General features: G+C 41.0%; 1 protein-coding gene and 1 pseudogene across 1 annotated transcript; both read left to right on the forward strand.

Annotated features, from left to right (window-relative positions):
- Nucleotides 1-53,755: 53,755 nt before the first annotated feature.
- Nucleotides 53,756-107,019, forward strand: LOC124545292 (probable ATP-dependent RNA helicase pitchoune). The gene is made up of 12 exons (XM_047124189.1): nucleotides 53,756-53,982; nucleotides 54,582-54,689; nucleotides 62,814-62,963; nucleotides 68,154-68,414; nucleotides 74,852-75,001; nucleotides 75,101-75,265; nucleotides 75,404-75,544; nucleotides 90,114-90,274; nucleotides 100,541-100,693; nucleotides 100,779-100,949; nucleotides 103,769-103,946; nucleotides 106,731-107,019. The coding sequence occupies exons 1-12, from the start codon at nucleotides 53,886-53,888 to the stop codon at nucleotides 106,898-106,900; spliced, it is 1,905 nt and encodes a 634-aa protein (XP_046980145.1). The 5' UTR covers nucleotides 53,756-53,885; the 3' UTR covers nucleotides 106,901-107,019.
- Nucleotides 107,020-135,944: 28,925 nt separating this feature from the next.
- Nucleotides 135,945-136,062, forward strand: LOC124556057 (annotated as a pseudogene).
- Nucleotides 136,063-144,179: the final 8,117 nt, after the last annotated feature.

Raw genomic sequence — 144,179 nt, forward strand, 5'->3', positions numbered from 1 at the left:
TACTTCTGTTGTTACACATTTATGATTGTACAGAGTTGTAACCATCTATGCCCTAAAAGCCCATCTTACAAGCCAATGGGCATCCGAATAATTTCGGGGTTCGCTCTGCAAGGTTCTCTAATTTAGTAATTTGTAAGATTGCCAAAGTTACGTTTTAATAAATATGTTCTAAGTATTCGTATTAAAATTGAGGCGGTGTGTTCACTGTTATTTTACATGTAATGTTAAAGTATTGGAATTGAAAGGGTCTTAAATAACATGTCTTAACTAGAGTTGTTTTGTTAAAGTTATGGTTAAATTTAGCCACAGTGGCTTCTGTCAAATTTTGTATGAGATCGCTGCTAATGGTTTATTAGTTTATTAATGATTTTATGCAATGAGAGAGTTTCTTAAATATTTTGCCTGAGTGGCGTTTCTCAATGTTTATGGGAGAGCGTTGGCTAATGATTTATAAACTTGCTTATGTTTTCATGTAATGAGTGTTTTGTAAATAATCTTGCCTGAGTGGTGTCTGTCAATTTTTATGAGAGATTGTTTTTGGTAGTTAATAAACACATTGGAATTGAAATGTTCACTTTATTGGGTCAGCCCTTCCACTCCCTTTAGATTTAAAGGTTAAACAAAGCAGGTGTTAAGTAATAACGTTTCACCTATCATACGTGTTTGGGCCTGACTGCTCCATGGGAAACCCGTCCAACACGTCACCATTAGGGTTGTGTCACCGTTATTAGCGTGTTCCCTGGTATTTATCGAGTCTACTAGACCTTGTCCACGAAGTAACTTCGCTTTACTCCTCGTCAACATTCACGACAGGTAAAATAACAAAGAAATAATTTTGCAAGATCCGAAAAGAGAAGAAAAAAAGAAACACAAAACAACTACTATGCATATGTAAGAACACCTAATAATATCTGACTCTCAAATATGCTAAACAAAAACACACAATTACCACTCCAAAAAAGAGTTTTTGCAATGCAGGTAGCAACGCTGAGCTGCCAAATTCTTGGATGTGGTACGGAACCGACAAAACCAAAACATGAACATTTATAAATATGTTACATAGTAAAAGAGAAAAACAAATTTTCTGTCACTTTCGCGCCAGCTTTAAGTACTACCTCGAAACTAAAAAAAGTAATTGAAACACAAAAAGAAAAACATGAATACAATTAGATACCGATTAATGTTATCAGAGGAAACCGAGGGGAAAATTCGATTACTGGAGGGTCGCCTATATGCAAGCTAGCCTATTGTGGCGGCAGTTCTCTGTCTGCCAAAGGACTAAACAATCATAAACACCACACCAAAGAGATGCCACGTTTATCAATAGCGCAACAAAATCTGACAAAATAGTGGCCCCTGTGTGGATCACATAATGAGTTGACTGACTTGACATACAATTAATTTAATTCTTCAAACCCACAATAAAATAAATGACATGGTAGGAAATGAGAATGGATGTCATTGAAAAATTAATATCGAGCACCTACAGTATCAAAAAGAGATTTATTAACTAATGTCAAAGTCTAGAGAGAACAAACATATAAACAGAAACTTCAACTGTACAACATTTTATTAACACGAACACATGTTGGTCGGCAATAGACTTGGGGAACCTAACTGGAATTTATGTGTAGATGAGACGCTACTGTGAGTGGAAGAATGACAATCTAGGTAAGCACACTCTGCTGTATTATTCCACTGATTGGTCCCTTGTGCCAAAATATAATTAAGCATGCGATGGACACTGGGAGTGACTACTGAGACTACAAGGCAGCTATAGGGAAGATGGTCATGAAAACGATTAATAAGCTTCTGAACTTTCCGAAACTGCTTTGCCCGGGTGTCCGGACGTCGTTACAACTAACTGCTCTCTCTGTAGAAATGGAAGAGCTCTAGCGACTACGCGACTGTCGAGAAACAAGTCTTTGCGTCTCCCATTGCTCAAAACCTTCTAAAACGCAGTCATTCCCTCCAATGTTCTTGAATAAACCTATTGGCCCAGCAGTGGTTACCGTGCCAATCATGTTTTCTAGCAAGGAGACCTGATCTTCCTCAACCAATCACTACAGTACACATTCTATTGTCTGAAAAAAAAAAAAAAAACAGCACACAATGCCTAGAGGTCGTGCAGTCAAACCCCCGGCACATTTCACAAGATGATTGAAGCTTCCTAGTGAAAGAAGTGTCATTTCACATTCAGCCATGGCGTTCCCACCCCCAGCGGAACAAGGCCGGCCGCCAGAATGGTGGCCCATAAATCACTGTGCTGCAGGGCCCACGGCCAGTTCCTGTGACTACAAAGGGAAGGCTAGCATTGAGAAGGTGCTGAGACCTTGCTTGCTGCTGGGGGAAAGTTCTAAAGCTGCGCCTAATGCAATGGTCACTTCCAGCGTCCAAATATCTGTCTCTATAATTCTACTATTGCTATTCAAGTCATACAAGTACTGTGAGATCAATTAGTGGTTTACCCTGACTCTAACAGTCCATCAGATTAATACCAATCAGGGAAAATTTAGATACACCAAAGGCGAATGGAATTGTTTGATAATCACATAAACAAAATGAAAGGGGAAGTGCCTGACGGTTATTACCACGCCAGTGACCTTCCCAGATGGCACCGAGACGTTTCACATGACCTGTCCTCTATTAAAAGACCAGTGCTCCACTCCCCATATTCCTTGTACTAAGCTGTCGCACAATTGCTTGTAGCAGAGAGTGGTTTATGATAAGGAGTACCCAGGTGGGTCAAGCTGAGAGGCTTAGGCATGTATCTAAGATCAGTGTGCATATATATTTTAGTGTGTCGAATTGGCCTGTATATGATCTTCAGCTGTTGTGAAGGCAAGAGATGCAGTACAATCTGCATGTCAGAGGGACCCATGGTGATTAAACCATTGCCAAACAATTAAATGCAGTTGGTGGAGGTGCTAATCACAATGTCTGACAGCGAGGTTAAGAAGGCAAGTGATGAGCTAGTACCTGTCCAAGCAGCTGTCGCCGAATTACGGGGTTGTAGAGTGTTATTTGATGGACAATCCCCAATGATCGCAGAGTAATGAAGAACAAAATCTAGAGTCATGCATTATCCGAACAGATTGCAGGATTTAATGGGCGCTACAGAAGAACAGGGACATTTGATACACAGTTGAAGGTTCGGTTGCTGGGACTTTGGGTGAATGGATGCACAGCAGAAGATACTAACAAAAATAACCTGCTATACAACAGGCAGACGTGGATCAGTTGCTGCTTAGCTAGGTCCAAGGTGGAAGGGTGGAAGAACCAGAAGAGGGACCCCAGGATAAACAAGTACTTGGGCTCCTAGATCCACTGAGCGAGCATATAAATAAGAGACAATGGGGGGGGGGGGGGGGGAGGGGGGCGATCAAGCGACAGGAGTAACATGTTCATTGAGATAGAGAATCCATTACAAGAATTTGTCGGAAATGACATGTCTTTTGGTGATGACTCTATAACCACTATAGTTAATTTTTTGAATGTGTTGGTTGATCTGCGGGATAGAAGTGAGATGTGTGGAATAAGTGATCAAGAATTGTTATCAGTAATTGCAAATAAGATTGAAAGTGGGTTCTCAAGGTTTATTAAAGAAACGATAACTGTGGTCGAGCCTTTATAACAGATACACCATCAGATTGTTAGTGAGCTGATTCTGAGGCATTCCATGCAAGAACTGATAAATTCTCATTATAAAGAGAACACAGCTTCAGTGAACCAGTGGGAGAGTATGTTTGGAGGGTCAAGTTTATTGTTAAGGCACTGTGCTTCGAATATAGGGGGGCAACAAATTATTTATCATGTGATTGAGTGTATAAGCCCTATGGAGAGACAGAGAGCTGTCTTATGCCAGCGACCTACTACGTTCTGTGAACTAAACAGGTAGGTCAGCCATACTCATAGTACAGTGTACGTCGACAGAGGCGAGAAAATGAGGCCCATTCCACATATGAGAAGAAGAGGGGTTCTGGCAAAACGGACCTGGGACATCAAGTGTGAAATGGTTCAGGTGCAACCAATAGGACCATATTAGTAGGGATTGTTGTCAGTCTAAAGAGACAGGCAAATGTCAATCACAGAATAAAAGAAGGGTTTGCAGGGTCTGGGCACACAGAATAGTTAACTTTATTTGTCACACAGTGTGTCAACTAACGTTTGTCTGTTTTTGTGTCAACCATGAGCATGTGTGCGAACTCGTAGACTCTGATAACGCAATTTCCGATCTTGATTATCTGTGGGTATGCCGGAACCACTGCACTGCAAGTTTCCTCCTATACAGACTGAATGTGTGGGCAGTATTTTGCAGCCAATAACTCCCTAATTCGGGTCTTGGTTACGGTGGTTGTTGCATTAAGGATTGTTGATTACATGTGGAAATAATCTTTTAGAGCCATAGAGAATCTCGCCATTAAAGTAATTATTAGGTCAGACCTGATTAATAAGATCAGTATACTTTCTAAACAGGCTGATCGCTATTTTGAATTCAAGTTTAACCATGGCAGACATTTATGGTTTTCAGAATGATATTTTCACTCTGCAACGGAGTGTGCTCTGCGATGAAACTTCCTGGAAGTTTAAAACTGTATGCCGGACCGAGACTCGACCCCAGGACCTTTGCCTGAACGGGCAAGGTTCGCTGAAGAGCTTCTGTGAAATTTGGAAGGTAGGAGACAAGATATTAGCAGAAGTAAAGCTGTGAGGACGGGCCATGAGTCGTGCATGGGTAGCTTAGATGGTAGAGCACTTGCACGCAAACTACAACGTTGACATTGGACATTATTGTCAACATGAACCGACCGACAGACAGAGCTTACAGCAAGTTGAATGAAGAGCTAATCCCCTACTGCACAAAGCCTACTGACCTCATAGTCAGGCAGGTACTACATCCCGAGGAGCGAGCTGACAGTACACTGTCGCAGCTCTGACGACGTTTGTGCAATTTAGTAAACAGCTAAGCAGTGTCTGAAAATTTGTTGTTACATGTTTGGCAACAATAGCTTCCGGCTGACGTGTGGACAGATTTGGTAGTGTATGAGGAGGGATCACCCAACAAATTACTGCAAGCTGCCTGTAGGGTTTACATAATACGCAAGTCAATCGCAACAGCTGCGATGGCATCGTCATACCCGTCTAACGAAATCGATCATGGGCAGCCAAACCCAAATGAAACTACAATTCCAGACTGCACGGTGAATTGCCCCTTCTGTTTATTGATTGGATAGCCACTGAATTGCTATTTATTTAATGGGATAATAATAATTATTAAAAGGTGGTAATTTCATTTAAGCACCGTTTTTTATACTCTTTCGATTGTTGCGAGTCAGCGATAGTGCAATGCTGCTCGCTTTGGAGAATACACATTTTATAAGAATTATTTGGTCCAGGAAACACTTTTGCGATCACGGTTGCGATTTAGACAGTATTTGCGTAATCGTACTGATTAAAAATTATCGTTTCCGAAAGACGCAGGTTCGATTAAAGCTGTGTGCACTTTTGCGCGTATAGTGAAAATATTCATAACATGTCGCGTAACAAAAAGAAACATGCGAATCATAACCGTGGTCAAACGAAGAAAATATATGATAACATAAATGTTCTTCGCTGTTATTCAGGACAGGCTCAGATTAGACCTTGCAATTTTTAGTTATAGGAAATCACAAAGCGTTACACCATCGAGATATTTGTTTTGAATAAATTGTATTTACCTTCTCTCTCTCTCCTTTTTACAGCCTTTATACCTTCACATCGATTAAGGAACTTTTCCTTCTCTACCGACCAGTAGGAGAACAAAATTCAGACTCAACAAAATGTCTTACATCGAATTATTACATGCTTAACCCTTAACAATCATATATAGTTTCGTAGTACAAACAATGCTAATTTATTCCGTGCACTAGAAAGTCTTTGATATACTGAGCACAAAAATGAAAATAGCAAAATTATAATTACATTTTTAATATCATGAATACTTCTTTAAATCATGAAAACAAAGTTTGACATCGTCGTAATATTAATTTCCATCGTTGTAGCACTACAACGGCTGTCACACCGCAGTTCCCATCGAGTGTTTCAGACAAGCTCAGAGACTTAGAACCTATAGTAAAGGCAGTGACAATGCAGTTGCGTATGCAGCAGCAATTATAAGAGGCTAGTAAACAAAATTAGTATCAGTTCAAACTGGCAGCATCGTCATGTGAAACGTGGTGTCAATGGAAGAAAGTGTGCTTGTGTGATAAAGACTCCAGCTGAGACGCCACAAAATTCACATCATCTTCCACTTTCTTAAAGCACCAAGGTGTCTATGGAAACATTGTAATGTCAACAGGGTGATTTTTTCCACCATGTACAAACTCTAGGGCCTGATCAATGAGAGGATACGGAACAAAAAAGATCTGATGAACTTATGTCCGGAAACACATGGTTTCCATGCTAGAGACTATTTATTCAATTGTATTTTGTTACAGACTGTGGTCTAATATGCCCTCTACTATGCAGCCACAATTACAGTATGCATGGTTTCCTCCTAAAGGGTGATACTGCTCCTCATACGTCATGCCCTAGTGCCCTCTCCTGCCATAGTAATTGGTAAGGCTGTATCTGACTCACTTCTCCTGCTGACTCACCTTGTAATGGATGTGATACAGGATTGTATACAATGATTTCGTATTCGAATCAAGAGCTTGCAGACATGGTATTTACTTGCGGAAAGGCAAATGGCAATGAGTGGCAGGCAGCGAGGTTGTATAAGGAAACCTATCCTTGCCGACAACAATCACAGCATTTGATGTCTGCAGCAATGTTTGCTGCAACAAAATGTCTTACATCGAATGTTTTTTTTTTGTGAGGTGTGTGACTGTTTGTGAGTTTCTTTATCATGATGCAAGTCCATTCGTCCTTCCGACGTAACTGACTATCTGCAATTAAAGGTTCATGTAATTACGTTCCAACATTGATACAGTTCTGCAACGGGTTTAATGATATAGTCAGTAGCAGTTCCCAACACTGTTACGACTCACCACTGTTGCTGACTGATCGATAAAAACACTTGCTCTTGAGTTTTAGTTTGCCTGGAATGTTACGTCTACGCATGTGGTCCCAATAACACTCTGAATACTTGGCATTACTAAACACTCGTAACACAAAATTTGAAAACGAAATCATGGTAACTCAACGCACTCATTGATCGTCCACTTTTGTGTTACATTCCACTCTTTCGCCAGTGAAATAAAGTTTGTACGCGCAGAGGATAATGTTCACAGGAAGTCTTTGTTCATAGATCATCTGTGACATGTTCACTCCACCACGTAGTCACTTGATCACGGTTATCAAGTCTGACAAGGTAAAGTCCTTGTGCTACCCATAAGAATGTCTTTACACAGTCTAGTTATATAATGATAAATAACTGAATGAGTGTACATATCAAATGAAGTACATAATTGTAGTCATTTACAATATAAAAGCAAATCCTAAGTCATATATTTTCTCGAAAAGGTGCTCCTGGACTTACAAAGAATTGTGCAGTGATAAACACAAGTCTGTATATGTTTGTCTGTGTAATGATCTGTTCAGTCATGGACAACATCTTGTTCGACCTGGTTTATAGCTCATGCAAGTCCGAGCACTGACTTACGGTGGAAAAATTTGTTAAACCTATACGTAACTCACGTAAACTTTACATGTTGTTAGTGTATCCTGCACACAGTCTGAAAGAAAAAAAAGGACATAACCTGCTCACCCTAGTGAGTTCAAAATAGTTAACAATCAACAAAATGAAACGTTTATTTTCTAAAGTCACTATATCCTACTGTTGTGTGAAATATGCAGTTGTGTTCACTGTTTGTAGTTTCACACGCATAAGTTCCTGAAAGCTTACTAATCTCAACAAGTTTGTATTATGTTTGATTAAGTGTCTTAGGGTGGAATCATCTTGAAGCAATTCTTCTTCTCCTTGCTGCAGCTCGGCGTCCTCTTCTCCGTCGAACTGGAGCTGAAATTTTCTTACAACTAATTGGTATTCTGAGAGTCTCTCCCTCCAAGCAGTACTGATGCTTCCAATGTTGTATGTTCTTATTCTCCCACACGCTACATCGCAGTGTGTCCATGAAATACTTATACACTAGCCCATTAATTAATAATTGTCACTTAGCCTACTCGCACAGTACTTGAGTCTTTGATGTTTGACTTCACCTCATTACGACACACGTAAAAGGTCATCTACTCTATTTAAGATGCATATCTTTTCAAGTCTTTGTGATTGTATAGTCCTTTCTGTCTATTTGAGTTGGGATAGACCAAGAAATAACTATTTTTGTGTGGTGTACATAAGATCACAAATGGTCCTGAATATAACGGAAACCACTTCTTTATTTTTTTCTTTAATAATGACGACTTCGGATAATTCCTTACTAACACCATATCTCCCACGTTAAATTGTTGAGTATTCTGTAGTCTCCGGTTGTGTGATTCTTGCCGTTTCTGTGCATTCTCGTATAGTGTGACCAATGCTTGTCTAACTTTGTCCTCCCAGTCTTCCGGTTCGGTATTTAGTTTTGGAAGTGGGTTGACCCAGCTATTGTCCTCTTTTGTTTTTAATGTGGGTTCTGCTGGAGTAAAACCTGTCGATAAATGTGGTATGTAGTTTACAATATTTTCAAACGGCTCTATGTATTCTACCCACTTAGTTTGTTTAGCTGAACAGTACGTACTCACAAAGCGATTAAATTCGCGGAACACACGTTTTGTGAGATTACCTTGGGGGTGGAACTTCGAAATTAAAATTGGTTTTATATTACGTTTCTCTAAGAATTTCTTCCAGGTAACGCTCGTAAAATTTGAGGCATTGTCAGAGAGTAATGTTTCTGGTGTTCCGAAATGAGGTATGTAATAATTTTCCAATCGGTTTATTATCGTTCTCGTGGCTGTTGTTTTTGTAGCAAATAGCTTCACAAACTCAGTAAAGTTATCTAGCACTGCTACGAGGTATTTGACCCCTCCTCTGGCAGTTGGCAGAGGTCCAGCGATGTCAATACTTAAAAGTTGGCGCGAAGCAGTTGGAACAATTGACTGCATTAATGTCTGCGATGATAAAGCACACGGCTTTACGCGCTGGCAAATGTCACATGCTCGCGTCATCCGTAGGATCTTTCTATACGTGTTATTAAAATGACAATACATTCTTAGTTTCGCCAGGCACTTCCTTGAACCGAAATGACCCCAAACATTATGTGTATATATTATTAACTTTTGCTCACATTGCTGCGGAATACATACGAGCCAGTTTCGTGAATCCTCATGTCTTCTAAAGAATAACACATCCTGATGTAACCTGTAATATTTATGCAATTTCGAAGTAGGATCCGTCCTCAGTTGATCCTTGATCTCGTGCCAAATATTATCTATATCCTGTTTTTGTGCCATATTTTTACACATGTCTAGAAAATATTTACGATTAACATTGCCCGCCATTAGCAACACTTTAAATTCCGATGCTTGCTTAGTGAGTTCACTAAATTGAGGTAAACCTTGGGGTAGCCTAGACAAAGCATCTGCCACAGTATTATTACTTCCTTTGATGTAAATAATCTGGAAATCATACTCCTGCAACGCTAATGTCCATCTTGCCAAATGTGCATGGAGAAGTTTACAGGTCAGCAGGAAACTCAAAGCCTGATGATCACAGTATACCCGAACGTGTCTACCATAAACATAATAATAAAATTTGCGAAACGCCCATACCACTGCCAATGCTTCAAGCCCTGTAGTGGAATATGCGCGTTCGCATTCCGATAATACACGACTTGCGAAAGATATTATTTTTATTTGCTCGTGCCCGTCTACTGTTTCTGTTTGAAATAAACACGCACCTAACCCAGTACATGAAGCATCTGAGGTTATGCAAAAATCCTTACTGAGATCTGGATGGTGCAAGATTTCAGCATTTAACAAGCAATGCTTGATCGTGTCGAAATCATGTGCACACTGGTCAGTCCACACCTACGGCGCATTCTTTTTCAGAAGCCCCAATAGATGTTCGCTGTTAAGCCATTGATTAGGCACGAACTTTCGGAAAAAGGATACAAGACCCATATATGCCTTTAATTGTCTTTTGTTGCCCGGATATGGACAATTTCTGATAGCCTCGAGTTTCGTACTATCCGGGAAGATTCCTTCGGATGATACTATATGTCCTAGAAACTTTATCTCCGTCTTTCCCAACTTGGACTTCTTAAGGTTAACCGTAACACCTGCAAGCTCAAATTTGTGTAACACCAAGTTAATTAGTTTGATATGCTCGTCCCACGTTGGTGAAGCAATCAATAAATCGTCCACATAGACAGTAACTTGCTCTAACAAATCCGGGCCTAGGGCACCGTCAAGCGCATTAATAAAGACTCCGGCACTGACATTCAATCCGAATGGCAGTACTCTGAATTGATAGCTTCTTCCTCTATAAATAAATGCTGTATATTTCCTAGATCTTGGCGTTAAGACCACCTGCCAGTATGACGCGCGGAGGTCGAGGCTTGATAGATACTTTATCCCATGGAACTTCTGTAATAGTTCTTCTAGATTCTCAGGCCGCGTCCTGACAGGCATAATAATTTGATTAATCCGGCGAGCGTCGAGAACCAACCTCACGCTTCCATCGGATTTCATTACCGGTAAAAGTCGGTTACTATATGGTGATAACGAGGTCTCAATAATTCCCCATTCCAGCATTCGTCTAATTTCTTTTGTTACTGCTTCCCTTTTCGCGCTGGGTATTGGGTACGTTTGATGACAGTACATTTCATGGGGAAACACTTGCATGTCGTACACGTAACCTTTAATTAGTCTAGGTTTTTTCAAAAATACTTTGCGGTAATTAGTAAGTGTGTCTAATAATTGCTTTTGTTGCAGACTGTCAAGACCAGAGGATTGTTGTACTTTTTCTACTATTTCAGAGAGGTGGATATTCTCCTCGTCCTTCACATCTTCCATGACCGGGAATGTACTGCAATTGAAACTATCTTGAAGCCGCCATAAATGTGCGCGAATCGGTTCTATCTTTAAAATTTGACTATATTTGCCATGCAATTCTTTGGTCTTTACCAAGTCTAACCTGACTCTCGTGTCACCGAAACACATGCTGCATTCACCCTTTGCGAGATCGATTATAGTTTCCCTTTCTCGCAAAATATCTAATCCGAGGAGACAGTTCACGGCTAAATTCTTTACAATAGGGAAGGTGCACTCTTTGGCTCCCATTCCAAAATTAATACAAATCCGTGTCTGTTCCCGAACTAGTTGGGTTTTCTGACTAATGGCTCCTGTAACTCGACAATTAGTGACTGGAAAAACCGGAATCTTTCTAATCTTCCTTAAGTGAAGAAAGAACGATTCATTCAGCACAGAAACAGATGCTCCAGTATCTAAAATCACCGTAGTTTGAATACCATAAATATCACAAACTATAGCTGCTTGTACAACTTCCCGTTCAAACAAATTACACTTCTTCCGGAAATCTTGACATAATTCCTCTCGTATATCGACTCCGTCATTATATCTTAACATCTGCATAGTTGAATCTCAGATCACGTAAGAAACAGATTGACCGTCCTTACGGCAGAACAGGCAACCGAAAAAATAGTTTTCCCGTCGGTCAACAGATGTCGCAGGCGACGCTACAACGCTAACTGACCTGTTCATGTTGCGGAATTGGCAACGCTGTATCTTGGGTGACGTGAATGACGCCGATTTGCGTTCGGCTAGAGCGCTGCGCGCGAAATGCATTCGTCACACTGTTGACTGTATCTCATCATCGGCTGTGGTTTTTCCCGAGTTTTCAGTCTAAGAATGTAGATTAGCTCCTGTAATTCTACAAACCAAGTTTATTTCTCACAATCATATGCGAAATGAAATAAATGAAAAGTAACACACAAACATTTCTGGCGAGTTACTGTTTAAATGCAGACTGTATTGCAGTCACAAAGGTTTTACACTCGCCTTCCATGTCGTCTATTTCCTCTTTGCTATACAGCTCTTCTCATACGGATTATGGTGGTAAAAAGGATATCCACGTGCAGGTTAACACTAGAAAGTTTTCAAAATCCGCACTCCGTTATGATACGAATTAATGCTGGACATATTTCAGTGAGTCATTTCAAATTTAAATTCTTTTACATTGCATGTAACTTATCGTAAATGATATAAGAGTGGCACAAAACGATGAATTTTGGATTGTTGTAGAAATGGGGCTGCAAACGCGGTAATATACAAGTGAAAGCGTGTTTTTTGAGCAAATTTTGGCGGTGTCAACTTTGAAGAGCCACAGACGGCAAACCATAATTATTTTAAAAATTTACTTTGTACAGTTTAAAGATAACCCGCAAATATTCGCAACAGACACAGTTATTACTGGGGATATCCGCACTCGCGCAGACCTGTTACTATAAGTAGTGTTGTTTTCAAGTGAAAGCTCTGAGAGGATTATTAGCGCACAGATTTAAAAAAATTAAAATAGGCAGCGTCTATAGTTTGCATGTTATGCTCGTTCTCTTCTATTCTCCTCCCTTCATTCCAGAATAAACGCTTGTTCACAAGTATAAACGAATGGCAGTGAACATTGGCGAATTATCTATGAATACTCGTTTGCTGCAGTGTAAACGAGGTTTTACACTCGTTCGCTCTAGTATATACTAGGATTTAGAGGGACCGATGGCCTAGTAGTTAGATGACGGCTATTATTCATTTATTTCACTGTTGCGATTTCAGCTCTAGAGCCATTTTCAAGTACCAAGGGAAAGGTCTTGTAAGGTAATGCTCCTTAAAGTGTGGTAACATTTGGTAAACAATTTTTATCCATATCTTATATTGGTTTCAGTTTACCAAATGTTACCTATCCATATCTTATATTGGTTTCAGTTTTCACATTGCACACAAAAATCTACAGCCAAAATTACAATAGTAAAGTGTATAAACAGTTTAAAAAAGTCCAAATCGCAGCAAAGATTTCATTTAAAAATTGTATGGTATGATTCTTGTACAGGAATGGCTGCCACGTTATATCAGAATATAAGATCGACAAAATTTTGATAGGATCGAATGCTTAGGGCTCTTTATTAATTCTTACTCGTAACTAATTTATTGATTTACCTGAATTTAAAATCCACTCCCGTAACCTTTCTTTATCTTTGACGGGAAATCTGAACATTTTTAGATCAGGATTTGACCGTCTACTCCTTCCACAGTTGATATACTCGCAGGCCCTCGGCATGACGACTCGATCCACTACCACCGGTATGTCAGAAACAGCTGTACTTCACAGACGCCAAATGGTGGAAAGCTGCATGCGTTCGGACGATATTGCCACATATTTCACAGAACGGAGTGCCATCTAGTGGTTGGTGCCACAAGTAAGGGTGTGACGCTGTTGCCGCCTGGTGGCTGTTCCCTGACAAGGGTTGCCTGCGAGACCAAGCGATTGGGCAATCTGTTTCTTACGTGATCTGGGGTTGAACTACGTTGCTGAGCAACATCAACAGAATTATTCCTACACACTGCATTTTTCTTGTCGTTCGACCCGATCGCTGCTGATTCTATGCGACACACATTCTCATTGTTACTACAGCTGGTTGTCTGCACGTTTGGTTGCTTGTTATTGCTAACATCATTCATGCAAGTGCCCCCTAGACACCCTGCGACTGACACACCGGAGCAGAATGTCGTTGCATCTAGTTTGACTGACTGGTACTGGTTGATGGTTGCGGTTCACTTACCTCAATGATCTTGAAATTTTAATTCGGCGGTTGCCATGGCTGCGCATTCATATGCTGCTGCATGTTATTTGACATATTTGTATTGTACGGTGGTTGTACATGATTGTTGTTGTGATATTGCGGTGGCCTAGGCTGCTGCCATTGCTGTTGTGCATAATTCTGTGTTGACCAGTTATGTGGTGGTTGCATGTTTTGCTGATTATTTGAAAAATTACCGTTGTTGTAATTGGCGTTAGCTCTAAAATCTCGTTTCTGTTTCTTTGAAAAGTTTCCGTTATTATTTTGTCCGCTATTGTTCTGTGGATGATAATTGTGATTCGGTGCATTACTGTACTGTCCATTTGTGTTCATATTGTGGTTCTGCCATCCTGAATAATTCGGACTATTCCAATGATTTTTATTCCCATAGTAGGTGTTTCTATTACTATTGTTCTTGTGGTTTCGCCCATTGCCATTACCATTACCATTATTCGACGAATTATTCCCAAAATGGTGTCTGTCCTCTTCGATAACCAAATCTAAAGAGTCCAGTACAGATAGAAAATGTTCCACGTTGTCTTCAGGAATGTGAAACAATTTCTCCTTTTGATCACGCGGTAACTTCTCCTTTAATATATTTAAAACATCACACTCAGGAATTGGTGTGGATAAATATCTCGCTTTGTCCAGATACTTTTCGAAATATTTCCGCAAAGTACCGCCTTTTCTATTAAATGGCTCAGGACTATAAACTTCTTTTCTTAATCGTTCTTGTACCCCACGCGACCAATACTTGTTTAGAAAAGCTTGTTCAAATTCATCGAAAGAGCTGCATTGTTCAGCTTTCTGTGTTGCGAACAACGCTGGCTCACCTTGAATATGGGTAATGGTAAAGACAATTTTCTCCCTTTCGTTCCAACTTTTTGGCATTATTCCGCGGATCCCTTTGATAAACACAATTGGATGGAGTCCGTTCTTATCATTGGTAAACTTCTGAAACTGTGAATTCTTCACTAAAGCATCCTGAGTCACCAATGATTGTGTATGGTCCTGGTAAGCGGATGTTACTCCATGTGTTGGATTGAAATTATTGCCCTTCTGCCCCCTACTTTCAGTTAAAGGCGTTTCATAATGATTAGGGTGTGTTTCTGTAATACCAACACACTCCGGTGAACTGTTATGAGATGTTTGCATATGTGTTTCATTAAGCACTTTCTGCACGTTTTGTAATTCAGTCTGGAGTTCATGAATCTTTGTGTTGTTTTCATGTATCAGTTGTGTTCCTGCTCGTTGTAACATCACAGGTAGTTCCTTCTGTATAACAGTACTAATTTGTTTGTCTTTGTCATTTAGCCATGTGTTGAATGTGGTCACAACGCGTTCTTCTTGTTCTTTGCATTTTTGTTCTATTACGTTTTCTATACGTGTACTTATGTTGCGTATTTCTGCTTCCAAAGAAGTGTGTGTTTGTTGTAATTTGTCCACATCCTGGGTTACTTGCTTTACATTCTGTGGCAAGCCATGGTATGTTTGTTGCATACTTGAAATGTTGTTCTGTATAGCAGACAACTGGGCATCTGTCGCAGCTGGCGATCGTGTTCTTTTAACCGGTTTTCAAGCTTTTGATCTATCTCTTTTGAGAACTGTGAAAAGCTTAACTGCGTACGCTCGTCTAATTGACTGATGCGTTCATCCAAGGTCCTAATCCGTTCATCTACTCTGCTGATACGTTTATCTAAATTATGATTAATCTCAGTTGCAAGCTGTTTAGCAGTTTCTTGTTCTCGCTGTATCTGTGATTGTTCCTGTATTTTAAACATTTGTCCCTGTGATTGTTCCTGTATTTTAAACATTTGTTCCATTTTCATTATTAAGAGAGAAAATGGATCCATTACTGTTTGTGTTGGCTCTACCGGTGGTAAGTCGACTGTAACTGGTGTTTCGTGTGGTTCTGTTTCAGTATGCACTTGAACTACCGTCTGTATTCTGCCTGAGTGTTCTACAGCAGATGGATCACTGACTTTAATATTAGTGTCCTGTTGTATATCCTCTGTCTGATCTGAACAAATATTATCAATTTCTACATCACTAGTTATTCCTTCCTCCTCTGAATGTTCTACAGTTACTTCCTGCTGTGTAGCTTTTCGTACACGTCGCACTGTTTTCACCATGTTTGCAAATGTTTGGGTGCAAGTCTAAGCGGGAATACGTCACACGCAACACATCAATTATTCCGTCACACAAAACATAAAATAATTACTACACTGCACCAGATTGGAATCAGTACTATAAATGTTCACTTTCGTTTGATTAAAATTCAGTTCCAATCTCGTTCAGTTAACCTCTACTGAAAACACTTGATGCTGTATTTTACTGATCCTTCTCGCAGTTATTTAAATATAATTGACTCTTATAGATTCCTAAGAGGACACACAAAACGTAAAGTTCCTTTTTTTGTTTCTGTAGTAAGATACTTCTTTGTGCTGCCGCTGGGATGGAATGGTACAGCAAAAAAATCGTTTAGGGTCGTTGTAGATTTCCGCTCATTACAGCATGAAACAAATAGAAAAAACACACATTAGCACACACATATAAGCTCGCCCTGTCACGGTCGCCACTGAATTACCCCTTCTGTTTATTGATTGGATAGCCACTGAATTGCTATTTATTTAATGGGATAATAATAATTATTAAAAGGTGGTAATTTCATTTAAGCACCGTTTTTTATACTCTTTCGATTGTTGCGAGTCAGCGATAGTGCAATGCTGCTCGCTTTGGAGAATACACATTTTATAAGAATTATTTGGTCCAGGAAACACTTTTGCGATCACGGTTGCGATTTAGACAGTATTTGCGTAATCGTACTGATTAAAAATTATCGTTTCCGAAAGACGCAGGTTCGATTAAAGCTGTGTGCACTTTTGCGCGTATAGTGAAAATATTCATAACATGTCACGTAACAAAAAGAAACATGCGAATCACAACCGTGGTCAAACGAAGAAAATATATGATAACATAAATCGTCGCTAGGCACTGAAAACCTCGTAACTCCATCTGACAATGAAATCCACGTAACTGCATTACCAAATGTAGAAAATTATCCCACATAGGCTGTTGAAACCTTCCATCTTCGAGTTGAACGGTGTTGCCATCTAGCGGCAATAATGGAAACCTCACATCTCCAGCGATATGTAGTTTGTGCTGTAAACCTCGTATCTCCGATAATCGCCATTGTTAGTGTGCAGGGCGAACACATACTCCGAGATTTAAACGTTTTTTGACGTGATATTAACGTTTTGGACTGACAGACCCAACACTGCTTTATTGCTACAGGTACGTGTTAATGTTTCTAGGTATATATGTATTGTATTTGAATATACAGAATTAATAATGACCTCGTTAAATACAATGTTGACTTACGAGTTTTTCATCGCGCGTAAAGCAGGATGCGCTCGGTACATAGGAGGTTCTAATTTTAGAACTGAACAGAATCCTATACATTCTACAGTAACTACTTTGTTTTCAGCTATGGGTAAAAAGAGTAAATTCACTCTTCACCTTGTGAAACACGCCGACGGATCATATCGTATAAAATCACCGGAAGAAGATTCTAGTCAGGTTCCTCCTTGTCCTACACCAAAAGAAAGGGTAGACCTACAAAATGAAGGTAAACCGTAGTTTATATTGTTGTAACTGGAAGTAAGATCCTTGTTTGGAAGTTGGGGTGATTAAATTATTTAAATGTTATTGATGATGGTTTACACTACAGATAATGCGGAAAAAGAAGCCAATACAGAGGCGAATTCCACTTCTGAGTTTGAAAGTCTTTTCGAACACAGCAGCGAGGATGATATCTCCAGTGGCAGTAGTGATGCGTACGATCCAGATAAAAACGAAAATGACCATAGCAGTAACAAGAGCAAGGAAGACGACGATGACGAAGTTGATGTGGGAGTGAAGAGTACTAAGCAGCGCCGTAAAAGGAAAAGCAATCAATCACTTCAAAGTTTGCAGAAAGAAAAACGTATGAGGGGACAGGATTATTTAGGAATGCAAAAAGATGAGTTTGGCAAAAAGAGACCAACAATGAGCAGGAGCAGGAGGGAAATGAAACCACGATGTACTTGTAAACATTCTTCCTTAAATCGGAAGAGGAATTGCAAGGATATTACAGAAGAGCAGAGACAGCGAATATTTAATCATTTCTGGCTGGATATGTCTTGGGGTGAAAGAAAAATTTTTGTTAGAAGCCATGTCTACTACGTTCCAGTTAAAAGACGCAGAAATAATTCAGAATCTAATAAATCTCACCGTTCTAACACAATATATTACAATTTTGTAGTAGAAGGACAGAGAAAAACTGTCTGCAAGACTATGTTTCTGAATACTCTCGTTTAGGCGAATGGAGTGTCAGAACATGGGCATCTAGTGCATCAGGAAGAACGCTTGCAGAAGGGCCTCAAATGCAGGAGAGACCAACGAAAGTTTCAGGTGGACGACAATCAGCATCAGAATTTTTTGCAGAGTTGCCGAAACTGGAATCGCATTACTGCCGTCGTTCTTCCACAAAACTCTACTTGGAACCTAACTGGCAGAGTAAATCAGAACTACATAGGGAATATATACAATTTTGCAAGAAAAGAGGACAAATCCCAGCTGCTTACAAACAGTTCTGCGAGGTATTCTATGAAAATAATCTTAACTTATTTTCGCCTAAAAAGGACCAGTGCGATCTTTGTTGTTCTCACCAGACAGGCAATCTCTCAGACAATGAATACTCTTTGCATATGGCCCGAAAAACTGAGGCAAGGGAAGCGAAAAACAGTGATAAATTAGGATCAGCTAGAGTGTTTACAATGGACCTTCAAGCACTTCTCCTTTCTCCCAGACTAAAAGCATCTGCACTGTACTATAAAAGCAAACTGAAGGTCCACAACTTTACCATCTATGATTTAAAAAGTAACGATGGCTATTGTTACCTTTGGCACGAGAGTGAAGGTGGACTAACAGCTTCGGAATTTGCCAGTATACTCGTGCATTTTATAGAAACGTACGTCCAAAATGATTCAGAAGCTATTTTCTATAGCGACGGATGCACGTACCAGAATCGAAACTCAGTCATGAGTAATGCACTGGCTTATCTCGCCAATCAGAAAGGCATTACAATAGTGCAAAAATTTCTGGAGAAAGGTCACACTCAAATGGAGTGTGATTCTATGCACTCCACCATAGAAAGGAAGTTAAAAAACAGACACATTTATACTCCTGCTGGCTATGTAGAAGTTTGTGCTACCGCAAGACAAAGTCCTAGACCTTATGTTGTCAATTATTTGGACCACACGTTTTTCAAGTCCTATGATAAACTCTCGTTGTATTCATCTATTCGGCCAGGATCCAAAATTGGGGATCCAACAGTGACTGATATCCGGTGTCTCAAGTATGATCCCTCCGGAAAAATGGAATATAAATTGAAATTCAGCGATACATGGGAACCACTTCCAAGAAGGATGTCAAACATACCCAGCTCACTTACAGTGCCCCCTCTCTACAGTTCACCACTAAAGATCAGCGCAGAAAGGTTTACGCATTTGCAACAACTAAAGCTTCATTTTATGACACACTGCCTCACATTTGTAATGAGAGAACATGTCCGTGCATAAAAAAATGCAGCCGAAATTAAACTTGTTTACAGCCACCTATGACTGTCAGTGTAGCAGCAATAGTAACAATAATAAATGTTAATAAACTGCACAAATGTTTACAGTAAGAAAAGGTTAATTAAAGCTAACAACATTATTTCTATGTTTTTTAAACACTGCAATTTATTAACATCCAGATTCCAATATTTTGATCAAAGTGAAATTATTCATTTCACTTTATATCTGTAACAATGTATCGTTACAGACGTTTCATAATACACAAATAATGTAAAATTTAAGTAAGTTTTTTTAAAACAAGGTCATTTCAATTCTTAACCGTGCACTCGTTACATGCCTCTTATCTCCATCACTACCAAAAAAATAACTGTGAAAACCTCGTAACTCCAAAAACCAGCAGACAATTTGAAGCGCATAATAAAGTCTTATGTACCAATGACCGGATCCATATGGTGTAGCAGAAACCACTACATTTAACTAATCAGGTCTTCATGTGATTTCTATAATTAGTTTTTTGTTTCTCCTGTAAAATTTGACCAATTTGAGTTACGAGGTTTTCATTGCCTAGCGACGAAATGTTCTTCGCTGTTATTCAGGACAGGCTCAGATTAGACCTTGCAATTTTTAGTTACAGGAAATCACAAAGCGTTACACCATCGAGATATTTGTTTTGAATAAATTGTATTTACCTTCTCTCTCTCTCCATTTTACAGCCTTTATACCTTCACATCGATTAAGGAACTTCTCCTTCTCTACCGACCAGTAGGAGAACAAAATTCAGACTCAGCAAAATGTCTTACATCGAATTATTACATGCTTAACCCTTAACAATCATATATAGTTTCGTAGTACAAACAATGCTAATTTATTCCGTGCACTAGAAAGTCTTTGATATACTGAGCACAAAAATGAAAATAGCAAAATTATAATTACATTTTTAATATCATGAATACTTCTTTAAATCATGAAAACAAAGTTTGACATCGTCGTAATATTAATTTCCATCGTTGTAGCACTACAACGGCTGTCACACCGCAGTTCCCATCGAGTGTTTCAGACAAGCTCAGAGACTTAGAACCTATAGTAAAGGCAGTGACAATGCAGTTGCGTATGCAGCAGCAATTATAAGAGGCTAGTAAACAAAATTAGTATCAGTTCAAACTGGCAGCATCGTCATGTGAAACGTGGTGTCAATGGAAGAAAGCGTGCTTGTGTGATAAAGACTCCAGCTGAGACGCCACAAAATTCACATCATCTTCCACTTTCTTAAAGCACCAAGGTGTCTATGGTAACATTGTAATGTCAACAGGGTGATTTTTTCCACCATGTACAAACTCTAGGGACTGATCAATGAGAGGATACGGAACAAAAAAGATCTGATGAACTTATGTCCGGAAACACATGGTTTCCATGCTAGAGACTATTTATTCAACTGTATTTTGTTACAGACTGTGGTCTAATATGCCCTCTACTATGCAGCCACAATTACAGTATGCATGGTTTCCTCCTAAAGGGTGATACTACTCCTCATACGTCATGCCCTAGCGCCCTCTCCTGCCATAGTAATTGGTGAGGCTGTATCTGACTCACTTCTCCTGCTGACTCACCTTGTAATGGATGTGATACAGGATTGTATACAATGGTTTCGTATTCGAATCAAGAGCTTGCAGACATGATATTTACTTACGGAAAGGCAAATGGCAATGAGTGGCAGGCAGCGAGGTTGTGTAAGGAAACCTATCCTTGCCGACAACAATCACAGCATTTGATGTCTGCAGCAATGTTTCGCCATTTGTCTGAGACAGGGTCGTTTCAGAAAGCAGGAAATCATGAAGGACATACCCAAAACATGTGGACATCAGATTTGAAGGAAAGTGTTATTTACACTGTGTAAGGCGGCCGCTATGTCAGTACCAAGCAGTTGGCCCACCAGTACAGGGAAAGCCAGACTACCATGTGGAACATTCTGCATGACAGTTGCTACTACCCTTATTACTTACAGCGTGTGCAGAGCTTACCAGCGACAGACTTTCCACATCAGGAGCAGTTTTGTCACTGGTTTCTTCACCAGGTAACCATGATTCCGTGATTTGTATCATCCATCATATTCACAGATGAGGCCACCTTTACACAGAGTGGTATCTTCAAGTTTCATAGCAGTCAGCTGTGGGATAGCATGCAGAACCCCCATGGTATGGTGACAGCCAATCATCAGTATCGATGCAGCCAGAATGTGTGAGCCAGGATAATTGGCGACCGTATTTTGGGACCAGTCTTCCTTCCAAGTCGTCTAGCAGGTCGGAACTATCAGCATTTCTTGTGTGTGACTTCGCCTCCCTGCTGGAAGAAGTACCATTGATGATTCGAAGAGTTACGTGGCTGCTACATATGGTGCTCCAGCTCACTTCGCCATTAACGTCCAGATGCATCACAATCATGTCTTCCCTCGTCGATGGGTCAGACGAAGGGGTCCAGTTGCATGGCCTGCTCATTCACTGAATCTCAACCCATGCGATTTCTGGTTACAGGGCCATCTCAAAAGTTTTGTTTTTACAGGGCCCATGCCAGATTTGGAGACACTGGAGCAGCGTATTCATGGTGCTTTTGACACTGTTGGGATGCAGCCTGGCCGCTGTGAATGTGTGAGACAGAATATACTATGGCGCATACACGCATGTATTGAGGCACATGGAAACAATTTTCAATACAAGCTGTAACTGTCACTGGGTGTTACAGTGTGTATAAGACCACAGGCTCTGTAACAATGTATGATTGAATAAATGGTCTCTAGCATGGAAACCATGCATTTCTGGACGTAAGTTCATTGGACCTTTTTTGTTCCATGTCGTCTCATTGATCAATCCCTAGAGTTCGTACATGGTGGAAAAAATCACCCTGTGTGGGTGCCACTGGCAATAGCCACTCCTGTGCGCGTATTCTACCACATCCCAAGTACTGTATGTATCATACAAACATGCCGGCAAATGTTCCTGGTAGACACTGGCTCAGATATCAGCATGCTACCTGATTTCCTAGCACATTTTGCATAAGTTGTTGACTTATAGAGAGCGCAATTGCTAAGCTTAGTCAGCAAAGGTCATCCCTTAAGGAGTATAACATCGAATTGGCACAGCTGAAATACAGAATCCTTCAGGCAACTGCAAATGTGTCACAAAAGCAGGTTCACTGCAATGAAACCAAAACAACATAACACACTGCGTCTATATGACGCCAAGACAGCCCATCTTACTCTGAACAGACAGAATCACACTGAAAACCTGACAAAGATGAAGAGAATCTTCGAGGAAATATTAAGTCAGGAATTATTCACTGGTCAAACAGCCCATCGTCTTCGGTACTACACCTGGTTTCCCAGAACGTTGGTTTGTGGAGGCCATGTGTGGATTACTGGGCTTTAAATGCAAGAACAATCCTAGACAGATACCCAGTGTTCAACATACAAGACTTCCACATGCACACTGACAGGCACAAAGGTTTTCAGCATTCTCGACTGTAAAGAAGCATGTAATCAGATACTCGTAGCCAGTAGCGATTTTATGAAGATGGCGGTGATTATACCATTACGTTCATTCGAAGTTTTATTCGTGCCTTTTGGCGTAAAGAATGCCGCCTAGATGAGGTACTCAAAGAACTTCCATTTTGTTTCACTTACTTAGACCATATTTTATTGTTCGCTCCTAATACTCAAGTGCTGAATATGCAGACGGTTGTTTGACCATGGAATGGTGTTAAATGAAAACAAATGAGTCATGGGGGAGACAAAGTCACCTTCCTGGACCATAACGTTCCAGTCCAGCAGCTGCCCATTGGCAGATAAAAATGAGGCACTAGAATCTCTGCCAAAACTAGTAAATTAGCAGCAACCGAGGCGTTTCCTCGGAATTGCAAATGTTCATCAACATTATCCACCAGAAACAGAGATGCAGACACTGCTCGTGGACGCATTCATGGGACATGAACCAAAGCATACTGACCCATTAAGTGGACAACAGACCTGGACAACGCATTCAGCGATCTCCATGCTAGTTTTAGCCACTTGTTCATCCAGTTCCTTGTCATAGGCGCAAGGCAGTTGGCAATCGGTGCAACATTCCGCCAACAAGTACTTAAAAATGGCAACTGCTGCAGTTTTTCTCTAAGAAGTTGCAACTGGCCCAACAGAATAGAACATAGCGCAGAAACAGGGAGGCTCAATAGAAGGTTTTGTGGGCCACATCAGGCAAAGCAGTGGCAAAATGACTTAAAGACGGATGACTGCGCCAATAAAGACATTTTGCAAGAGGTAGAACACAGACGATTGATGCCTTTCTGCGAGGCTTACCGCCCAACGTATCACGGAAAATATGTATGGAGTTTCCGAGAAACCAGGACAAGGCGGTGGCAGTATCAGTAGCTTTAGCGGAAACTGATTCTGTAACTAGACCAAGGGAGAAGCGAGTAGTGTCTAATGCTGAGTGTTCTGGGCCACATTCAACGTTTCTGTGCGAATGTCATAGGTGCAAGCAAGTGAGACACACTGTTCAGAAATGTCCTCAGGCGGGACGGTGACTCAGCGTAATACTCGCAACCTTTAAAGGCACATTTGCAGGACGGGCGTGGATATATAGCAAAAACGTAGGTACAAGTTCAAAATATAAATAAAGACTTACATAAGATATTATACAGTATAAGCGGTTTTATCGATTGTGGCGTGCAACCGCTGAAACATTAGAATAATTACGCAGTTCAGTTGTCTTGCTGAAAAGACGACACTTTTTTGTTATGGAAGCCGTCCTGACCATACGGGTATCTGCCATCGCTGCAGATAATTATTTGGCACACTGCCATTATTGTGTGAGACGCAATCTCACCAGGTGTACTTATAGTTGCACACAGCAACAGAATTAATGTGTCCATGTGATTTTATTTAGAATAATATTTTGTGAATACAGTAATATTATTTAATATTGTGTTTCATTTATGTTGCAAGCTATTGTGCCAATTAAACTGCGTCTTCGCAAGGCTAAAGGCTCCGCGTTACAAATTATATCAGAGGTCCAGTACGAACCAAAGCTTTGAAATTATTCAACGTACGAAGCCCGATAAGGAAAGTGCAAAGCGTGCAAAGTTTGTATAAACTGATCACATAGTAATATCATTACTTGTTATTATTTGTTTGTTCTTCGATATTCTCAAACCAGACAGGAAAAGCCACGATAAATCAAACTGGCGACTTCGTGTCTGGACCTTTCATTGTATTTGCTACATTGGTTTTCTTTGTTCCATGGATAATGGGACCATACCTGATGAGCTATTACCATTGAATATTTGTAAAGAGCAAACTAAAAGACGAACCATTGATATTGTTGGTGAAACCCGGAATCTACACTACATACTTGCATCCAAGGTAAGACATCGCATTTTTACATTATCACGCTAGTTCAACCAAGCGCTTTCAGTAATTGTAGCTTGTTTTCCAGCTTTGTCAAAATTTTCCGTAACCGTATCAGTCATTTTTGCCCGAGATCGCGTATTCCAAATTATTTTTATCATACAGTTTCTTACAACAATACAGTCTTACCATTCCATAAAATGGCCGAATTGTGTCATGTGCAACGCAAAATGGCAAGCAGTCATAAATGTTGATTTTTTCACCATTGATTGCAATTCTTGCTCAGTTAAACCAACATTGTTGCCATACGGAATTAATTTCATGAATTCATTCTCAAACGAGTTTAAAGATTTTTCTTGCAATATACATTACGTGTAGCATGGTGGTAACAAGTAAACAATTAGCAAAAATGGAATCGATAGACAACAAACAGACACAAACCGAATCCAACTTGGAGAAGGAACAAAACAGTGACATTGACTCCAAAGTTGACTACAGTAGCAACAATCAATCAGCAATTAACATGCCTAGTGACGGAAATTTCATAAAGAGGCCGACCACTAGTCAAATAGCTAAATCCAACTCAGAGCCCTTTTTGTCTGTGACGTCATGTCAAACGACATGGCGGAGGCAGGAGCAGTTTCAGTTGACAAATATTGCCAGTATGTTTGATGCTATTATCAAGCAAATTACTGTAACCAAAAATCACATGATATCAATACAAAATCAGCTCAGGGTCATTCCATCTCAAATCAACTAACAGTCTGAACCTAGATGTCTCAGATTTGGATGAATTTTTTTTTCAGGTAATGTACCCACTAACACTAGTTTAAATTTGAAATTTCAAATTTTTCCGACCTTTGGTTTTTGAGTTTCAAGGGTTTAAAAATAAAAAAACTTTGTTTTTGATCAATTGATCATTGTTTTAAAATGCTGTAGCTCAAAAACTACATAACCTAGAGAGCTCAAACTTGCACCATTGTTTTCCTCTATAAATTTCCTTCAATTTGATATGTAACATGACTGTGCTACATAAATCTGAAAATTTTAAACTATTCCAAAAAAAATTTTTTTTTATATTTCCAAAATACGTACCCTCGGATTTTTTTATAAAAATTGTATGTGTTGTCGAGTCTAACTGACTACATGCATGCAAAATTTCAAGATGGGATCTCAATGAGTTCTTGTATAAAATAATATTTTATTACCGCAATACACACTAGTAAGGTGAAAAGCAGACTATTTCTACGCTATGAATACTAAGGTAGGTCTGTGTAATTCTAACAAACTTAAATTATTATGTTAGCCTTTTTCTGCAGCAATACCCTCCTATTGTTTGTTAATTCATTAAATGATATAGTGTTGTTTTAATTTAATGTTCATGATTCTTTTAACTATGCATCAGAAGGAAGTGAACACATTTTAATTGGTAATATACGTGCTACAAGTTAAAATTTTGAATAAAGCCACTCACCTTCATCCTTAGTTGTAAATGTCAGATATTATCTTTTTCTTGGTTTTCCAGTGTTATTTGTAATCATTTACATCTGAGAGGTCATGGTTCAAATCATGAAGTACAGTTAGTTGATTTGATATGTTATTTGACATGTTATGAATACATGTTATGTATATAAATACAAGACTGATTACCGAAAACAAAAAAGACACTGACGAACACATGACAGTTTTAAAACGCGACATGACGATATTAAGGCTGAATTAAGAGCACTAAAAACATGTAATGATACTTTGTGTGAAAGAGTAGACGAGATTAACACGAGACTGAGCGTCCAAATGTCCGAACTTGACTCAAAATTTTCCGAATTGAACTTATAGTAGGAAAAAATCACAAAAGACTTGAAGGATATTCAAACTAAATCTAACATTTAACCGCTACATCCTAAGCTGTTGCCACTCAAATGAAATCTTATCCGTCAGTTCATGACTCAATAAAAACACGCATTACTATAATTGAAGGCTAAGTTAACACTATAGATAAACAACTTACAAACTTCAACTACTCACTGACAACCATTTTGCCAACATAAATAAAAAATTTCAGAAATGGGTTGATCAGAAAAATAAATATTTTGACCAATGTAAAGCGGAAAAATTACCGACGGTTGTGCATGACAACTTAGCCGAATTTGTTAAAAATTATAAAGAAGTCATAGCTGAGGCAGCTCATTCCAATGCAGCATGACAGAAACAACTAAACGATGGCATTCGACTGGAGTGTAGAAATACTAATATTCAAAGTGCTCGCTTTGGTAATGTAATCAGATATATGTATGCACATATCCTCCGTACACAACACTCACCTCACATCAACAACTGTACCCACCCATGCATGTGACACTTAATTACAGTCGCGACATTTATGGGCAGTACATTCCTTTCCATTCACCAGCGGATCACTACAATAAGTACAGTGAAAGCAGTCGATAATACAGTGCCAAAGAAGAAGAAAGTCTGATTAAACATCGGCAAGTTGAACCTTTCACCCCAGAAAAACGTACTCTACATCCTGTAATTTTTCCGAAAGCTTTTGGAAATGCGTTCCCAAGAGCATGGAGTGACCGTAAGAGAATTTATTACGTTATAGGTTACATCCAGGGTGACGCAGCTGTCTGGGCATGTAATGAAGCCGACAGATGCGTGACATATGAGCAATTAGAAAGAGCTTTCTTGGCCATATTTAGGTCGCATTTGGTACAAGAACGTCTAAGGAAACAGACTGTGCAACCAGAACCTCTCAATGCTAAACATGGCAAATTGTGCCGATATTTTGAGAATATTTAAATATGGGACACTTTCTTGATGAACCTGTAGCTACGCGCGATATACTCCACGCACTGAAAGCCAGATTGCCTTTCAACGTTAAAGAGAAGTTACTGCGCATTCCAGACAATGATGCAGAATATTTTATGACTGTCCTTGATTTTGTTGACATGTTATATCAGTATAGCTGCCAAAATGTTTAAGTAAGTGGTATGCAAAACGCGCAGGCTAGCCAACTTAATCCTGGCACACCGGCCCCTGTCGGTTACATAGCGCAGCAGAATCAGCAGCTTCCTTCCGCAAACCAATACTCGTACCAAAATCAGCAGACACAACCCACTACGAACAATAAGCACAAGATATCATACACAAAAAGCGGCAACCCACACAAGAGGCGCCGCAACAATAGTTATGAAAATAACAGAAACGGAAACAACAGAATATGAAACAATTATCAGCCTGTACAAAATCAACAGCAAAACAGAAACAGTAACTATGGTAATGTGTACCAAAATACTGGTCCACCGCCTCAGTACATCATCAACACAGCTCCGTAACCAATGCTGCTACAGCCTGTACAAAATCAAAATTGGGCTTTACCTACGAATCATCAGATAAGTCAAGGTGTTCAACCATAAAAGCCACAACAGATTGGATAGTGGAATACATAATATCCTAATGTAAACATAATACAAGTGTTAAGTGAAACTCCACCTCCGCCTGTGTCATCAGCTGCACCAATTACGACGACATCAAACTAAAGACATTCACTACTGTGTCCCAGGTCATGGCTGAAGAAGGTTCGGCGGGCGACTTTAATATCAAATCATTCTTTGATACACCCACTGGTGAACAACAGAATGATTATGTGGCAAATAGTTTATCTGATTAGTTATTGCAGGAAAATACACAATGTCGTGCATCTAGCAATGAAATAGTTTTAGCTACAACTAATTGTATAGTAAGAGGTATTCCAACCAGTACTGTTTTGGACACAGGAGCAGCTGTGAGTGTTTTGTCTTATAATTTCTATAAGAAAATGACAGAATTTGAACCTGTACCAGAGTTCCCTGTTCAAAAGCGAAAGATTTTAACTGCCGTAGGTAATAAGTCTAAAAGAATTATGAAACAGGTTTTTCTGAGCATTAAGATATGTACAGTACAATGGCCGTTTCTCGTGGTCCAGAATCTGTTTACTAATTATATTACAGGCTTAGATATGTCATGCGAGAAGGACAGTAACATTGACTTCTCGAAACGTAAATATTTCCTTAGACATGAAGGCAGTGAAATCGGGATTGACTTGGATACCAGGACTGGGTACAAAAGTCAATTTTTGCAAGAGAGCGACAAAACAAACATACAGACACTCGCACCTGATAGAGCATATGATGACTTGAAAACACTGAGTTAAGTGAAGCCACTGGTACTACTGGTTATGAACGCAATGATCTTTATCAAGTATTATCTAAGTATATACAGGTCTTTACTAAACGACCAGGTGTCATTAAGACATATGTTTATTAAACTGAAGTCAAGCCTCACCAAATTTTCTATCACAAAACCTATAATGTACCATTATCTCAACGACCTGCAGTGTGGCAAGAACTTAAACAGATGTTAGAGTGGACGATCGTCGAACCTTCCACATCTCCATACTGTAGTCCATTACTTGTTGCCAAGAATCCTAATGGCAATATTAGAGTGGTGCTGGACGCACGTGCCATAAATGAAATTATGCTACCTGTACACACTAAACCAGAAAATTTAGAACAATTGCAGAAATTTTTAGATGCTAAGTAGTTTTCCACGATCGACTTGACAAATTCGTTGCCGGCCGTTGTGGCCGAGCGGTTCTAGGTGCTTCAGTCTGGAACCGCGCTACCGCTACGGTCGTAGGTTGGAATCCTGCCTCCAGCATGGATGTGTGTGATGTCCTTAAGTTAGTTAAGTTTAAGTAGTTATAAGTTCTAGGGGACTGATGACCTCAGATGTTAAGTCCCATAGTGCTCAGAGCCATTTGAACAATTTGAACAAATTCGTTTTGCCAAGTCGCAATTCTCCTGATTCCAGAAAATATACTACTTTCATAGTCGGGGGGCGAACATATCAATTCTGTGTTCTTCCTTTCGATCTGAGCGTCAGTTCAGGCGTATTTATTACTGCTTTGGATGCTGTGCTTGGCGACGAGTTAGTTGAGACTGTTACACATTATGTCGATGATCTTCTGATAGCTACTAAGAGAATGCTGCAAAGCTCAGGCTGCCAACCACAACCGTCAGTGATATGCAAAACACACACAGTTTAGCTCTGATGACGCAGTGCTTTTACAAGCAAACACGAAGCAGCTGCCGTATCACTGAGCCAGCCTGTTTACGGGATGAAATGTTGAAGCAAGCCCATGATACCATCTTAGCTGGGGACAGTGAATGATGAGCCACAGACTGTCATCTTGCGGAAAATTACTGGCGGTCACAGAGGAAACAAACGTTGAGCACTACATAAAGAACTGCATCCCTTGTGCTCAAAGGGCCGAGCTGAGTCATCAGCAATCACCACTCCAAAGACTGCATGAGACAGGGAAACCTTTCAGTTAATTGTCCTCAACGTCCTTGGCCCTTTTGCACAATCACCAGCAGGAAAGTGATATGTACTATGCGTAGTTGATTATTTTTCACTTAACTTGGCCATGATTATCATACCAAACCGACAAGCAGACTCTGTGGCTCAGGCTATTGAATTTAGGCATACTAGAAGCAGTAATGAAAGATGAAAGTGCGAAGTTTATGTCTGAATTGCTTAAGCAGCTGTGTCGACTATTGCACGTTAATAAGTTACTAACAAGTGTCCTTCACGTGTAAGCAAACGGTATAACAGAGCGAGTGCATAGGAAACTGAGCAAAGTGCTAAGCTACTATGCGAGTAGTAGCCATTACAATTGGGACACCCTATTACAAATGCTGTGAGTGTGTATAATTAAAAATTCTGTGAAAATACGGATCTTTCACTCTATGCGGTTGTTTTTGGTAGAAAAATGCCCTCACCCTTTGAATTATGTCAACCTACTCCATTGAAATATGTTTCCTGTGTTTGGCACTTTTCTAAAAAACTGAAAGGGATGCAGCGTCATGTATGAACACAAAGGCTCTAGAAAGACAAGAAAACATTCACAATGAAAAAGCAGAATTACCCAGACATCACGTTCAGACGGTGGACTATGTTATCTAACCCACACATTCAAAAGAGGAAAACAAAAAAGTTCATTCCACGGTGCCAGTGACCCTATCAGGTAATCAAAACGACATCCCCAGTTACTGATAAAATACGACTCCCTACTCGAACCATAGTTGTCCATATGAGTAGAATGTGCCCATTTCGAGGTGAACTGTAGGCACTGCCTCAACTGGCCACAGCTCCTTCTGAAGGGAGAAGGGAATTGGGAAGAAAAGCAGAAACAAGAAAGGTAGAAATAAAGCAGTGACGCAGTTGCTCCAAAACATCCATACACATTAAGACCATGAGGTGGTTTCATGAGTTGAATGGTTGTAATTACTTATCATTTACGTGTTATGGTTATATTTATGTCATGTTACGACTGTGAGAAAGATTCACAGGGAACGTATGCATACATGTTATAGGTTAGAGAACTGTTACCAGAACAGTAGCATGTCTAATTCAGATCAATTATTTTGTTTAAAACATATATGGTATAGAAGAAGATAAGCGATATATCGTAAGTTGGTAGTATGTGAGAATGAGTGAGTATATATCTGACAGTTTGGCATGTAACTTTAAGTTTGAAGATTCTTTATAACGGATGTTTTTTAGGTCAGTTAAGTCATTTAAGGTGATGAGGGATCTGGGGGAAGTACTACCCTCCACTATGGAGTCCATGCAATGCCGAGCTGGGCAAGTCACTGTTTGCCCCACAAAGTGAATACACTCCTTACCTGAGTCATGCAAATGTAGTCTGTTTTCTCCAAGAAGCCGGAAACTATCTGCTACATTGAGCTCATTACAAGTAAAATCGAATTTTTCCAGAAGATAGGGGAACACTTGCTGTACTCAGTACCAAAACCGATAATTTTGAACATGGTTGCGCTTCAGCAAGGTTAGAGACCAGTAAATGAATCAAAGTACTCAACCAATTGCGACTAAATGGTGGTTCTGTTCAACCTATGACCATGATTTCGACGGATGTAAACCCGTCTTCTTCAGAAATACATGTAACCTAAAGGCAATTTAACAGCAACAACTACAAACCCAGAAACATACATATCAAAATAATGCATCATACAACAACTACACCCCCACAGAGAGGGGGGGAATATCATAAATAACATAAAACATAATCAAAAGAATAAAAACTAGTATCTACTAAAATTTTTCATTGTGAGAACACCAAATAATGAAGTGATCTGACATTTCCCAATGAAAATATGCTGTCAGCGCACATAATTGTATAAATTATTAAATACACATGCCCCCATGATCAGCATTTGTCAACTATGGACAGTTAATATCCACAAATAAAATCAACCACATAACATGTCAGGTCATGTTATGAGCTGCACACACAGACTGACAGGAAGCGGAGGACGTGAACAAGAGGAAAACAAGATGCATGATGCATTCACCAGGACTGAAGCACAGATTAGGCATGAATGGCCAATAGGAGAAAACACATTGAGAGGAAAGTGAGAGAGCAATGAATGATAAAGAATGTTAAAGGACAGTATTGTTAAGTAAAATTAGGCTAACTTACATTAATGCCTTTATAAGACATTATCATACAAACAGCAATAAAATTAATGTGTGAACATGCTATGATAAATGTGCATACAATAACATCGATTCTGCAAGTTGTGAAACTCAGCTCATCTAGTTTGCTCAAATGCTGTAAGCCAGGTTTCCACAGCCATGAGATGCTTACTCATGCATCGCCCCCCCACCACTACCCTTACATTAAAGTTAAAGTTTTTACACACTGAAGATGGAAACGCTGCTTAAGTGATTTTCGGGATGGCAGCAAGTGAAATTATTCGCCTGAGAGCTGTGCAGCTTTTACCCAAAGAGCTTATAGTGACACATGTAGAGAAAAAACAGATCTACAGATGTTGGATATGGAAATAGGCATCTCATAGGAATCATGTGGTAACATCCAATATGCCAGTTTCTGCTGAGAACAACATTTCGTTTGATAATCACTTTCGACTGAGTTAAATCAATTCTGAAATATTTTTGAACCATATTTCTGGATGTAAGCAAAAGTCTAATATACTTAATTGATTTCCTATTCCAGCTCACCTTAAATTGCAGGTAAACTGAAACATCTGGCAACTCCAATCGCTACAAAACACGTATTGGATTCTGAAGAACACTACTCCTCAATTTTTAAGTTATCCACAATACGTTGAAGGTACATTGGAAAGTAAGTTTTTTGTTTCAACAATCCAGTTTTGTTTTTATTTTTAGAGTTAGTCAAGGTTCTGATATAACACTAATTTTCCAGGTTTCCAGCAATGCCAAGTGATTAAAATTGCACGCACTTTCAGCGAAGAACTCCTTGGTCGTTGTCAAGTGGTATGACTGTCAGTGGGCTGCTGGTATGCTCTTATATACACCAGCTACTGGCTGTGATGTCACTGGTACTTGCACCATCGCCATACATAAACATAAGTTGACTCAGTGTTCAGTGTGTCTGTTTCTGTCATGCCATAGCTGGATCCCACACTGCACTGAGCTGCAGGCCACCATCTCTATTTAGTGTGTTATTGGTGATTTTTATTTCAGTGGGCTCTTTAGTTGCATAGTGCCAGAAGCTGTTGCTGTGAGCCACGACAGACTATTTGTCAGATTTTATCCAGTGATCATTTTCTAAAGCATGCTCAGCTAAAGCAGCTTTCTCAGGATAACATAGGCGGTAAAACCTCCCACATTCCTTCCTGCATCATTCCACAGTGCATACTATTTGTCTGAGTAAAACTGGCCACGTATGCAAGGTACCTTGTAGACCCCACGTCTTCTGAGACCTGCTGCGTGTTCATTTTATCACAGTAATTAACGGGTTTTTGTTGGAGGCCAGAAGATCGATTTTGTCTTGAGCCTTTTCAGCTGCTGGCTTATCTTACCCAACACAGAGCCACAGAAAGTCAAAACAGCAACTTTCTTTTCCTGCTTCTCGTCTGTGGTCTTACTGTGATTCTTGCTTGAAATCACTTCATTTATTTGATGAACGTTATAGACATTTTTCCTGGAGATCTTGCGCAGGTGGCTCAGCTCATGGGGTAGATTATTGGTGCCCAGCGGCGATGTGTCCATTAAGGCTCTAAGGCTGAGCTTACCCAAAAAATTCCAAAATAATTCGTCCAAACTGAATTTAATCAGATCTGATCACTTACCCTCGTAAATGTTTTCAAATATTTCACGTCTGCACTTTTTATATGCACTCGCCATATTATAATGCATCGCTCCTCTAACTTTGCAACAGTAGTATCTCGGAATTCCATGCTCCTTACAAGCATGCGCAGTAAGCCCATTTCTTTCACATGGCAGACTGAGGTTTCTACAGTGCATGCAAAATGTCGTGGTTACTAGATGCAAAGTTGGCTGGGGAAGTGTAGGGAGAGCGGCACTGATGGGGGTGGGGGGAGGGGGGGGGGGGAGGGGGGGGCTGACAGCGTTATAGGGGAAATGCCGTTAGAAACTAAAACCTACACTCACATTTTTGGTTAAGTGGGGGCCACACTCGCATGGTGACCTTTCAAAAAGATATGTAATCTCTTCTTTGGTTAGTATCTAAAAAGAATTCCTCCGAAATGCACCGATTTATTTTCGCTTGGTTTGTTAACCATTTGTAACTTTCAGAGAACAGTCATGAGTGAGAAATTTTTATTCATATCTACACATTTCTCTTGCTGCCATGTTAATATTTGCTTATTTTGCCAAAACACAGCGGAGTTTACACAGTCTCTCCTCGCTAACATGTTGTGCAGACGCAACTGCGACAAAATTCTGAAACAGTGGTTTATTAAGTTTATTAAATGAGGAACTGAAGAAAAGCAAGGTCAGCATCTTATGAAAAAGCACGTTCTTGGTACAAAATAAACATGTAATGACTTCACTTATGTTGTTCCAAAACCCACAGAATTTCTCGTTTCACCAGCTATCGACGGCCCTTAAAAATTGCATTTTTTTCATCGGTTAGTGGCATAACACGGTAGATAATGTTTTTCATAATAACCATACAACAAAATACTCTCCTCTTTGTGTACTAACATTTGCCAAAATCTCATTTCGATACCTCAAACCATTTATGAAATACGAGGAATGTTGTGGATATTTCACGCTGGCACAGTGCGATCGCGAATGAGTGCGCTATGTCAGATCAATTTTTTCGAGATTGGTAACAGATAGATATCTTCAAACAAGTTTACAGAAAAATTCAATATGCTAGCTAAATTTCACACGCAGCATCATATTATGTTATATGCACCAGACGCAAAATCATAGCGACCCCTATTTTTCATTGCAAACTTTTTCGAACTTCGCGCAGTGTCTTACTTCCACGTAAATATCACAATAACTATCACCATTAACGAAATGATGAGCTCGTCATAATGAACCTGATACATAAAGCTACTAGTACAGCAAAAATGAACTTTCTTTACCGAATAGTTTCTGTAAAATCGTTTGAGAAAGATTGCAGGGCATGAACGTCGATTCTGTCATCGCCTACCGGCCGAAATGTGAGAAACTCTTGTTGGCCTCTCCTTCTGCACAAACGAATGAACTCGCCCAAATCTTTGGACGAGACCTGGGCACCGCGCACTTGCCACAGTATCCTGTGCGCCCTATACAGCGTGGATACGGTTTTTAAAATCTGGCGTTTGATTTGTTTCTGCTTCTCGCCAACAGGCGGGTTCACGCCTTGTAATGACAAGTCATTCAGCTGTTCCCTAAAAGGCAGCACTACTTCACATCATCTATCATACTAGCAGCAAGCCAGGCAAAATGAGAAACCGGTAACTGTTAATGTAAATGTTTAATTAAAGCACAAAGAACAAGAAGGTATTCATAATTCATGGAAAATAAATGTGAATGCATCATTGACTGTTGTCACAAGAATATAGGAAATAGCCTATGTGTTTTCATCTTTCCCAGATTAAAATTTAGTATCCTTACTTATTTCAAACGTTGGTAGTTCCGTAATGTGTCTTCAGGTTTTTATATCAATAATACTAGATGTATTTATGGTGAAACCTGGAACATGAATTCTGTAGTTAAAATGTAGTAAGTAGTGGCAGTGATTAACTTATTGTTAACTCAATTTCACTGCGTCCTGTCACATGTGAGGTGTCATCGACAATCTGTATTGTCATTATGTTGTCAAGAGGAAAACTATAAGTTGCCTAATATTGAAATCATTATCTTGTAATGCATGGTACTTGTGACTACCTCAAACTGCCATGGATGTGTTTATTTCATCACAAGAGCTACAGAATTTTAAAAATAGAAAACCCCTTATTCTTATCTTCTTTCTATGGAAGATAAACTCTTGGTGAAAGAATGAAAGCCAACGCTAAGTCTGTCTATTGTTAGACATTTCCAAACACAATGGTACAATTCAAAACCGTGGTTAAGTGGCAGCATTTAAAGGAACTACCTTTTTTGTTATTACTGTGTACTATTTGGAATGGGTAATGACGCTTTTGAACAGCTTAAGTGCGGAGTAGCTGAAGAGAGTCGTGAAAATCCCTTTCGAAAACTAAAAAGCATGAGCATTATATTTCACATATCACAGCAGCTGTTAAATACAGTCAGTTAGGTACAATAAAAATTGACATGCTCTTTCAGAAGAAACACGCCTGGAGGCTTTGAAATATAATGAGAAAGTTGATCGAAACAGAAGTATTATGAAGAGACTTATTTCGACTTTTGGCTTTTTAGCATGCCAAGAGTTTATCTCCTTGAGGTCATGACGAATCTGAGGTGTTAGTAAATAAAGGAAATTATTTAGAACTTTCGGATTTCTTAGCAGAAGATGAACCACAAATGAAAGATCATTTAGCATTTGATGAAATATTTTAAGCCACTTCCTCTGACACACAAAATGAATTAATAGCTTGTATTACAGATGTTGAAGAACAGATTTCAAGTGAAATTAAAAAACGTTCTTTCATGTCAGTACAAGCCGATGAAACAACAGATGTCTCAACTAGAAATCAAATAAGTTTAATTTTTCGTTTCGCAAGTAACAACACAGGAGATATACAAGAGAGATTGGTAGGATTTTATGACATATTCAAAGACTGGAGGGCACAAGGAACAGCCAAAGTTTTGTTGCAAATGTTAAGCAGTTGGAGCATTGATAAAAACAAATTAGTATCGTAAACATACAAAGGCTGTAGTGCAATGGCGGGGAAAAATGATGGTTCCATTTTATTGGGAAACAAGCATATCCTTATGCTCTGTTTATCCACTGCCTTGTACATCTGTTGAACTTGGCCCTCCTTTACGCTTGTAAAAAAAATTACGGACGTAATAACTTTTGTGACTAATCTGTCAGGATTTCACGTGCTTTTTTAGCCCTTCTAGTAAAAGAAGTGAACTTCTGAGGGAAAGGGGACTTAAACTACCAAGTCCTTGTGAAACAAAGCGGAATTTTCATTCACACGCTTTACAAACCATTATTCTTTACTATACAGACCTGAGAGCTGAATTTAATGATGTGATAAACAATGAAGGGTGGGTGATAACTCTTTACATCAAGAAACTGGGCTAAATAGTATACTGTATAATCAAACTTCTCATTTCATACTGCATCTGTACAATTCGATTTTCTTGTTTGACATTTTGGAAAGTAAAACTGTGGACAGAAGACACCACAAGCTCAAAATTGTAAACTGAATTAAGGCTGCTGAAAGACAATGGTAAGAAATTATTCTGATGTGCACAGTGAAAGATAAGAGCCTTATAAATTCAGAAGGAGGATCTGAAATTAATTTTAATGAAACAGAAGCAAGTATTCAGAAATTGAGCAGGCTAGCATTCAAAATACTTGATACAGTAGTAGTAAATATGGAAATTAGATTCCAGGACTTTCGTGGAACAGTTTTTACAGAACTTGTAAATGAGAAAAAGTTCTCAGTTTATAGCAGACCAAGCAATTTCCCGATAGGTGAAGTTGAAAAACTACTTAAAATAAAACCTTTCTTTGGCAGTGAAAAACTGAATGGAGAAGTTACATTTATTTACAGCAGTGAGGATAAACGTGTAGAACGTCAGGACCTCCTTAAATCCATTATAAACAATGGATTAAAAAAACTTCTTCTCTGGAGGTATGAAATTACTGTCGTTGGTTCTTGCAATTCTAACCACCACAGCATCTTGCAAAAGAAGCATGAGTACCTTAAAACGCATTAAAACCTACCTTCGCAACTCAATGACAAATAACAGACTGCCAAACTTGGCGATTTTGGCTGTAGAAAAGGGAACTGTGAAATCTTCAACCAAACAGCAGGTCTTCGTAGCACCTGTTATTGATGTTTACATCCAGATAAAGGACGGGAGGATAGAACTTATTTATGAAAAGATGTAATTGTGAGTTACTATGTGTCACATTTTTATTAATAAGTAGCTTTTAATATTTTTATGTATTCATTTGAAACAGTTTCTATAGCAGATTCAGTCCTAGTAGAAATATGTAATTAAATTGTTTTTGCAGTGTTTCTGTTTTACAAGTTTTTGTTTTGAGACTTTTTTCTTTTTTCGAAATTTGTAATTCTCAGTCCACCCTACAAAAAATTCCAAGCTTTGCCACTGTCAGTGTCTGATATCATTCTTACACTATGCACCAAAGTTCGTAACAATGTGTGCTTCTATGCTGGGTGATGATGGCTGATGGCATGCAAGTGGAGATCGGTGTGATTAGGCTTTCTATAGACTCTTTGGCCAAGGAATCCGTTTGGTTTATAGTGGATGATTACGTCGAGGAAGTGTAGTGCATTGTCTTTTTCTGCATCCCTGGTGAACTGGATGCTATTGTTAATGCCACTGAGGTGTTCCAGGAACTCATAAAGTTTCTCATGTACATTAGGTCAAATGATGAACATGTTGTCAACATACCAAAAGAAACAACTAAGCCTTAATGGCACCATATCTAACGAAAGATCTTCAAAATTCCTCATGACGATGTTTGCAACAGCTGGAGTTAATGTGCTACCCACTACAATGTCATCCGCCTGATCATAATACTGGCTGTTGTACAGAAAATAAGAGGAGATAGGAGTGTGCCTAAATAGCTCGGTCACATCACTTACAAAGAACGCAGTATTAGATCTAAAGAGTCTTTGATGCGCACATTCATAAACAGCGCCACCACATCAAAACTGACCATAAAGTCACCCTCGCTAAGGTGGAGCTGGTTAATTTGGCTGATAAAATCTATTAAGTTTTTAATATGATGTTCACTGTGCCCCACCTGTCAAGTGAGGGTATTGCCCATATGTTTTGCTGGCTTCTGTGTTGGTGAACCAATGGTGGATGCAGTGAGGCAGCATGGTGTCATATCTTGTGGATCTTCAGTAAATAATAATTAGTAGCTGGTCTAGGTGCCTGTGGGAGAAGATTCATGAGCACACTGTCTTCCACTAGAGTGCTCGAGAAGTTTGGATATCTTTCTTCTTGTTCTTGATGTTGGGTCGTTTGGGAATTTCCAGTAAGTATCTTTGTCCAGTAACGAACAGATCTTCATACTATAGTCAACATATTCCACAGTTATGGTTGCAATGTGCAAGCTATTGCCGTCAGCCCTGATGAATACAGCTCATTTCACTCCATATTTCGTCCGCTGTTTCATTTCGGAAAATGTAGACTGGCTGTTCTACAACACTCGTTACCTCTCAGAAAGGAATGTCCTGTGTTAAAGGTGCGAAATTAAGTCATTTCTTAAATGCAAACATTGCACCCATGACTATATCTCTAACCATCAAGATTTTAATGAAGATCAAAAGCAGTTTTAAATATCTAAAGACACAAATAAATTTCCATTTCACCATAATATTTACACTGAATGACTAAAGCAAAAAAACTATTATCATTATGGTATATTGAAATAAAAAATTGCTTTGCAGTATCGAAGTAACGACTGATCTGCAGTAATATGAACCTTGGCAAATTCACACTCTCAGTCACAATACGTTTTAATCCATTTCGTCACTTCAAACGATTGTTTGTTACTCTATGACAAATAAATGATTATAAGGTACCAATATTACAAAAAGGATAGTTGCTACTCACCATATAGCACAGATGCTGAGTCGAAGATAGGCGCAACAAAAAGGCTCTAGGAAAGCTAATTTTCTGTCAACAAGGCCTTTCCTAAAATAAACAACATACAGACACACATTCATGCAAACACCACTCGTACACACATGACCACAGTCTCTGGCAGCCCAACCCAGGCTGCGAGCAGCAGTGCTTGATGGGAGAGGCACCTGGATGAGAGTAAGGAGGCTGGGGCGGGGAGAAGGAGGGATAGCAGAGTAGGGGTTGGGGACGGTAAAGTGCTGGTATTGGGAGTATGCAGGGACAAGATGGAGAGAGGTGAGGCCCTCGGTGTAGTTGGGAGGTTAGACAGGGCTCGGGGGTGAGAGGGAGGGTAGGGGGAAAGGAGATAAATAAAAAGATTGGGTGCATTGGTGGAATAGAAGGCTGTATATGTTCCAGTCCACGTTGTCCCTGCATGCTCCGACTAGCAACACTGTAGCGTCCCCCACTCCTACCCTGCAATACCTCCCCCTCGCCATCCCAACCTCCTCCTTATCCCCACCCAGTTGCATTGCAGCTTGCAGTCTGGCTTCCACTCCGAGAGACTGTGTTTGCGCACACGCGCATGCATTTGTGTATTTGTGTGTTATCTATTTTCGAAAAGACCTTGTTGGCTGAAAGCTCACTTGCTGACAGCTGTTTTGTTGTGCCAGTCTGCAACTCATCATCTCAGCTATATGGCGAGTAGTGACCATCCTTTTCATAGTATTGTTAAATTCCATCCTGGATTTTCCATTGTTTAAATGTTAAAATCAATTTCTGAATGGTAGAATGATATTCCTATCATACCTGTACTTTTTAAGAACATCTTGCAACTTTTAAACGTTTTTATTCACTTAGTTGAAAAGCAAGCAAATTATTTATTTCGTACACATAAACAAACGATTAAACGATTCCAGCTCTGTGCTGGTGAAGGAACCACAGCAGAATGAGACAAGATCCACCTATTGTCGGTTGCTGAAGTTTGTAGGCGATGGTGGCAAAGCTACATCATGCAAGAAAGTTAAAGGCTTTTTAACTCCTTAACTTACATTTAAGTTGGCTGATAGTGTGCAAGTAGGGTGTTTGCGTGCAAGTATGGTGTTTTCCCAAGCTTCAAAACCTTTTTGGGCAAAGATACATGCTGTTGTTATGTGGCAAAGAACTAAAACTGGCTGAAGCTCAATTTTAGGGATTCCGTTTCCCAGACGAAGATACTCATTAGGAGGAAAGATTTTGAAATATTTTTCGACCTGACATAGTGGTAAAGCCAGACTACACTGTTCTGAGTATACATATTTGCAACAGAAATTTAGTCTGTCCTCTTAGATTCCTGGCATATGAGGAAATAAATAGCCAAATATTTATGACAAGCAATAAACATCTGCCTAACTACATTCTCAGTATTTGTTGTATATTCAGAAATAACTACCGAAATATCTGTGATATGCAAGAAATATACCTGTCATTCCTGTGCATTTCAGTGGCAGCAATTTAATCTGTCTTAAGTTTCTACCTAACCTTACCCTCAGAAATCGTAAGATATTAGGAAAAAACCACCAAATATTTACGAGAAGCACAAACAGGAATGCCATTCCTGGTCGTTTCATCCAGAGGAATTTCATCCTTCATTTTCTAATCGGACGGAAGTCACAAAATCGAAGAAATTCATTCCTGAGAGAGTGCATAAATATGTGTGTGTGTTTTACATGTAAAGAACATAGCATATTGCAGAACATACTTCTATTACATAAATAAAAAAATTCCAGCATGCGTTAAAAGCCAAAAATATCAGCACACAGTAGGACGGGAACATTCACTATAACTGCTCGTAATTTAGATACCTTGAATATTACCCCCAAGCTGGGTTCGCAAACGCAACAAAAGTGTCGTCACAGCTAGTGGAATAGTGCAGTTGGATGGGCGAACACCCAGTTTTTAGTGGCACAACTTAAGAGACGCCACTTGTGTCATGCAACATGAAGTTCAATTTCGTTGCGCCACTTTCCTTCCCTCACTGCGCCCTGGCGGCTTTATTTCAAAACACAAGCATTCAGTAGCAGTTATCGTGGAGTAATAGCTGCTGCTCTCCATTCGGTTTCAGGATGTTTTCATTTTATTACTGAATAAAGTGAAAACAACGATCGACAGGTGCACTTTCGCGGCTACTGGAAGTACATGAACTTTGTGATTTGTGAGATAGAAAATTGTATAAATTGTGGTCTATATTGTGGATGAAATAGCTACAGAATGTTATGTGGCAGCTGTTAAACTAAACATGAGTTATTCGAAATGCATGTAGAAACAAATACAATGAGATTCTAAAATCTTGAAAGAGTGGTATGTCTGCAATGATATTTACATTGCAGCTGTCCGTTAGTTTGCGACTGCAGACAACGTTTTCGTGTCCGAGTGTTAATTCTGTTATAAATGTGTCTGTAGCCCTTGATTTATCCATGTGCGAAATATATTTACGGATTCAACATTCGGGTTTTGTCTTCCTTGTACGTACCTCTTGTCACAGCTCTAATGCCACAACCTGCACTATAAAATTCATACCCTCCCACAACATTTCAACTGACGCCATATTGTAAGCTGTGCAACTATGTAAAACTTGTAGCATCATGTGTGAACGGTAGCGCACAATGGAACTACAGAAAGCCACAAGCTGTAGCGCCACATTATTTGCGCTACCTCTGATACTTCGTATTGTTCAAAATGGTTCAAATGGCTCTGAGCACTATGGAACTTAACTTCTGAGGACATCAGATCATTAGAACTTAGAACTACTTAAACCTAACTAACCTAAGGACATCACACACATCCATGCCCTAGGCAGGATTCGAACCTGCGACCGCAGCGTTCGCGCGGTCCACACTGTAGCCCCTAGAACCGCTCGGCCACTATGGCCGGCCCGTATTATTCATCTTGCAGTGGCTTGTGTCGCCGATGTGTCATTATTGATATCTAATTATAAGAAATCGAGCCAAGCTTGACGTTTGTGAATAATCTCCAGTATACTGTTGCCTTGAAACAGTTTACAAGTCTGTCTGCGAAACATGACAAAAGAAATTCGTCAAATAAATATGGCACCTGTTACAGGGTCGCATCGTGTACACATCATTTTGACCACAGTCTAACATAACAGTCGCGACACTTCGCCTCGATTTTGTTGCCTACCACACCAGCAGCGCCTCAAGCGGCTAGTAACTTAAACTGTGAATTCGACGCTATCGTGAAACCGAATAGTGGTTGTTTACTTTGATTTATACAATGGTTTTTACAAGCGGGAGCGTTTGTTGCGCAATAAATTGCAGCAACAATAGGTAGAAGACACCACAGCTGTCTTTTTTTTAGGTTTCCTAAGGATCCTGAGAGATATATACTATTATGTTACTAAACTGTATCCTCAGGAATCACTTGCAAAATACATGTGTGTAATGATTAATGTTTCGTTTTAGGAGCAGAAAATGGCTCGTTAATAACAGACGAGAAAGCCTTTTGAAAAAAGACTGGGTTTACCTGTATAATAATATTAGGTTTTGTTCGCTACTTAGCGAACAAAACCAGTTCATGCACGCAGACAATAATAAACTCGTGTATAATGCAGTACCCACACTGTTTGACATCCCTAATAAGCCACCTCAACTGACGATGAAGGGGAAACTGCCACAAAGATTCGATAATCCATCTAAAGCTGTAAAACAGTCCTACGACACAGAAGCAGCTAGTTCAACTCACCATGTAGCAGTGCCAGATTCGTGTGAAGAGTCAACACAGACCTGCTTTGACGATAAAGTGGTTACATTAAGTGCAGTTACTTGTGTCTTACAAAAGTGTAATGTTTAGTACGTATTTCATTCACGTCTTTTGTTGTTGTTGTTGTAGTCTTCAGTCCTGAGACTGGTTTGATGCAGCTCTCCATGCTACTCTATCCTGTGCAAGCTTCTTCATCTCCCAGTACTTACTGCAACCTACATCCTTCTGAATCTGCTTAGTGTATTCATCTCTTGGTCTCCCTCTACGACTTTTACCCTCCACGCTGCCCTCCAATGCTAAATTTATGATCCCTTGATGCCTCAGAACATGTCCTACCAACCGGTCCCTTCTTCTTGTCAAGTTGTGCCACAAACTCCTCTTCTCCCCAATTCTATTCAATACCTCCTCATTAGTTATGTGATCTACCCATCTAATCTTCAGCATTCTTCTGTAGCACCACATTTCGAAAGCTTCTATTCTCTGCTTGTCCAAACTAGTTATCGTCCATGTTTCACTTCCATACATGGCTACACTCCATACAAATACTTTCAGAAACGACTTCCTGACACTTAAATCTATACTCGATGTTAACAAATTTCTCTTCTTCAGAAACGCTTTCCTTGCCATTACCAGTCTACATTTTATATCCTCTCTACTTCAACCATCATCAGTTATTTTGCTCCCCAAATAGCAAAACTCCTTTACTACTTTAAGTGTCTCATTTCCTAATCTAATTCACTCAGCATCACCTGACTTAATTCGACTACATTCCATTATCCTCGTTTTACTTTTGTTGATGTTCATCTTGTATCCTCCTTTCAAGACACTGTCCATTCCGTTCAACTGCTCCTCCAAGTCCTTTGCTGTCTCTGACAGAATTACAATGTCGGCGGCGAACCTCAAAGTTTTTATTTGTTCTCCATGGATTTCAATTCGTACTCCGAATTTTTCTTTTGTTTCCTTTACTGCTTGCTCAATATACAGATTGAATAACATCGAGAACAGGCTACAACCCTGTCTCGCTCCCTTCCCATCCACTGCTTGCCTTTCATGCCCCTCGACTCTTATAACTGCCATCTGGTTTCTGTACAAATTGTAAATAGCCTTTCGCTCCCAGTATTTTACCCCTGCCACCTTTAGAATTTGAAAGAGAGTATTCCCGTCAACATTGTCAAAAGATTTCTCTAAGTCTACAAATGCTAGAAATGTAGGTTTGCTTTTCCTTCATCTATTTTCTAAGACAAGTCGTAGGGTCAGTATTGCCTCATGTGTTCCAACATTTCTGCGGAATCCAAACTGATCTTCGTCGAGGTTGGCTTCTACCAGTTTTTCCATTCGTCTGTAAATAATTCGTGTTAATATTTTGCAGCTGTGACTTATTAAACTGATAGTTCAGTAATTTTCACATCTGTCAACATGTGCTTTCTTTGGGATTGGAATTATTATATTCTTCCAAGTCTGAGGGTATTTCGCCTGTCTCATACATCTTGCTCACCAGATGGTAGAGTTTCGTCAGGACTGGCTCTCCCAAGGCTGTCAGTAGTTCCAATGGAATGTTGTCTACTCCCGGGGCCTTGTTTCGACTCAGGTCTTTCACTGCTCTGTCAAACTCTTCACGCAGTATTGTATCTCCCATTTCATCTTCATCCACATTCTCTTCCATTTCCATAATATTGTCCTCAAGTACATCGCCCTTGTATAGACCCTCTATATACTCTTTCCACCTTTCTGCTTTCCCTTCTTTGCGTAGAACTGGGTTTCCATCTGAGCTCTTGATATTTATGCAAGTGGCTCTCTTTTCTCCAAAGGTGTCTTTAATTTTCCTGTAGGCAGTATCTATCTTACCACTAGTGAGATAAGTCTCTACATCTCTACATTTGTCCTCTAGCCATTCCTGCTTAGCCATTTTGCACTTCCTATCGATCTCATCTTTGAGACGTTTGTATTTCCTTTTCCCTGCTTCATTTACTGCGTTTTTATATTTCCTCCTTTCATCAATTAAATTCAATATATCTTCTGTTACCCAAGGATTTCTACTAGCCCTCGTCTATTTACCTACTGGATCCTCTGCTGCCTTCACTACTTCATCCCTCTGAGCATACATCCTTCTTCTACTGTATTTCTTTCCCCCATTCCTGTCAATTGTTCCCTTATGCTCACCCTGAAACTCTGTACAACCTCAGGTTTAGCCAGTTTATCCAGGTCCCATCTCCTTAAATTCCCACCTTTTTGAAGTTTCTTCAATTTTAATCTACAGTTCATAACCAATAGATTGTGTTCAGAGTCCACATCTGCCCCTGGAAATGTCTTACGATTTAGAACATGGGTCCTAAATCTCTGTCTTACCATTATATATTCTATCTGATACCTTCTAGTATCTCCAGGATTCTTCCATGTGTACAACCTTCTTTTATGATTCTTGAACCAAGTGTTAGCTATGAAACTTCCTGGCAGATTAAAACTGTGTGCCCGATCGAGACTCGAACTCGGGACCTTTGCCTTTTGCGGGCAAGCGCTCTACCATCTGAGCTACCGAAGCACGACTCATGCCAGGTCCTCACAGCTTTACCACTGCCAGTATCTCGTCTCCTACCTTTCTTTCAGGAGTGCTAGTTCTGCAAGGTTCGCAGGAGAGCTTCTGTAAAGTTTGGAAGGTAGGAGACGAGATACTGGCAGAAGTAAAGCTGTGAGGACCGAGCGTGAGTCGTGCTTCGGTAGCTCAGATGGTAGAGCACTTGCCCGCGAAAGGCAAAGGTCCCGAGTTCGAGTCTCGGTCGGGCACACAGTTTTAATCTGCCAGGAAGTTTCATATCAGCGCACACTCTGCTGCAGAGTGAAAATCTCATTCTGGAAACATCCCCCAGGCTGTGGCTAAGCCATGTCTCCGCAATATCCTTTCTTTCAGGAGTGCTAATTCTGCAAGGTTTGCAGGAGAGCTTCTGTAAAGTTTGGAAGGTAGGAGACGAGATACTGGCATAAGTAAAGCTGTGAGGACCGAGCGTGAGTCGTGCTTCGGTAGCTCAGATGGTAGAGCACTTGCCTGCGAAAGGCAAAGGTCCCGAGTTCGAGTCTCGGTCGGGCACACAGTTTTAATCTGCCAGGAAGTTTCATATCAGCGCACACTCCGCTGCAGAGTGAAAATCTCATTCTGGAAACATCCCCCAGGCTGTGGCTAAGCCATGTCTCCGCAATATCCTTTCTTTCAGGAGTGCTAGTTCTGCAAGGTTCGCAGGAGAGCTTCTGTAAAGTTTGGAAGGTAGGAGACGAGATACTGGCATAAGTAAAGCTGTGAGGACCGGGCGTGAGTCGTGCTTCTGTTGCTCAGATGGTAGAGCACTTGCCTGCGAAAGGCAAAGGTCCCGATTTCGAGTCTCGGTCGGGCACACAGTTTTAATCTGCCAGGAAGTTTCATATCAGCGCACACTCCGCTGCAGAGTAAAAATCTCATTCTGGAAACATCCCCCAGGCTGTGGCTAAGCCATGTCTCCGCAATATCCTTTCTTTCAGGAGTGCTAGTTCTGCAAGGTTCGCAGGAGAGCTTCTGTAAAGTTTGGAAGGTAGGAGACGAGATACTGGCATAAGTAAAGCTGTGAGGACCGGGCGTGAGTCGTGCTTCTGTTGCTCAGATGGTAGAGCACTTGCCTGCGAAAGGCAAAGGTCCCGAGTTTGAGTCTCGGTCGGGCACACAGTTTTAATCTGCCAGGAAGTTTCATATCAGCGCACACTCCTCTGCGGAGTGAAAATCTCATTATGGAAGTGTTAGCTATGATTAAGTTATGCTCTGTGCAAAATTCTACCAGATGGCTTCCTCTTTCATTTCTCTCCCCCAATCCATATTCACTCACTATGTATCCTTCTCTCCCTCTTCCTACTCTCGAATTCCAGTCACACATGACTATTAAATTTTCGTCTCCCTTCACTACCTGAATAATTTCTTTTATCTCATCATGCATTTCATCAATTTCTTCATCATCCGCAGAGCTAGTTGGCATATAAACTTGTACTACTGCAGTAGGCATGGGCTTCATGTCTATCTTGGCCACAATAATGCGTTCACTATGCCGTTGGTAGTAGCTTACCCGCACTCCTATTTTTTTATTCATTATTAAACCTGCTCCTGCATTACCCCTATTTGATTTTGTATTTATAACCCTGTATTCACCTGACCAGAAGTCTTGTTCCTCCTGCCACCAAACTTCACTAATTCGCACCATATCTAACTTCAACCTATCCATTTCCCTTTTTAAATTTTCTAATCCACCTGCCCGATTAAGGGATCTGACATTTCACGCTCCGATCCGTAGAACGCCAGTTTTCTTCTCCTGATAACGACGTCCTCCTGAGTAGTCCCCGCCCGGAGATCTGAATGGGGGACTATTTTACCTCCGGAATATTTTACCCAAGAGGACGCAATCATCATTTAACCATACAGTAAAGCTGCATGCCCTCAGGAAAAATTAGGGCTGTAGTTTCCCCTTGCTTTCAGCCATTTGCAGTACCAGCACAGCAAGGCCATTTTGGTTAGTGTTAGAAGGCCAGATCAGTCAATCATCCAGACTGTTGCCCCTGCAACTACTGAAAAGGCTGCTGCCCCTCTTCAGGAACCACAGGTTTGTCCGGCCTCTCAACAGATACCCCTCCGTTGTGGTTGCACCTATGGTACGGCCATCTGTATCGCTGAGGCACGCAAGCCTCCCCACTAATGGCAAGGTCCATGGTTCATGGGGGTAGGTGTCTGTTGTTAGTCACTTAATTTTTCTTGCTTCCTTCGTGTGATGACATTATTTTGTTAGCACCTGGTTCACTGACAGATTGTTTGAAAATTATTCAAGTATTTGGTATTGCGTGAAATGTAATGTAATCAGCTCATTATAATGTTTTCAACATATTTCTCCCCCTGTTTGGCAGTTGCTTGTCCCACTTATAATAATATAAAGATGAAGGTCGTACTTGTGGCAACAAGCGACAATGACAAACACAATAGGCCTACAGAACGATAAATGAGCTGTCGATCGCTTTTACATATAGAGGAACATGTCTGCGCTTCTTATGTGCGAATCTGTGTGTTTATATTCTTTTGATATCAATGTAGTAAGCTGCAACTCTATCCAACATCACAAGTGTTTCTTCACGTATGTGTTGTAGCTTGCCACTCGATTCATGGTTTTTGTCCATACTTGCGCTTATTTTAGAATCATTTTGAGAAACATATATGCCTTCTGATACTACACAAACCATTGGAGGCAACAAATAACTCAAATATATCGTAAATGGTTGGAAAACAAACATTATGCTTACTACGCGTATGATGTTCACCTTACTCGTCGCCTGAAGCGCTAGTGTCGCTCCATCTGACAAACTGTTGGGGATATGTGAACAAACATTTTCCAGCGTCCATATGATGTGCAGAGTGCATTAGACTCTATGGAATATACATGTTCCGTGTTTGTTGATGGGGCAACGCAATATAATTTGGTAGTCAGATGTATTAGTATGTGTTGCGCGAATAAAGCATAAGTTTATTTTGTCCCTTAAGTCGTGTTACCTGTCATTTAGCTGCGTTAACCTGCATAAACTACAACAAGTTATGGGCCCAGGTACTGGATTAAAGAAATAATAAGCTTTAAGGTGACGTGTATTTGCGCAAAAGGTGCGCAGAAGTTCGTATTAACTTGGATGGTGTACCCTATACGAAGAAGAAAATAATTTTAAAATGTGTACAACACAGATACCGCAAATAGAGCCTGGAAATTTGCCGTTGAGGCGTATTTGCACCTGGATGACTTTGGGACTTCGTAAATGGTAAATTTGCACCTACGGAATCAAGTTTTGCTACTAAGGATCAGAAGGCGAAATCAAAACTAATCCTTTTGATTGAGCCAGGGAATTATGTTCACATAGAAAAGGCTATGTCAGCTAAGGAGGTATGGGACAAACTGAAAAACGGATTTGAACATGGTGGTTTAACCAGAAAAGTAGGATTACTCCATGAGCTGATAACCACAAGACTGAATAAGTGTAAAAGCGTCGATGAATATGTGAATAAAATAATTTCAATCTCCAATCGTCTGAGGAATACTGGTTTTGAAATGGCGGATAAATGGATTGGAATTTTATTGTTAGCTGGACTACCTGAGAAATATTCGCCAGTGATTATGGGTTTGGAAAGTTCAGGAATATCCATTACAGTGGACAGTGTGAAGGTAAAGATTCTACAGGACGTGAAGAATGAACCAGATTCTAATGCTTCAGAAAAAGAAACAGCGTCGGGTTTATACTCTAAGTACAAGAAGAAGAAGCCAATAAGATGTTTCAGATGCCAGAAAATTGCTTCAAAGTGTAACGAAAAGTTAAGTATAAAAGAAAAGAAGCATGTTAATTCCAGTAGTCCTGAGAGAAAGACTATTGATAAAGGTAAGGCATTTTCTGATTTTTACTCTTTTAATGAAGCGAGTGACCATCATGCTGAATGGTTTCTAGATTCAGGAGCATCTGTGCACATTAACAAAGCTCCGTCTGGTTTGTATGATGTTCAGTCAAGGACTGCCATTGGAATTTCTACAGTTGAGGGATCTAAGGTAAGGTGTGAACTCGCAGGAAAAGTGGATCTTAATTTGTTTGTGAATGGGGAAAAGGAAATTGTTACTGCTCATGATGCACATTGTGTAAAGAATATTGCAACTAATTTGTTGTCAGTAAGCGAAATAGTAAAGAAGGGTAATAAAGTTATCTTTGATATAGAGGGAGCCAAAGTGATAGACCCTTGTGGTGACATTGCAGCTACTGCAAGTAATGTTAGAGGTATTTACAAAGTGAATACAGTTCAAAATACTGCTGAAACAGGAAATCACTCTGTTTATGCTGCAAAAGGTTTTTCGTGGCATAGGAGACTTGGACATTTGAATAGGAAAAGTATGACTTTACTCAAGAATATGGCAGCTGGGGTGGAAAATTATAGAACGAATAATGTTCAAGGTGATGTGTGTTTGTAAGGGAAGCAGGTTAGATTGCCATTTAAATCGAGTCAGAGCAGATCTACCAAAGTCTTGCAACTCACACATTCAGATCTCTGTGGACCTATGGGGAATGAATCCTTAGGGGGTAGCTTTTATTTCCTGACATTCATAGATGATTTTTCTAGATACATGCATGTTTAATTTATAATTAGCAAGGATCAAGTGAATGTTGTATTTGTTGTTTATTGCAAAATGGTCGAAAGACAGACTGGGGAGAAAATTAAAATCATTAGAGCAGACAATGGATCAGAATATGTAAACAGACGGTTTAAGGAACAGTTGAATGGAATGGGTATTAGACATCAGACTGCCATTCGCTACAGTCATTCTCAGAATGGAGTTGCAGAACGAGCCAACAGAACCATTGCAGAAAAGGCAAGAAATACGTTAAGCGATGCTGAACTACCTAAGTGTTTTTGGGCAGAGGCTGTGTCAACAGCAGTGTATTTAATTAACAGATCACCTACCAAAGCTGTGAGACACAAGACACCTTATGAAGTATGGACTGGGAAGAAGCCACATCTAAGTCTTTGGATGTGAAGCCATAGTTCAGATTGCAAGACCAGTGAGAGGAAAGTGGGATGCAAAATCTCAAAAATATATTTTTGTTGGCTACTGTGAGGATTCAAAAGGCTACAGATTTTATAATCCTGTGAATAAGAAGGTAATAAGTAGTAGAGATGTAGTATTTTTGGAGGATTATAGACCTAAAATAAAGGAAAGTAGTCAAAATGACACAGTAATACAACCAAGCATAATGTGTGATAGTGCTGAAACGGAGATGGAAACTGAAACAGAGGAAGACGAGAATAAAGAGGAACCTGATGTGCCACCCGAGAATCAAATTGAGGAAGAAGATTCAACAGAGGAAGTCAGTTTAAGGCGGTCTTCACATATAGCAAAACCAAAAGAATATCCAGATTATGAAATGTATGCTGCCCAAATAATCAACAATGAACCAATCACAGTTGATGAAGCTTTAGCAAGTTCAAATGGTCAAGATTGGAAAAAGGCTATTGAAAAGGAGCTGCAATCTTTTGTGGATAATGATACATATGAATGGGTTGACATGCCTGAAAATAAAAAGCCACTAAGAACAAGATGGGTGTTTGGTGTTAAAATTCCTGAGAGAGCAATACCAAAATTCAAAGCCAGATTAGTAGTTAAAGGATGTTCCCAGAAAGAAGGAATAGATTACAATGAAACTTTCTCACCAGTGGTGAAGTATTTATCATTAAGATACCTTTTAGCTCTGGCTGTAAAGGAAGACTTATTAATCCATCAAGTGGATGTGAAAACAGCCTACCTGAACGGAAGACTGGAAGAGGAAATATATGTGATTCCACCTGATGCTGTTAAGCGACCTTATCAAGGGAAAAGGAGAATTTGGCGTTTGAAGAAAGGCATATATGGATTAAAGCAGAGTGGCCATTGCTGGAATAAAAGTTTGCACAAAAGTTTGATAAAACTAGGCATGTTACAGTCAAAGACAGATCCCAGCATATATCATAAAAGGAGCAATGAAGAAATTGCAGTCATGGCCATATGGGTAGCCGATTTTTTTTAATTTTAACCAATAGTGAAAGCCAGATGGACTTTTTTAAAGAACAGTTATGGTCAGAATTTAATATGCATGAAGATTCTAAGAAGATCACGGTTGATGAAGGTGGAATCACATATATTTCCTCTTTCAGTCTTCCATTCAGGTAGGCTGTTTTCACATCCACTTGATGGATTAATAAGTCTTCCTTTACATGAAGATTCATATGCATGAAGGTTCTAAGAAGTGCCAACAGAGGAGAATTATGGATTGATCAATCTCTGTACACAAGGAAGATCTTAGAAAAGTTCAACATGGAAAATTGTAAACCTGTTTCTTCTCCTATGGAAAACAATGCAAAACTGCTAATAACTGATGATGACAAGAAATGTAAGGAAAGTGTACCCTATTTTGAAGCTGTAGGAAGTCTACTGTACTTAGCACAGACTTCGAGACCAGACATTGCATTTGCCACAAGTACAGTAAGCAAGTTTTGCAGTGATCCGAGAGAAAAGCACTGGATGGCAGTCAAGAGAATATTCAGATATTTAAATGGAATTACTGATTATAAGTTAAAATATTCTAAAACTGGAAATGTAAAGTTGGAAGGATATAGTGATGCTGACTGGGGAAATGAGTTGGAAAGCAGACACTCCATCACTATAAGTTGCTTTAGACTAATGGGAGGATTGATTTCATGGTCTTGTAAGAGACAAATAACTGTTGCTTTGAGTACTGTAGAAGCTGAATATATGGCCTTGTCCTACACTATCCAAGAAGCTCTTTGGATCTGTATACTGATGAGTGAAATAGAATTCCCTCCAACATTAAAGCCAACTATGATATTTTGTGACAATATGAGAGCTATTGAACTTGCAAAAAATAGTGTCAGCAGCGTAAGATCCAAACATATTGATATAAGGCATCACTTTATAAGACATCATGTGGAACAGAGGAATATAATCCTCAGTTATCTATGCACGGAAGAAGTGTTAGCTGATCTCCTAACCAAGCCTCTCAGTAAGGAAAAATTTCAGAAGCTGGTGAAACATTATGGTTTAACCTGGGATGTATAGTGTTGAGAACCTGAAAATATTTGTTCAAGGGGGAGTGTTGGGGATATGTGAACAAACATTTTCCATCGTGTATAGTGGCGCACAAGATATGATGTGCAGAGTGCATTAGACTCTATGGAACGTACATGTTCCGTGTTTGTTAATGGGGCAACGTAATATAATTTGGTAGTCAGATGTATTAATATGTGTTGTGCGAATAAAGGATAAGTTTATTTTTTCCCTTAAATCGTGTTACCTGTCATTTAGCTGCGTTAACCTGCATAAACTACAACACAAACGGTAACAACTTTTACAGCAGTGAGTGTCGCGACCGTTATGTTAGTGTGTGATTTTGACGTCACTTTCCATTAAGCCGAACGTGATGCTAGCTTTCCACGCTATGGAACCTCTTTGGACTTGGAGCCGCTCGTTCTCGTTGGCTAGTAGGACAATAGCATGTGCAGAACCATGGATTCTTACCTCCATGCGCAGAACTCTGCAGCTAACATATCTTTGGTGTAACTCTAAAAAACGTGTGTTCGTGTAGTGGACGTTGCGTGTGGATTGTGGAGGTTATGTTGTGATTGCGTTGCAGTGTTTAAGTTTAAAACCTTACTCAGCAGTCAACATGCCTTTGCCAGAGAAAGTTTTGATGCGTAAGATAAAAAAGCGTGAGAAGAAGAAGCTTAAACTTCTGCAGACGAAGGCACAGGACACCGAAGAAAGTAAGGCGTCGTGTTTACATCCATATCGTGTTTGTTGTTTATGTGCATTTCAAGTTAGGAACTAATTGAAAAGTAAAATATATCTTAGTACTAGGATGTATATTTGATTTTCATGCTGTTTGCATCATTTAGCCTAACAATTTTTGACATTTGTTGATTGAAAGGTAGTATACACTAGTGGAAATACCACACTTACCTTATGTTATGTATTGAACGTACTGTCTGCGTATAACTTTACAGTCAATCTGCGGATTAATAGTACTTTGTGATATTCAAGACACCTCATCTTTACTGTATTGTATCCGGAATTATTGTAAAATCAAACGTGTAAATATTGACTTGTCTTTTACTATAAAGTGGAGTACAGTTCCGAATATTATCGGTGAAATAAATCTGTCCAACCCTCATGTTCTCCATTACATCTGCTACTGGTGAAGTGACTGACAGAAACTACATTTGTTTGTGGAGATGGTTTTATGTGATGTGTGTAATAATGTGAAGGAGTGTGTACAAGAGAGTTCTATATTTGTTGCTTGAAGTTCACACCCTACATGATCAGGCCTACTGGAAAAACTATAGTTGTGTAATTACCATTTCAGGCATAGATGAAAGTGCAGAAGATACGTTGCCCACGCTTGTGACAAAAGAATCTCTCCAGAATGATACAGCGAAAAGGAAACACGAAAACGATGAAGAATCCAACAAACGTATGTATTCAACAAGTAGTTTTTTTGCATGATACCGAATGTGTCTATTTTGCGGTATAGTACACACTTATCAGTGAAGAGCATGGCTATGTACTGATCTTTTACATTATCGCTTAAGCTACTTTAAGATGGTTTGAGTCTGCGTTATCACTGTGGTAACTTGGGTTTATTTGACTGTGGGTAGTAAGGTCTGTAATGTGGATTTGGAAGTGTTTTCAGTGAGTTGTTACCTCTTTTTTCTGTTGTTTATGTGTTTAGTCAGGAGGCTTTTGTTGCTAGTTAATTTTTGTTTTGGTTTTATTGTATAGTAATTGTGATGTTCCGTCTGTTTTACATTTCTTGTATTGCAGTTGGATTGTAATTGCTCTAGTGAATACGGGGGTTTTTAGTTTTGGAGTTATTGGGGTTATGGTTTCAGTGGTGTGTTGTGGTTGTGGTTTTTTGTTTGTTTGTGGATTGTCATTAGGTGTTGAGAGCTGGTGCTATGCTATATTGGTCAAGGGTAATGTCTGATCCCACTTTTCAGAGTGAAGGTGCCAATTTCCTGGTATTGAGGGCTTCATTTGTGCTATATTGGTCAAAGGAAATAGCAGATTATACTTTTCAGAATTGCTGATATTGATTTTTCGGTATCGTGGGCTTTGTTTGAGCTATAGGCCTACAGGTAGAGTGAAGTGTTCGATTCTGGTTTTGAGTGAAGTGTTCGATTTTGGTTCTGGTATGATGTGATGTTTTGTATTGTTGTATACTTAGCATGTCCCCACCATCAACTCCCTATTTTCGTAGTTATCTGGTTAGTTTCGTTTTATTGTTGAAGTGAGATGTTCTTGTTTCATTTTTATTTTTGTTGAAGTTTGTTGGAATGGGTATGTAGTGACATCATAATCACCATTTTGTATGGCCTGGAAGTAGGCATTTCCACCATAATAGGTCAAAGCAGATGGGTGGAATTGGACACTTTCCTAATACCTTTGTTGCTTCAAGTCAAATAATTGCAAACTACCCCGTCTAATACAGGGCACTAGGACTCACTACGAATACATGATTTGGTTCTAGATTGAAGTTGCAGAATTCAGTATGCACTACTTTCATTTCTATGATTTGTTTTTCATTAATACACTTATGAAGGTAAATTTAGCACAGTTATTAATGTTGTTGGAATAATTTTTATTATTTAGGATCTCGTAATTCATTTATTTAAATGAGAGTTCCAATTAACCCTGATATATAGTTCAGTTAACCCAGCCATTTGGGTTAAATGGTCCAAAAGTAGGGTCAGAGTTCTTCTCTAGTTCTGTAAAACCTGTGTGGGGTGATGCAAAAATCACCCCACACTGTCTTCTTCAGTTTCACATCTTGGCGATGATGATCATACAGGTGCATTATCACTAAATTTCTTGTTGTAGCGAGTACAGCAATTGCTCCACAATCATTGTGTTGGTAACACAGCTACTTGAGGGCCAAGATATTTCTGCAATACCTCTGACAGTTTTCCAACAATTGTGAAGTGTGTTCCACTTTTCATAAACGCCACATTCTTATGTCTTTTTTTCATGTCCACACCCCTCACCAAACCAAGCTTTAAAGCAAAACATCTGCCAGGTCTCCAGTCTTTTGGTTTATTAGTTATATTTTTTAGTTCTCTACTGTTTTAAGAGTTACTTACAAAATATACATTTTCAAGTGACTGTATCATTTACAAAAATTAAGATAAAATGAAAATATTTTATTTTTTAAATGTATATGATACAGAGAGGGCTAACATATATTTTTTTCCAGATAAATTCATGATAGTGAATTGACATGCATTGTACGACTTGAGATGAAATTGTGCGATAATCAATTTCTTCACACACTTGATGCAGCATATCAGGCTTATCTTGTGCAACAGCAGCATAGATTCAGTTTTTGCGGTTGGCTAAGTTGTTTGGAGGGGAGGCACATACACACAGTCTTCAATGAAACCCCAGAGAAAGGAATCCAGTGGTGTCAAGTCTGGGGAGCGAGGTGGCCATGCAATCGGACCTTCACAGCAAGTCCACTGACCTGGGAAGCAATTTTTGAGGAAACCTCGAACTTTTGTGAGAAGCTGAGGTGATGCACCATCTAGCTGGTGGCAAACCATTCCATCTCAGTCATCTTCATGTTATTGTGTTTCCTCACCAACATTGTATCCGAAGAAGAGTTCAAACCGAGCACAAAACTCATTGCCGTCATGCTTATTTTACACTAGAAATTCGGTGCTATGAAATATGCAGAATGTTGAACACTTTACACAGATAAATACAGCCCACTTTGATTGTAGTAAGTACTAACAAGTACTAACCAGAACAATAAAACATTTTTCAAACATATCCAGATACACAATACCAGCAACAGTTTTTTCCATGAAGAAGAATGGACTGTACAGCTTAGATTTGCTAAGGGCACAAAACACACAGACTTCAGGGCTGTCATAAACATATATTTGATGCAAAATTTACGCCAAATTTGTTGCAGAGTTTGTTTCCTGAAACCAATAAACACAGGGAGCGTGCACTATGCTGGTGCTCCGGGTGGCAGAGTGGGGTACTGAAGCACTATGTGACTCAAACTTGAGGTTGTTTACTACAAAATGACAAATCTACGGATTCTGTATGCTATCTCAATAAATTTCTGTATCATTCTAAAGTTGTGAAGTCCTTTTTGATTCCCCCTATATTACATCTAAGGGCGACAGATAGACCTGACATCCTTGGGGATGTGCATGTGAGAACTGGTATCAGTTACCATGAGGCAGCTGTAGCAGTAATGATTACCTAAGTACAAAGGGCTCTAAAACAAGTCAAAAGATATATACGCTCAATGACCTAGATAAAAAAGCGGTAGTGTGTAGTGTCGTATCTCAATGAAGGACTTGAAACCTTACAGGATAGAAGTATGTGGAGGAACTGTTGATGAAGTTTCCCAGAACAATTCATAGTGGTAGGGGCCCTCCATAGTATGCAGTCACTGTAAAGAAACTTCTAAAGACAGAGGCAAATGCATAATATGAGGAAAACAAAGCATATGGCTATAGATAGGTGCTAAATGAGACACATTTAGCTGTCAAGACAGCAATGCGGCCAACATTCAGTGACCACCATAGCAGAATATTGCCAAATGATCTTTCATAAAAGCTGAATAAGGCTGTTGGTGGCACTAAAGTTAGTGTCCACTCTCTCGTGGATGAGGCAAGAACTGAAATGGAGGATAGGAAAGCAGAACTGCTTAACTCCATTTCAAATGTTCCTTTACAAAGGGAAACCCAGGAGAACTGCCTCAATTTAGTCCTCAAATCACTGAAAAGATGTGTGGAATAAGTGTTCATGTCAGTGTGATTGAGAAGCATCTGAAGTTGTTAAAACTGAACAAAGCTCCAGGGCCTGCATGCCCCGTAGCTGGAAGAAAGTGCAGGGCACACCTATTTACAAGTGGGCAAGTAACAAGGATTTATTGTAGAATGTTACAACACATTCTGAACACAAATATAATGAGATACCTCGATAAGAATGACCTCCTCCATGGGTTCCAAAAACATCGATCTTGTGAAACCCAACTTTCACATTTCTTGCATGATATACTGAAAGCTTTCTATCAAGGCAGTATTATCAAAATTACAGTCATATATAGTATCAAGTGAAATTTGTGACTGTATTGAGAATGTTTTTGATAGGGAGGATGCACGAAGTTATCTTGGATGGGGATGTAGAAGTCACTTTGAATGTGCCCCAGATGAGTGTGTTAAGATCTTTGCTGTTCAGGTTTTAAGTTAATGACCTTGCAGACAACATTAATAGTTACCTCAGACATTTTGCAGATGATGTAGTTATCTACAATGAAGTTCTTTCTGAAACAAGTGGCATATTGTAACAGGAGACTTTGAAATATCTCAAAAACCATACATCAAATGGAAAAAAAAGTTATAATTCTAATTTGTTTGCCTCTGAGGAGGACATCCAGTGATACCACACTGCCCACCCCCCACCCCCACCCACCTTATGTGTGGGTGATGGGAGGCAAATTTGAAATCTTCATTGGGAACCTCTGTTTTTTATTGCAGGAAATGATTCTATGGCAAAATTAGACACATTTCGTCTCAAGCATTTTCTTCGTTTTGGTAGAGATGGTGCTCTAGTTGGAGGAATAGAAGTGGTTACACAATCGTAATTTACAATGTGCTACTCAATGGCCCTTGAATATCCAATGGCATGTGGGACCTCATCTCCATGCTGAGAGGGTATGACAGGTCAGTATTTTACAACTTGTAATTGGAAACTCCAATTGCAGTGTTGTATTCCTCTGATATATTGAACAGGGGATTACTCAGTGTGCAATTGTGTCCATGGCTTGAGGTGAATGCTACTATACTTTATCAATTAGACTAAGTGTCCAAACATAATACCGCCAACTGCAATACATTTAGTGAACAGCTTTTCAAATGACTGTACACAGGAAGTGTCTGCACAGGCTTTTGTGATGTGGTTGCCCATGTCTTCATGGCACTTTGGCACTTGTTGGTACACCTTATCTTTTAAACAACCCACAGAAAGAAATCCGGCGACCTAGTGGGCCAAGTAATACGACCAACTCTGCTGATTCACCGACCTGTGTAAAGACAATCTAATACCGCCCATGCTTCAGTTGCGTAATGCACTGTCAGCCATCATGCTGAAACCATGTATGTTGTTGAATGTCCAGGGTAACTTCCTGCAGTAACAATAGTAGTTCCTGTTCCAAAAATTTTGATAATTGTGTCCATTCAAAGTGCCCTCAATAAAATACCGACCAATGAGTTTGCTCCCCATGATGCCATCCATACGTTAACCAACCAAGGACGTTGATCAACTATGAGGGATTGTCTACAGTCCAGTAATGCATTTTATGCCAGTTAACTCTACCATGGTTTGTGAATGCAGAGTCATTGGAAAGTAGTAATTCAGCAAAGAATGTGCAGGTCATTGGCATTTTTTGATATGCCCATTCGCAAAACACTACTCGGTTATGGAAATCAGTGCCATGAAGTTCTTGATGCAGTGACACATGATATGGATGATACTTATGGTGATGCAGTATTGTGACAGTATTATCTACAGGCACATTGGAATTGTGGTTTAATTGCCTGGTACTCATTAGCTTCTGCTATAACATGTTTGCTTTGTACCCTTTTGTTGGTCTGTATGCTTTCATCAGACATAAGATGTTCACAATCTTTTAAAAGAACAAATGAGAGTGAGCTTCCTCTAGAAAACACTCAGTGTACAGCAGCTTCAACATTCTCCATAAATCAGGATCATTATTTCATTTTTTTAAATTTTTTTCTGAGGCTGCAACATTAATGTCCAGTTACATGTCTGTTCACCAAATGATAGGTAAATGTACTGGCAGCAAACTCTGTTGGAGAGTACAACATTATGAATGTGGTTTCCAATTACGAGTTATAAAATATGGACTCATCCAATCCTCGAACATTGATGTGGGGTCCCACATGCCTTTGGGTATTCAAGGGCCATTAGTAGCATGTCGTAAATTATGATAAAGTACTCATTTCTATTCCTCTGATTACAGCACCATCTGTGAAAAAACAAAGAAAACGCTTCAGACAAAACCTATGTAGATTTTGCCCTAGAATCATGATCTGCAATAAAAAACTGGGGTTCTCATTAAAGATTTCGTAGTACCCCTCCCTGCCACCCACGCGTGTGGTTTGGTGGCGGTTTCAGTGTGGTATCTTTGGGTGTTCCCCTCTCAGACATCCAAATTGAATTTACAGTGTTTTTTGTTCTGATGTGTAGTTTTAGAGATATTTGAAGGTCTTTAGTGAAAATGAGCAGCCTCTGTGTCATTCAGTACATGATAAGATTTCAAAGTGGAGCAGAGATTGGCACCTTGGTTTAACTGTCCAGAAAGTTAAAGTTGCGCTCTTTTCAAAATGGAAAAATATAGTAGTTTATGACTATAATGTGTGTGAGTGACAGTTGTAATCGGTTAACTCACACATGTGCTTGGGTGTAACACTTCGTAGGCATACGGAATGGACTGAGCACATAGGCCCAGTCATGGGTAAAGCAGGTGATAGACTTCTGTTTATAGGACCAACAGGGGGTATTGAACATATACAGAGAAGGACAAAATGTATGGTCACAGTATGTTTGATCCATGGGAGAGTGTTACAAAAATGCTGAAGAAAGTGATCTGGCAGACATCTTTGAATATAGATGTAAGCTATCCTGAGGAAGCGTAGTGACAAAGTTTCAAGAACCAGCTTTAAATGATGACTACTCTGTACTACAACCCCTACACTTTTGTAGGGGTTGTAAGGACAAGATTTGCTTGATTAAAGCTCACATGGAGGCATTTAAACAGTCATTCTTCGCACACTCCATATATGAGTGCAGTGGAAAAAAAAAACCCCTACAGGTGCAATGGGACGTACACTCTGCCAAGCAATTCACAGATGTAGGCTCCATTCACAGAACATCTTCCCATGTGACATGCACCCCTCAACACGGAGTGCATCACACCTTGTGTTGGGAACTTAAGGGAGGTGGGAAGGACTGCGGAAGTGGTTATGGGAAGAGATGCATGCAGTTGAAGTGTTCCTCTGTGTTCATGAAAGTGGCTTTTATTCCCAGTTGTAACATTTTAAACTAGTTTCGGAGTGGGGGCGTGGTGGTTGAAGTTGAAGTCTCTCTTCTGCCACATGGTGGTTCTGGGTGACCCTTGAACCTACCTCTGTTGCTGGCTGCTAGGGCCATCCCTCTTTTACTATGTTTCAATGGATTTTGGGTGTGGTTAGCACATCTCTCTGCCACACCCTATTTTCTTTTTAGGGGTAACCCTCTGATGAATATTGATACTATTCCACTCTTTAAAACTTTTCCTGTAATGGATTGAGGATGGGATGGCTGTGGCAAGCACAGCCGCCATTGTTTGCAGAGCCATGGGTAGCCCAGCCACCTACTGACCTGATTATTCCTCTCACTTTAATGTCCCATTATGTTTTTAGCCTCCTCACTTTCACTATTATAAATCTCCTAGTTAGAGGGAATTCTGTATTGTATGACTGCCTTAGCCTTTAATTGGGTTGGGAGGAGGAGGGGGTCAGGTAAAGGTGATGCCTCTGTTGCTGCAGATGAGTCCTGGGAGATCCTTTGTCTGCTGTGACTGATATTGTCCTGAACCATGCACTTTCACTTGTCTTCAAATTGTTCCTCGGCACTAGCATAAACATTGTTTCGGTGCCTCTTTTGGCCACTCCTATGTAATTTCATAATTGATGAAGTTTCTGGGTGATGTTGCTTTGCCAGATGAACAATCTTTTGACTGAGGAGGGACTGATGACTCCCTATTTAGTCCCACTGACTGCAGTGCAGCAAAGACAACACAGACTGGCAACAACTGTGACGGTGTACACTGCCTTATTTGCTGGGGAAAGACCGGTAGTGGATATTGATCCAAAGTTTTGAACTTCTATTCATTCTACTGCTTTCATCAGCCACTGCACCAAGTGTCTTCTTGGAGTTTATGATTAATAACAAGTTTTCAGATGTTCTGTATTTAGCAGTGAACGGTGAACAAAGTAGCAAGAGTGTAAAAGTTGCTAACTCACTAGCTGGTTTGTAAAGTCCTTATGTGTGTAGATAAAAATGTCAGTTGTGTTCCAGTGCTGCATCCCAGAAATCCAGTCTGTGGAAAATGTTTGCCATTACACCTATCAGGCATTAATTCACACCAAGTGAGGTGGCACATTGGTAGCACACTGGACTCACATTCGGGAGGACGATGGTTCAAACCTGCATCTGGCCATCCTGATTTAGGTTTTCGATGATTTCCCTTAATCGCTTCAGGCAAATACTGGGATGGTTCCTTTGACAGGGCATGGCTGACTTATTTTCCCATCCTTCCCTTATCCAATTAGACCGATGACCTCGCTGTTTGGTCTCTTCCCCCAAATCAACCCAACCCAACCGCCATTAATTCACTACAACTAAATCAGATTTAGTTATCTAGTACATTAGTACATGTTTGACTTGCTTCTTCTTTATAGCATATAAGTTCAAGTCTTTGTTAATATTGTTGTCAAACTAAATTTTTTCATTGCAGATGAGAAGAAAAAGAAAAAAAAGAAAAAGAAAATTGAGGAAGAGGAAGAAGATAGTGAAGAACAAGCAGAGAATGCAGATGTAGAGAGAGAATCTGGAAATGAAGCTATGGAGAACGCAGAAAATGATAGCCAGGACATTGGGAAAAAACGTATGTATATTTTGTTGTAAATGTGCCGTGTATTATGTTTTGTGGGTTGTTGAAGTAGAATGGATAGTTTGTTAGTGCTACCATGTATTACTGAATAAAAGAGTAGAGCCAGCAGTGAAAGTCAACATTTAATGAGAAAATCATTTGTACACATTCACAGCATAAACTGAAAATGGAGCACATTGGTACAGAAAATTGAAGAATCTAGAACAACTCGGAATTTTGTTAGTAATACTGTCTTAAAATTTTCTAGAACTCAAATTGCAAATCTTTGTGGGAGGTGAGAAACAAAGCTGGAACCTGAGTAAGGACAACCAAAGACTCCAGCCACCACAATCACAACGTGTTTGCAACACATGCACTGGTGTGGTCAAGCCTATCCGGTCTGCAGTGTGCTTGTGGCATTTTAAGGCCACAGGCTGGTACATACGTCAGAAGAATGGGTAGATGAACTAGTGTGAAAGGCATGAAACATGGAATTTTTGAGATTGAATGTTGTACGCAGTATGCGAGTTGCACTCGTCCATGTATGAACGGATGATTCCTCAGCTGTCAGGTGAAATATGTTGTGGATGCAAATAGATTCCCGCACTGTGTTTCTGAATATAAATACCGCTTAGTGCATAAAAAGAAGTGAGACAGAACTATTTATATGAATTCGTGAAGTATATAGCAGGTGACATGTCTGTCATCTTTTACCACTGCGGAAGCATCCTGAAGAAATGCCTGGGCATGCGAAAAATTGCACCATGATGAGTTCTGCATGACTTGACGGAAATGCAGAAATAGATGTATTACGGCACTGCTCAGATGCACTTGGAGCGCTATGAGTGCGAAGGAGAGGCTTTCTTATGCCGTATTGTAACACTGGATGACATGGGCCACATCGTACGAGCCAAAACTGAAACACCAATGGGGTCATTATGTGTCGCCGCAATAGTTGAAAGTGCATCAGAGTCCCAGTATGGTGACAGTTACGGTGACTCTCGTGTACGACTGTGATGGTGTTATCCTAACATATTACGTTCCTACACGGCAGACCGTCAATGCACAGTATTACTGTTCATTTTTGGAGCATCACCTGTGACCAGCTTTGAGAAAGAAGTGGTGACACTTTCTGCGCAACCCACCGATCATTTTGCATGACAGTGCACAGGCGCATACAGCACAAGTTGTGGCTGCTCTGTTCAGTTAGTGGGACTGCGAATTACTGTACCATTCACCATGTGCCCTGGACTTAACTCCTTGTGACTTCGATTTGCTTCCGAAGATGAAGGAACCACTTTGTGGCATTTGCATCAGAACTGTTCCAGAAATTCGACAGGCAGTAGACTGCTCCATTCGCACCATCAACAGAACAGGCTCTGCTAACAGTTTACTATGCCTTCCACATCACTGGAAATGGGTTCGACACAGTGCTGGTGACTACTTTGAAGGACAGTATCAGGTGCAAGCATGAAACACTTTTGTATCGGTTGTGAGTAAATAGTTACCACTATTTAAGTTCCAACCCTCGTATATAGAATTCAGTAAACACATGGGTTTGGGCCCCATCTCATCTTTTGTTGTACCTAATTGGGCAAGTGTTTTTGGAGGTGGACGGAAAACACATTTAATGTTGCATCAAGTCAGGACTGTGGTAATTTTGCTGTCTTATGGCTGATATGCCATTATCATTGTATGCAGGGGACTCCATGAAGTACGAAGAAACAGACCTTGCCGTTTTGGGGCTGTGTTCTGGAAGAGGCTATTGACGTGCAAGTGGCTGATGGGATTATCAACAGAGACACTGGGTTCACTCTCAGCAATGCTTGGCACGCAACATTCAGCCAACTAAAATTATAGCATTGGCTGAGTGTGACTTCCGCACCTGTCACAGGCCACATGAGTGCTGAGGGACCAGAGTTCGTGCTCAGCATCCAGCGGCACTACCTCCTTCCCTCCCCCCCACCCACACCCCCACCCCACCGCTGCCACCGCCGCCGCCGCCGCCACCACCACCACCACCACCACCACCACCACCACCACCACCTTACACACATTCCACCTGTCGCAGTGTGCAACTGGCAGTGAAAGAAAGGTCGGGGGGGTGGGGGGGAGGGGGTGATAAAAGTAGAAGGGAGGTGGGATATAGCAAAGACATTGAATCTACAGATATAACCTGAAGCTGATGGTGAGGTACGCTGTCAAAATATTGTTTCAAAAACAATTGCACCCGGCTGGACCCTGAGGAGGTGCTCAGCGAATCAGTGAGGAAAGAAGTATGTGGAAAAAGCTGACAGGAAGAAGGGAAAGAATGATAGAAAATGTATTAAGACATAAGGGAATAACTTCCTTGGTTCTAGATGAAACTGTGGAGAGTAGAAACAGTAGAAGGAGATAGAGGTTGGAATATGTATAACAAGCAGTCGAGGCCGTCAGATATAAGTGCTCCTCAGAGATGAAGAGATTGGCACAAGAGTAGAGGTTGTAGTGGAGTGAATCAGACCAGTCTGGTGGCTGATGGGGATGGGGATTGTGGTAAGCATTCGTGTAAGACCCGAAGCAATGATCCCCACAGGTGACAGGATCAAAATCCAGCTGATCACTTGTCAGAGCGTTCACAGCAAAGTTCCAGAGTTTGAGACAATCCTAAAAAAGACAGTGATGCTTATATAAGACTATGTACAGAAATTGGGCTAGAGTCCAAAATTGACAACAGTGAAATTTTTGGGGAAAATGGAAGTGTATATTGAAAGGATAGGCTAATTGGAAATGAAATTGGTGCATCTGTCGCTGTGCACTAGAAACTCGGACCCACCGAGATAGAAATTGAAACTGAATGGAGATTGATTGGGCAAGACTCAGTGTCAAGGATGAGCATAAACTTATCATTTAATCATACTATTGGCCACAGAAATCACCCCAGATGTGAACAGAAACTTCATAAAAAAAGCCTCAACTCACCATTTCGTGTTTCCCAACCATATTGTCATTATTGGAGGAGACTTTCATCATCCAACAATTGATGGTGATAATTTTAATTATGTAAGGGGTGGGTGTGACAAAACATCCTGTGGAATAATACTAAATATTTTCCTGAAAACTACTTGGAACATATAGTTCAGATTCCTACTCATTGTGGAAATAAATTAACTAAGATCTAAAGACAATAGGTAGATCATACCTTTTTGATGGAGTCTGCATTGAAATTGGTATTATTAGCCATGTGGCAGTTGTAGAAGCAATGATTACTAAAATGTGAAGGGGAACTAAAACAAATAGAAAGATGTAATGTTCAATAACCTAGATAAAGATGCTGTAGTGTCCTATCCCAGTTAGGAACTCTTAGCTTTGTCTGGACAGGAGCATTTAGACATACTGTGGGTTCAATTTAAATAGTAGTTCATCAGACATTAGAACAGTTCGTAATGGAAGAGACTGTTGGAGTTAAACATTCACTATAAAGAAACTTCCAAAGAAGCGGTGATTACAGCATAATAGATGTATAAGAAAGCATACAGCTGTAGATGAAAGGATGCTGAAAGAAATTTGTCTGTCAAAACAACTGTGTGAAACCTTCAATGGCTATCGTAGCAGACTTTTATCAAAATCCATTGATTACACAGAAAAACCATACACTATTGACTGGATTTAACTATGGGAAGCATGAAGGATCACAGATTTCTTTCTCTCATGAGAGAGCATCACAGAAATGAATAAAAAGCTTAACTAACAGACGGTCGAAGATTGCAGCCAATTATCCTGCAAAGGATTATTTACAAAGTCTCAAGAGCGTATGTCCAAGCTCATGGACTAGTAGTTAGCATTGCTGCCTGTGGATCACTGGGTCCCGCGTTCAATTTCCGGCCTGGTTGGGGATTTTCTCTGCCCGGGGACTGGGTGTTTGTGTTGTCATCATAATCGTCATTCGTGACAATGGCTAGATTGGACTGTGTAAAAAATTAGACTGTGTAAAAATTGGGACTTGTACAGGCGCTGATGACCGCGCAGTTGAGTGCTCCGCAAATCTAACATCATCATCAAGAGATTGAATGGAGAGTGTACAAAAAATACTTCAGCAACTTACATATTACTCTGCAGTGACTGTGAAGACAAGATTAGTACAAAGGCATTAAGCATTTGTTTTCCTGTGCTCTGTACACAGCTGGGCCAGGAAGAAACCATAAAATGTGATGCAGTGGTAAGAACCCTCTGGCATGCTTTTCACAGTGGTTTTAGATTATGTACATAGATGTAAATCGGTGTTCAGAGATGCTAATATTAAACCTCAATAAATGCCAGAGATAGACATTGGCTCCACATCATCTTTCCCTGCGCTGACTACATAATAGAAGGTGGATAAAATGGGAAACTTTAGAAAGGAACAAGGATCCTTTTCTGTCATACAGTAGCTTATAACACGTTGACTGACATGAGGCAGCCGCTGGCCACAGCACAGTCTCATGCCCGGCTCCATGCACCCACCGGTGGCCACAGCAGAGCCTCACGCCTGAAGCCGTGGCCTGGCCTGTCGGTGAAACATACATCACAATGTGTGGCAGCAGATGGGGTAAAAGTGGCCGATTCTAAGAAAAGTGATGCAGGAATTAATCACTTGAATAGTAGATGCTATTATTACTTAGCACAAATTTTCTGTCTTGCCGCATCACCCTTGCACAATGGTAACAGCAGTTCCCTTCTGATAACCAAAGTTAAGCTCTTTCAGGCTGGGCTAGTACTTAGATGGGTGACTGTCCGGGCCTGCTGCACACTGTTAGCAAGTGGGGTGCACTCAGCCTCTGTACAGCCAATTGAGGAGTTACTTGACTGAGAAGTAGTGGCTCAGGCCATGGAAACTGACAACAGCCAGGAGAGCAGTGTGCTGACCACACGCCCCTCTACATCTGCTTCCTGTCAGCTGAGGATGACATGACAGTTGGTCGGTGCCGGAGGCCTGTTCGGGTGGAATTTAGTTTAGGTTTTATGTATGTAACTTGTGATGATGCAACTTTGCTGATATCTACATTTGTTCATAAACCATATAGCAATTGTATAAACTGAGAAATGAATTTTGCCTTTGAAACTATATTGTCTCTTGGATTTTATTGAGTGCCATGCAAAAATAAAGAAAAAAGTATTGTACTGGCTGTTGTTCTATAAGGAACTTTTTTGATAGTTAATTCTAACAAATGTGTTCTTTCCCTACAGTACCAGGTTCAGGGATTGCGTTGGAGATACTGAGCAACAGAACATTTGAGTCATTGGCTGACAAGGTCTGTGAGAACACCTTGAAAGCAATTGCTGACATGGGATTCACTACAATGACAGAGATCCAGTCACGAGCAATTCCTCCTCTCTTGGAGGGCAGGGACATGGTTGGTTCAGCTAAAACTGGTTCTGGAAAAACTCTCGCCTTTCTTGTGCCAGCAGTGGAACTTATATACAAATTGCACTTCATGCCCCGGAATGGTAAGAATATGTGACATTTAATATGGTCCAGGTAACATGTAGCAGAGCATTTTCCTTGCCTTTCTTCTTTCAGTTTTCCTCATTAGTTTTATCCAGTTGTTGTTGTCACTATGAGGAAGTGTAGGTAAAGGTTTCTTCCCTATTACATCATCACTAACACAGCAAATTGGCTATGTACAGGGTGACAATTATTGAACTATATGAAATAAAATCATCATAACTTCTGTATGGTATGCATTAGGATGTTCAAACTGTATGGTTGGCAACTGGGCATGATGGGAATTGGTGTGCACAGTGTGGTATGGTTTAGTAACAAAGCCCACTGCCACTAGGATGAGTTAATCATAAGCAAAATTTGCCCCATTGATGGACTGAGAATCCACATTTCATGATCAAGAGATTTCTTCACCCCCAACGGGTGTATGATGTGTAAGTCCAGCCACAGAATAAATGGTGCAATATTCCTTGATGGCATGGTGACTATCGAACGGTTTGAAGGTTTTGGAAGATGATTGCATCCTCATTATCCAAAGTGACCCTGATTTTGACAAGGTGTGGTTCATACGAGACTGAGCTCTACACCATTGAAGCAGGAGTGTGTTTGATGTCCTGGAGAAGCACTTTGGGTACCGCATTCTGATTCTGCGGTACCTGGAGGCCACTGGCATGGGCGTTGATTAGTCTCCATATTCTCTGGATCTGAACGCTTGTGACTTCATTTTGTGGGGCTATATTAAAGATGAGGTGTACAGCAATAATGCCAAAACCATTGTCGAACTGAAAACAGCCATACAGGAGGTCATCAACAGCATTGATGTTCCAACACTTCAGTGGGACATGGAGAATTTTGCTATTCATCAGTGCCACATCATTGCCAATGATGGCAGGTGTATCAAGCATATTATAACATAAATCCCAATATCTGTAGTGATGTTTATATGTTGAATAAAGTGTGTACATGCCGTTGTTCGTAACTAATTTGAGTTTCTTTTCGTGTAGTTCAATAATTGTCACCCTGTATGAAGAGCATATGTAATTAATGGAAGGAATTGCCATTTAATATAAAGAAAAATTATTTTATCAGAGTTGAGCAAACTCATTTAGAAGGGTTGTGATAACAGTGGTAGCCTGAATAATTTGGCTTATCTTTGTTGTTTTCTCTTTGTATAGAGGTACAGAAGAGTTAGACAAGATAGAGACAAAATACAATGCAAGACAATATTGATGATTATACCTTCCTTAATTTTGCTGATTGCTTTGTCCTTTTATTTTGGAATTATTTTTTTCCCCATGTGCTATGACTACCCTCTAGCCTGTATTGTCAGAGTTGTGGTGGTGCTGTAAGCTAACTCTCATCTGCCCATAATGTCATGACCCATCAGTTGTAACACACTGCAACTAGAGTTTTCATGGAACTGTTAAACTGGTTAGTAGTGTCTGCTACTTTTGGCATAAAATAATTATGACTATCAAAATATGAGGATCTGTACTTCAGCTGGATAGATAAAAAACTTGAGTAGATTTTTTATTTATCTAGTTAAATTGTCAAAAATTGATTGTTTTCATTGTTATAGAATCTGTACTTCCCTTCGTTGCTGTCGTAAAGAATGATATTTTGGGTTAACTCCTTATACACAGTCAAATATTGAATTGTGCAAGAGAAAAGTAATTTTGGGTTTCATACATGTTATTTCATTCTATTTAAAAAGCTTTAAATACAACAACAACATAATAGTTGCATTTATTCTCTGAGGATATAAAATCATTCATACAGTAGTGATGTTCACAATTACAATACAAGAGGGAATAGTCTATTACTGAATCAAATTTTGGCCCATAAATGAATAAAGGGTTAGGCCATGAACTTCTGTAATAATATATTCATCAAAATATAATGGCGTATCGTTCAATAATATAAAATTCTTTGATTGAAATTATTAGCCGAATATCTGGCATGTAGTTACACAGAATGTTGTTGTAAGTGTGTTTATCAACTGTACTTTCTGTACTACTACATTTACCATGACTTTTGTCTAAAAAAATTGTAAATAGCAAAGTAACCATCCTTACTTTTGTTTTCACTGTAGTTTCCTTACAGCTTACTATGTCCAAACCCTAATCCCACAAAAAATAAGTTTTCGGCCAAAGCCACCTTCAGAAACACACACACACACACACACACACACACACACACACACACACACACACACACACACACACACACACACTCAGTCACGCAAGTAAGCAAGCACACCTCCAACTGAGCTGCTGAAGATGGCGATCACGCGTGCATTAGGTGTGCTCATTATAATCTCCCTGTAACTGAGCATTCTGACAACTGTTGCATAGATTCTTTTATCTTTTGTTACAGCTGGATGTTATTTCCTCTTGTTCTATCTGTAAGTGTGACGATGAACACAATCTTGTTGGTAAGTTCATTATTCGCTGTTCTGTTCTCCTCTTTTTACCATATGTCCATAACTTAGGTGAACCACCCCTTTCCTGTTCTGCACAGTATTTTTCCTTATAAACTTTCACAACAGTAGTTTTATAAATCTTCGAAACATCTGCAATTGTTTTGACTACTTTTGTTGGAGGCAGTAGATTCACAAAATTCTCTCTCTTCTTCTAACCACACAAAACATGAACAGATTGCTACATTTTCTGGCTAGCTACCACGTTTTTCTGCACACTTCCATTGCAAGCTTAGTTAAACAAACAGAACAAAAGGCATGACCAAGCACGCTCTGTGTTTAGTTGTTGCTATAGTAGCATCCCTGTAAACAATTAGACTTCAATCACTTTGTTATTCTGATCCAGCTACTGGGCAACTCAGATGTTAAATCGAAAATAAAATCAATGTCAGTTTTCAGCTGTGACACTTCCAATGCAAACTGGCAAACATTTTCAAATTAAGTTACAGTGATCAGCCAGAACATTATGAACACCTACCTAATAGCCAGTATGTCCACCTTTGGCATGGATAACAGCGGCAACACATTGTGGCATGGAAGCAATGAGCCCTTGGTAGGTCGCTTGGGAGTTGGCACCACATTTGCACATGTAGGTCACCTAATTCCCATAAATTCTAGGGAGAGGGACGATGAGCTCTGATGCCACATTCAATCTCATCCAGATGTGTTTGATCAGGTGCAGATGTGGTGAGTCAGGGGGTGGGGGCAGCACATCAATTGGAAATCACCACTGTGTTCCTCGAACCACTCCATCACACTCTTGGTTTTATGACATGGCAAATTATCTTGTTGAAAAATTCCATTGCCGTTGGGAAATCCGTTGGACCCTCAGAGGCTCACATGAATGTTCCCCAGAGCATAAAGGAGCATCCACCAGCTAGTCTCTGTCCTGCAGTACACGTGTCAAGAAGCTGTTTCCCTGGAACATGACAGATTTGTGTCCTCCAATTGGCATGGTGAGGAAGGTATTGGGATTACAAGACCATGCAATGCTCTGCCACTGCCCCAGCATTCAGTGCTGATGGTCATGTCCTCATTTCAGTTGTTGTTGCCGTTGTTGCCGTTGTTGCGGTGTTGACATTGGCACATGCATGGGTCATCAGCTGCAGAGGCCCATCATCAGGAGTGCAGTGCACTTTGTGTTCAGACACGCTTGTGCTCTGCCCAGCACTAAAGTGTGATGTTAGTTGTGTCAGCTTGCCACCTATCCTGTTTAGCCAGTCCTGCCCAACCTATGTTGTGTCTGATATCTGTAATGAGGGGGTGGCTGCCCAACCCCACAATGTCTGGATGTGGTTTTACTCAACACAGCACTTCTCGAATACCTGAAAAGTTGTGCAGTTTCCAAAATGGTCTTGTTGAGTCTCCAGGCCATCACATTCTGCCCTCGGTCGAACTCAGACAGATTGTGCGCATTCCCCACTCTACATAATTTCCAGCATGCTCACTGATACCATGCACCTGCCTGACTAGCAGTCATTCCTCACCAGGTGACATTGCTATTGTGTGAACGGGTTTGTATCGATAGTAGGTTGGTGGTCTTAATGCTCTGGCTGATCAGCATACATTCAAAATGTTCTACATTCAATGGATGGATGAGTGTGGTGAGAGAGAGAGAGAGAGAGAGAGAGGTGGGCTTGAAACATGGCTTATGGAATAGTAAGGTCATCAAAATAGTTACTTGCAGAACAGTAGTTTGCTGCACACATTCTCGCACAACAGTCTTCTCCCACCTGTGTTCAAGCATGGAACTGATAGTATAACATTACAATCTATTCCAACTAAAGCTGTAGTTTTCTTCTTTCATACAACAACAGATGTAAAAAGGAAGAAGGAAGATCAGATTTTAATGTCCCATCAACAACGTAGTCATTAGATAGCGAACACGGGCTTTGATTGATTATAAAAGGATGTGGAAAGGAATCACCTGTGCCCTTTCAAAGGAGCCATCCTGGAACTTGCTATAAGTGATTTAGGGAAATCGCAGAAACACAAATCAGGAAGTCCACATAGGTATCTGGACCATTGTTCGAATGCGAATCTGGTGTGCTAACCACTGCATTACCTCATTCGATCACCCTATTTTACACACAGCTAACATGTTCACATTGAACAAATTTGTAAATTCAGTGTTATGACAGGGACTGTAGCAATGTTGTTCACAGTTATGCTCGGTCATGTCACATTTATCTAAACTTTCATGTTTATTGCACTTCTAAGGCAGAAGGAGTTCTCTGATCACATCAGAAACAGATAATGCAATATTTTCGGATGTGGTCTGCACACATGCACGTGTGTGTGATTTATGATTCAAGAAGAAACATGGAGGTCGTAAAGTATAAAGGTGATGGCAACAGAGTTGGAATACCTGACAGTGGCAGAGTATTGGGTTACAAGATCCAGTGTGTGTGTGTGTGTGTGTGTGTGTGTGTGTGTGTGTGTGTGTGTGTGTGTGAGAGAGAGAGAGAGAGAGAGAGAGAGAGAGAGAGTGAGAGTGAGGGAGAGGGAGGGGGGGGGGGGTTGTGATTTATTTATTTATTTATTTTTTTGAGGTTAGGGGTTGGAAATAGTAAACTGTAAGGAAACTACAGTGAAAACAAAAGTAGGGACGGTTACTTTGCTATTTACAATTTTTAGTCCAAATTCATGGTAAACGTAGTAGTATGGAAAGTGCAGTTGATAAACACACTTACTACAACATTCTGTGTAACTACATGCCAGATATTTGGCTATTAATTTCAATCAAAGAATTTTATATTATTGAAGGATACATCATTGTATTTCATTGTGCCTGTCTGCAACTCACCATGTTATCTTTACAGTGAGTAGCAATTTGTTGTTTTCCTGATATTGTAGTTGTTTTTGATGAAACAGCTTTACAAGTAAAGCCCTGATCACCTTGTCGAGACATACGTTGTAGGGCTTCAATTGCAGTGCACGTTGTTAATGTTTTTAGTTCTTGAACTCGCATAAAGGATTCAGATTCATTTGAGCTCACCTTTCGTATTGAATATGCCAACCAAACATAAATCATGATTATTATAAAAGACAATGCAAGTCCTGTTACTTTTGTTGAGACATAAAAATAATAGGAAAACAGCATAATTTTGTACAAAGAATTGCATTTGTTAAGTGAGAAGGATTTGTGTCCTGTAAAGCAAACTCACTGCGCATTAACACAGAGCCCGAGAAAATCGTCAGTACGGACCCGCACAGCTGTTGCTGCTAGAGTCATATTATACGCGCACACACTGGTGAATCGACAAAATTTTGCCCTTCCTTGCTCAGCTGTTTTTCGCTGTCAATCACTTTGTTATTCAGATCCAGGTATAACATATGTATCCATGATGCAGTTACCAAACAGCGGAAAATCCAGGATAGACTAATGATAGTGTTATGGAAAGGATAGATTGCTAAAGCAACCTGTGCGATCTCTCCCTGCAACATATCCTATGTTCTCATAACCAACCTGGCCTCGACCATCACTAGTCCCTGTCCTTCGCTTACTTATGCCCTTCCTTGCTCCCACTCCAGCACTAAAAAAAAACACTATTTCATCAACATGTCCACTAGTCCTTTTTCCCATCCTCTACTTATCTCTCCTTTTCTGCTTCCCCCTCTGAAACCCCTTACATCCTACCCTGTCGCCGCCACGACACTGCATGCTCCCACAAGCAGCACTGCACCTTTTCCTGCCACGATCCTGCTATCTCTCCCTCTCCTTGCCCCAGTCTCGTCTATACCCTCACCACACACAGATTGCTTTCCCATCAGTCACAGCTTCTATGCACAGTTCGACCTCAGCAACCATTGACAATCATTGTGTGCTAGTGTGTGTGTGTGTGTGTGTGTGTGTGCGCGCGCGCGCGCAACTCTCTGTGCTGTCTACATGATGCGGTTATGTTACACTAAGGTTTTAGAGTGTATGAACATCTCAGTTTTGTTTTATTTGAATCATTCTAGGTACAGGTTGCATAATCATATCTCCAACAAGGGAACTGTCCATGCAGACATTTGGTGTCTTAAAGGAACTTATGAAGTACCACCACCATACCTATGGTTTGTTAATGGGTGGTGCCAACAGGCAGACTGAAGCCCAAAAACTTGCAAAAGGTGAAGTACTTACTATGCATGTAAATTTGTGTTTTTTGTTTTTGAGGCTATATTGTGTCTGTGGAATTTATTTTTGGAAACTATTACTTGCCCTTTTAGGTATCAACATCATTGTGGCAACACCTGGGAGACTATTGGACCATCTTCAAAATACTGCAGATTTCTTGTATAAAAATCTACAGTGCCTCGTAATAGATGAGGCTGATAGAATATTGGACATTGGATTTGAGGAAGAAATGAAGCAGATTATTAATCTATTGCCAAGTAAGCAAATCCTTTGTTTTCATAATCTGTAGAGTTTGTATGCAATAATTGACAATCTGTATGTTAAAATACTTATATTTGTGTGACTAGTAGTTACTGTTCGGAGATCAAAGAAAATGTCTTTACTTTTTTCAACAGAGCGCAGACAGACTATGCTTTTCAGTGCTACAACAACTGCAAAGACAGAAGCACTCACAAAATTAGCCTTAAAGAAAGAACCAGTCTATGTTGGAGTAGATGACGAGAAAGATAAGGCCACAGTGGAAGGCTTAGATCAAGGTTAGTATTTTGTAATATTTTGCAGATTATTGTCAGTTATTATGTGTGTGTTACAAGTACTTTAACCCAGATAGTCCTGAAATAAAATTTTAAAAATTTTTGGTTTATATTCTAATACTTTATTAGCATTTGTTGTTACAAACACACAAAAAAAAGATTTTACAACAGCTACATTGTAGTCTAGTCACAATAGGTTTTCCTTCTGGAAGGATGGCAGGATAATATGACTACATTTTCAACAATATTACATCAACTACAATTTTTTAGTATGGAAAGGCAGAAAAAAAGAAACATGGTGACCCAAATCACACTTGAGGCACTTACTGGTGGTCTTCTTCTTGCACATTCTACAGTGCAGTTGTAATATTTATTTATTTATTTATTTATTTTGCCATGTACTGGTTAATCACCAACATAATGTTCTTTCCCATCACAGCGTGATTCAATTTCATTTACTCTGGAATGTCGTTCTCTGCTTTGGACAATACTCTTATTTCCATTAAGTATTGCAGTGGCAATACGGCACCTAAATGTGAGATGATCAATTGGCCCCTCATTACACCTGTACAGATTCCAAGCATTTTGTTCAGCAACATTGATTAGACGTGCTATTATAGGAAAATACCACTTTTTTCTTCTTGTGTATGTTCAGTATAAGGATCTATTCCACCCATATGATTATTATATGCTTGGAACAGTCTAGGTTGAGGCATTGACACTTTCTGTTTATTGTCCCTGGAGAATTGCCGTACCTGTCTCAGTGGCAGAGCCTGGTCATAATTGGTAGCCAAAGTAACGGCGTTGTTATCATTCCACATGACAATTGATATTCCTGAAACAAAAGAAAGTTAATTAACATGTTGACTTATTTCAGAGTATAACATTTAAAGTATATGTTCAGACTTTTACCGGAATTTTTATCTGAACATGACTCGTATGTTCCTCTGTTCTCCTCCTCGAATTTTTCTGGTGGAAACGAAATGCAGATTTTAGGTATTCTGTTATGGTGGATTGTCCCAGTAGCTTCAATGCCTCTTTTCTTGAGATCTTGCAGAATCTGAACGCTGGTAAACAGGCTGCCAAAGAAAAATCAGTATGGAATATTGTGCAGCAGCTGACCAGCATATGTACACATAACTCCATACCCCAGACCCTTGCCCTTATAGGTTTATCTGCAAGTTCCAGCTCTCTGATAAGGTTCCAGCCATATTAGATATCCATCGCTGGTACCTCCACACCAGAACTTATATCCATATCAAATTGATTTTCCTGAAATATATACCATTATGTAAACACTTGAAATTATTTGGACATAATGTAATTTTTTAAAATGAATTATACACCTTTGATGAACTGTTTACATCCATGTTGTCCAAAATATGGCACCATCGACTCATCAGCTGAATGGGGTGCTCATGTGGTGCAAGAGCTACAAATCTCTCATTGAGCATGGATAACTATCTTCTGATTTTTGCAAATCTATCATTTGGATCCAGTTCATCATTGTTGCAAACGTGAAGATTGTTCATAATAAAATTGAATCAGTCTCTTGATATGGCATTAGAGACAAATTCATTATGGCTGTCAGTTTCTCCTTGCCATTACATTTTCTTCCTCTGAGCCACAAACCCACTAAGGAGAAAAACAGCTATAAAAACCCACACTTCATTTTCAGTGCAGTCTCCAAATCTATTTCTTTTCGCTGCGTACTTATTGGCATATGTAACCATCAGGCTAATAACCTCTTCATCAAATAATTTTTAATAGTATTCTAGAGGACTCGTACTGTTTTTATTAAGTACAGTGTTCATTAGAGGCCATTCTACAGTTGATTCAGGAATGCTGTCTTTTGTTCAGTTAAAACTTTCTTCTTTCCTAGACTTGCATTTTGAAACAGAATCGCATTTCTATTTTTTTTGAGGAAGGAGGAATAGCTGACTGAGATATCTGATGCTTATTACCAGTATCATTTCTGTTGTTGCTACTCACTGAAGGTGTACAAGGTATTTGTTCTTTCTGAAAAGAATTTGTTTCCATTGGTGAATCTAGAGTCAAAGTGGGTCAGTAATCAAAACATTTGCATTTATCTGACTTGCAGGTAAGTTATCTCTACAAGAGTTATCCCCAGAACCTGAATCTTCTTCAGTAATGTCACCTGTGGCATTCAGAGGAGGAGTTAGGGCCACATCTACACCATTATTTGTTAAGAATATAATAGAGGGAAACATTCCACGTGGGAAAAATATATCTAAAAGCAAAGATGATGTGACTTACCAAACGAAAGTGCTGGCAGGTCGATAGACACACAAACATGCACACAAAATTCAAGCTTTCGGAACCAACGGTTGCTTCGTCAGGAAAGTGGGAAGGAGAGGGAAAGACAAGAGGATGTGGGTTTTAAGGGAGAGGGTAAGGAGTCATTCCGATCCCGGGAGCGGAAAGACTTACCTTAGGGGGAAAAAAGGACAGGTATACACTCTCTCTCTCTCTCTCTCTCTCTCTCTCTCTCTCTCTCTCTCTCTCTCTCACACACACACACACACACACACACACACACACACACACACACACACACACACACACACACACAGACACAAGCAGACATTTGTAAAGGCAAAGAGTTAGATGTCAGTTGAGGCAGAAGTACAGAGGCAAAGATGTTGTTGAAAGACAGGTGAGGTATGAGCGGCGGCAAATTGAAATTAGAAATTAGCGGAGATTGAGGCCTGGTGGATAGCGAGAAGAGAGGATATGCTGAAGGGCAAGTTCCCTTCTCCGGAGCTCTGACAGGTTGGTGTTAGTGGGAAGTATCCAGATAACCCGGATGGTATAACACTGTGCCAAGATGTGCTGGCCGTGCACAAAGGCATGTTTAGCCACAGGGTGATCCTCATTACCAACAAACACTGTCTGCCTGTGTCCATTCATGCGAATGGACAGTTTGTTGCTGGTCATTCCCACATAGAAAGCTTCACAGTGTAGGCAGGTCAGTTGGTAAATCACATGGGTGCTTTCACACGTGGCTCTGCCTTTGATCGTGTACACCTTCCGGGTTACAGGACTGGAGTAGGTGGTGGTGGGAGGGTGCATGGGACAGGTTTTACACCGGGGGCGGTTACAAGGGTAGGAGCCAGATGGTAGGGAAGGTGGTTTGGGGATTTCATAGGGATGAACTAAGAGGTTACGAAGGTTAGGTGGACGGTGGAAAGACACTCTTGGTGGAGTGGGGAGGATTTCATGAAGGATGGATCTCATTTCAGGGCAGGATTTGAGGAAGTCGTATCCCTGCTGGAGAGCCACATTCAGAGTCTGATCCAGTCCCGGAAAGTATCCTGTCACAAGTGGGGCACTTTTGGGGTTCTTCTGTGGGAGGTTCTGGGTTTGAGGAGATGAGGAAGTGGCTCTGGTTATTTGCTTCTGTACCAGGTCGGGAGGGTAGTTGCGGGATGCGAAAGCTGTACATGTACAGTGGCAGGTAGACAGGACTTCTGATCAGGTGAGTACAGATTTAAAAAAGCAAAATTAAATAGTATCAGTGCAGAAATAGATCTAATAATGGGTAAGAAAAGAGGAATGTGGGTAAGCTATTACGAGCAGTGCAGTGAACACATTATTTTGAGAAGGATGTACACCCACCATAGTAGTACAAGTTTACATGCCAGCTGGCTTCATGGATGGTGAAGATATTGAAACCATTTATGTTGAGATAAGAAGAAATTATTCAGATAACTAAGAAAGATGAAGATTTAATCTTGATAGGCGACTCAAATTCAGTGGTAAGGAAAGAAATAGAAAGAAAAACTGTAGGAGAACTTGGACTGGGGGAAAGAAATGAGAGGAAGCTACCTACTAGAATTTTACACAGAAAGAAATTTAATCATTGCTATCATGAAAGAATGTTGTACGTATGGAAGAAACTCAGACACTGGAAGAGATTATTAGGTTGGTGCATACGTTTGTAGTGTTTTTCTGTAAGTTTAGTAAATGCAACAGATACACACAACAGATTTGAGTAATCAATAATATATTCTCTTTCTCTATTTGCAACAGTCTGTCAAAGTTGAGGTACCTTTTCAATTCCACGACTGTAGAGATCATGTGGTTTTGAGGTGAAGAATTCGCCGTGCTGTGTTGGGAGCGCATTTTCATCCGGAAGGGAAGTCCCTTGAAGATTGTTTGATAGTGTGTGGTAAAGGTGAAAATCTGAAAGTGCAAGGACAGGTGAATAAGGTGGATGTGGAATGACTTCCCAACTCATGTATGGTGTTTTTTTCTGTGTAACAAAATGCAAATGGGTGTTATTGTGGAGTAGCATCACTTTATGCAGCTTTCCTGGTTTTTGTTCTAGAATTGTGAATGCAAGATGTCTTAGTTATTGACAGTAAATGTCATCAGTGATGGTTATACACCTCAGAGAAGCAATTCATAGTACACCATCATTGCTGGTCCATCAGATGCATAACATTATCTTCTGTATATGTTGCTGCTTTGTTTGGTCTCAGTCATTCCCATATTTTCATTATGTTGACTTAAAGACACCATTTCTCATCCCCATTAACGATATGACATAGGAATGGTCGGTGCTGTTTATGAGCCAGCTGATAATTAGCAAGCAGAGCTGCACATGTGACCATCCTTTGGGTTTTGTGATTTGAAGCATGTGGTACCCTTACACCCGATTTTTGAAACTTCCCCATTGCATGCAGAAGTCACACGATCGTGGAATGACTGCAGTTCATCACATTTGCCAGTTCTTGAGTCCACTGAAGTGGATCATCAGGGATCATTGGGTAAAAACAGTCTTCATCAGATCCCAAAGGTCTTCCAGAATGTGGAGTCTCAATGTCAAAACAATCGTTAAAAATAAGAAAACTGTTTTCTTGCCATTCTCTGACCAGTGATATTATCCGCATACACAGTGCACATGTTTCTGGTTGCCTCTGCTGCCATCACCCATCTGTTGAACTCAAGAAGATTGATATATCGGAAATATTCAGATTTCTCCACTTCATACTCCAATTTCCACTGCCCACAGTGCCACTCAGTATCTCCAAATGATAAAATGACTATATATAAACTCAAATAACAACAGTTACGTACAAATAAAAAATGACGGCTGATAAATAAGCCCATAGCAACTGGAATACCAACTTGCAAAACAGAAGTGCTACAAATTTGTGCATCAACCTAATATAATGGTAAGATAGAGATTTTGATACCAGATTTTAAACAGCAAAACTTTTCGAGGTGCAGAAGTGGGCTCTGATCACAAATTATTGGTTATGAACTGCAGAAGGAAACTGAAGAAAATGCATAAAGGTTGAAAATTAGAGATGGGACCTGAATAAACTGAAAGAACCAAAGGTTGTTCAAAGTTTGAGGAAGCATTAGACAACATTGGACTGAAAGTAGGGAAATGGATAGCTTTGACAGATGAAACAGTGAAGGCAGCAGAGACTGAAGAGGCAAGTAGACAAGACCCAGTAGAAATTCTTGGATAACATATGAAGCATTAAGTTAATTTGACAAAATGGGAAAATACAAAATATGCAGCAAATTAAATGGGCAACATATGTTTAAGGTAATGGTGAGATAGGTTAAATGATTAAACAGGTATTATGGTTAGAGGATAAAAGCAAGACAGTAAAGTCATGCATGAGGATAAAGATAGATGTTGCCTGTAAGCAAATGAGAGAGACTTTATGAGAAAAGAGAAGTAGCTGTATGAATGTTAAGCACCCATGACAGCACAAAACATAGAAGGGAAGGCTGAAAGGTGGAAGGACTATATAGAAAGTGTACACCAGGGAAATTAACTTGATGACAATGTAATATAAAGGGAAGAGGAAGTAAATGGAGATAAGATGGCTGATGTGACAGTGAGGAGTAAATTATTCCATCAGTCTTGTAAATTATTCCATCAGTCTTCAAGATATGAGACAGGCAAAATACTCTTAGGATAAGGAAAAAAGTGATGATTCCAGTTCCAAAGAGTGACAGTGCTGGCAGGTATGAATATTATTGAATTATCAGTTTAATAAATCATGGTTGCAAAATACTGACTTGGATTATTTTCAACTTTTACAGGAACTAGACTGCAGTTAAAGGACAAGAAAGGGAAGCAGGTAACTGAGAAAAGAATTAGACAGTTTAGTAGCTTCTTCATGAACAAAGGAAATATTTGTAAAGGGATTTATGGTTCATGGAGAAGAAGAAAAACATTCAGGTTTACTGATGACTTTGAAATTCTGTCAGATGGCAAAGGACTTAAAACAGTAGTTGAACAGAAAGGGTAGTGCCTAAAAAGAGATTATTAAATGAACATTAGTACAACAAAGGACAAAATGTTGTGTTATTTCACTGATGGTGAAGTAATTGTGTTAGAAAATGAAGACACTGAAAGTAGTAAATGAGTTTTGCTGTTTTTACAGCAAAGTAATTACAAAGCAGAGAGAGTACACAGAGCAGACTGGCAATAAAAAGAAAATCAATTTTGAAAAAGAGATATTTCAGTGTTTTCTGACGGGATTTGTATGGAGTAGCCAAAAGCTCTCTGGACAAAAAATTATTCACTTCACTGAGCACATACAGATGAATCAGCCTTTATAGGTGGGATGGAGACCTTAGAGCATTGCCTTTATGTGAGCATAAGGTAGAAGCAGTCGGTGAGACATTTACGTTTCAAGCTGATATTGTACAAGTGGCATTCCATAAGTAATACATTTTTTTATGATATAAGGTTAAGTTTTTTTCAGGATTCCAATATGCCATATTATTCCTCACACTTTTTGCTTCAAAACCTTCCCTTTTAGCACAGTATCTGTTCAAGGTGACGGTCCTACGCCACCTTACTAGAAGTGCATGTAAGCTTGCATACTACCTTTCTACCATTAGATGTTGAAACCAATGTCTTGCTGCATTAATAATCTCCACATTGTCCACGTACTGCTTCCCATGGAGTGCATCTTTCATTGGGCCAAACAGATGTAGTAAGTCTTTATGGTTGAGGAAACCAGTGGGCACAGACCTGGGAATACCCCAACTGCTGGAAGAGTGTGTCAGCACTTCAAGCAGAATAGTCCAGTTGTGCAATGAGGTGTTTGATTGTGATCAACGTCTGCACATCCCAACATTGTAGTAGTCCTGTCTGTGTACAGCCAGCCAGCCCACTGCCCACTGGAGATTGGACAGGTTTGCGTGACCAAGGCTCGAATAAAATCAGTTGGTTCAGAGGGATGTAGGATGCAGTAGTTATGGCAGAAATGAAGAGACTTCCACTGGATCGACTAACTGTGGTATTCAGTGTGAAGACTGGTGTGCTGCAACTCTCCAAACAACAACAACAACAACAACAACACCACACACACACACACACACACACACACACACACACACACACTCGCGCGCGCACGCACACACACACACACACACACACACACACACACACACACACACAAAACTTTGCCACTATATTAAATGCATCTTTATTTTTCTTTATGTTTTTGTGAGAACTACATTTAATCTCCGTTCCTGCAACCTATATCTTGCTTATTCCTCCTTTTTTAACTGTCATGCGACACTGTAGCCCATTTAATGAAATATCTTCCCTACATCTTTCTTTACGATGTCCCCCTATAATTTCAATAATACGCAGTTGTAGCTATTGTTGTAATTTATAATCTAAATATAGTTCCTAGATGACTGAATATCACCAACATAGAAATATTTAAATAGTTGCATTCTATAACGATGATTCCAGTCCTGCATCGCTATTAAATTATCTTGTATCTTCACAATCTGCACAGTTCTTTATCCCATTGTACATTCTTTCAGTCTCTACATTAAGCTCTGGGTTATATGCATACAGTGAATGCTTTGTCTCTTTCTTGGATATGAGAATATGTTCATTTTGCTGTTCATAGTGGTTTAATTGCATTCCTGTTTTCTTATTCATTATTAGATCTACTCCTGCATTACCCCTATTTGATATTGTGTTTATTACCTTGTACTCAGCTAAACCGCTCATATCAAATCTGCATTGAATCTAACTTCAGTATATCAGTTTCTCTTTTTAAATCATCTAACGTATCCACCGGATTAAGTGATCCCATGCTGCAGTCTCAAGAAACCCAAATTTGTTTATCTTCATGATATATTTGTGAATAGTCCCCATGTGGAGGTCTGAATGGGGGAAATATTTTATCCAAGAGGATGCTGTCATCATCAAACCATACAATAGAGCTGCATGTCCTTGAGAAATATAACAGTAATAGTTTCCCCTTTGCTTTCAGTCATTTGCTGTACCAACACGACAGTGCCATGGTTGATGTTACAAGGTCGGTTCTCCCATTCAGACTGTTGCCCCAGCTGTTACTGAAAATACTACTCTTCCTCTAGGAGCCATATGGTGGTGTCAAGTGGGACGCATAGCGGTAGGGGTTGGGTGGCTAGTGGCTCAGAGGGAGGCAGTCAGTTTACCAGCTAGGAATGCGAGAGTGGGTGTTTCAGGTGGATGTGCTAGGCACATGATGAACAGTTGTACATGAGTTGAGAGGGAAGGGGGGCAACAAGAGGGAGGAAGTGGAAAATATTGGGTAGGGGCTGTGGGGACAGTGGGCTACCAGATGTAGAGGTAGAGGCCAGGAAGATTACGGCAGTGAAGGATGCGTTGCAAGGGTAGCTGTGCAGTGTTTGCAACGGAGTTGGTATAAGACATGGCTGCTTTCATGGGTTGCCTGGCCTCTGATTGGTTAGGATAAGCACGTGACCAGAAGTGCTCGATGAGTGGATTTGGCAGGCCTGGCACCTTAGTCTTACATAGGGATATGAGCCCTGTGGGGATGGGTTGGGAGTGTGAGTGGCATAGATATGGAATAGGATGTTGTATGGGTTGGGTGGGAAACTGAACACCACATTAGGAAGGGTGGGAAGCAGTTTTGGTAAGATGTACCGCATTTCAGGGCATGATGGGAGATTATCAAAACTCTGAAAAAGGATGTGGCAACCTCTGTCTAGTTCCGGTTCATTGACGATATCTTCATGATCTGGACTGAGGGCCAAGATACCCTATCCTGATACCTTGTCGACCTTAGTATCCTCTCTCATATTCACTTCACCTGGTTGTCCTAAACACAATGGTGCTGCCTTCCTGGATGTTCACCTCCACCTCTTGATGGCTCCATCCACAGTTTTGTCCACATTAAACCCAGTAATCACCAACAGTATCTGCATTTCAATAGCTGCCATCCCCTCCACACTAAAACATCCCTCCCATACAGTCTGTGGATGATATATCTTCAGTGATGAGATCTCCCTTGCCCAGTATACTAGAGGTCTCATGAAGGCCTTCACAAACAGACACTCTGCCCCTAACCTTGTGCACAAAAAGATTTCCTGTGCTATATCCTAGTACACCTCCAATCCTCCCACCACCCTCAACAATAAGCGAGAAAGGAGTGCTGTCCCTAGTCATCCAGTGTCACCCTGGACTGGACCAACTGAACTATGTCCTTTGCCAGGGCCTTTTCTTTCATCATGCCCTGAAATGAGGAACATATCACTCAAGACCCTTCCTACCCCTCTTAAAGTGGTGTTCCATTGCCCACTCAACCTACACAACTTCCTCATCCATCCCTATGCCACTACCACTTCCCAGCCACTTGCCACAGGGATCATATCCCAGTGGAAGACCAAGGTGCAAGACCTGCCCCATTCTCTTGTCCTGTCACTGGGTTATCCTGTCTCATCCCATCAGAGCCCAGGCTACTGGTAAAAGGAGCCATGTCAGATACCAGCTCTGCTGCAAACACTGCACAGCTTTTTATGTCAATCTGAATACCAACCAGCTGTCCACCAGGATGAATGGTCAAACAGTTGCCACAGACAATATGGGCCATCTGGATTCTTTCCTCCGCCATCAGTTACACTGAACTATGCAGATGGGAGTTACCCTTCACAACACATTCTTCTCTGCCGTAATTGTCCTGGCCTCAATCTCTGGTAACCCACTGTCCCCACACCCTCCTCCAAACAGTTTTTCCTACCACCTTCCTTCGTCTTGTCACCTCTCAAATCATGTCTCTATTGGCTCTGTCAACTGTGTATCACATACCAGGGTTATACAGCTAGAGATGGGCAAACTCATTCATCCTTGGGAATTAGTTCACTGGTGCTCACTCTTTTTTTGGGAACCATTCATTTTTACTCATTCACTGTTCATTTGTGCATGGTATATGGTGCTTATGAAAAACTGAAAATTAGTAGCATAGGTGACTGAAGGATGGAAGGTGCCAAGAGGGGGCACTTGCCTCCCCCCTGGAGTACAGAGTATTTATTCAGTACAGGATTCTCACAGACTTGTAGAAGTAATTTCCGCGATTCTGCATAATCTATCGTTTAGCCAACTGTAGCGTTATGTGGCTGATAGCAGTGAAATAATATAAGGTAGCATACGAAAAACCAGCCCCGAGTGCAGACAGCTTGCCAGTTAACGCGTGATTTGTTGACCACTATGAGAAGAATAGCGAATCATGTAATAATTAGGCAGTAAAGAAATAGCAAATAAGCTAATGCAAGTAACTTCAAAACAATAGATAATGATTGATGTGCGACAGTGAGTAGTCTAGTACTAGGGTCGATTTTTTTGTTTGCCACCCTGTGCCCCTGAATTAATGTTGTAGAAGTTATTATATTCTCTTTATGAAATATGAGACCAGACACTCGATTATGGAGTGCAGGCTTCATTCGTTTTTTAAGCCTGTCTGCTTTCCATAACAATGAACATGCTGTTTTACATTGGGTCAAAAAAAGACTGAAAATGGCCACTCGTGTATGCCATACCGAATTCCTTTGCATGTGTAATAACAAAAAAGGTTGCCTTTTTGTAAGTATGTCTTGTGCTGTTTACCGAAATAATGAAGTAAGCTGATATGCCCTATTGTTACCTGAAAAGATGTATGTGTTACATACAATGAATGTTTATGTGATTTATGTAAATATAAAATACATTTTAATTACCAGTCGTGGATGCTGAGTAAAATACAAAAAGAACCAGAAGTTCAGAGTTCAAGAAAGGTTTGAAACAGATCTAGAACGGGCGTGCGCAGCAAACGAAACGAACAACTACTCTGATACTGAACTAACTAGGAGCAGTTGGCAGTGGAACTGCAAAAAGTAGCCATGTGAAGGAGGACGAGTCTGGCCGAGGGAGACCGAGACAGAGACGGGAATGGGACCAAGGCTGGAATGAGACCGCCTGATGTGCTGCTGTGGGAACAAGACCGACCATTTCCCGTTCCTGGGTACTATAAGTAGAAAGCTGCAACCAAAGTGAATTATGAAAGACCGTTCCTTAGAATTTGTTCCTCACTCCTTCCGTTCATCTTGGTGAACTGTTGTTTGGACCCGTTAGTTCGCGAACGACCCATCTCGACTACACACCTACCACCTTTCCCTCCTGCAGACTGGCTGCCCCCCTCCTAGGTGCTAACCACCAACCCCCAACCCCTTTCCCTGCCTCCTGCCTCTCTCTCCCTCTACCCATCCTACCTGACACAACCGCCACCCCAACATAGTCCACCTGCTGAAATGCAGCACTGGCATTGTTCATCAAGCTGGAGCATGTAGGGACGTAGGTGCATGTGTTTTCTGTGTGTAGTTGTACTGTAGCTAAAATAAATACTCTGAAAGGTAGCAAGTTTTCTTTCTTCTTTTTTTGTGTGCACCTGTGCTTGTTGCCTGTCGAAGAGTCAGTGCTTACGCTTTACAGCGAGTATCCTTTACTTCTATTTACATTATACCAGAACCTTTCTACGAAATCACAGTCCACACATACTTCTCTGATAAGGTTGCACTTATGGTACAGCACAAGCTACCTTATCGTGGTAAGGTCTGTGGTTCATTGCTGGACTTAGATTTGCAAGAAAAAATATAGAAATCAGTATTAGATGTTTGGTAAAATGAATTACCTATCAGCAGTCATAAAGCAGACGGAATGAAAGATCAACAGGAAGATAAGAGTACAAGGCTTGTCCGGAACATAATGTCACTAATTCCATAAAAAATAATTTATTGATCAGAGTGGTATAATGCACAAGAATTATTCAATATAGGACCGTCTTGTGTCATATGTATTTGCTGGTGAGATTTCAGAGTCTTGTAGGCACTCAGGAAGATGTGGGTTGTAATGTCCTTTATAGACCCTTTCAAGTTGTTATTTATTGCAATTTGGTATCTGTTCAAGAGTGTATTGAACCAGGAAAACAGTTAAAAAAACTGTAGGAGTAGGGGTGTGGCTGCATTGCCAAGTTGTTTTTGACCAGATTGAGTGACTGGGTGCATTGTCATGGTGGAGCTTCCAGGAACTGGCTGTTGCTAATCTGATGCTCATGATTACCCCCCCCCCCCCCCCCCAAAAAAAAAAAAAAAAAAAAAAAAAAAAAAAAAAAAAAAAAATTCCTTTTCAGCACTCTCACATAAAAGGCAGCATTGACAGTCTGTCCAGCAGCTACAAACTCATGAAGGACAATATCACTTCTAGCATTAAAAAAGACAATCACATTGCCTTCACTTTATATCTGCTAAGGCATGCCTTCTTGGGGCATGTTGACTGTGAAGTGTGTCACTTAGAGCTCTTGTCTTTTTGACTCCGGGCCATATTTGAAAACCTAACTATTGCCCCATTATGACGTCGTCCAGACAAGCAGCATCACTTTTAACAATTCTAGAAGTTCACAAATGAGCACTCTGTTGGCTTTGCGGTTGTTCCTCAAAATATTTGGAACCAGAGTTTGCACACACTTTAGTTTACAATTGTTACAATTGTTTGGTTACAGTTTCATGGGACAATGGTTTTGGGTACATACAGAGAGTGAGCTATCAGATAAGTGCTGAGTTGGCATGTCTTCACCTTTCAATGCTGAAGGGCTTACAGAGTGAATTTGATTGTTGATGTCAATCCAGCTTTCCAAAAATGCCTTGTGCCACTGGAACATCTGCTGCAATGATAGATATTCATCCCAAATGCCTGCTGAATCACCAGAAATATTTTGTCAACAGACTCCCCAAGTTTCATTATGAACCTGTACAGAAAATTGGAATAGAGATAACATAAACATCATTTCTACCATTTTTATTGCTCATGAAAACCACACATTGTATGTTGTACCATCATACAGCAAGACCTTCAGAGGTTGTGATAGAGATTGCTGTACACACCGGTACCTCTAATACCCAGTAGCACATCCGCTTGCATTGATGCATCTCTATATTCGTTGTGGCATGCTATCCACAAGTTGATCAAGGCACTGTTGGTCCAGATTGTCCCACTCCTCAATGGCGATTCAGCGTAGGTCCCTCAGAGTGGTTGGTGGTCACGTTGTCCATAAACAGTCCTTTTCAATCTATAGCAGGCATTTTTGATAGGGTTTATGTCTGGAGAACATGCTGGCCACTCTAGTCGAGCGATGTCGTTATTCTGAAGGAAGTTATTCACAAGGTGTGCACAATGGGGACACAAATTGTCGTACGTGAAGACGAATGTCTTGCCAATATGCTGCCTATATTGTTGCACAATCGGTCGGAGGATGGCAGTCGCATATCATACAGCCGTTATGGCGCTTTCCACAACTACCATTGGTGTACGTCGGCCCCATGTAATGCCGCCCCAAAACATCAGGGAACCTCCACCTTCCTGCACTAGCTGGACATTGTGTCTAAGGCGTTCAGCCTGACTGGGTTGCCTCCAAACATGTCTCCAACGATTGTCTATGCGACACTCGCCGGTGAAGAGAACGTGATGCCAATCCTGAGTGGTTCATTTGGCATGTTGTTGGGCCCATCTGTACTGTGTTGCATGGTGTCGTAGTTGCAAAGCTGGACCTCACCATGGACGTTGGGAGTGAAGTTGCCCATAATGCAGCCTATTGCGCACAGTTTGAGTCCTAACTTGACATCCTGTGGCTACACAAAAAACATTAGTCAACATGGTGGCGTTGCTGTCTGGGTTCTTCAGAGTCATAATCCTTAGGTAGCGGTCATCCACTGCAGTAGTAGTCCTTGGACAGCCTGAGCGAGGTGTATCGTCGAGAGTTCCTGCCACTCTGTAATCTCCTCCATGCCCGAACAACACCGCTTTGGTTCAGTCAGAGATGCCTCGACACTTCCCTTGTTAAGAGCCCTTCCTGGCACAAAGTAACAATGTGGACGTGATTGAATGTCGTTATTGACCATCTAGGCATGGTTGAACTATAGATAACATGAGCCATGTACCTCCTTCCTGGTGGAGTGACTGTAACTGATCTGCTGTCGGATCCCCTCCAACTAATAGGTATTGCTCGTGGAAGGTTGTTTACATATTTGGGCTGGTTTAGTGACATCTCTGAACAGTCAAAGGGACTGTGTCTGTGATACAATATTCACAGTCAACACCTATCTTCAGGAGTTCTGGGAACCGGGGTGATGCAAAACTTTTTTTAATGTGTGTAGATTGCAAAATAGAAACCACAGTGTATAAACTTTTAATAAATTGTAGTGTAAGTTTAATTAATGTTACCTTTCCTCATTTTTACAGGTTATGTTGTGTGTCCTTCAGAGAAGAGGTTTCTGTTGCTATTTACATTCCTTAAGAAGAACAGAAAGAAGAAAGTTATGGTTTTCTTCAGCTCATGTATGTCGGTGAAATACCATCATGAGTTACTCAACTACATTGACCTACCTGTTATGTGTATACATGTAAGTATATGGCTAAGTGTATTATATTGTATTTGATTTGCAGTGCGTAGATACCCTCTTCGTGGGTGTAATAACTTACTCATCAACACTGATCACTGCACAGCTCACTCTAGGCATTTGCGTGCTGTGTGCTACTACCCCCGGTGCCCCTTTTGTTAGCAGTACATCTATAAAGTAGCTTTTCAAATTGGCTGTTAATTTGCAGCATAGCTCAAAATAACATATAATTCAATTTAATACAACTGGTATTTAAAACAACGTAATGCAGCTCTGAATAATTGAAGACTGTGCCCGTAATCTGTTGCTAACACTTTCTGAACAAGTAATCAAGCTAGTTCCATCCTCACTCCTAATTTGAACATCCTTGTTTTTACTGCCACCTTATGGCGCTTAAAATAAAAACTTTTGCTTTACTGCATAATTTCCAATCATTCTTCCTAATGGAAATTTATGTATGTATGTCTGTCTTTATTTCTAACCAGCATTGTGCAATTTCTATACATGGTGCTGTCTTGGATAAGTGAAGAGGGCACTTCATGTTCTGCAAGGCAGTGTAGAATGAGTGACTTGTGCACTGCAGATGAATGACTTTCTGCAATGTCTGACCTTCTAAATTAGGACTAGAGATACAGTTTGTGCATGAGTAAAATTACTAATGAAATGAAAGGAATCAAAAAGGTGGAAATCTGTTATAATGAGATATTAGCTGCACATCAGTTTCCTGCCACACATTATTAATCTAATTCACAGTAGGAAGTAAAGCATTAGAATTCCCACTTTTTGAGACAGCATTTGGCAAAGCATTTACAAGTGGAAAATAAAGGACAGGAGCACAAATAAATAATGCACAAAACTTTTAAGTGTTTCCTTTGTCAAGCAAAAGGAGAAGGTAGAAAATAAGAAAATGTAAAAAGGCCATGTACTGTATAAAGTGTATGGTACTAGAGGAAGGAAAATGTTCATTAATATTCAGAAGGAGCAGGAAAAGAGTGAAAAGTAACAGTGGACGAATAAGAGACCAGGTACAAAATTAAGAAAATTATAGTGATCTGTTAGCAGATAAAAGGTCCAGGAACAGACATAAAATAAAAATAGTTGCACAATGCAAATGAAAACAGTGCAAAGAAAGGTGGTATAAAAGGAGATGAGCCAAAATGGGATGACAGTGTCGGAAAATAAGCCAAGCTGTTAGTGCGTGGGCTTGCCACAGGTTCTGGAAATCAGCAGCTGCTGGTAAGAGGCAGGGAGGCATGAGAGTTGTTTGTTTGGATCTGATTCCCAGAGATTGTAGAATGCAGTGGCTGGAGACAGTGATCGTGTTTGCACGAGTTGTGCCTGAGTGACTGCTCTTGTTTTCTGACAAAAGCTGTGACTAGCTTTGAGGGTGTGATGGTCTTTCCTACGTGCCTGTCTGCAGTTCAATAGTCATCTTTACGGTGAGTTGCTACTTACCCTCATTATTATTGATTCTGAGAGTATTTGAGCAAGTTACCTGTTGCATGGGTTGATCACTGTGGTCTTATTTCATCAACATGCTGTCTGTGGCTCGTGAATAACTGGCCACATGAGTGGATTTCCATGACAGACCAAAACTGTAGGCCGTTTCTGCAGGTACCCGTAAAGGATTGGGCCTGCCAATGTTTAATTTGTCAGGGAAAAATGCCAAAACTTGTCTAGAAATCAAGGAAATATCAGAGAATTTCACTTGGGGAAATTTGTGGCAGCCCCTGGTGCCGCAATATGTGAACAGGTTGAAATGAAGGCTGTTTAATAGCATGGAAAGGGACAAAGGAGGGATTAAAGTAGCATATGAGTGGCCTAGTATATTGGTCTCTCCATTTCATTGAGTGTTCAGCAACAGGATGTGTGTTGCAGAGTAGGCTGTTGGAGGAACTGTGATCATTTATTCTGACTGAGAGCTGAGTGGAGGTCATGCAGGTACAGAGTGCTACACAGAATTGCGAGTAAGTTAATTCGCTTTATACTCTCTCATGCCACCCTTCCACTGGTTTGCAAGTTTTTGCCAGTTTTGGGGTTCTGGGATTTGAGTTGGTTAGTGGGCATTGAGTATGGCTTTGAACTTGTGTACTTAGTAAATATGATCCACTGCAGTCTGCCTAGAGTGCTGTAAGCCCAGATGTTATATGACTGTTGTGTTCATAGTGTGTGTTGGGAGAAATTTGACAATGGTGTTTGATACTGTGTCAGTCTCACTTTACAGCATGTCTCAAGGAAGATATATCCTTGGAATTGCTGTAGATTGATTAGTTCTAGCCCATGGTGATACAATATTGTTATAGTATGAATGCCATTTCTTGCTTTGCTGAAGTGTCATTTTTAAATAATTTTGAGATTTGAAACCACTTAAAGGATAGCTAATATCTTCAATGTTTCATCAGAGGGGACTGCCTATAGTCTAAGGCAGTTAAAGAAAGAATGTTTGTGATGTAGACTTTATGACAGGTGTGAAACCATAGATACTGCTTTTGTTGTTACACTTGATGTGAACACAAGTGATGTGGTTGACTACCTGACAGGAGGTTGAGTTGAAGGATCAGTTTAGTGTTAATCATAACGAATTTGACAGTTTCATAAAATAAAATGTTCAGCCATTGGGCTCCAAGAAAACCAGTAATAGATGGCCCTCGAAGAGACCCTTTAAGAGGGAGGTATGGGATGCATTAAATTCTTTCTGTATTTCATCCATTTTGTCTTGTAACAGTATTATATGCTTTGAATGGCTGATCAGGAGACAAAGTATGCCCAAAATGGCTAAGGGGGCATACATTATAGCCTGCGTACAACATTTTGTACTTGTTGTACTACACTAACACATCGTTCACACCAGTTTGTTGGTAAAAACTGGCATGGAATTCCTGGTATTTTCTTCTGGCTTTTTCCTGCCAGCAAAAACCACATTGTTTCCTTCAGTTGTCATGACCATTATCATCAGATCATTCCAACACGTGCTTTTGATATGGAGTTGAAAGTTAATGGTTTCATTAAATACATACTACTTCCCTGGTTATATGGCTATCATGTCTGATTTCTCTTATTTCCCTTTGGAAATGGAGTACCCGTTAGCTACCTATTACAAGCAGTGAACAGGGTTTAACATAATGCAGTTCCTCCTGGTAGTTCTGTGTTAGATTCCTTTTCATCATATTATCTGGTATCACCCTATACCAACAGCAGCATATTGTTCCCATAAACAATCACTCCTTAACTCCTTTTAGCTGCAGCACAAAGCTGTAGTGTGGTGTCACAAACTTAGAAATGTCTCCTTTGTGTTAGGCAGAAATGTGTATTGTTATGAAAGTAATTCAGTTGTTGCTGCTTGAGAGTTCTAGTCTGGACTGTCTAGTGTCTCTGCTATTCAGCATTGAATTTAACCATGGATTTTATCAAGCAGTCAGAGTCCTGCCAGTTGTGTATCTCTAGGTAGTCATTTCTTCTATCACACACACACACACACACACACACACACACACACACACCAAGTAACTGGCACCTCTGCTACTAAAGCAAAATTTGAAAGTGAAGTGCATGGAATTCGCCAGTCTGTCAGTAACTAGGTGGTGTAATGGTTAGCATTTCCGCCTAGCAAACAAGAAGACCCAGGTTCGAGTCCCGGCTGCATTACAAATTTTAATTTATTTCTTCTCCTTCGATCATTTTGTATATACACTCCTGGAAATGGAAAAAAGAACACATTGACACCGGTGTGTCAGACCCACCACACTTGCTCCGGACACTGCGAGAGGGCTGTACAAGCAATGATCACACGCACGGCACAGCGGACACACCAGGAACCGCGGTGTTGGCCATCGAATGGTGCTAGCTGCGCAGCATTTGTGCACCGCTGCCGTCAGTGTCAGCCAGTTTGCCGTGGCATGCGGAGCTCCATCGCAGTCTTTAACACTGGTAGGATGCCGCGACAGCGTGGACGTGAACCGTATGTGCAGTTGACGGACTTTGAGCGAGGGCGTATAGTGGGCATAAGGGAGGCCGGGTGGACGTACCACCGAATTGCTCAACACGTGGGGCGTGAGGTCTCCACAGTACATCGATGTTGTCGCCAGTGGTCGGCGGAAGGTGCACGTGCCCGTCGACCTGGGACCGGACCACAGCGACGCACGGATGCACGCCAAGACCGTAGGATCCTACGCAGTGCCGTAGGGGACCGCACCGCCACTTCCCAGCAAATTAGGGACACTGTTGCTCCTGGGGTATCGGCGAGGACCATTCGCAACCGTCTCCATGAAGCTGGGCTACGGTCCCGCACACCGTTAGGCCGTCTTCCGCTCACGCCCCAACATCGTGCAGCCCGCCTCCAGTGGTGTCGCGACAGGCGTGAATGGAGGGACGAATGGAGACGTGTCGTCTTCAGCGATGAGAGTCGCTTCTGCCTTGGTGCCAATGATGGTCGTATGCGTGTTTGGCGCCGTGCAGGTGAGCGCCACAATCAGGACTGCATACAACCGAGGCACACAGGGCCAACACCCGGCATCATGGTGTGGGGAGCGATCTCCTACACTGGCCGTACACCATGGTGATCGTCGAGGGGACACTGAATAGTGCACGGTACATCCAAACCGTCATCGAACCCATCGTTCTACCATTCCTAGACCGGCAAGGGAACTTGCTGTTCCAACAGGACAATGCACGTCCGCATGTATCCCGTGCCACCCAACGTGCTCTAGAAGGTGTAAGTCAACTACCCTGGCCAGCAAGATCTCCGGATCTGTCCCCCATTGAGCATGTTTGGGACTGGATGAAGTGTCGTCTCACGTGGTCTGCACGTCCAGCACGAACGCTGGTCCAACTGAGGCGCCAGGTGGAAATGGCATGGCAAGCCGTTCCACAGGACTACATCCAGCATCTCTACGATCGTCTCCATGGGAGAATAGCAGCCTGCATTGCTGCGAAAGGTGGATATACACTGTACTAGTGCCGACATTGTGCGTGCTCTGTTGCCTGTGTCTATGTGCCTGTGGTTCTGTCAGTGTGATCATGAGATGTATCTGACCCCAGGAATGTGTCAATAAAGTTTCCCCTTCCTGGGACAATGAATTCACGGTGTTCTTATTTCAATTTCCAGGAGTATAAATTAGAGACTTAAACATCTTGGGGAAACATTTTATTATAAGTTCTACTACATAGTTACACGTGTAGCAACATTATTTGTATCACTTCAGATATTTTTTAAGACTGTTTTTGCTTCTCCTGTAACGTTTGTCAAAATGGTGTTACGAGGTTTTCATTGCTACCATCGAGATATAACATACGTCACTTTTTTTTAAGAACACATTGTTTTTTCTTTTTTTTTAATCAAGAAGAGCTGTTTATTTTGCTGTACCAGTGAGATAAGTTGTTGCATTAAGAGTAGTAGTTCCTGGTGATATCGAGTCCTTGCAAAGCAGCTGCAAGACTAGGTGTAATGTTGTTGTCCTCGTTTTTGTTTTCTTCTTCTTCTTCTTCTTCTTCTTCTTCTCCTTCAAGATGGTTGTCACCACTAGTTAGTATTCACTGTTTGTTCACTAGAATTTCACTTACATTAATCTCAGATGTGAAAGTACAAATGTCATCATCACAAGAAACAAACTTCTGGAAACTCACATTGCTAGGAAAATCTGTGACTCCACTCAATTCTTCTTGTGGAACAATTTCATCTTAGTCAGCAACTGATATACCACAACTAGCCTTTACAAAACAATTCACCACAGTTTGTTGTGGTAACTGAAGAAAACGTCACAATCTAAGGTTGCTAAAAAGCATTTTATTTGATGACTGGTTCTTTGGATCTTATGCTTTAAAAGATTGCAAAGTATTGTCCATCACTTTTGCAAGTCGCTTCGCATTGTACATATACCTATCCCATCATCATAATCATGGCAGTGTTTGAAGTGTGTGTGAAATGACCTGCAACACTGATAGACAGTATGTTGTAATATTTTAAAGCATAAGATCCAGTGATGAATCTGGTCATCCAGTAAAATGATTTTTTAGCAATCTTGGCTTGTGAAGTTTCCTTCAGTTATCATATATTGCAGATCACCCTTGTACTGACAGTGTTAGGAATAGAAAGTCTGTTGTGTTACACAAAGCCAGCAGCAACAAATGTGTATGAAGCCTGTAAAATGTTGAGCCTCTATTTGTACAGTTTGGTGGAAGGAGCACAACATGTACATTCCTTGAGATGTACAGAGCATCAGTTAATCATAAGAACTGTTTTTGTATCTACTGCACCCATCTTGGCATATAAATGCCGGAGAAATCTTCTAAAGATTTCCAGTGTTATCCAGGCATTGCTTTTGTACTTGTAAGTACATGGTAGCATTCTTGTATTTTTAAAACACCTGGGAGTTTTAAATTTCCCTGTTATCATTGAAGGCAACTTCTCACTTCCATCAATATTTACATACAATAGCGCAGTCATTCTTTTTTTACCTTTTGTTACCTCCATGGCATTCTTCTCCCGTGACAGAATGAGTTCTCATAGGAAGTAAAAAGAGGTGTTTCATCTGTGTTAAAAATGTCTCTTGGCTCAAATTCTGTATTAGTCCTAGTAATGTAAGGTACTTCCAATTTTTACATGCTCAGCCTCACTCTCTCCACTTACACTGTGAAATGAGAGATTATGATATTTTTTTGAGAAATTATCTAAGCAGCTGTTTGATGCACTGAAATTTTTAACACACATACACGGGGCGATTTTGTCATATGTTTCCACTTATGGGAATGCTGCCACTTCTCATTCCTTGAAACCATTTTAAAAGAATTAGTTTTCGCGTCACTGAATGTTGACATGTGAATGTTCTTTCTTTACATCCAGAGAAACCACTAGCTTTGGCATTTAGCAATGCTTCCTTGTTTTTGAGAATGCCATACAATGACGGCTGTGCCAATTCGTACTTCTTCGTCATGTCAGAATGTTTTATGTTGTAAATGTCTTCGACATTGTGAATAATCATCAGCTTTTGCTGAATTGTAAGCTTTCTACATTTGGAAAACATAACCCCACAAAAGCAAACAGGTAAATTCGACAGCAACAGCGACAACACTTCGTGGCTTGCACTTCGTAAATCAGAATTTGGCAACAGTGATGTCAGGTCATGTGACCATAGTCACTTGGGAGGCAGGGCCGAAATCGCTACCTTATTCATTAAATGCTTTTTCTGGTATTGCTACAATGGAATTCGATCTAGATATGTGTTGACCGAAAGAATCCGTTGATAACCATATAAAGCCATCATATGACACAAAGTGTGACGTGTGTGAAACTAAAAGAAATCAAAAGCCCACTTAGACATTTTAGAAATTGTATAAAAACTGGATTTTAATTGGCAGAATGTTTTATGTTTAGCCCTTAAAAGCAGAGGTTTTTCTTAAACTAGAGGGAAACAACATTGTTCTTTTGGGGCTGTTGCTGGGACCGACAGAAATATTTGTGAAAAGAGGTATTTCCTTAAAAGCAGGTTTGTTAATTTGAAGGTTTTAATTTACTAACCGTCCTGTTGCGGCAAAATCTACAGTGCTTAGAATTAACATATGAGCTGACACAAGAAACATTTTTTTCAATTTTCTCAACCCATTTGCAATAGGCCATGTACAGTTATGGCCCCATTGTTTTAAAATTCTTATTTTGGGTGCTAACCTTACAAAATTGTTGAATGTCACTGAAATGGTTTACATAATTTTATTTTTCAATTTGTTCCATTCATGAACATTCCCTTGTCTCTTTTTGGAATTATTTCTGCTACCAATCTACTAGTTACATTAGTTCAAACATTTGGTAATCCGTCCGTGCTGCAGCCACTGCCAAAATACCACAAGCTGCCATGACTGTGTAGGCTTTGCAGGCATAACAGTTCTTGCTAGTCTTCTAGGGTTTGCAGCAGGACTGTGCTATCTTCAGGAGAGAGAGAGAGAGAGAGAGAGAGAGTCTGCTGCTGCTGCCATCGGCACTGGCAAGTCCTGCTGAAAACTTGATGCCATGATTGGAAACTGTCATCCTATACAGTACACCATGCATGTACCAGACACCTCTGGTGATGCCCCATGACTGGGCTTTTAGTGCTGGCACCACAAGTTGCCGGATTCCGTTTCTTGTTGTACCATCTCTCTGTGATTGGGCATTAAGTTCAGTTGTTAGTCGTTGAGGATCTCATTAATGAGGCCTCGTTGTGTCACTCTCTAAATCACTTCTGAGAAGAGGCATCTCAGGATGTAAAAGTGAAATCTGATATCTGATCTGTTGTTTGTTACATTCATTTGCAAAGTTCCTACTTCCCATTCCTCCACTCTACCTTCCTTTTTGCAGTTTGAGATCTGACTGGCTAATAATGGAAATCAACATTAAAATTACAGTATAGATTTGTTTTGTTTCTTAGGAAAATTAACACTTACGCTAAATGCTTGACATTTGTTTACTACAGTGATGCAGCAGAATGTCCCTATTGGCTGGTGTGTTACATGATTCACATAGTCTCGCTACTGCACATTGCTGCAATTAATGTCTTGTTACATGCATGTTAGTGTAGTGTATTGCAGGGTTTCCACAGAAATGAATTACATGCACATCACCCACCACCACTTGTGTAAGTCAACTTACATGTGGAAACACAATACTTGGTCACTGTCATGCCATCTTACGCATAAGTTATGAAAGCTGAAAGGCCTACTTTCTTCCACAATTTGCTTCATCTATCGTCACCTCCAGGCTTCAGCGACTACCGATAAGTGGATATGCTCTCGTTTTGCTCTAGTTTGTTTGATAGCACAGATCTAAAATTGTTTATGAATGTGGAAAGTTAGCGTTATGCCAAAAATAAATAAAAATATTGGGCTTAGTCTTCAACTACATGAACAAACACTTTCTAAAGTTGCAAAATGTTAAACGGTGCCATGGAAATATCATTTTAGCTTTCAGCAACACGTTGTAATCACTTACACGTAAAAGAATAACACACCTATGTTTGAAGTGATGAAATGAGTTAAAAAGTATTGAAACTGAGAGTGAACTTGCTGAGTTTCGTATTACTGCAGAAAAATGAATACTGTAAAGGAGTTTTTTATTTTATTTTATTTTGTTTTTATTTTAGTATAACAATAATGTTTTGCTTTAGTCTGTGAGTGTAAATATTACCATGAAACTGAAATTTATTTGTGGCTTTAGAGATTTAAAACTGCTCTTAACCCCATTAAAAGCCTATGTAAAAATAACAGTGTTCGTATTGGCACTTTGATTGAGTGGTCACCATTCAGCACAGTAGTACAGTGAGATTCTGTAAAGTTTGGAAGGTAGGAGACGAGATACTGGCAGAAGTAAAGCTGTGAGTACCGGGCGTGAGTCGTGCTTCAGTAGCTCAGTTGGTAGAGCACTTGCCCGCGAAAGGCAAAGGTCCCGAGTTCGAGTCTCGGTCGGGCACACAGTTTTAATCTGCCAGGAAGTTTCACAGTAGTACAGTGTTTGGTTACAAAATTAAGTAACATACCAGTAAAATAAATGTATATTTACTGCACATCTGACCTATCAGAACCTTGACAAACTCTGAAAATAAAGACAAAGCTGAGGTGTTGAGACAGCAACCTTCCTCTCTAATGTACCTTCCGTGTATTGTAGGTTACATAAAAATTTGGATATAATACTCTTCAGAATGCAATAGTATATTGTAGTGACTACAATTGTCAGATATTTCAGAGTTACTTGGAATTTAATGCAAGCTGGCATGTCACATACTTGCTTTAGACTTTTGTGCAGAGCTAGAAGTATGGTTCAGAATGATTTTACTCATTTGAAAATTATTTTCAAACAAAATGTTGACTGCACAGTATAACTCTCTTATTAGTGTACTTGATGTTCTGAAATGATTGCTATGATATACCCATTTCCATATCCAACATCTACGAGTCCGATTTTTTCTTTGTGTATATCACTATAAGCTCTTCATATAAAAGCTACGCAACTCTCATACAAATAATTTCAGTTGTTGCCATCTCGAAAGTCACATAAATAGTGTTTCCAACTCGGGCATATGGAAATGCTAATGTGCATGTAAGGGGGTGGTGGTGGTGGTGGTGGTGGTGGTGGTGGTGGAGGGGCTTGGGGGGGGGGGTGGAGGGTATGCACATGTAAGAAATTCGTGCCTGTGGAAATATGGCTTACAACTCCAGTGAACCCGCTAAATGTTGCTCTAAGGACAACAGTGGCTTGAGAGAAATATAATAATAAACATTTGACATTTGTTTTTTTCTTTGTTTCAGGGAAAACAAAAACAGACAAAACGTACCACCACTTTCTTCCAGTTCTGTAATGCTGAGACAGGTATACTCCTCTGTACAGACGTTGCTGCTCGAGGTTTAGACATTCCTGCTGTGGACTGGATAGTTCAATATGATCCACCAGATGACCCAAAGGTTAGTAATAATTAGGTGCTGTTATATTTAAAAAGCTTAAATCTGAGGCAATTGAAGTAAAAATTGTTTTGTTGTTGACACGCAGGAATACATTCATCGAGTTGGTAGGACAGCAAGAGGAGAAGGTGGTAGAGGACATGCCCTCTTGATCCTTCGACCAGAAGAGCTAGGTTTTCTGCGATATTTGAAGCAAGCCAAAGTCCCTCTCAATGAATTTGAGTTCAGCTGGAATAAAATAGCTGATATTCAGTTACAGGTAATTAACTTTCAACAGAGCTGTGTAAAATGTTGGTGTTTGTGCGTGTCAGGATTACTGAACACAGATATGTTGAGTTGATTCATTCTTTTCAGCGGCTTATCGAATTTTAAAATTGCCTTTATTTCATTTGAGACAGTTTTTGTAGCCATTGTTTCATTGTAATTCCAGTCGTGAAATTTGATGGAAATAGAAGGAAGTCAACAAGGTTTCATAATATTACACAATATTTTGTCACCTTATTGACTGAATCTTTACTTTTTAAGCAATTATTAAATTATATTTTAGCATGTTAAGAATATGTATTTCTGAATATATTGCAAATTATATTAATCAAGCACAGAAGAAATTATATTACATACTGATTAGCTAGTAATTTATTGTAGTGTCAAAGACAACAGTACAATCACATCATTTTTAAAAAAAATTACTTATTTCCTTTTGGCCTTTGTTATTAAAATAAAATGGTGGGAACAGAAACTGTGAGAACATGATCATATATAGAAATAAATTGGTGATGTTTTTGTGTTCATACTAGAGAAGTGAACTTCGTGTATTTCCAATTATATTTCCCTCATTGATTTCTTTTTGGTTTCATCAATTTTATGCTCTCAGTATAACCAATATGAGTAAATGTAAAGCCCAGATTTGTTAACAAGAAATGAACCAATATTGTGTTGAAGAAATAGTTATGTACAAACAATGAACAGTCCTCAGCATCTGGCATCATACCCTCATTCATCCAATCGAAAGTGAACAGATCTGTAGTGGTTGGACTGATTATAATATTATTTATGGTTTGAAAATATCTAAAATTGAAAGCAATAAGGGCAGATGAATGAACTATACTGCCAAAAATATAATATTCCATCTGCTTGTGCTATTAAAAATAATGTAGAGTCTCAAGTTTTTGGAGCTGTCTGGAGTTATTTCTGGATTCACAACATAAGAAAACATAAGTGTTTGAAAGAAGCAAGAAGTAGTGCAAACAGAAAAGCATGTATTTCCCAGCAAATTATATCATGACTTTATTTTAGTTTGCAATAACTTTCCCTTGTCCCTCAGTCCCATGTGCCAACTGGTGTTTGCCCATATGATACAAAATTCCAGAATATTTTAATTTTTTTCTCCTCGTTACATATTTTTTTGTTGAAGGAATGAGTCCCAAAGTTTGAAATTTCTTCCTTGCTTTTTGTTATTTTCTAATTTCCTTCTATCAATCTCTAGTTGATACAGCTAATTTACAGAAGCATTGAGTCATTGACAGGCCTACAAAAAAAGAATGAAAACTTTGCTGCCTTTCAGAAGAAGTTGTTTGATGAGCTAGAGCACAAATGGGCTGGATAGCTAGGAGCTCAGGAGGAGGCAGCTGGTGTGCAGGATGAGAATGTGGGAGGAGGGGTATCAGGTGCACATACTAGGTTTGTGACAATCAAGCACAAGAGCTGGTGAATTGGAAGAGGATGTGGAGGCACTGATTAGAAAGTGGGTGAAAAGATGTGAGCATGGGAAACAGTTGGATAGAGGGCATGGGTTAGCAGAGATTACGGAAGCAAGAGGATGTGTTGCAATGTAACTCCCATCTTCGTACTTCATAAAAACTGGTTTTGGATGGAAGGATTCAGATGGCTTGGGTTGTGAAGCAGCCACTGAACTCTAGCATGTGGTGCTCAGCAGTATGTTGTGCCACTGGGTGGTAACTCTCTTCTTGATCACAGCTGGGTGATGGTTATTCATTCTGATTGATAGCTGGTTGGTGGTTGTCATGTCCACATAAAATACTGTGCAAATATTCCAGCATATGATATGGCTGCTTTCACAGGTGGCTGTGCATTTGATGGGTTAGGACAAACCTGTGACAGGGCTGTAATAAGATATGTTTGGTTGGCGTATTTGGCAGGTCTTGCACCTGGATGAGATACAATGGGTTGAGAGTGGGAATGTTGTAGGGATGGACCGGAATGTTGTGTAGGTTGGGTAGGCAACAGAATAGCACTTTGGGAGGGTGAGATGGATCATGGGTTGGATGTCACTCATCTCAGGACATGACGATAGATAAATCAAAGCCCTGGTGAAGGACAGGGTTCAGTTGCTCCAATCCAGGATGCAGGGTGATATTGGGTAATGAGGGGGAGGGGTGCTCCTTTGCTGTGAATTGTTGGGGACAGTGCGAGGACTAGGGATATGTGGGGATATGTGATATAAGTAGTATGGTATTAATGTCTGTTCCCAGTGTATCAGATCTACATTAGGTCCAAATTTTCTCTCTCTCTCTCTCTCTCTCTCTCTCTCTCTCTCGCACCCCCCCCCCCCACCCCCCCTCCCACCCCCCACACACACACCCTCACACTCCATTGTCGAAAATAGTTAACAATTTTCATAATGTGATTTTATCTTCCCCAGCCATTGGTCTCCTGCAAAAAATATATATATATATATATATAGAGGGAAACATTCCACGTGGGAAAAATATATCTAAAAAGAAAGATGATGAAACTTACCAAACAAAAGCGCTGGCAGGTCGATAGACACACAAACAAACACAAACATACACACAAAATTCTAGCTTTCGCAACCAATGGTTGCCTCGTCAGGAAAGAGGCAACCATTGGTTGCGAAAGCTAGAATTTTGTGTGTATGTTTGTGTTTGTTTGTGTGTCTATCGACCTGCCAGCGCTTTTGTTTGGTAAGTTTCATCATCTTTCTTTTTAGATATATATATATATATATATATGTGTGTGTGAATTTTTGAATTTTTTGTATAATGCAGACTGCAGGTACTTCTAAGAACTGGATCTTTACTTTATGTATTGTTTCAGCTGGAAAAACTGATTGGTAAAAATTACTTCTTGAATATGTCGGCAAAAGAAGCATACAAGGCATATGTAAGAGCATACGATTCTCACCATTTGAAGCAGATATTTAATGTGGAGACATTAGACCTGCAAAAGGTCGCTCTGTCATTTGGACTTAAAATACCACCAAGCGTTGATCTCCGTATCCTTTTTTGCAATTAGGTGATTGTAGATAGTAGTATGTTAAGATTACTGTTTTACCTCTCCTTCCCTACCACTATACTTCCATCTCCCTCCCCTCCATTCTCCTTTCCCCAGTTCAGGCAAAATTGTGTCCTTTCAAACAGCAGTTAAGTTGCTACTGAGTACACTCAAAGAAGTGGCTGTTCTTGTTTTTGTGTCTTCCAAATCTCCTGTCTGTTATCAGTGAGCAGATGAGAAGAAGCCAGTGTGGGAGACATAGTGATAGAAGAATGATCACACTCACCATGCAGTAGAATGGTTTTTTTCTGTTTAAAATATCATAAGATTCCCCATCAACAAGCAGTTACCATCACATCAACTTTTCATGTGCTTTTTTCCATTACTGCACCTTGAATTTCTTTTCTTCCATTTCAACCATTTGAGATTTTATTATATTCAACCGGAATTTAGATTTTTATTCTGATGTTTCTTCTCTCCTAGCATTCATTTACACACATCTTATCTTGCTTTCAATCCAAGTGTGTAAAATCAATGGTTTGAATAATTTTTAACTAAAATTATCCTGGGAACTGAAGTACGAAATGTTGGGGGAAACTAGATGGTGTTAAGTATAAAGATTTCTAAAGTAGTAGTAAGCAATATCTCTCTGTCTCTAATGCACAATCCACTACTGGTTTATATTGAAAAAATACCATTGTTGCTCTTTTCTCAGTTTTGGTTTTAATATTTCTTATTGCTGAATACATCATGGCGTTGGTTATGCTGGTTCTTAGTGCCTCATTATGAATCTGTGTTGTACTAAAATCTAACTGAAAGGTGTTATGCTGGCAGATTGTGAGTGTATTACATAAGATACTTGTTGAATCCAGGAACAGAATGATTGTCAGATGCCAAGCATTATCATCGTCAGCCATTTGATGTATCTATTGCTGGGTATAGGCCACCTCAAGACTGTATGCATGAGTCTTTTGTTGTATACAACCATGTGTCTCCCACATTTTTTCTTCTATCATTTGCTCACCTTACATTAGGTCACTGTGTTGATCTTCTCTTATATAGTGTAACTCTACTTGTTCTGTGATTTATTTATTTGTTTTACTACTGCCACTTTCCCCTCAAATGAATCCCATGATACATCTCTCAGTTGCTTGCTGGGAACACACAGTTTTTGACTGGTGTTTGCATTGTAAGTCCTGTCTCGCTGCCATAAATTAAAACTAGTAATTCATGTGGATCGAAAATTTTGTTACCCACTTATTGAAAACCACATTCAGGAAATTATTCTTGGATCATCAATGGCACTCTGAGCCGTTGTTGCTTTTCAGTCCCCCCCCCCCCCCCCCCCCCTGATCATCTAGATGCTGTCTTTAGCTGCTGTACACATAAAAATTAGTCAGCCGCATTGATGATTTTTGCAATATTATTATCTTTGTGTTGATTATACAGGGATACTGAATGGTTGGCCAATACTTACCTTAAGAAACGCTGATTCCTAGTACCGCTGATAGAAATATGTACAACTAGAAAGCGTGGTACTTGCCTGTCATCACATTTATTTTTCTTCCCTCAGGGAGGAAAAGGGACTGGGGGGAAAATAAGTGGCCCAACTAGAATTTGCCCCTCTCAACCTAGAACTGAGTGACCTGTCCCTTGTTTTCCAACTCATCTTTCCTTCCTGAGGAAGGAACATACAATTTCTGAAAGCTAGGAGTAGTATTCTCTGCTTGTAGCTATTTCTGTTGGGAGAACCTAGAAATTTCATCTCCTGAAAGTAAATAATAGCCACATAATTTAACGTTTTGGGAAACTGAATTTTGTGATTGATAGTTTTGTTATAATTGATTTTAAAGCCTGTTTTCCAAAAGGATCTGTGAAGTTTCTTCATCTGTTGTTGAAATTTATGAGCATTAAAGACAAACAGTTTATCATCAGTTAATCCATATTACTTCTTTCTTTTCCCAGTTTAAGGATAAAAAAGTTTGTTTAGGACTGCTGAGAATAGTTTTACTGAATTAGAGCCGCCTGACATGTATGTGCCTCTTTCAATCATGAGTTTTGCACAATCCTCATTACTTCTATTGACAGCTGTTAAATTAATGCATGTATTTTTTAGTACTGTATTATAGGTTGTTTCTCAAGAACTGTCGTGACTGGTTTGATTGCAACTGAGCTGGTTTGATTGCAACTGAGCCAAATCTTTCGTAAAAATCTGTGCATCGTTGGCAGAGTGGTAATTTGTATTCATTGCTCCATCAGTAATATCATTAACAACTTTTGAATGATGCCTTGTGTTATATCCACTTACAAAACCTTCTAATTTCATAAAGCATACAAATTAATTCATTTTGGCTTATGCCAATCTTAGAATCATATTTTAAAGGACATAGATACATACATCTTGTCAGATTCTTAAATATCTTAAGTAGTTTATGGTATGTGTTTGGAAATAGGAATCTGACCAGATACTGCATATTGATGCCATATTACAAATGATTCAGAGATGGTTTAAGCTGAAGTGCATTACATTGTATGTGTTATGAATCTAATATTGATAAAATGCACATTATATTAATTATGCCGCTTACACTAATAAAGTCACTGTTGTGTGTGTGATTTATGCTGATATGAACTTATCATCCCATCCTCCATCATTGCATGTGAATTGTTTCAAGAACTTTTGTAGTACTTAGCCTTCTACAACTAAAGGTTATGCCTTTTCAGTGATGTAAAAGTTGCTCAAATCTGTTATCCTCTGTTGTACCTTCCTTAATAGATTTTTCAGATGTCAACAGTAGCAAAGGGAACCGTCCGAGGAAGAGACTTGGTGGTGGTGGTTTTGGATATTTTAGTACTATGAATAAGCCAGGAGGAGGCAAGATGGAACACAAAGCAATGATCTTCAGGCAGCCACATAAAAATAAACCTGGTGATAAGAGACAGTTTGTTCGGTAGTGGCAGAAGGACACATTATCTCATATTGGGAAAGGACAATGATTGATGAAGTGTACAATTCAGTGTAGATATTATGTGAAAAAAGAGAAACAAATAAAGTCCCATATTAAGTTTCTTAATTAAAGTTTTTCTGTGCTGTCCAGATTAATATTTACAGTATGTTGCTGTTACATTCTCTTAGCAGTATAGAACTCATCATTTGCCCAAAAGTCCTGTGGTAGTCTTTAATGAAAATCCTTTAAGTACTGTTTTCGTCTCACTCTGATGTTCAGTTTTGTGAATGTCTTGGTGACTGATTTACTTACTTGTGTTGCAACAACACAGTTTGTATACAAAATACTACATGCAGTGCCGATAAAGTATGTACTCACCTATGATTTCAGCTAACATTTCACATGCCTCATCTCCTTTCATCTTATACTTAGTGGAGAGCATTAAATGTTTTAGTATATTTTACTGCACTGATAGGTGCTTTTGTTGTGGCAGTTCTTTGCTACCTGCATTTGGGTACTGCATTAACAGTACTGTTTGCCATATTTAAAATTGCTTGCAGTAACAAATCTGAATTACATCGATTCTGTAGTATAATACATTCCTTGTTTTAAAATTACTGTGCGTCTATAACTTTCCTCTCTGTTGACATGAATAACATTTAGTATATACTGCTAAGGTACTTTAAGTAAAGTTTATGGCTTGCTTGTGTTACTTTTGATGGAGTATGCTTTTTTGGAGTATGCTTTTCACTCCATTGCATATTTTTTTTTTTTTATTTATTTACTCGTCAAGTTCCGTAGGACCAAGTTGAGGAGCAAATCTCCAAGGTCATGGAACATGTCAGTACATGAAATACAACATAAACATAGTAACAGATAGAAACGAATGTTCATGAACCTAAAAAAAAGTCAGTCTATAAGTTTAAGTAAATGCTATCAGCAGTACAATAAAAATTAGTTTAATTTTTCAAGGAACTCCTTGACAGAATAGAAGGAGTGACTCATGAGGAAACTCTTCAGTTTCGATTTGAAAGCGCGTGGATTACTGCTAAGATTTTTGAATTCGAGTGGCAGCTTATTGAAAATGGATGCAGCAATATACTGCACATCTCTTTGCACAAGAGTTAAGGAAGTCCGATCCAAATGCAGGTTTGATTTATGCCGAGTATTAACCGAGTGAAAGTTGCTTATTCTTGGGAATAAACTAATATTGGTAACAAGAAACGTAAATAAGGAATATATGTATTGAGAAGCCAATGTCAAAATACCCAGACTCGTGAAAAGAGGTCGACAAGAAGTTCGTGAACTAACACCACTTATTGCCCGTACCGCATGTTTCTGAGCCAAAAATATCCTTTTAGAATGGGAAGAGTTACCCAAAAATATAATACCATACGACAATAGCAAATGAAAATAAGCAAAGTAGACTAATTTTCGTGTCGAACAATCACTCACCTCTGATACTGTTCAAATAGCAAAAATGGCCGTATTAAGTCTTTGAACAAGATCCTGAACGTGGGCTTTCCACGACAGCTTACTATCTATCTGTCACCTAGAAATTTGAACTGTTCAGTTTCACTAATCATATGTCTGTTCTGTGAAATTAAAATGTCAGGTTTTGTTGAATTGTGTGTTAGAAACTGTAAAAAATGAGTCTTACTGTGATTTAGCATTAGTTTAGTTTATTTTCTACAAGCCATGAACTGAGGTAATGTACTGCACTATTTGAAACAGAGCCAATGTTGCTTACTACCAAGCTAGTGTCATCAGCAAACAGAAATATTTTTAGAGTTACCCGTAATACTGGAGGCCATATCATTTAAATAAATAAGGAACAGGAGTGGCCCCAAAACTGAACCCTGGGGCACCCCCCCACTTGACAGTAATCCTCTCAGACCCCACATCACAGCCGTTATCAACATTGTGAATAATGACCTTTTGCTGCCTGTTGCTAAAGTAAGAGGTGAACCAATTGTGAGCTACTGCCTGTATTCCGTAATGGTCCAACTTCTGGAGCAATATTTTGTGATCAACACAATAAAATGCCTTAGTTAAATCAAAAAAATATGCCAAGCGTTCAAAACCTTTTGTTTAACCCATCCAGTACCTCACAGAGAAAAGAGAATATAGCATTTTCAGTTGTTAAACGACTTCTAAAGCTGAACTGTACATTTGATAGCAAATTGTGTGATATAAAATGATCAATTATCCTTACATACATAGCGTTTTCAATAACTTTTGCGAACACTGATGGCATAGAAATAGGTCTAAAACTATCTACATTATCCCTTTCTCCCTTTTTATAAAGCGGCTTTAGTACTTTAACTGCTCAGGAAACTGACCATTCCTAAAAGGAAAAATTACAAGTATGGCTAAATATAGGGGTAACATATGCAGCACAGTACTTTAACATTCTGCTAGACACTCCATCATAACCATAAGAGTCCTTAGTCTTCAGTGATTTAATTATTGACTCTATCTCCCTCTTGTCTGTACAACAGAGGAGTATTTCAGACATCAATCTCAGAAAGGCATTTGCAAGAAAGTTATATGATTTCCTGTAGAAACCAAATTTTTATTTAATTCAACAGCAATGCTCAGAAAATGATTGTTAAATAGTGTACATACACTCCTGGAAATGGAAAAAAGAACACATTGACACCGGTGTGTCAGACCCACCATATTTGCTCCGGACACTGCGAGAGGGCTGTACAAGCAATGATCACACGCACGGCACAGCGGACACACCAGGAACCGCGGTGTTGGCCGTCGAATGGAGCTAGCTGCGCAGCATTTGTGCACCGCCGCCGTCAGTGTCAGCCAGTTTGCCGTGGCATACGGAGCTCCATCGCAGTCTTTAACACTGGTAGGATGCCGCGACAGCGTGGACGTGAACCGTATGTGCAGTTGACGGACTTTGAGCGAGGGCGTATAGTGGGCATGCGGGAGGCCGGGTGGACGTACCGCCGAATTGCTCAACACGTGGGGCGTGAGGTCTCCACAGTACATCGATGTTGTCGCCAGTGGTCGGCGGAAGGTGCACGTGCCCGTCGACCAGGGACCGGACCGCAGCGACGCACGGATGCACGCCAAGACCGTAGGATCCTACGCAATGCCGTAGGGGACCGCACCGCCACTTCCCAGCAAATTAGGGACACTGTTTTTACTATGAAGTGACTGTATATCGTCGACCTTGTGCTGCTGACCAGACATTTCCTTCACAACAGACCACATGGTTTTAATTTTATCCTGTGAATTAGATATTCTATTTTCATACCACGTACTCTTTGCCTTTCTGATAACATTTTTGAGCACCTTACAATACTGTTTATAATAGCTACTGCTATTCTGGAAACAAATGCATGCCAGTGACTTTGACAGCAGCTGATGTGAAGTAGGGATATCCAGTGCTGTTTCCATTATAAAGTTCAACAATACACAACACAATGTGCTCATGTCTATTAAAAATATTTGGTTTAGGACACCTGTCCCAGTCTTAAGATTTATCGGGTCTTTGTGCAATATTGGTGAGTAAGCATTGTGCCTCATTGGTAAGACGTCTTCTGTTTGGGTTTTACAGATTTTTGTAATCAGTATCCAACATCCAGTTTGCTTAAAAATATTCAATAGATTTTGTTGCCATACTGATTTATTGTTCATAATTTATCATGTAAATAAGACAAAAAATATGCAGTGCTTCAGAATTTGCATCCCCAACAGCAGATAACTCTTGAGGTCTTTCCATATCACTGAAGACCCACTCTATTATCTCTGTCATTGCACACAAGGCCAAGTAGGCAAACCCCCCCCCCCCCCCCCCTCCCCGCCCCCCCCCCCCCCCCACCACCCCAATCGTTTTCCCAACGCTTCTGGTTGCAATACTTCAGTCATATTTTGGATTCTCCTTGCTGTGCACTGTTTTATTTTTCATATCCTCCAACTCTTATCGTGTTGAGACAATTTATGCCGATAATTCAGTAAACTTCTTTATATTATCTGTTTCATAGATTTCATATGAATAGTCCTTCCTAGATATCGTATACTGGAAGCGATGCACAATTTTATCACTAGCCTTTAATGCTTTTGTCTTCCTTGTCAATGTCTGCTTGACTTCTTTCATCTTCTCTTCAAATGTCACAAGACTTTGAGGTGAGAAACCAAAAGTGTCCTGTATGCTGCTACCTGTTTCCTTATAAAACAGTATTAATGCTGGGGAATTTACTGTAAATTTCTGAGACATGCAGCCAATTATTTCAAACTGGCTTATAAATGGACCCCCCTTTTTCTGTGTTTAAAGTGTTTGTTCCTGATTCTTTGCTTCGTGGAATGCTCTGCCAGACTAGACACAGATCAATAGTGTTAGGTAATCCTCTCTCTTTCATGTTAGAGTCCACATCTTTTCTCTGATTTGGCTCCTATTGTGTCCAATTATTCTCTTCAGAATGTTCAAGTTCCTGAAATAATCCTTAGGCTTTTTGTGCCTCCTATGGTCACTAGCTTTGTGAGAGCCAGTTAAAAAATAAATAATGCTATGGCCACTAATATTTGGATAGCTACTCTAGTAAGTTTGGGAGACTAGTATGTTAACTGCAACAGTTTCTTTTATTGTTTTAGCAATACTGGGCAAATAAACAATTTTTGTGTAACTATTATGGTTTTGGCCTCCTAATACTATTCCATCTTTGTTTGAGAAGCTCTAACATTAATCACTGATAGGGAGAATAACGGCCCCCTAGCAACTTCTTTTACAGGAAACATTTGTGGTGTAAAAGTTGTATATAGTAAACTAAAAGGAAAATTTGACCAAGTGGAACTGATGTTAGTGTGTATACAGCATCTGTAGTGTCATGCTTGACACAGACACTTTGTTTAAATACCTGGGCGTAATATAGGGTGTACATAAAGTCAGGGAATACTTTCAATTATTTATTGCACAAGAACTAAACAGTGTACAGATGTCTTACATATTTCATTTTGAAGAGAAACTCAGTTTTTTTTTACAAACATTTGATATGCAAACCATGAGTGACCAGGGATATAGCAGTACGGTAATAGAATTCTTGCCATACCCGTCCCAGCATGGCATCCTTGACTGTGGCAGCTGCTTCCCGTATTCTCTCCCAGAGCTCTGCTACATCAAATGGTAGAGGCAGATCTTTAATGTGGCCCCACAGAAAAAAGTCACACGGAGTGAGATCTGGTGATCGGGGAGGCCATTTCATGAAACAGCTCTCTCCACACTTGCCATGTTTGCGACTGGTGCTGACTATCAGCAAATTACCAAACTATGCTGTGGCGGTATACATGGAAAAAAACTCTTTCAGGGGTTCTCTTCAAAATGACATATGTATGATATCTGTACAATGTTTGGTTTGTGCATTAAATAATTAAAAGTGTTCCCAGACTTTATGTACATTGTGTATTATTGAGCAACGTGAAATTGAACTGGCATTTAAGGATTGTGGTAGGGAAGGCAAATGGTGTACCTCTGTTTGTTGGGAGAACTTTAGGTAAGTCTGGTTGATCTATAAAGGAGATCGCATGTAGGGTGCGACTTTTCTTGAGTATTGCTAGAGTGTTTTGGATCTGAATCAGGTCGAATTAAAGGAAAACATCAAACCAATTCAGAGGGAGACTGCTGGATTTGTTCCCAGTAAGTTTGAAGAACACGCAAGTATTACGATAGTTCATTGGGAACTCAGGTGGGAGTTTCTGAAGGTAAGATGACATTTTTTTTTTTAAAGAACACTACTGAGAAAATATAAAGAAACGGTGTTTCTAAGCTGACTGCAGAACAACTCTACTCCAGCCAACATAACATTTTGTGTAAAAACTAACAAGGATAAGAGGTGAGAAATTAGTGATCATAGAGAGGCATTTTTTCCACACTATTTCTGAGTGGAACAGGAAAGGAAATGATTCTTCAGTTTCTCCCCGCGTATTTGTTGCTCGAACAGTCCACGGGTATACTGCCGGTTCATAGTGTCCAACGGGCACAATATTTCGGCGATCAGACATGTCACCATTGTCAGGTGCGCTGACGAACTGAGCTCCTAAGGGCGGGTGGCCGATTGAAATCCCCTCCCTCCGCGGGCCGCTCTCTTTGCCATCCACCCCCGCGCGCCGGCGGACGCGAAGATGTGCTTGCTATGTCCGCCCTGGTCGCCAGTTTGTACTTCTTGCTGAGAGTCTTCTTAATTACATTCAGTGCCGGGTCCCAAGCCTTGCTGAGACTGTAGCCGCAATCTCGGTTGATAAGATCTTCCCTGGTGCGAATTTCGATAGCCTCCCTTATAACGCTGTCCCATTATGTAGAGGTCTGAGCCAGGATCAGGGTACGCTCATAATCCATCTCGTGTTTCTCGGACGAATAGTGCTCTGCTACCGCCGACTTATTTGGATATTTCAGTTGAGTGTGCCTTTGATGTTCTCGGCCACGGTCTTCGATGGTGCATACTGTTTGTCCAATATAAGTCTTCCCACACTCACAGGGAATTTGGTATATGCCGGCCTTCCTCAAACCAAGGTCATCTTTCACACTTCCCAGTAATGCCTGCGTTTTATTGGGTGGGCAAAAGACAGTTTTAACTCAGTGTTTCCTTAATATACGGCCGATTTTCACTATTCACCAGGGTGCCTCTATGAGAGTCAGTCGAGCTTATTGGGCAGAGATTTGACGAGATGACCACCGAACTCTTTAGGCATGTCTTGACCTCAACGTATTTTCTATTTAATGGGGAATACTATGAGAAAACGGATGGAGTCGCAATGGGCAGCCCACTCTCGTCAGTGGTCGCGAATTTGTACATGGAGTACTTCGAGGAGGAAGCCTCGGCGTCATCCAATTGGAAACCTACTTGTTTCTTCCGTTATGTCTGACATGTTCGTCATCTGGCACCATGGTAGGGACAAGCTCCTGGATTTCCTTACACACCTACACTCCATACATCCAAACATCAAATTCACTATGGAGACCAAAGCAGAAGGAAGATTACCATTCCTGGACATCATGGTCAAGAGAAGAGCTGATGGTTCCCTGAGCCACGGTTGTGTACAGGAAGAAAACGCACACTGACCTGTAACTGCATGTAGACAGCTGCCACCACCCTTCTCAGAGGAATGGAGTGCTAAAAACACTAGTACACAGGGCACACAGCATTTGAGACGCAGAGAATCTGCCCCAGGAATTGGAACACCTCAAAACCGTGTTCCGAAAAAACGGGTACTCTGAATGGCAGATCAGACGCGCTCTCCGTCCCATCACTACAGCACAACCTGTGGAGACGGACGAAGTCACGGAAGATGAGGTAGCCACTGCCTTTATTCCATACAGTGGCGTACTATCGGGGAAAATCGGACGTATATTAAAGAAACACCGAGTTAAAACCGTCTTTTGCCCACCCAATAAAACATGGGCATTACTGGGAAGTATGAAAGATGACCTTGGTTTGAGGAAGGCTGGCATATACCAAATTCCCTATGAGTGTGGGAATCAAACAGTACACACCATTGAAGATCGTTGCCGAGAACATCAAAAGCACACTTGACTGAAATATCCAAATAAGTCGGCGGTAGCAGAGCACTGTTTGTCTGAGAAACACAGGATGGATTATGAGCATACCAAGATCCTGGCTCAGACCTGAAAATATTGAGACAGCGTTATAAGGGAGGTTATCGAAATTCGCACCAGGGACGATCTTATCAACCGAGATTGCGGCTACAATCTCAGCAAGGCTTGGGACCCGGCACTGAATGTAATTAAGAAGACTCTCAGCAAGAAGTACGAACTGGCGACCAGGGCGGACGTAGCAAGCACATCGACGCTGCGACAGATCTGACGCCCGTGTCTTCGCGACTGCCGGCGCGCGGTTGTCAGCGCACCTGACGATGGCGATATGTCTGATTGCCAAAATATTGTGCCCGTTGGGCACTATGAACCGGCAGTATACCTGTGGACTGTTAGAGCAGGAAAGGAAATGTCTAGAAGTGGTTCAGGTGGCGTAGTTTCCTCCATTCTCAATCGATTGCTTCTTGGCGTCGTCTGATGGTGTGCACTCAGGGAATCGAGGTGAATTTTTCTGTGCCTGTAATAATCCTCATTCAGGTGAACGTCCAGCTTCCTTGTGTGGGCACTATGTTGCCACACTGGAGCTCAGTATTCGGCAACTGGGTACACCAACGTAAGTACTGCGGTATGTAGAGTCGATGTGTCGGCACCCCATGTTGTACCAGCTAGTTTCTTTCCTTTTCTCCACCGTGCACTGTATGCTTGTTTGCAGGGTATGTATGTAGATATGGGGATGTGACGTGTAGACAACCTCAGAGATGGTGTACAACGGACTACAAAGGCAGGACGGCGAAAATTCTGCACTTCCGGCAGCCATACTAGATCAGTCTCTCATGGTTACTCAAGACAACAGCACAAGAAAACAAACTACAAGAAAGGCTCTTCTCAGAGCCAGTCAAAGAGTATGAAGAATTTTGGACAGAGTATTAGTATTTTACAAATCAATGTAGGACTGACAAAAGACAAATGTGACTACTTCAGCAAACTGGCCACAGACCATGGCACTGATATCATACCCCTCCAGGAATCCCATATAAATGAAGACAATATAGCAAGGGGAAAGGTTACAGGTTACAAAATGATAGGATACTTGCCATCATCTACACATGGCTCTATCATGTTCACCAGAAACAGAGTTTCTGATATTAAAGGAGTGTGCTGCCAGGTGATCAGTGATACATGAGTGATAACTCTTGAGCTGAGTGGCCTAACTGTTGTCTCAGTCTACAAACCACCGAACGTCCAGTGGCCCACTGCAGTCTTGCCATCTGTACCCCAGCCATGCATATATCTAGGTGATTTCAACAGCGGCAACACAACCTGGGGCTATACAAACAGTGACATAAATGGAGAAAAATTATTGGAATGGTCAGAAGGAGAAAAACTATATCTCAGCTACAATACCAAAGAACCAAAAACTGTTCACTCTGATAGGTGGCACACTGACTAATCCTGACTTGTGTTTCCACTCCACCAATGAAAACACACACCCTTGAGTCATACAAGGAAAGTTCTAAACGGCTTCCCAAGAAGCCACCACCGCCCAACAATAATCAAAACTGGGCTGGAGATACACATAATAAATTCCATGTATGCAGAATACCAACAAACTGAAAACCCTGATACTGGTAAAATAATATTAGAATGACTAAATGAAGCAAGAAAGCAGAAATGGATGGACCTGATGTGTAGTTCAAATTTCACTCATTCAAGCAGAAAGGCATGGGGATTATTAACAAAACTTGGCACTGCAAACATCATCTGCAATCAGTAACTGAAGATAACACCATCAGAACTGGCACTGCACATAAAATCAAGAGCTGAGAAGGTACCTACAGACATGAAAGAAAAAGTCAAGAACGAAGTGAATAGGCACCTCCTTGATAATACCACACTATCAACCCCTTTTCTGAAATAGGTATAAATGAGGCCATCCAAACACTGAAAATGAGAAAAGCCATAGGACTGGATGGCATATTCCTTGAATTTATAAAACACACAGGGGAACATGAAGGAACTTGACTGAAGTAGTTCTACAATGATGTACTCAAGACCGGAAGGGTGCCTCAACAGTTCAAGATCACACACACACACACACACACACATAGGAAATCCTCAAATCTGGAAAGCCAGTACATGACCCCTCAAGTTACCAGTCAATTGCACTGCTGAGCATGTGCTTCAAACTACTGGAACTACTCATCCATAACAGAATACAAGGAATAACACACAACATAACCCCAACATATCAGGCTGGGTTCAGAAGCAAGCGGAGCTATTGTGAAAAGGTCCTAGCCTTTATATCCTACATTGAGGCTGGATTTCAAAAGAAATTAAAGACGTCAGTGGCCTTTGTTGATCGGTCAGCAGCATATGACACTGTGTGGCTAGATGGACTCCTGCTGAAGTTAAAAAAGCATGTCCCAAATGAGAAACTGACACTTGTGGGAAATATGTTAACCAAGCGCTACTTCAAGGTTAGCATTGGACAAAAACAGAACAAGTCATTTACCTTGAAAAATGGGCTCCCGCAAGGGTCCATCCTAGCATACCTACTTTTCAATGTGTGCACCAGTGACATGCCAAACACTGTTAGCGCAAAGTTTTGCTATGCCGACGATCTTGCCATAGCCGTACAAACTTGAGGAAGGAGAAGCTATGTTATCTAGAGACTTAGACACTCTCAACACATATTACAAAACATGGAGACTCCATCAAAATGCAGCAAAGACAGAAGTCTGTGCATTCCCTCTAAACAACAGAATTGCAAACCAGCAGTTGAATGTGAACTTCTGCCAACAAAACGTTAGACATAATTTCCAGCCTAAATACCTTGGTGTCACACTAGTCGGTCTCCGACGCATAAAATACACGTGCAAAAACAAGCCAAAAACTAAAGAACTGAAACATCATCATAAAGAAACTAGCTGGTACAACATGGGGTGCCGACACATCGACTTTACGTGCCACAGTACTTATGCTGGTGTACCCAATTGCCGAATACTGTGCTCCAGTGTGGCCACATAGTGCCCACACAAGGAAGCTGGACGTTCACCTGAATGAGTCAATGAGGATTATTATGGGCACAGAAAAATCCACCTCGATCCCCTGGATGCACACCATCAGCAACATCCCACCACCTGAATTACGACGCCAAGAAGCAGTCGATCGAGAATGGAGGAAACTACACCACCCACAAGACCTCCCAGTTCATACAGTCTTAAACAACACTTCCTCAGACCGCTTAAAAACTCGCAGTCCACTGTGGCATAATGGAAGTAATGATAAGAAGTTCGACATTAAAGAAGAGTTTTGCAAGAGGCGGAATGCTGCAATGATAGCACATCGAGGTATCCAAGACCCAACTGCCAGTTTTATACACATTTTTAAATTGTGAAAATTGTAAATTATATCAGTCAAAGTAGTCAGTAATATTAAGTTAGTGATTTTACATGTATATGTAGTTATGTATTTACAGGTTAGGTTAGGTTAGTGTTGTTTAACGTCCCGTCGACAACGAGGTCATTAGAGACGGAGCGTGAGCTCGGGTTAGGGAAGGATGGGGAAGGAAATCGGCCGTGCCCTTTGAAAGGAACCATCCCGGCATTTGCCTGAAATGATTTAGGGAAATCACGGAAAACCTAAATCAGGATGGCTGGAGACGGGATTGAACCGTCGTCCTCCCGAATGCGAGTCCAGTGTGCTAACCACTGCGCCACCTCGCTCGGTATGTATTTACATATACTTTGACTAATGACCTCAGCAGTTGAGTCCCATAGTGCTCAGAGCCATCATCCATTACATATACTTTAGTTTTACTTTTTGGCACAAAGTTTGGAACATCCAAGTTCATGCCAACCAAGTATAAAATTTACTATGGAGCTAGAGAAGGATGGACAGCGCCCATTCTTGGATGTCCTGGTCAAGAGGAAGGCAGATGGCACGCTGGGGCACAGTGTGTATCGTAAGCCCACCCACACTGACTTATACCTTCAAGCCAGTAGCTGCCACCACCTGGCACAGAAGAATGGAGTCTTGAAAACATTAGTTCACAGGGCTCGGGCTCTGTCGGATATGGAAAGTCTGGCCACAGAGATAGAACATCTACAGCTGGTGTTCAGCAGAAATGACTACTCCTCCACAGACATCCAAAGGGCACTTCGTGCTACCAGCCAACCACAGGGTACAGAAGAGGCCGTCTCTAATGACCTCGTTGTCGACGGGACGTTAAACACTATCCACCACCGCCTACAGAAGAGGTGCCAGAGGAGGCGAAGAAGGTGGCATACCTGCCATATGCTGGACCTATTTCTGCAAAGATCAGTTGAATTCTTTAAAAATATGATATAAAGAGTATTTTCTATCTACCCTCCAAAATTGGGACAATGCTAGGGAGTGTGAAGGACGATCTGGGGCTACGTAAACCTGGCATTTACAACATCCTGTGCCAGTGTGGAAAGTCATACATTGGCCAGACAACCAGGACGGTGGACGTCAGGTGCAAAGAACACCAGAGGCACACCAGACTCGGACAGGCAACCAAATCTGCCATAGTGGAGTACTGTCTGGAGCCCGGTCACTCAATGGACTACAACAACACCAAAATTGTGACACAGATGCCAAGATTTTGGGACAGTGTCATAAAGGGGGCCATCGAGATCAAAGTTACAAACAACCTAATAAACCGAGACAGTGGTTACCAGCTCAGCTCGGCGTGGAGTCCGGCTCTGGAGCTTATCAGAGCCCAACGAAAGGAACCAAGAAACTCCTCAAGAAGCAGCAACACCACAGGAGCAACGCCAGCTGGGCGCGAACCGCGAACGCAACTCACGACGTGGGACGGGCCTCTGACAGCCGCCACGACCGCAGATGATGGAAGAGCCAGGCGAGGACAACCGCCAGAGTACCAGGGAAGTGCCAACACCTCAGGAGCAGCGCCAGGCGGCGGCGGACCGCGAACGGAGCGCCCAACGCGGAACGGGCCTCAGAGAGCTGCCACAGATGGCGACAAAGTCGGGCACGGACGTCCGAGGGAGCACCGGGGAAGAGGCAACACGTTACAAGCAGCGCCGGCCGGGCGCGGACGGCAAACAGAGCGCCCAGCGCCCTCTGGGCATTAATACTGGACAAGATCCTCCAATACGGCAGTCTCAGGTAGCACCTGAAGAAGGCAACGACTTACATGACCGAAATATTGTGCCAGAGCGACACAAACATCCCGCAGGAGACCCGATTATTCCACATGTCAAGACATTTCGTTTTTGCCTCCATTTTCATATCCTTCCTTTTAACATGTCTGAAACCTTTCAGAACGTTTTGGGGGAAAAAAAAAACGATAAAGATACGTCGAGTAACACTTATTATACCACAATCCATAAAACAGAGCAAAATTTACTTTTTTTACAAAATTTTACCTTTATCATCTTTTGATCCTATCTTACTCCATGAATAATTTTCGATTTGTCCTTTCTTATCTCATGTGTGCACTTGTATCTGTATTACATTCACCTCCTACCATCTGAAGTCTGGAAGGTAGTAGACGAGGTACTGCTGAAAGTACAGCTGTGAAGACGCCATGAATAATTTTCGATTTGTCCTTTCTTATCTCATGTGTGTACTTGTATCTGTATTACATTCATCTCCTACCATCTGAAGTCTGGAAGGTAGTAGACGAGGTACTGCTGAAAGTACAGCTGTGAAGACGAATCATGAGTCACGCTTGGGTAGCTCAGTCGGACGCCGGCACGGTAGCTCAGCGTGTTCGGTCAGAGGATTAGGTGCCCTCTGTAAAAAAAAAAAAAAAAAAAAAAACTAAGTTAATCGATGAATGATGAACTTAAACGGGTGTCTTACGACGTCCGCCCCTAGCAGATGCAACGAACGAAAGCAAACAAAATGAGATTAGGAAAAAAAAAAAAAAAAAAGTCGGTAGAGTACTTGCCCGCAGAAGGCAAAAGTACCGAGTTCGAGTCTGGGTGCCGCAAATAGTTTTAATCAGTCAGGAAGTTTCATATCAGCGCACACTCCGCTGCAGAGTGAGAATTTCAGTCTCGGTATTTTATAATTTAACCATTGCAAACATGATTCTGTTCATTGTAGTGTGAATTGCGCTATTCGGGATTATATGTTTGTGATATTTTAAGCTGCGTCACTTTACACGAATTATTTTCCAACGTTCTCAGTCGTATCGGCTTTGAAGTTGTAGTTTAGGATATATCACTTCTGAAGAATATATTCTTACATGTCTTCTTTTGTTCCCTGTTACTGCAGAATAATGATGTTTTCATCAGGTAGTTCGCCTGACATACTACACGATAATACGGAGGATCAACATTCTGTTCATCAGAAATGCCTTCAAGGACACAAAGCCCATGAAACAAATCCTCGGGCTGAGGTGGCAGAGGACAGCCATAATAAAATACTACATGAGCGAAATGGTCATAGAAATGCACCATCCATAATGACATCCTGTAATGAAACAGGAGCAGTTGCTGCTGCTATCTATTCTGAAGATCATATAAGTAACATCTATGCTGTTGCATGTAGGTCAGAGTTCCATCCGTATGCGTCTGAGAAAAGTGAAAGAAAAACAACAATTTAGTCCGCAGCTCGTGGTCGTGCGATAGCGTTCTCGCTTCCCGCGCCCGGGTTCCCGGGTTCGATTCCCGGCGGGGTCAGGGATTTTCTCTGCCTCGTGATGACTGGGTGTTGTGTGCTGTCCTTAGGTTAGTTAGGTTTAAGTAGTTCGAAGTTCTAGGGGACTGATGACCATAGATGTTAAGTCCCATAGTGCTCAGAGCCATTTGAACCAAAAACAACATTTTAGCTAAAAACAAAACAAAAAAGAAAAAAAAGGGGATTTCCAGCAAGAAAGATGCGTCCACTATGTGGGCTGGGTTGTCGACTACGGTGTTAGGACAAAATCAGTGACGAAGTTCAGCAGGAAACGTTTCATAGTTATTGGAATCTTGCGGATTTACAGTGGCAACAGGAATTTATAATTGCACACACCGAGCCTGTAAAAACCAAATATTGCTACTCCACTATACAAGATTTCAGGGGATTGAATTCAGCATTTTAGGATGCGAAGACATTTTTCAAGGCGATTCTTGATTCAAACGACCGACCCATCCGAATGGCTTTGGCGTTGAAATCGGAAACCGGATTTGTTGAGCCTAACAACACGGGCAACCATGACAAACACTGCACACTAGATCCTTAAATGGAAGAAAGTGTCACGAGTTTCTTTAACGCCATACCCATAATTGAATCACACTATTTAAGGGCTCAGACCACTCGTGAATTCATTGAGAGCAGCAAGAGTTTGGCTGCTCTCTCGGGACTACAAAGAAAGTCATGAGCAGCAGTTTTTACCTTTTGTTAATGCAGTAATGTTTAAACGCTTATTCAGTAAAGAACATAGCATATCGTTTCACGTACCAAAAAAAAAAAAAGATCAGTGCAATGTATGTGAATCCTTTAAAAATGCAGATGAGTGCAAGCAAACGTTTGCTTGACTCTTAACGGTCAGCTTCAGAAGAGAAAGGACTGTCCCATAGAGAGAAAGACGCCGATAAGAAAAAAACTTCATGTTGCTGTGTATGGCCGTTAGGGTGTTATGCCGCTACCAAAAGGCATGGCGTCAATATTTTATTATAAGAGCAAAAGAACTGTTATAGTTTGACAGTTAGTGATCCATACACAAAACATGTCGAATGCTTTTTTTGCCCCGAAACAGAAGGGAGGCGTGGAGTTGTGGAAATTGGAAGTTGCGCACTATACTAGTTAGATCTCCATACTGATGTTGAGCGCCCATAACCCCCCCTCCATACTGATACAGCTGGTAACTCTGAGGATAAAGAACTCATCTTCTATTTATATAACTTCTGTGGACAGCAGGAGAGTAATGTTGTGCTATACGTAACACAATATTCAGAGTATACAGTATTCAGAATATATATTACACCAATTTTGTGCAAATTAGCTGGTTTCCTGCCTCTCTCAAAAGGAAGCCATTGCGGCGACCTGAAGACCGACCGGGAAATGATAAGAAAAAATTGACTTTTCCAACAAGATATATTTTGTTGCTGTATTCTGTTAGCTAAAATTCACGGAGAAGAAATAAAAACTTTGAAATCTGCCAACGACATTACGATTTTGTCAGAGACGGCAAAGGACTTGGAAGGACAGACGTTGTGCTAGTGTAGGGAATGTGTTTCATCCTGAAGATGAGCATCAACAACAATAACAGACGTATAATAGATTGTAGCCGTATTATACCAAGGATTGTTGAGGGGAGTAGATTAGGAAAGGAGATGTTAAAACTAGTCGATGACTTTTGTTGCTTGGTTAAAAAATGAATGACAATGGTCAAAGTATAGAGGTTATAAAACTTAAACGGGGAATATCAAGAAAACCGTTTCTGAAAAAGAGAAATTTGTTAACTTCGAATACGAATTTTAAAGTTAGCAAGTTTTTGCTGAAGGTATTCGTTTGGTGTATAGGCCTGTACAGAAGCGAAACATGGCTAGTAAAATGGTCAGAGAAGAAATAAGTAGAAGCTTTTGAAATATGGTACTATTGAAGAACTTTGTAAATTAGATGGATACATCAAATAACAAATGATGTTGTACCGAATCTAACTCGAGAAAAAAGAAATTTGTGGCCTAATTTGAGTAAAACAAGGGATCGATTGATAGGACACATCCTGAGGCACCAATGAGTACTCAGTTTGGTAGACCAGGGCTTGAGTACAGGAAACAGGTTGAGATGAATGTAAGGTTGGAGTGGTTATTCAGAGATGGCGAGACTTGCACACAATATTGTGGAGAGGCTAATCAAAGCAATCTTCAGACTGAAGACAACAACAACAATAACAACAACGACCCCGACCACAAGGACAATAAGAGAATACACATAGTAGATTAGAAAGTGAATGTTTTTTTTTTATTGCAGGCATACCATTTCGTACAACAATGTTAACTTCAATCCTCTACTGCATGACGTTTTTTAGTAAACCTATTTCAGTATCAAAAACGTCTACGGGTAGGGTCTGACCCACAAAGTGCTGTGGAACAGGCTGAACAAAGAAATTTTGATTTAGTTTTAATTTATTCAATACTTTAGATTTGTTGCCATATGACAAAAAGCCGAAAATATTGATTGATTATTAATCGTTCCGTTACAGAGACATGGAAACGTAATCTATGCTGTCATTAAGCATCATTTTTACTTACCTTAAAAATATAACTTGATGCAATCTAAGTGGTAGAAATAATTCACTCTTCCATCTGCTTTTGCTTGTGTTTACGTATACTCGATCTTCAGCAAAAACTGTCTGTCACACAGACACTTTCTTGTTCCTGATATAGGTGTTAGAAAATGATACCTTATTTACAACCTGTCATGGGCGATGCAACTATCATTGCGTTTGAACGTATGTGTGGCAAAATGGTCACTGCAACAACATTTGATTAGCGATTAACATTTCAATTTACATAACCAACTAAGATTTTCACTTCAGGATTTTATTTAATTAGGACGACTTCACTCCAAATAATAAAATGATGTGTAATGAGTGTCACACGCTGAACAAGATTTTAGATTGATCTGAAGATGGCTCAATGAGCCCAAACCGATAATCAATGAAGAACATTTGCAATCTTGACGTAGGATTTTTATCCACACAGATCCAACAGATCGCTCATTTCTCGCAGCTGACACGGTCAAATGGTTCTGAGCACTATGGGACTTAACATCTGAGGTCATCAGCCCCCTAGAACTTAGAACTACTTGTTGTTGTTGTTGGTGTGGTCTTCAGTCCTGAGACTGGTTTGTTGCAGCTCTCTATGCTACTCTATCCTGTGAAAGCTTCTTCATTTCCCAGTACTTACTGCAACCTACATCCTTCTGAGTCTGCTTAGTGTATTCATCTCTTGGTCTCCCTCTACGATTTTTACCCTCCACGCTGCCCTCCAATGCTAAATTTGTGATCCCCTGATGCCTCAGAACATGTCCTACCAACCGGTCCCTTCTTCTGGTCAAGTTGTGCCACAAACTCTTCTTCTCCCCAATTCTATTCAATACCTCCTCTTTAGTTATGTGATCTACCCATCTAATCTTCAGCATTCTTCTGTAACTCCACATTTCGAAAGCTTCTATTCTCTTGCTGTCCAAACTATTTATCGTCCACGTTTCACTTCCATACATGGCTACACTCCATACAAATACTTTCAGAAACGACTTCCTGACAAATCTATACTCGATGTTAACAAATTTCTCTTCTTCTTAAACGCTTTCCTTGCCATTGCCAGTCTACATTTTTTATCCTCTCTACTTCGACCATCATCAGTTATTTTGCTCCCCAAATAGCAAAATTCCTTTACTATTTTAAGTGTCTCATTTCCAAATCTAAGTACCTCAGCATCATCCCAGTTAACTCGACTACATTCCATTATCCTCATTGCTTTTGTTGATATTCATCTTATATCCTCCTTTCAAGACACTGTCCATTCCGTTCAGCTGTTCTTCCAGGTCCTTTGCTGTCTCTGACAGAATTACAATGTCATCGGCGAACCTCAAAGTTTTTATTTCTTCTCCATGGATTTTAATTCCTACTAGAAATTTTTCTTTTGTTTCCTTTACTGCTTGCTCAATATACAGATTGAATAACATCGGGGAGAGGCTACAACCCTGTCTCACTCCAACCACTGTTTCCCTTTCGTGCCCCTCGACTCTTAAACCTGTCCAATCTAAGGACATCACACACATCCATGCCCGAGGCAGGATTCGAACCCGCGACTGTAGAGGTCGCGCGGTTCCAGACTGAAGCGCCTAGAACCGCTCGGCTACTGCGGCCGAGTGTCAAAGAATAGCACAAAGATTATCGATTTTCAACTCTTCCTGCCGCGCGGGATTAGTTGGGCGGTCTAAGGCGCTGCAGTCATGGACCGTGCGGCTGGTCCCGGTGAAGGTTCGAGTCCTCCCTCGGGCATGTGTGTGTGTGTGTGTGTGTGTGTGTGTGTGTGTTTTTCCTTAGGATAATTTAGGTTAAATAGTGTGTAAGCTCAGGGACTGAGACCTTAGCAGTTAAGTCCCATAAGATTTCACACAAATTTGATCATTTCAACTGTTTCTACCTACATAATAACGCTAAACACAGTGTATCTCGATGAAGCCAGGCTGTATGTGTTACAAGACGGCAACGTCATGGGTATACCAGTGGTTTCCTTAACATTACACGTAAATTTTCCGGTTTGTTGCTAAATGGCAACATCATGCAACGGAAGGTTAAAGTAAGATGTTACCGTTAAAGATGGAGCTTATTTGTTTTGTGGTACTGATAAATATTTTTGCTAGATGTGCAGAGAAGTTGTGCCTTACATGACGTAATCGTTTTGGCTTTGCCGGCTGCGTAGTGCACAGCTTTAAAAAGTGTGTCTCCAGCGTCGGCAGCCTTTCTGACCTTAGAGGCAACCGGAAAGAAGCGCCGGTGTCCTGGATACAGGTCTGGCGTGAGTCCTGGGAGGACCATAACGGGGAGATTTATAAGAGAAAGTGCCGGCGCGACTCTTGCCGGCCGCCGGCGCCTGCGCGACGGACGGCGATGTCACACACAGGCCCCGCATTCTCGGCGCTGCTTCTTCCGCCCAGCCACCTCAACACACAGTTTTAATCACATATGGCCTCCCCCAAGGAAGCGTACTGGCCCCAACACTTTTTAATATATATATATATATATACTAATGACCAGCCCCTCCCCCAAGGCACCGAAAGCTTCATATATGCAGATGATTGCGCCATTACCGCTCAGGCAGACAGCTTTGAAACTGTTGAACAGAATCTGTCAGAAGCCCTCGAACAGCTTGCCACCTACTATTAGGGGAACCATCTTAAACCCAACCCAGGGGAAAGCCAAACCTGCGCCTTCCACCTAAAGAACAGACAATCTGCAAGAAGACTACAACTTAACTGGGAAGGAGTGCCCCTAGAACAAAATGCAAGAGAAAGGAGGAGGGGGAGGAGCAACACCTCGTTAAAAAAAAACCTTGGTTCACCTGGCCCGGGTGATAGTACCTCGTGAGGGCCCCTTGCCAGAGATAAGGTGAAGACCTCAACGGCAGCGAAGGCGGAGAAAATGGACTTCGGTACGGCAGAGCTGGCGGAAGAGGTACCTTTTCTCTTTGGGTACAAAAAGAGTACAAGTAGCGACTGAAACCCACAGGGGCGGCTACAGACAGCGTCTGAATCATGGTGAGCGGCTTACTTTAGGCTGGGCATCCTATTGCCTATGTGGAAAGTAACGGGAAACTACTACATTATATTCCCAAGCAGTACATAGTATGTCTCTCCATGTGAAAGATTCCACAGGACAGAAGAAATTATTTTTTTCATAAATTAATCTTTGAAGTCCATAGACTTCTGTAATACTATTGTCTGAAACACTGTGTAGCTGCGACACACTACTGTCGAAATCGCAACATAAGACATTAAAATGACATTACGTATATTTTTATGTAAGCAAAAAGAGTGAACTCAGCAGCTCTGAAACTGGTAAAGATCTATTTAGAAAGAAGGAATCGACTGTAATATAATGCTGAACAGACGTTGTTGACACAGGCACAATTATTCCTGTCTATTCCAATACACAAAGGGCGTTCAATAAGTAACGCCACACATTTCTTTCCTGAAAGCAGTTTTGCTTTATTGAGGATTCCAACAGACCACGTTATTCCCCATAGTTTTGGCTACAGAACCTTATTTTTCAACATCATCTCCGTTCAATGCGACGGCCTCACTCTGCCTTACTGGGACGGTCTGTGCGCCCACATAGCGCCACTCTAGAGCATGGTGTCGGAGCCAGCGTCTTGCTGCGTCAATAATCAGTCATCTACGTACTGTGCTTCGTGCAGAGTACATCCTTCACTGGACCAAACAGATGCAAGTCGGCAGGGATGAGACCCGCGCTGTAGGATGGATGAGGAAGAACTGGCCAATGAAGTTTTGTGAGCTCTCTCGCGTGCACAAACTTGTGTGAGACCTTGCGTTGTTACAGAGAAGGAGAAGTACGTCAGCATTTTTGAGGTGACAAAGTCATTTGTTCAGTTTCCTGAGGACAGCATAACACACTTCAGAGTTAATCGTGACACCATGAGGGAGGGAAGACATCAAACAGAATAACACCTTCGCAGTCGCGTAAGACCGTCGCCATGGCTTTATCGGCTGAGGGTGCGGCTTTGAACTTTTTCTTCCGAGTGGAGGAGTTGTGGTGCCGCTCCATGGATTGCCGTTTTGTTTCCGGCGCAAACTCGTGTTCCATCACTTGTGACAATGTTCGACAAAAATCTGTCACGATCAGCCTCGTAACACGCAAGCAGTTCCGTATAGATGGTCCTTCGTTGCCCTTTATGGTCTTCTGTTAGGCGAAGAGGAAGCCAGCAGACACACACCTTTGAGTACTCCAACTGGTAGACAATGGTGTCAGCACCACCAACAATGACTTCCAGCTGAGCAGTGAGGTGGCTGACTATGATCCGACGATCACCGCCAATGAGAGTGTCCGCACGTTCCAACAATGCAGGACTCACAACATGTGCGGCCGGACGGTACGCGAGATATCGGACAGGTTTGCGAGGCCTTGTTGTATTGATGACAAACGCCTCCAACGATTCGCCGTGCCTTTATTCACTACCATGTCTCCATAGAATTTCCGCAGGCGTCTATAAATATCTGCGATGCCCCGCATTTCGTGATTTCCCCCAAAAGGAAGTCAATGACAGCTCACTGTTGTAACGCACCTCCGTTACACAAGCCATTTTGAAGGCTACGTACAGCGCCGCTACCTGTCGAAACTAGAGATGGACAAAGTCGTTCATCCTTGGGAACTAGTTCAATGGTGATCGCTCCTTTTTAGCTGCCGTTCATTTGTACTCTTTCACCGTTCATTGCGCTTGGCATATAGTTCTTATGAAAAATTAAAAATCAGTAGCATAGGTGACTGAAGATGGAAGGCGCCAAGAGGGTGACTTGCCTCCCCCATGGAGTACAGAGCTTTTATTCACAACAGAATTCTCACACACACGTAATTTTCGTGAATGTGCAAAACATCTCGTTTAGCCAGTTGTAGCGTTATGTGGCTGATCCCAGTGAAATAATACATATAAGGTGGAGCACGAAAACCGGCCCCGAGTACGGATTGCTCGCCAATTACGCACGATTTGTTGACCGCTACGAGCAGAATAGATAAACATGTAATAATTAGCCAGTGAAGGAAAAAGAAACTAAAGCAAACAACTTGGAAACAATAGATGACGACTGGTAAGCGACAATGAGCAGTCTAGTATTCGGGGCCGATTTTTCGTGTGCCACCCTGTGCCACTGAAATAATATTGTAGGAGTTATCATATTCCCTTTAGAAAATGTGACACCATACACTCGATTACGAAGGGCTGGCTTCATTCGGTTTTAAGTCGGTCTGCCTCCCATAAGAATGAACATGCTCTTTTACCTTGGATCAAAAAGAGACAGAAAGTGGCCACTCGTGTGCGCCGTGTCGACGTCATTTGGACGTGTAATAACAAAAAATCTTGCCTTTTTACAAGTATTTCTTCTGCTGTTTATCGAAATAGTGAAGTAAGCTAATACGACGTTTTGTTACCTGAAAAGATATATATATATATATATATATATATATATATATATATACCACGTAATTTTTATGTAGTTTACGTAATTATAAAATACATTTTAATTACTGGTCGTGGACGCTGAATAGAATACGAAAAGAACGAGAAGTTCAGAGTTCAAAAAAGGTATGAAACAGATCTAGAATGGGCGTGCGAAACGAACGAAACGAACAATTCAATACTGAACGAACTATGAGCAGTCGGCAGTAGAACTGCGACGAGTGGCCACGCGAAGAAGGACGAGTCCGGCCGAGCGAGACCGAGACAGACGGGAACGGAACCGAGGCTGGAACGAGACCGGCCGACATGCCGTTCGCGAACGAGACCGACCGTTTCCCGATCCCGGGAACTATGAACAACCCATCTCTAGTCGGAACTCCGACCGCTATGGTCGCAGGTTCGAATCCTGCCTCGGGCATGGATGTGTGTGATGTCCTTAGGTTAGTTAGGTTTAAGTTGTTCTAAGTTCTAGGCGACTGATGACCTCAGATGTTAAGTCCCATAGTGCTCAGAAACAAAATGTGTTGCATTGCTTGTTGAACGCCCCTCGTAAAAATCGCTTGATACTACTGATTGGCGCTACCGATTATGACCATTACATTGAACTAATTTTCACTCTGCGGCGAGTTGTGCCTCGCTTTGAAACTCCTTGGCATTTAAAACTATGTGCCGGACTGGGACTCGAACCCAGGACCTTTGTCTTGTCGTGCTTAGATAGATTAGACGGTAGAGCACTCGGCCGCGAAAGGAAAGAGTCATAGGTCCGAATGCCGGTCTGACACACAGTTTTAATCTGCCAGGGAGTTTAAAATCGGCGCACATCCCTCAGCAGAGTGAAAATTCGTTCTCGAAACAATCCCCCAAGTTGTGGCTGAGCCATGACTCTGCAGTATCCTTTCTTCCACGAATGCTAATTCCTGATTTTCATAACTTCGTCCATATTATAAAATCCGCACCTTAACCCACGACCGAAACCCTCCCATATCCATCCCCTTACCTACACCGGATCCCCCCCCCCCCCCCCAACATAAGAGAAATAGCGACTTTGACGTTCTCTCTTACAATTCATTCCGTTGCAATAGTCCTTTTGTCTATGAGAAACGAGAGTGACTCAGTCAGCAATAGGAGTGCTAAGCACATTCAAAAATTCAACCTAATCAGATACATAACTGTTACTCTGTTTAATTTTAAGAGAAGATTCAATTTCAACAACTTCAACTCACGTCGCCAAGGACTCCCGTCGACACTGGTGGAAACCCATCCGTGCGGGTGCCGGATGTACTTTTCAACAACCTACATGGAATGACAAAGAAATATCTAGAATGGCAGAAGAAACTGACGAACCTACGTGGAATAACAAAGAAGCCGACGCCGATGAAAGCGATTTCCGCGAGCGAAGGATGACCTATAGCAAAAAAGCAAATAAAAAAAGAAATATAGTTCAGTCGGTAGAGCATTTTCCAGCGGAAGCAAAGCTCCTTGGTTCGAGCCCGGTCCGATATACAGTTTTAACCTGGCAGGATATTTCAACATTATCTTGTTGGCCATATCTGTCGGTCTAATGTGCATGATACGCTATATTATCGTATGTAGGTGACCGGTTTAGAGTATTCGCTCCTCATAAAGTGTGACAAAAGTGAGTAATAATGACGATAATGAATGGTACTGTACAACAGAGATGTCACATTTAAAAAGAATTTTTACCATAAAATGTAGTACAAACGTAATTAGTTAATATGAATTACGTATGCTCGTCCCCAGATATTGTAGGAAAATTAGGAGAGAATTCACGTGTTATACACACAATAAGCTAAAGCGATGTCACGGTCAATCATACGTAGCTAGAACGCCTGAACCTCCAACTACATACCCTATAATACTGCATTTAATGGGTGTGCATATGTAGGTCTTAGAGACTCATTATGTTCGTAGCTGCATCGTTTTTATAAAAGTGTTTTACTAATTTTGGGGTGTCTTTGCATACTCACTATTACTGCTCATGTTTAATAGATCTGATGGCGAGTGAATAGTCGAAACTGGTGATCTATGTGTAAAGTTATGCAGATTGTGATGAAAAATAACATGATTACATGATCTTGTTCTCCATCTGTTCCAATACCAATTCCTTAAATAGTCTTAAGACGACGTCGGCCACCAGTATGGAAGTAGAGTTGCCAACGCCTCAGCGGCGGCCATGTTTCGTTTACGTTACAGCGGAATGAAAGAGCGCATAATAGGAGAGTACAAAGTCCATTGAATTACTGCAAAGTCCTCTGAATTAACTCTATCATTGAGACAGATACGCAAGAAGAAATCGCAAAAAATACACCAGTAAACTTTTTTGAAGTACTGGGTAGTTTCTACAATATTACTATATCTCTTTAGAGCTATTTACACTTGCAATACATGGAATGCGTAAAGTGAGTATAAAAACTTTTTAGCCGCTTAGTATTTCTGTTTTGAAGCTCGTTTGGGAGTCAAACCACTGCAGTAAAAAGAAACAAACTACATCTTTTAGGTGTTGTAATATTTTTTTTCCATGTCGGAAGCAAACAGTTGAAAACGAAACACAGATTTCATCACATAAGATAAAATCGTAAGCAGTCGTTCGTTTCAGTCAATAAATGTTTGAAGGCATAGCAAAAAGTTATGATACGTCGTTTCTGCAGAATCTTCATGGATTCAGGCCGAATGCCGCTCATGGGTAATTTTACCAATAGCAAGTACTTCTGAGATACCAGAGACACCATAATGTTAAATCATACAGCAAAAAAGAGAACAAATGTAACAAGGAAACAGTCTTGTTATGCCGACACCATTCCAGAGGACTTCGCGACCCAAGGGCAAACAGAACAACTGGCTTCCTGCGTAATCTCAATGCACTGGGGAGAAAAGCACTGGCCGACATCGCGAAATCCTACTCTCTGGCATTCAGACAGTCGTGGTTACAACATGTTGTACTCTAATGCTTGCTGCCCATGGCCGTACTTGATGAGAAATGGCATCTTTCATAACAACACCAGGGAAAGTCTGTATAAATAATGATCCATCCAGCTATACCATATCTGTTGTCGACTGCTGCCTACACCAAGAATGCCTCCACACTAGCCGACGACCCATTGTGGGTCGTCCAGCCTCAACTATAATTACCTTCTGCCACTGCAAGCCGCTGACCTAAAAGCCATATCTAGGACTGATGCTTCTGGATCTTGTACTGACACCTTCCAGCTGTGGGTTGCTGTGGGATACCTAAACCATCTCCTGGGCACCTCCAGTGGGTCCTTGGTTTGAAGTCTCCATCTGTGTGTCCCCTTCACTAGGCCCATTGCATGCTGCTGGTTGATCATTGCATTTGCATAGGATGGCGTGACTGGCCTGCACCAGATTTGCAGGCACTACATGACTGATGACTGCAGGCCTGACAGCTTCGCACCCTCAGACGCCCTGACTCTGTTTCTTCACTGTGGCCACCTGCCCAGTCAGGCATTCTTGTGCTGGTGGTCATCTCCCATTGCCATGTGCTGAGGAAAGTAAGCACTGCCATCCATAACCTGCAGGGCATTGACTACTTTAGGTGTATAAATTCTGTTAAATAAACATGCTGATGTTACTACCGGCTTTATGATTCCACAAATACTGAGGAACTGTTTCTTTGTACCTGCTGTCCAGTCAACCATCCTGCACCAACATCTCGACTTATTGTGGGGTCTTCAACGTTTGGACCTTATGGACCTGTAAGGGACCAGTGATATCAGCAGCTTCTTGAGCCAGCATACGATATCATGATCACAGGGGGCGGGGGAGGGGGGGGGGAGGAGTGAAAATAAATTATCTTTTATGACTGTGTTTCCTTCAAGTATCATAAAATGGCAGACTAAATGGATTAGTAGACTCATTTTAAATTGAAATTTGTAAAGGTTAACGAGGGCATAAATAAGAATGAGTACTGATATAATGCAAGAAAAACTTATGCCCATATGTGTACTGTTAGATGTAATCAGTGTAGTTTGTTAGATCATAGTGTCTGCATCCCCTGTAACACGCCCCACATGTAGAAGATATGGACGTTACACCAGGCAATCTGATGTGTACGCATGGTTAGCACAGGGCAAAAAACTAAGTTGTGTTACAATAAAGCTAAAATTAAGTGTCCTTGCATTTATCCTATTGTTTGACTACGGGGGTTGTATATAAAGTAATGCACCACATTCTATTTCTCAGCCGTAAACAATGTTACGAATGCTAAACGTTACGTATGTATCATCTGAAGTCTCCTGAGCGAGTGCGCCAAGTTTCCCTCACTTCAGACAGCTAGCATAGCTGCAGGACAGTTTCAAAATGCGTCTGTAGGTGATGCCGTGACTGAATTTCTCACTGAAGAGAATGAAACTGTGGGGAATATTCACAAGCGTTTGTGCAAAGTCTATGGAGCATCTGCTGTCGACAGTTACTCGCTGGGCACGGAGGGTGAGGTCTTCAGAAGGCGGTCCGTCGGAGCTCCACGATTTGCAGCGGTCTGGGAGGCTGTCACACCTGAGATGTTGCAGCGAGCTTCCATATGTTTGGGCCATTAAAGGATGTCATTCGTGGAAGACATTCTGAGGACGATGAGGAGGTGATTCACACAGTGAAGTACTGGCTCTGCCACCAGGAAAAGGATTAGTACCGACAGGGGATACCCGCTCTTGTTATGCGATGGAGGAAGGCCGTAGAACGGGATGGAGGTTATAGGGTGCGTAGATAAAACACCATTCTTTCGTGTGTGTAATTCTCATTACGTTCAATAAAGAATTGTTAAAAAGAATGCGATGCATTACTTTTTGGGCAACCTTCGTAGTGTGTTAGACAGAGGCTTTACAATGAGCAAATCTAATTCGCAGGTGGTTACCACTCAGGAATTGGTTCAGTCTTTATTGGATCAAGTAGCTCAACTGAAAGTAGATAATACTGATCTGCATATGCAGTTAAATGCTATGAGAGAGGAAAGAATTGCGTCCCGTTTATCAGTAGCCATCCCTGGATGGTTCTACTGCTAACCATCCTTTCCCAGGCAGAGCAGGAGACAATGTATTATCATTTATGGATAACTTGTTGGAGAGATGAACAGTTATTTCTATATTTATTAGGGGATGCAAAAACTCATGTAATATACCATGAGAACTTGAAAAATGCTGAGACATTTGATGTGCTGTGGAGACATGGATGATATGGATGACAGAATAGCTGTAGGTACTGTCCAAGCAGTTAAATGGTATGTCACAAAAGCAGGGCGAATCCATCGAAAGTTCCATAGATAGAATAAGAAAAATCAGTCTTAGTACATACGAGTTAATGGACAGAGACAATGTGAGAAAGGTTCTTCCAGAAGAAACAGAGCAGAGGGCATTAGACGCATTTTTGCAGGGATTACCACTCGACGTGTTGCGCAAGATGCGCACAAAATTTCCAAAGTATTTCACTGGAACCACGTGCACAGCAAAAACTTTAGAAGAAACTGATGAAGTAACTAGAATCTGTGATATAATAAATATCTTTTCTGCTAACATAATGTGTTAACGTCACTGATAGTTTGACCATATAACATGGGGTTGTCGTCAACTGCAGTGTAGGAGGTTTGAAAAGTTGGACATCGAGTTGCAAGAAAAGGAGCAGACAGTGCCACAGAGCCACTGAGCTGCACTCCCCATAGATTTTAATGCAACAGAAACATATATAGCAGTGGAATTTTACTTGTTTACTGTAGTAGGTAGTAAGTAACACAAGTTTTTGCTAGTCACAGGCGCATGGGTATCTGTGGCAAGTTTGGACCAAATGGGAAAGAGGTGGTTAAACCCTCCACAGTGTACTTTATGTGGAGTTAGAAGTGATGGGACCAGTCACATTGTGAGAAGAAGTGTTAAAGCAGATAAATGACCATGTATTATATTGTCATGGGGGTGGGGAGTCGAACAAGAGACAAAATGCAGAGCCACTATGTGAACAGCCATCAAAATGGTTGTGATGCTTTATTGCCACAAGCTGTAATTGCTTACAATTCGAAGCTCCACAGAAGTACAGGCGTATTGCCATACGAGGTACTGTATAGTCGCCAAATGCTGTCACTATTTGAGATAGTCAAACCTAGGGTGGAGAGAAATGGTGAGATTGTGCGAAACTTCGTGAAGACATTATAAGAGGCATGGAAGTGGGTACAGAAAGCCAACACTAACGCCCTTGAATGGCAAGAACAGATGGGCCAGTGCAATGTTAAGCTACTGGAATATGTTTCTGGTCAGTGGGTAATGCTAACAAACTAATACACTCCAAGCAGGAAAATGAAGAAACTCGTCCCCCAGTATCAAGATCCATACCAGGTTATTGAGATGAAATTGCCAGTGAACTGCATCTTTAAAAGCTTACATGTCGAATGTATATGTCATTTTTGGTTCACACAAGCTTCATTGCTGCTGGTACCGGTGGCGCCACTCCCAGCAGAAGGGGAAAAATGTTAAGAAGAAGAGACAGACTGAACCCTCGCAAGTTACATGCACATTACCATATGGAGTGAGATCCTAGAACTACTAGTATATTGAGATTTTGGTGTTTTATTGTGTGTATTTGTTGTTTTATGCGCCTTGGTGACAATGATAGGAGAATTTTGTGCAAATAATGAAGGATGTCATTGTGGTATTTTGAGATATTTGTTGCAGATGTTGATATATAGGGAGATTTCTGTCTGTGACAGGTTGGCAGTTATTTTAGGGAGTATTTTGTGTTGTTGCTTACCTGAATTGATTTTTCATGTTCTTGTATAAGGTTTGGGCAACGGCCTTGCCGCAGTGGATACACCGGTTCCCGTGAGATCACCGAAGTTAAGCACTGTCGGGCGTGGTCGGCACTTGGATGGGTGACCATCCAGGCGGACATGCGCTGTTGCCATTTTTCGGGGTTCACTCAGCCTTGTGAAGCCAATTGAGGAGCTACTCGACCGAATAGTAGCGGATTCGGTCAAGAATATCATAATAACGACCGGGAGAGCGGTGTGCTGATCCCATGCCCCTCCTATCCGCATCCTCCACTGAGGATGACACGGATGTCGGATAGTCCCGGTAGGCCACTCGTGGCCTGAAGACGGAGTGTATAAGGTTTGGAAAGGAACTTCAGATGATGAGAATTAACGTTATGTATTTTATTGGGTGTGTATTGGGCGTGGGGCATGTAGATTCGGGTACTTCTAGACATCAGACTTCAATTGCAGAGGAGAGAGTGATGATGACTGCCTGAGCCCTCTGCAGGAACAACCTCTGAGGATTGGGGTACTTTTCACCAAGCAGGGGGACATTATCTTTACCAATTACCAGAGGACTATGAGATTAATTTACAACACATGGGGAGTAAGATACGAGGTGCGAAGGCTGAACGACACATTTTCGGAATTACACCTAGAAGCTGGTAAAAAGGGAGTGTTAAATGGGAGTATTGGGAGCTGTGTCTCTTGTATGAGTGACCTCAGAACCAAATACAGCAAGCTGTGGACTTGGTGCTGCAGACATTGAAGCAACAGAAGCAAGTATGGGTGGATGCAGTAGGAAAACGGCTGAAAACCGTATATGTAATGGCAGATGTTCCTGGTATATGGAGACTAAATAACATACTAGTAGTGGTGCAGAGCGAAGTGGAAGCTACTAGAAACCTGATGGAATGGCTGACGACTCAAGTAGCGAATCTGGAATAAGAAGTATTGAATAACACTACAATGGTGTGGGGCTTAACAGCCTAGCTGAGGAGTTTCATGAGAACGACAATCAGTTCTGTGAACCACGATTTAGGTATAATATAGGCTGGTTTGTTCTATTAGACACACAGATGGCTGTAGTAAGGCTCTTGCACAAACTTACTGATAGTGCAGAGGGTGCCCGAATCGAGATACCAGAGAGGTCGAATACCATGCTGTGCAAGGTCAGTTAACCCTCTGGTGTGCCTGATGAGAATGTCATACCATTCCTTATGGTCAAAGTATACATAAACGACATTATGGAGACTATGAGAAGCCCAACGAAGCTGTTCGCAGACAAGTTGATTCTGTGATGACGTTATAAACTTTCATGCATGATGGAGAAGAGTAGATACATCCGTTGGAGGTAAGTGACCCTGATGCGTAAACGACCGAGTCGAAAGTTATAAGCGAAAATCGTTCTGATATCACTGACAGTGGAATACGTGTGGCAGTACTGTAGTTCCTAAGATTTTAGGGTAGGCAACGTTCGGAGGTGGTAGTATAGATCAAAACAAGAAAAAAAGTCTATGGGCTCTAAAATGCATACCGTAAGAGATATGTTCTTCTTCACTACTGTGAAACACATTTCATCTACTGAACAAGTGCCTATAGTGCTCATACTTACTGGACATTTTTTTCCCTTAATTTGGTTCATACTATCTCCTCCAAAAACATGGAAGCCAAACAGTTTTCATTAGAAGAGACGTGTTGCACAGTATCGAAGATGAACAAATGTTCATAGCTCCAAGGTAAGGTTCTTAGAGCCCATGTTAGCTAGACATTTTTTTCTTGTTGTGGTCCGTACTCCCAGTGTTGTCCACACTACATTGTTAGCAACAACAGAGCCGGTATATGTGTTCACTGTCAGAGGTATCAGTACGGTTTTCGGACCAGACTACCTTACCTCAAACTGATAGAGGATACGTATGTTTATCAACCACTAAAACTTCCACACAACATTACAGAACCCAGAAAATTTGTCTTTTTCCTGGACAACATTTGGCAGTACCGCTCACCACGAGTCTGCGCACACAAACACAGCCGTCACCTTGCGTCGGTGGATATGTGGACTCGTCTGTGAATAACACGATTCGCCAGTGACGATGTTACCAGTTGACATGTGATGGCAGAACTGAAGGCGAGCTGCTAGATGTTGTGTGAAGCGCGGGCCTCGAACAGGACTTCTCGGTCGTAAGATCCTTTCTTGTAACCCGTTCATTACATCTGATCGGAGACAGTGTCTCCACTAAGTCTTCTGAGATCGTCAAACAGCACTCTCGCCGTATCTGTACAACACCACAACACAGAGATGCCCAGATATCGTCCTTTACATGGGGTTTAATGCGTCGACTGCCTTGTCCAACTCGCTTTGTGTATTGACCTGTTTCCTTGTAGCGTGTCCACAACCTGTGGATGGCACATGGAGGGGCTTCGATATCTGCAGCAACACGACCGCCCTTGCAATTTGCATAGCACTAAGATTTAGCCGAGCGGTCTAAGGCGCTGCAGTCATGGACTGTTGGTTGGTTGGTTGGTTTGGGGAAGGAGACCAGACAGCGTGGTCATCGGTCTCATCGGATTAGGGAAGGATGGGGAAGGAAGTCGGTCGTGCCCTTTCAGAGGAACCATCCCGGCATTTGCCTGGAGTGATTTAGGGAAATCACGGAAAACCTCAATCAGGATGGCCGGACGCAGGATTGAACCGTCGTCCTTCCGAATTCGAGTCCGGTGTGTAACTACTGCGCCACCTCGCTCGGTCATGGACTGTGCGGCTGGTCCCGGCGGAGGTTCGAGTCCTCCCTCGGGCATGGGTGTGTGTGTTTGTCCTTAGGATAATTTAGGTTAAGTAGTGTGTAAGCTTATGGACTGATGACCTTAGCAGTTAAGTCCCATAAGATTTCACACACATTCCCAGCACTAAGATGTCGCATTGCATGTGCTCTGTTGAATGCAACGTCTACAAACAACTGCCACGTCTGTACCTTACTAGAAAACACTGGGACACCGATACTCACTTCCTTCTGAGGGCACACCTGACACCGTAATGCATAACACAGCCAATAGGTGGCGAATTATTTTAATTGTTGCCAACACTGAAAGTGAAGGTCTCAAGCCATGCAATAAGACCACATGTACCGCCTATATCAAAATAAATTTAACATCCCGGACGTTGATACACGTGATCCTCTAATTCTTTTAACAGTGTATCTGCCATTTCATTGTTACTGTGGTACACGATCCATCCCCCTCCACACGTTTCGGGTTAGGTTGTGGACTATGTATGAAGTTGCAGATGTAAGCTCGTGTTTTGCTTTGAGTGTAGATTCGAAGTGTTTTGCAAACGTGTACTTGAATATCACGTTCGTGACTCAGGTGCACGAAACGTCTGACACCACACGAAAAGTTGACGGAGTGCGTTAGGTGTGTGGTGCGGCCGCAGCAGGCGTGACGCGGCGGCCGGGGCGGTGGGCCGCGGCCGTGGGCGGCGAGCGGTGGGCGGCTGTACCGACTGCCGGCCTTACCGGGACACGCCGCGCCGCCCACGCCCACACCTGGCCCGGCGGACGCCGCCAACGCGGCAGCTGCTGGCCGCCGCACGGCTTCCCACTTCACAGTACGCGAGGCAGCCAGTGTGAGAGTGGGAGGGGAGCTTTCAGGAACTGCACTGAGGTGACAAAAGTCATGGGGTACCTCCTAATATCGTTTCGGACCGCCATTCGCCCGACGTGGTGCAGCAACTCGACGTGGTATAGACTCAACAAATTGTTGGCAGTCTCCTGCAGAAATATTTAGCCACATTGCTCTACAGCCTTCCATACCCGCGAAAGCGTTGCAAGTGCAGGATTTTGTGCACGAACTGGCCGTCGATTATGTCCTATATATGTTCGATGGGATTCATGTCGGGCGATTTGAGTGGCCAAATCGTTCGCTCGAATTGTTCGGAATGCTCCTCGAAATAGTAACGAACAATTGTGGCCCGGCTACGTGGCGCATTGTCTTTCATAATAAGAAGCCTATGAATGTGTGAAAACGGTCTCCAAGTTGCCGAAAATAATTATTTCTCGTCAATGATTTCAGTTGGACCAGAGGGTCCAGTCCATTGCACGTAAACACAGCCCACATAATTATGGAGCCACCACCAGCTTCCACAGTGCCTTGTTGACAACGTGGGTCCATGGCTTGGTGGGGTCCGCACCACAATCGGAAACTACTATCAGCTCTTACCAAATGAAATAGGGACTCATCTGAGGAGACTACGGTTTTATAGTCGTCAAGGGTCCAATCGATATGGTCACGAGCCTAGGGTAGGTGCTGTAAGCGACGTCGTGCTGTTAGGAAAGGTTCTCCTGTCGGTCGTCTACTACCTTGGCCCACTAGCGCCAAATTTCACCGCATTGTCTTAACGCAAACGTTCGTCGTATGTCCTACATTAATTTCTCCTGTTATTTCACGCAGTGTTGCTTGTCTCTTAGCATTGACAACTCTATGCCACTGCTCTCGGTCGTGAAGTGAAGTCCACCAGCCATTGCGTGATGAGAGTTAATGCATGACATTTGCTATTATCAGCACGCTCTTGACACTGTGGATCTCGTAATATTGGATTTCCTAACGATTTCCGCAAATGAATGCCCCATGCGTCTTGCTCCAACTATCATTCTGCGTTCTAAGTCTGTTAATTCCCGTTGTGCGGCCATAATCTCGTCGGACTCCTTTTCACACAAACCACTCGAGTAGAACTGACAGCTCCGCAAATACGCCGCGCTATTATACAATGCCGGCCGGGGTGGTCGAGCGGTTCTAGGTGCTTCAGTGTGGAACCGCGCGACCGCTACGGTCGCAGGTTCGAAACCTGCCTCGGGCATGAATGTGTGCGATGTCCTTGGGTTAGTTAGGTTTAGTAGTTCTAAGTTCTAGGGGACTGATGACCTCAGATGTTAAGTCCCATAGTGCTCAGAGCCATTTGAACCATATTATACATTGTGTACACGATACTAGCGCCATCTGTATATGTTCACATCGCTACCCATGACTTTATCCACCTCAGTGTATTCTTACGACATAATCAGAGGAGCATCTCCAATTGCAGTAAACGGTTGCGATCAGTCTGTTGCATCTTCGGACTGGTAGTAAACTTGAGAGTATCAAGCTGGATTTAAGAGTAAAAAATCTTGTCCAGTGCAAACCCTAAATCTTAAACATGTAATTAGGAATATGAGAATATCAAATAAAAGGTAGTCCTAATACTTGTTAATTTTAAAAAAGTCTTATGATTCGACTGACAGCAACTCCCCCCGAGCCACAAAATCTGTAGGAAACTTGCAGTAGATAGGAAAGACCTGGAAATAACTAATCGAACTCTTACAAAGACACTATCGAAAGTTGAATTTCTTGGAACGACTTTAGCCCCTTCCAGTCTCTATCAGAAAACTGAGAAAGAGATGGTTTGTCTCCATTGTTTGCTGTAAAAAGTTATAAGGCAATGGAAAACAGAGGAAGAAAAATAAGAAGTTAAAACCACATAAAACTAGATAGATGGAAAGAAGGAATATCATGCTTGGCCTTAAGAGACGACCTTGTGAGAATAGGGGGAACCTTAGTGAATGCAAGGAAAAGAGTAGAACTTCCTACAGAAACAGCTGAAAATTTAGGTTTACAAATACAGACTGAAAAAACAGATTGCTTGACCAGTGAAAGCAGCTCGCCAAGAATTAAAAAAAAAAAAGTTGGGAACGAAGAGTAAACAGACTACTTCACATATACGTTGAAAATAGAAGCACAAAAAGTGATAAAGAAGCAATAAAAATCAGAACTGAAAAACTGAAAGAAGCATACACGAATGTGAGAAATCTATACAGTAAAAGATATTTTTCTACGCATGGTAAATTAAGGCATTGTAATACGGAACCGTACATCCCCTTCTGGCCGTAAACACACTTCTATCTGGACGCAACAAGGCATTAGAAGATTTAGAATACATGGAAAGAAGAACCTTAGAAAAATGTTTGGTCCAATCAAGAACAAAGATGGGAACTAGGTTTTAATGCCAAATAAGGAAATACATTCATTTGCCCTAAAATAACATGATATCAGGAAAAGACATGTTACACTCTATGGAGATTTAGAGCGACTTTAGGAAGACAGACTGACAAAGAAGATCCCCATATTCTTCTAAAACAGGATAAAAGACAAAGAAAAGGGCTGGGGAGACAAGACAAAAAAAGACTTGATAAAGCATCTTCCACTCCATCTGCCCGACTAGTACGGTACAGCAACAGTATAAAGAGTACTCTTGCAAAAAGTCTTGTTTGCGAAAATATTGCTTTAATGACTCGTTTCGCCTTTGTAGGGCACCATCGGATTATCATGGATTTAGAGACATTCGTAGAACTATTATTTGTGGAATAAGCGCTCGCCCAGATCGAGCTAACCGAGGCACGTGTCTCCGTCATATATGCCTCCGTCATGGCTATATCGAAGGCACATGCCCTGATTAGCTCGATCTGGACAACTGCTTATTCCACAGCACATAGGTTCTACGAATGTCTCTCAACCCTCAACCCATGTTCATCTTACAATGCCCTACAAAGGCGAAACGGATCATTAAAGCAATATTTTCGTACCGAAGACTCTTTTATCTAAGAATAAAAAAAGACTTCGAAGAAATGCATATTGAACAGCAGATCTAACTCTACAGAGACAAAATCCAACTATAAGTCAAGAAATTCAAAGGTTTAACAGTCAGAGAACCAACTGGAGTCAAATGGTCAGTTGAGGAGAGAAAAGCTCATTCTGAGACAAAAATTAAACAAAAAAAGAGGAAACAGAGAATCACTGTATAATCTATAAAATCTGCCATACAACTACCTTTTTTCTAGTCATCAGCCTGCTGACTGGTTTGATGCTTCCAGCAGCGAATTTTTCTCCTGTGTCAACTTTATCTCAGAGTAGCACTTGCGCCCTACATCCTCATTTTTTTATATTTTCCAATTTCTGTCTTCCTCTATAGTTTTTACCTTCTACAACTCCGTCTAATACCACGTAAATTATTCCATGACGTCCACGCATAAGTCCTATCATCCTGTCCCTCCTTCTTGTCACTTTTTTCCTCATATTTATTTACACCTAATTTTCATCATTCTTCAGTAGCAACACGTCCCAAGAGCTTCTATTCAGTTCTTTTTCGGTATTTCACTTTGTCCATGTTTCTACCCACATAATTTTGTGCTCCAAACGCACATTCTCAGAAATGAAGGCATATAGTTGATACTACACTCCTGGAAATTGAAATAAGAACACCGTGAATTCATTGTCCCAGGAAGGGGAAACTTTATTGACACATTCCTGGGGTCAGATACATCACATGATCACACTGACAGAACCACAGGCACATAGACACAGGCAACAGAGCATGCACAATGTCGGCGCTAGTACAGTGTATATCCACCTTTCGCAGCAATGCAGGCTGCTATTCTCCCATGGAGACGATCGTAGAGATGCTGGATGTAGTCCTGTGGAACGGCTTGCCATGCCATTTCCACCTGGCGCCTCAGTTGGACCAGCGTTCGTGCTGGACGTGCAGACCGCGTGAGACGACGCTTCATCCAGTCCCAAACATGCTCAATGGGGGACAGATCCGGAGATCTTGCTGGCCAGGGTAGTTGACTTACACCTTCTAGAGCACGTTGGGTGGCACGGGATACATGCGGACGTGCATTGTCCTGTTGGAACAGCAAGTTCTCTTGCCGGTCTAGGAATGGTAGAACGATGGGTTCGATGACGGTTTGGATGTACCGTGCACTATTCAGTGTCCCCTCGACGATCACCAGTGGTGTACGGCCAGTGTAGGAGATCGCTCCCCACACCATGATGCCGGGTGTTGGCCCTGTGTGCCTCGGTCGTATGCAGTCCTGATTGTGGCGCTCACCTGCACGGCGCCAAACACGCATACGACCATCATTGGCACCAAGGCAGAAGCGACTCTCATCGCTGAAGACGACACGTCTCCATTCGTCCCTCCATTCACGCCTGTCGCGACACCACTGGAGGCGGGCTGCACGATGTTGGGGCGTGAGCGGAAGACGGCCTAACGGTGTGCGGGACCGTAGCCCAGCTTCATGGAGACGGTTGCGAATGGTCCTCGCCGATACCCCAGGAGCAACAGTGTCCCTAATTTGCTGGGAAGTGGCGGTGCGGTCCCCTACGGCACTGCGTAGGACCCTACGGTCTTGGCGTGCATCCGTGCGTCGCTGCGGTCCGGTCCCAGGTCGACGGGCACGTG

This window comes from Schistocerca americana, chromosome 1 (assembly GCF_021461395.2).
Source record: "Schistocerca americana isolate TAMUIC-IGC-003095 chromosome 1, iqSchAmer2.1, whole genome shotgun sequence".
Taxonomy (NCBI): Eukaryota; Metazoa; Arthropoda; class Insecta; order Orthoptera; family Acrididae; genus Schistocerca; species Schistocerca americana.

What these genes read in the sequence shown, in the direction of transcription:
- LOC124545292 (XM_047124189.1), top strand. Translation starts at nt 53,886, where the DNA reads ATGCCTTTGCCAGAGAAAGTTTTGATGCGTAAGATAAAAAAGCGTGAG. An exon ending in GCACTTCATGCCCCGGAATG is followed by an intron (nt 68,415 to 74,851) that starts GTAAGAATATGT and finishes GAATCATTCTAG; the next exon opens with GTACAGGTTGCATAATCATA. An exon ending in AGTGGAAGGCTTAGATCAAG is followed by an intron (nt 75,545 to 90,113) that starts GTTAGTATTTTG and finishes TCATTTTTACAG; the next exon opens with GTTATGTTGTGTGTCCTTCA.